Source organism: Urocampus carinirostris, chromosome 16, assembly GCF_059441175.1.
Source record: "Urocampus carinirostris isolate Australia breed hairy pipefish chromosome 16, RoL_Ucar_1.0, whole genome shotgun sequence".
NCBI classification, from domain to species: Eukaryota; Metazoa; Chordata; class Actinopteri; order Syngnathiformes; family Syngnathidae; genus Urocampus; species Urocampus carinirostris.
In genome coordinates this window covers 22,142,215-22,253,027 of record NC_142364.1, presented here as the reverse complement: position 1 = coordinate 22,253,027, position 110,813 = coordinate 22,142,215, and the positions used below count along the sequence as shown (strand labels likewise).

General features: G+C 39.3%; 2 protein-coding genes and 3 pseudogenes across 5 annotated transcripts; 1 reads left to right on the top strand and 4 right to left on the bottom strand.

Moving 5' to 3' along the window:
* Nucleotides 1-17,454: 17,454 nt before the first annotated feature.
* ak1 (adenylate kinase 1) lies at nucleotides 17,455-30,385 on the bottom strand. Of its 3 annotated transcripts, XM_088319877.1 has the most exons (7): nucleotides 30,223-30,385; nucleotides 23,360-23,397; nucleotides 21,819-21,854; nucleotides 21,591-21,754; nucleotides 19,362-19,478; nucleotides 19,108-19,299; nucleotides 17,455-17,623 (listed from the first exon to the last, which is right to left on the bottom strand). In XM_088319877.1, exons 2-7 carry the CDS (start codon nucleotides 23,364-23,366, stop codon nucleotides 17,558-17,560), a joined length of 582 nt encoding a protein of 193 aa, XP_088176003.1. In that variant the 5' UTR covers nucleotides 23,367-23,397; nucleotides 30,223-30,385; the 3' UTR covers nucleotides 17,455-17,557. The 3 variants fall into 3 exon arrangements, with proteins under 3 accessions (XP_088176003.1, XP_088176002.1, XP_088176004.1); XM_088319876.1 differs by lacking the exons at nucleotides 23,360-23,397; nucleotides 30,223-30,385 and adding an exon at nucleotides 22,954-23,246; XM_088319878.1 differs by lacking the exons at nucleotides 23,360-23,397; nucleotides 30,223-30,385 and adding an exon at nucleotides 23,028-23,245.
* Nucleotides 30,386-36,632: 6,247 nt separating this feature from the next.
* Nucleotides 36,633-78,468, bottom strand: gpsm1b (G protein signaling modulator 1b). 2 transcript variants are annotated; one of them, XM_088356028.1, is made up of 14 exons: nucleotides 78,316-78,468; nucleotides 66,614-66,835; nucleotides 60,613-60,748; nucleotides 60,394-60,536; nucleotides 57,662-57,785; nucleotides 54,911-55,026; nucleotides 53,997-54,152; nucleotides 53,800-53,908; nucleotides 53,607-53,721; nucleotides 49,060-49,130; nucleotides 48,814-48,984; nucleotides 43,697-43,838; nucleotides 39,572-39,774; nucleotides 36,633-36,956 (listed from the first exon to the last, which is right to left on the bottom strand). In XM_088356028.1, exons 1-14 carry the CDS (start codon nucleotides 78,375-78,377, stop codon nucleotides 36,750-36,752), a joined length of 1,977 nt encoding a protein of 658 aa, XP_088212154.1. In that variant the 5' UTR covers nucleotides 78,378-78,468; the 3' UTR covers nucleotides 36,633-36,749. The 2 variants fall into 2 exon arrangements, with proteins under 2 accessions (XP_088212154.1, XP_088212153.1); XM_088356027.1 differs by lacking the exon at nucleotides 78,316-78,468 and adding an exon at nucleotides 70,025-70,437.
* Nucleotides 78,469-80,565: 2,097 nt separating this feature from the next.
* Nucleotides 80,566-80,715, top strand: LOC148350729 (U2 spliceosomal RNA; annotated as a pseudogene).
* Nucleotides 80,716-96,641: 15,926 nt separating this feature from the next.
* LOC148350728 (U2 spliceosomal RNA) lies at nucleotides 96,642-96,937 on the bottom strand (annotated as a pseudogene).
* Nucleotides 96,938-96,965: 28 nt separating this feature from the next.
* Nucleotides 96,966-97,085, bottom strand: LOC148350727 (U2 spliceosomal RNA; annotated as a pseudogene).
* Between the last annotated feature and the right edge of the window lie 13,728 nt (nucleotides 97,086-110,813).

The following is a 110,813-nucleotide window of genomic DNA, read 5'->3' as shown; positions in this document are numbered from 1 at the left end:
ACAGTTCAAATCCCGGCTCCTACGTGTTACGTGTCGAAGTGTCCTCGGGTAAGACACTGAACCCCTAATGCCCCCAATAAGCAGGTTGGCACCTTGCATGGCTGCACGGCCGCTTTTGGTGTGTGTGTGTGTGTGTGTGTGTGAATGGGTAAATGTGAAGCACATTGTAAAGCGCTTTGGGAAGTCTTCATTGACTTGAAAGGCGCTACATAAATGCAGATCATTTTATTTAGAGGAAAACCGATTGCCGATGAAAACGCCCACAAGGGAACTCTATGAAGTTGAGCCGGAGGAAGCCGGGGAAGGAAAAAACCCGATCCATTGTGGGCAGGGAAGCAAGAGACTTGCCCCCGACAGGTCCTCTAGCCCACCCTCTAACCCAGAAAAGAGGGGAAGACCTGGAACCATAGACAGAGAGTCAGAGGACTCCAGAGTTTTCCCCAGTGGGTCTCCAAATGAGGTACCATTCTTATGTGGTGCTTTGTGCCCCAATCAGGAGTCCGACACAGGTAACACTCTCAATGACCACCAGAGAATGGACTCAGATCCCCCGGTTTTGCCTAAGTAATTGGTATACTTTAACAACACCTATGAACATTACCCTCTCTACTATCAATGTGAGAAGTGTGAGATCAAAGGTTAAAGCTCACAGCATTTTATCGTTTTTAAAAACCATCAGAACGGATGTGTTTTTACTACAAGAATGCTGCATCCCCTTTTTAAAAAATTATAAACAGTGGGAAGAGATTTGGCCATACCCTTCATTATGGAGTGGCTCAAATGAAAACCGTAACGATGGGGTGGCCATTTTAATAAACAACCTTCGACTCATCATAAAGGGGAGCACTGTCATGAGAGACGGACGCGCAATCTTAGCAAGACTTTCCTATATAGGGCACGATTTTAACCTCATTAACATATTCGGCTATCCTGACAAACATCTCAGGTACGAACTCTTAGAAGACATCCAGTCACATATGCTAGGCCGTCAACCACTAATCGTGGGAGGAGATTTTAATTTCATCCTAAGTCAAAAGGATAAAAAGGGGACCGATGAGGAGTTTAAAGTAGATAAAACATCAATTTTATTACAGGACATGTGCCGGGTATTTAAACTGGAAGACTGTTTCGAATCCATACATCCAGGAGAGGAGGGCTTCACCTGATTCAGTAGTGACAACACCAGAGCTTATGAATAGACTACATATTTACAAGGGGTTTGCACAATAGTACTGCCTTGTACACATTGGTTAACTGTTGTTAAAAGTGTCGATAAAAATTGTTCAAACCTCATATTGTTAGATTATGATATAATGAAATTGTGAATGTATTTAATTGCTGTTAAAAGTGTCGATAAAAATTGTTCAAACCTCATATTGTTAGAAAATGATATAATGATATTGTAAATATGTTTAATTGCTGTTAAAAGTGTCATCAAAAATTGTTCAAACCTCATATTGTTAGAAAATGATATAATGATATTGTAAGTATGTTTAATTGCTGTTAAAAGTGTCAATAAAAATTGTTCAAACTCAAAATATGATTTTGTACAATACCAACAGAACCTTAAAATCACATCTTAAGCCAACAGGGAGCCAATGCAGTTTAGCTAAAATCGGGGTAATGAGATCAAACTTTATGTCTTTGTAGAAATCGTCACAAGATGTTACTAGAAAACACTTTACCATTTTCATTCAAAAAAAAATTACAGTGTATACAGATTCTGATATGGATGAAAACCTATTTACCTATGTACGGAATTGGTCATTTGAAATCAAAATTGCATTTGCCTTCCAAACAAATTGTGAGGCTTTACACTAGCATGTTCTGACCAACGCTAGATCCATCGTCCACAAAATGAGTGAATTTGAGCCGCGGATCGCCACTAACAGCTTGGTTCGAAATTGCAATATATTTGTCATCACGAAGTCTTGGCTTCCCCGATGCCGCAGTCCAACTAGCAGGGCGGAGACTCCGGTAAAAATAGGGGTGGAGGACTATGCGCTGCAATAACAGCCGAATCATTGACACACACTGCTCACTCGATACAGAGTTTCCTGCAATATCGTGTAGACCCTTCTATCTACCGAGAGACCTAACTGTGGTTATTGTGGTTGCTGTTTACGTTCCACTGGACGCTAACGTTCCACCGAATGCTAACGCTAGCATAGCGCTAAATCTCCTGCCCGCTGCTATCAATAAACAGCAGCTTGCACACCCCAACGGAGCTTTTATCGTTGCCAGCGACTTTAATCAGGCATTCTTAAGGACTGTACTTCCCAAATTCATTCAATACGTGGACTGAAGAACCAGGGGAAAAAAAACACTGGACCGTTTGTACAGTAAGATCAAACATCTAGTTGGATCCGGCCATCTCTGTCTGTCCCTCACCTCCTCATATACCCCCCTCCGGAGGAAAACAAAGCCTGCAACAAGGACAGTACAAACATCTTTGTTTTCCTTATCCTCACTGTAAAACGTGGACCTGGAGTGCCACGTCCAATTTCATTGTCACGATATATTCAACCCATGTTGTAACAATGACAATAAAGGTATATTCTATTATATTCTAAACTCTTATGAAGTAGCCTCACTACACACATTTTAAGTAGACTACTCTTTAAAACATCAAAATCTTCCTCAGCAAAATCACTTTGTTGATGACATTGTCTTTGTCTATAAACATGAGAATTTCCTTTTCAGTGTACAAAGGCCTCCAAAGGTTCCTGAGACTGTGAGCTTCTTAGCCTAATTTTCACTTGTTATAAAGCAGAGAAGCTCCTCTCACAGGCAACCTGAGTACAAGAAAGGCTCAACAGGAACTTATATGTCAGCCCAATGGCGTGGTAGGCATTTGTGAGGAGGTTATATTGTGAGAGGACCTGCTTTTTTTTTGTCCAAGCATTTTTTTCTTTTTTCTTTTTTAGCATTTTCTTATTTTTTCCTTATTTTCTTAGTTTTTCTCATTTTCCTTGTATTCTACTGAGTCTTTCACCTTTTTACTTTCCTTATTGATTTTTTTATTTTTCTTTTCTCTTTCTTTTTGTCTCCATTTTATTTTTTTCTGCTACTGTTTTTTTTTTCATTATTGTATGTTTTAGCTTTATTTGTCCCTCAATTATGTTACAAAATAATTTTTAATATATGGATAGAAGCAACAAAAACAATCTGAGGAGGCTTTTTGGAGCTGAAAGAGTCGGCTCCTTTTAGTTAGCCCTGCCGGAAGAGACACATCGAGACGGAATACCCATCACTACAAGCTTATTTGAGTGAGAGGAGCTAGCACACAGGGCAGCACGGCAGCGCAGTGGCTAGCGCATGTGCGGCACAGTTCTTAGGTCCTGAGATCGGACCTCCCTGTGTGGAGTTTGCATGTTCTCCGCAAGTTTGCGTGGGTTTTTCTCCGGGCAGTCCGCTTTCCTCCCACATTCCAAAAACATGTATGTCAGGTTAATTGGCCGGTCCAAATTGTCCCTAGGTGTGAATGACTGAGTGAGTTGTCTGTCTCTGTGTGCCCTGCGACTGTCTGGCAACCAGTTCAGGGTGTCCCCTGCCCACTGCCCGGAGATAGGATGGGCTCCAGCACTCCAGCAACCCTACTCAGGATAACCGGTGCAGATAATGGATGGATGGAGCTAGCACACAACAGATGAGACACAGATGACAGGCAAAAAGTGCAAGATGAGTAAATTGAAATACAACAGTCCTTCTTTCAGCGTGTTATTTTTTCTTTTCCTGGCTTTTTCGTCTCCACCTAGCACCTTTCTGCCCTCCATCGTACCTGTTCTGAGTTCATTTGACAGAAGAGTGGTGGTAGACCAAACCAACTTTAAATGTGGAAGGGGAGAATTCCCCCAGATGGTAACACTCTCCTCATATGTTGTGCGGAATGTGGCCACATAGCTGATTTGAGAACCAATGCAGGGGTGGCGGATCTCATCTAATCTCATTGGCTACACCGTTTATCCTCAGTAGGGTCGCGGGGGTGCTCGAGCCCATCCCAGCAATCATCGGGCAGTGGGCAGGGGACACCCTGAACTGGTTGCCAGCCAATCGCAGGGCACACGGAGACAGACAACTCACTCGCTCATTCACACCTAGGGACAATTTGGACCGGCCAATTCACCTGAAATGCATGTTTTTGGAATGTGGGAGGAAACCGGAGTGCCCGGAGGAAACCCACGCAAGCACGGGGAGAACATACAAACTCCGCACAGGAAGTCTGGAGCTGGATTTGAACCCACACAGGAGGATCCCAAGACATGAACTGTGCCGCACATGCGCTAACCACTGCGCCGCCGTGATGGGGTGGCAGATACATGATGAAATTATTTTTCTCATCCAGCCAACCCAAATTTCACCTTGACATGAGCTGGCTTTTCATGAAATCTCACAATCCTCTCAATTAGCCACTCTGGCATTGACGACACATTTGCTAAATAGCTTTTGACTGATTGATTTATTTACTCATTTCAATTTAATATCATGAACAATGATATCATCATTGGTGTTAGGGTCTGACTTGACCCATAAATATTTACTTCAAGAAAAAAGCTAAAAAATTAAAAGTCAAAACCAGTGTTCCCTCTAAGTTGCGCGCGTGCGCAATTGCGCACCGCTCGCACATTCTCGGAAGAAAATCTAGCCAGCTCACAAAAATGAGGGCTCAAAATTACATATTAAGAAGCAACTTAAGTCAAAGTTACAGTGCATGAAGGTAAAAATACACGGGTTCCCCTGACGTTGTGTCCTAAATGCGGTACTTTGAAGTCGAACGAAGTTGAGTAAAGTTAGTAGAGTATGTCGAGAACCGGCTTCTTCGGCTCGGCTCACTAAAAGGAACCGGCTCTTTCGGGTCCTAAACGGCTCTTCAGGTTGTTTTTGCTTCTTTAATCCCAACATGAACAAATATTAAGTAAAATTATGCACAAAATGACTTAAAGGAAGAGGGGAATAGAACAAAAAAGAAAAAAATACCAAAATGAAAAAAGTAGTGAAAAGCTGAGAAAAAAAAGAAACAAAAGGAAGAGAAAAAAAGAAGGAATTTTTTTTTTAAAAAGCCAGTAAAAAAGAAAATAAATAAATGTTGGAAAAATATAAATAGAGAACAAAAAGAAAAAATTAAAGTAAAGTAAGTAAAGTAAAATAATTTCCAATTCTCATTTCAATAAATGGATATCTGGCGGAGCCGCGTAAATAAAAAGTGAATCTTGTTGCCAAAATTGTACTTCCACTAAAAATGTGATTAAGTACAGTTCTGTATCTTACAACTCACTAAATAAGACCCCAAAAATGTTAATATTATGCGACAAAATATATCAGGAAATAAAAAGAAATGGATATCTTGTGAAAGAATAGTAAGAACAAACGACGTTTTAGGGGGCATTCACGCACCCTCAAAAATTATAACATTTTTAAAACTCCTTAATAAAGGACTTGAAATTCTAGAGTGAAAAAAATTAAAAACTAAAACAAAACAATACATTTGAACAATTCAGAATCGTAAATACTCTGCTGCCTTGAAAGGGATCCGCGCCTTTGATTCCTAACACCGCGCTCGTCCACACAAATTATGCCATGCGTATTGTACGTGATACTCAAAAGTGTTTGAACAAAACATGTTTTGCCCTGTGATTTAGGATCTAGTATCAGTATTGTCACACAAACACCGCTGCCCGTCATAGCCAAGGTCCAGCTTATCTCTGCAGAGCAGGATGACGCTGTACACCAAAAAACAACGGTGCCCAGATGGTGAATGTGCTGTACATGAGTCAGTTCAGGAGGCTTCTCCTGTAACCATGGAAGACTGTATTACCTGTTTCATATGGGGTAGCAAATCCCTACCCCATAAAAACAGCCCGGAAAAGGATGAGTGCCGCCAGGCTGTACTCTCCATTTTTTTTTTACTTTAGTGGAGGATCTGCACTGAATGCACTTACATACTTTTACTCAAGTAATTATTTAAATGACTGCTTTTAACTTCTACTTTCATAATAATTTTCTGAAGTAACAGTACTTTTACTTGAGTAACACATTTTGGCCCTGCAGTTAGGCAGCGAAATGCGCATTTTGGCGCCGAAGTTATAATATCCAGATAACTCTATCACAAAGAACATGATTTCGAAACTATCCGTTTCACTCCAATTCAAACAATCCAAATACATTTTCATCCTCATTGTCAAGGTGGGAGATGTGCCGCTTCCTCTTTTCACCTCTACGTCCTGTACAGCTTACAAGCTTTAAAAAAATTCTTTCTGCTTTTCAGCCCAATATTTCACTACTATACTTGTAATCTGCAGAATATGATTTTCTTTTCACTGACATTTCATTCATTTTCATTTTGCTGACATTCGCCGAAAAGCGCACTTTGGTGCTGAACACTTCATTTCGACGCTGCATTTCGACGCTGCATTTCGACGCTGCATTTCGAAATGCAAACTTGATTTGACTCGGCCCGAAGGGAACCTGAAGTCGCGTACTTGAGCCGTTTCGGCTCAAGTACGCAACTTCGGCGACGAGGTACGCAGAAAAGCTTCAGGTTAACTTCAGCCTTGGTCCCACAAATCGGTCAGGTCTGCCTGATTTCAGGCTTATATATCTGCGGGCCGGGTTGGGTGGGCATGATTGTTTAGGTCTTACGTTATAACACAGGCCTAGAGCACCCTCTTGTGGTTTAATGTGAAATTAACATGTGAAGTGATTTACAGTACCGGTGATAAAGTATTAAAACACATATAATAATGATATAATAATGTGTTGATAATTTCACATAGAAGTCTCACCTGAGCATAAGTCACCTCTCGGCCAAACTATGGAAAAAAAACTGCGACTTATTGTCCGAAAGATGCGTTACTTGAAATCCGAACAAACTATATTTCCCTAAATGGACAGCATGTATTATTTGACCACCAAATGTCGCGTATTGTGTTGTGTAATTAAAAACAAGGAGAAAACAGATTAAAAATTATTGCACCATTTTCCTTCTAAATTTTTCTACAGAGACCTTCGTGAGGTTTTTGGCCGCCCGTAGCAGTATGAATGGCTGTCAATTTTGTGAAGACCCTCTCAGTGAGGCACATGTTACGTAAAATAATTGCAAATTTCACGGCCTACGGGTATTATTAAAAATGCACTTGTATTTAATAGTTTGTATATTTTTCCTTTAAAAAGAAAATCAATACTTTTCTATTTTCTCATCTCATCTCATTAGCTGCACCGCTTATCCTCAGTAGGGTTGCGGGGGTGCTGGAGCCCATCCCAGCAATCATCGGGCATTGAGCAGGGGACACCCTGAACTGGTTGACAGCCAATCACAGGAACTTTTCTATTTTTTTAAAGCATTTGTCACAATAAAGCGGTGCTAAATAATACACACCAACCCTTTTAATCAATAGTAATTCATGATTCCTTTGATTTCAAGTTTCTAGTTGTTAGATAGCAACTATAAGGCAGCTGATACTGGTATTAGTACCGGCTACCATCGTGATTATCTCTACCTTAAAAATAGCTGGTATCAGCATATATACTAATACGCTTAATGTGTGTAGGGTAAAAATGAATGCATAACACTCTTTAAAGCCCTAGTGAGTAATATTTGACCACGAGATGGCACTGTATTGTCTATTGCGAAGGAAAACCAGTGCCACAGAAAACAGTGTGGCTGCAAGATACCAGACAAATTTGGCAGCAACCTTTAGGTAGGGATTCTACTATGTAAAAGAAATAGAAATTTACCGATCCGCGATTTTTTAAAATTAAATTTAACCTTGTTATGATAGTTCATGTATTTTCTTCCAATATTAAAATCAATGTGTCGTGTCCAGCATGGTCGCCATGGCGACCGGCTGGCCCCGCCCCCTGGGCATCGTCTGTAGTAGATCAGCTAATTTGCGTGTGTGCTGCTTAAGGGTGGGTTGTGGGTATTGCGGGTGCTGGTTTATTTGCGTTTTCTGTTCTGCATTATTCTGTTCTGTCTGTCTTGAGGAAATCTGTGTTTGCACGTTTTGAGTTAAAACCTGTTTTGTGGGTATTCCCTGGTTTTAGTTCCTGTTTGCCTGTAAAGCCTGTTTTTGTTTGTTTTGTCTCTGAATGTTGGACGACTTTTATTTCCTTAATAAAAGTATCGGATCGTTAACGCGAATGAGTTCATCCTTCCTGCCTCCTGCCTCCGATCTGGTCCGGTCTCTTGACACAACGTTCTTTTCTACCTAATGAAAGTTGTTTGTACCACTAGAAGGCTCTAAATATTACACAATGTCCCTATAAAAAAAAAGAGGATTTCCAGTTGTAAAAATGAGAAATACAGTTTGTTAATGGAGTACTAAATCACAATTTGTTTTTAATTGTATGCCAAAATAGGGGCAAATAGGAGCGATTTTTAAACAATCGTAGTGTAAAGAGTAATGGTGTAGCCTTTTTTATTTCTTGATATTAGATTATTTAGAATTTTTCCCCAGTTTGTGTGACCCGTTTTAATTTGTCTTCATTTTATTTAATTTTTTTCATACATTTCTTTTGATACATATCATGTGGTATTTTCCTTTTGGGATATGTTTGCACTTTTGTTTAGGTTCACATTTTTGGTCTTAAGCAAGAAGAGACTACAATGTCTTATTGTTCAAAAGTATATAGCAAAACAAATGATAGTTCAAAAATGTCATATTATAATGTATCTCTGTTATTCTAACGCATATTTTTTTGCCTGGAGTAAGCTTGCAATTCACCTCATCAGGTTTAAATATTTGAAAAAAAAAATTAAAACTAATGTATTCTCTTTTCTTCTCCAACCATGCATTTGTTTGTTTTTATCAATGAATCTAGCGTGTGCAGGATGATGACTTGTCTTATTCTGTTCCGTCCAGAAAGGATGTTTAGTCTCCCTGCAGTCTATCCCCCCCCCCACCACTATTCTGTATTATGGTAAAGGCCAATTGGAAATGTACCAGAACAAGCTACCGAGTGTAATCAGATAATAACGTCTTGGTGAAACAGTATGAGGGTCATTGTTTCAAGTTATTTTCGAATGTTCTGTTCCAAGCAACCACAAACAATTGCAAGTTTGTTATAGTGACGTGGCTCCAGAGGAGTTTGTACTGAATATCGCTATAACGCAGCAGCCGCCTTAATTAAAGTGGAAATCAGTGTTTAGCATCAGCACTTGAAGATTGTTCCTCGCATGCACAAGCCGAGATTGCTCACCGCCGCTTCCATTCTGCCCCGATATTTCAATAACAGGAAACAATCGACCGACATCTTTCATCGCGACTAGACGTCGGTTCTCGCGCGGTGCCACCGGGTCTCCGCGGTGCCACCCGGCCAGTCACCATATTAGGGGGGAACTGAAGCTGAGGGGCTGACTTACAATAGTTAATACTGACGCATGCTGGACTTGCCTGCATATTCTATAGGAAATTAGATAAAATATGTCCTTGTATCACCTGTGACTAAGCGTCCAATCAGATGGTCGTGATGTCATCCACTATACTGACTCATAAATTTAGTTTGAATGAGTATGGACCAGGCGGCACGGCAGCTGAGTGGTTAGTGTTTCTGTGACATAGTTCTGGTCATGGGTTAAAATCCAGCTACCAGCCTTCCTGTGTGGAGTTTGCATGTTCTCCCCGTGCTTGCATGGGTTTCCTCCAGACACTATGGTTTCCTCCCACTCTCACAAAACGTACATATCAGGTTAATTTTCTGGTCTGAATAAGTGAATGAGCGAGTGAGTTGTCTGTCTCTGTGTGTCCTGCGACTGGCCGGCAACCAGTTTAGGGTGTCCCCTGCCCACTGCCCACTGCCCAAAGATGGGCTCCGGTACCCTCGCGACCCTACTGAGGATAAGCGGTGCAGACAATGGATGGATAATGGGGAGTTTGGGCCATTTACCAAGTTCCACAAAACAAGAACAATACACATAAGAAGAGGAGCAGGGGCTCTAGCACCACCTAGTGTCTATCGATGTTTCTTTCTTAAGTTTCTTAAGTCAAGTCATGTTTATTTGTATAGCCCTTTATCACAAAAGAAAGACTGTTATTACACCATCCCCTGATCTAAAACCTACATGAGGGCAAGGAAAAACTAAAAAACCTAAAAATGAGAAAAATGAAGAAGCCTTGAACAAAACATTATTTATTTGTTGGTTTTTTTCAACATTATTTTTTTGATTTTTTTTGTGGCTCAAGACAGACATGAGGGGATGTCCCTCTGCTTTCAAAGAAAAAGACTCTTAAATCAAACAGACTTAAATCAAAATGAAGTACGGTTTACATACCTGTCAACCTCCACGGCTCCATGCCCTTACAAACTGTCGTATTTTCCCTTACAAAATACAAAATAATCTTACACCATGTTTTTTTTCCAAACATGTTTATTTATGTAGTTTAACATGTTATATTGTACATGTGTTTCGTTAAATCATATATATTTTTAATTAACATTTTGTTGTGAGATACTGAGTTGCTCGACATGAATGAGGTTTATTATAAAAAAAAAGATAAAAAATTAAGTAGCTTGGACGTTTACTGTAGAAGGAAAAATACATGCAAATATAATTAAGTAGAATAATACATTTTCTTATTCCAATTATTAATAGATTTTCTGCATTGAATTATTGTTGGTAATATACTGATTAAAGAGATACCCACAAACCTGTCTTTTTTCATTTCCTCCTTTTATACTTCCTGTTTTTACACAACATAATAATTCGTAATATAATGCATCAAAGCAAGTGAGCCGTTTGAGAGCCTGCTCTCTTTAATGAGTTGAGCTGAAAAAGCCGGTTCTCTAAAAAGAGACGGACTTCCTTTCACTACACAACTACCACATGGATGCAATGGGAAATCCACAGGCAGCAGACGCATGCGCACAGTAGCATCAAACCGCTCGCTTCGTTTGCAACGAAAAAAAAGGACACCGAGATAGAGGCTACCATGGCGAACTCGTTTGACTTGATTGATTTGCCGTTTCGTGATAGTGGGTGTATACCGGATGGTATCCATAATTGACAAATTGGCGTTTTTCCGTACAGATTTTCTTGTACGTCGTACACGTCTTAAAATGCATAATAAACGTACAGGTTGACAGGTATGGGTTTACTGAAAGTGTATTAGTCTGTGAATTACATTTATCTCCAAATTAATACCAACACAAGAAAGTAACTTGACACTTATGGAGTACTGACACTTCTTCTGACATTTTTTTTAATATATGAAATCATTTTAATGTAAAACGTACACATTAACCATTTTTCACGAATGGCATAAAATGAATACCTCCATACCTATAATCTACCAATTTGTTGTAATGTTGTTTGCTCACTATTATTTTAAATGAAGTGCTCGAGGGAAAAAAATCACTTGAGGTATACAGACTCGATATTCTTCAAATGGAAATTTTATAATCAGGCGAAAGTCTCACACCAATTCGAATTTGTATTTAATTAGCATTAATGAGATGAATTAGTTTAACAAAGAAAAAAAAAGTGTAGTGGACCTTCGTCGAAAAAGACAGCTTGCTAATGGGCTTTTAGGATTTAAAGGATTGGATTTCATTTGAATATTCTGTTAAAATGATTCAGCTCAAGGTAACACAAGCAATTAACTTTGCTCCCACCTATGAATATTAGATTTCGTTAAAGCCCCAAAGTGTAATATTTGACCACGAGATGGCACTGTATTATCGGGTGCCACAATGCACTGCGTGACAACACCTGCCGGACAAACATGGCGGCGACCTAGGTAGAAGAAATAAGAATTTCTAAACCTATTGTTTTTTTGTTTTTTGTTTTTATAAAAATCAACATTGGTATTGAAAGTTGATGTTTTTTGTCTAGGTTTCGAATCACTGTTTTATATGAACTGAATAAAAGTGTTTTTGTACCACTAGGAGTCATTAAATATTACATACTGTCTCTTTAATTTTTTTTTGTTTATTTATTTTAATATGTATTTTATATATTAATGATTGCATTTGTATATGTCAAGGTCCAAGGTTAATATTTTTCAAAAACAAAGATATACAATAAACAACTGTCAACCTATACCAGGGGTGTCAAACTCATTTTAACTCAAGGGTCACTCAATAGGAAAAACATTCTCTCAGGGGGCAGACTAGTAGATTAGAAAGAGAGGGAGAGAAAAGTAGAGAGGGTGGGACATAAAAGGGGAGAAAGAGAGCATGAAAAACAAGAGAGATAAAAAGAGGAACAGTCAGAGAGGGGTTGGAAAGAGAGAGAAAAAGAAATCCAAAGAGAAATAGGAGATAAGGGAAGAAAGAGATAAAAGGAAAAAGGGAAGAGAGAGCAAAAGAAGATAAAAAGATAGAGAAAGAGACAAAGAGGAACAAAGAAGGTAAAAAAGAGACAGAGTGCAATAGAGAGAAAAAAAAGAGGAAGAGAGAGTGAGAAAGAGAGGGAGAGAGAAAAAATTAAGTACAGCGTTTGTGAGAGGCACCTGGCTTTGGCAATATCAAGTGGACATATTTCAACCTGCAGATTGTTTTTCTCTTGTGCTTTCCTCAGCTTTGTCTTGCGGGCTGGATTCAATCCCCTAGTGGGCCTAATTCGGCCCGCGGGCCGCCTTTTTGGTGCACCTGACCCATATGTTTCCCTGTATTTTATACTTCTTTTTATCTTTTCAAATTGTATACAACACGTAATTTTTTTTTTGGGGGGGGGTTCAATCTTGTCTTTATTCTGGATGGTCTGCGAAAACCTGCACTGCTTGGTATACATGTAATAGGGAATGCTAAGTTTACTGCAAATGGGGAAACAACAAGAAAGATGATGAAAGAAATGTTTGTTTTTATTCGGTCAACAAATTTGTTCACACATTTTTTTTGTCTACATAGTCTGTTTTGCTGTGAGTAAATAGGTGCCACATTGTGTTTGTAAGGTTTATTATCTCTTAATAAAGAGAATTGAGTTAATCGGGGAGCAATTGGCTGGGGTTAACAGGTATGCAATGAACATATTTGAGATGCACAGTATTTGCTTCATGTAAACAGAAATGTTTTAATCGCAAAGTCCTCCACAAAGAACCTTTGAGCCTTTGTTATGACAAAGAAAGCATAGAAACTGATGTATGTTTTTTTGAGAAAAATATGATAGCCACAGGTAATGCAATGTGTAATGTACAATATTCATATGAACAAAACCACCCTACTTTGAATTTTGAAGTAAAAGAGTTTTTCCCCACTGATCTAGAATACATCGCTGTCCATCTATGCAAAGATCTAATTTCTGAAGAGCAGGATGGCGCTGTACACCAAAAAATAACGGTGACCAGATGGTGAAGTTGCTGAATCAGATCAGGAGGCGTCTCCTGCTACTGGTAACCATGGAAAACAGTATTATCCCTTCCATGTGAGGGAGCAAACCCTTACCAAAAACGGTCAGGAGAGCGATGAGCATCGCCAGGCAGTACTTGCCCAAGACACACCTAGAGAAGTGGTGGCCTGACGACCCTGAAGGTGTAATTTTCTGTGGTGCCGCATGCCTAATGATGATGATTATGATGACTGAACCATTGCAACATTAATGCTGATCTTCATGTTAGTGTTGATTTTGCATGTCTGGACTGCTCTCGGTCATCCACGTGCTTCCCTTCCTTCCCCATTGTCTGTGTTTGCAGCGTACGTGATTTATTGCATGGCCTTCTTGTCTTTTGTCCCGTGCCATGATTTTTTTTAATTCGGCAGCATTCGATGAACGGCTTTGGCGGCCAGATTGCTTACAGACACCTTTTCTTGTCGGGACTTTCCGACAAGGACGCATCCTGTGCACCTCCCCACTCACATTCTTCTTCCTCGTCATCCTCCATAGAGTCTCCTTGGAGGATACTGCGGATACCTGATGGAAGTGTGCTTCCGTGTGTGTAAAATCGCAAAAACTTCAACTGTGATGTCCGACTTCCTGTTGTGTGTGTGTTTAGGTCAGGCCGATACTTGAGATTGTGGTATCAATCGATACCAATACCTTTTTTTAAACATTATTTTTTTATTTTGGTAACCTGCTGCCAGGGAAAGTCTGTGATTGAAGGAAAGGTGGAGGCGAACGATTCGGACATCAGCGATGACGAATACGTGCACCGAGATCCGATACCAGCGCAGCCTCCGATCAACACATCTACAGTAGCTGTAACCTGGGAACACTACAACCTACAATTCGGCAAGTTGTTCAATTGTTTCCATTTCATTTTATTCACTGAGATGTAGGCTAATTCCCGGGCTATGTGCTAGCTACAAACAGGAGGAAAAACGGAGACAATACTCGAGTTGAGACCAAAAGTTTTAGCGTCTATACATTCGATTAGAGTAACCCATTGATAAAGTTAGGAATGTATTGCACCGAAAAAATATTGAACTCTATAAAGTGGTTTTGTGCTACTTTCTGTATTGATTTAAATTTACGTTTTTTTGTATATCGATTAATGTTAGTCAGATAAGAAGGCTCCTGTTACTAGTAACCATTGAAACCATCCATCATTATCTGCACTGCTTATCCTCAGTAGGTTCGCAGGGGTGCTGGAGCCCATCCCAGCTATCTTGGGGCAGTGGGCAGGAGACACCATGAACCAGTTGTCAGCTAGTCGCAGAGCACACAGAGACAGACAACTCACTTAAACATTCCTAGGGACAATTTGGACCGGCCAATTAACCTGACATGCATTTTTTTGGAATGTGGGAGGAAACCGGAGTGCCCGGAGGAAACTCACGCAAGCACGCAGAGAACATGCAAACTCCGCACAGGCGTATTCAATCCCATGAGCTCAGAACTGTGCCACAGACGCGCTAACCACTCATCCGCCATGCTGCCCCCATTGAAACCAGTACTTTAATTTTTTTTCCTATTTTGGGGAGCTGTCCGTGCCCAAGTCACACCACAGGAAGTGGTACACCAACAACCTTGGTAGTAAAGAGATCCGAGAACATTAATTTAATAAAAGAAAAGGAAACATACTTTGACTATTTCACTTTATAATGCAGTGATCATTTTAATTTTTTCGTTTCTCCTGTCTAGACACATATAAAATATTATTGTTAGATGTTGTGTTAAACAACTAGCTATCTCAATTAGTAGTTGGAAACAGCAAACAATGATTTCCAATCATTCCAGGAATCTTGATTATGATCAATGCATTGTTATATTGTAAGAATGTTATACTTCATGATTGTTGTAAATAAGCATACAATACAGTCACATAAGAATAAGGACACCAGTCAATTTGAGATGAATGGACATCCTAGTAAAACTTAACATTGTTAAGAGCGTTGGCAACGACACTTCAAACAAGTAAATCTTGAACATGGACTCGAGACATCCCAGAGTTTGTTGGAAATTTAGAAAAGTGAACATTTGGTGTGTTGAAAACAGTATTGGGTTCTTAAGTTTCAGATCACTGAATGGTGTAATAGTCTGTAGTTTGCAATTGTCTGTGGTCTGTGCAGCCCTTTGGGACTCCCTCTGATTAAGGGCTATACAAATGAAATGAAAATGAAATGTAATGATCTGCATTTATATAGCGCTTTTCAAGTCAATGACTTCCCAAAGCGCTTTAGATAGATAGATAGATAGATAGATACTTTGTTCATCCCCGAAGGGATATTCACATTTCCAGCAGCATCCCTGAGCTGAGAACAATCGAGAACAATCGAAAATAACACGGGAGCTGCTGGAGTGGCTGCCATTCGTGACGGCGCCGGAAGAAAAGATTCAATTTGAATCATTTACAAACAAACAAACAAAATATTCATGTTTCAATAAGTGGAGTGTTAATAAAATATTTCTGATACTGATATAACCAGATAAAACTAATTTTAAGTTACCTGTCCAAATGAATGTTGTGCCATCTCACCTTTCCCACTCTCTCTCCTGCAGTTGACTTGCTGCTGCTCGCTCCTGAAACTAATACTTACCTCTTTGTGTATTGCCTCTTCTTGAGGATCTGTTGAATACAAAGAGTATGCTGGTTCCTTTCTTCCTGGAAAAGTAACTCTTTTTCTGTTTACAATGTGCTCCACATTTCCCAATAGCGGCCGTGCAGCCATGTAAGGCGCTAACCTGCTTATTGGGGGTATTAGGGGTTCAGTGTCTTACCCAAGGACACTTCGACATGTAACACGGACAAGCCGGGATTCAAACTGGGATCCCTTGATCCCAAGACGAGCGCTCGACCTCCTGAGCTACTGCCGCCCCCAGTATTTGAACATGACGTGACTATTCAAATGTAAAAGAAAAATGAAAATGACTCTTTTTTTTATTAAACTTTATCAATAAACACAAAAGAAAGAAATGTAAAGAAACAATATCAGCTCATTGAACATCAATACAATAACAAGACTCACTTTAGCATCAATACAACTGATAGTTTGATAGACCAGAAAGGCCCTTTGGTTGTTATGTGTGCGTTGCCTTAAAAGACCTAATGGGAGATGAATTACCAACATTTTACCATTCGATATTATTTTGAATTTTTTAGGGGGAAAACCTCCATGGCATTTTTGACTCTCCTCTGCCTCACTGGCTTATTAGCAAGAAATATTAAACAAAAGAAAAAGGCTTGAGGTTTGGCATGATCGTTAACATTGAAAAGGATTACCATAATTCAAATTTTGCAAGCAAATCCAACTAAAATTCCCTCCTACGTTTTCCCTGTACTACAGGATATTAATAATTCCTCTACCCCGCTTGAATATGAATTAAGCTGCCAAGCCATCAAAAATCTCACATCATGAAGATTTTATTACTTTGAACTTGTATGCACATGTCAGATTATTCATGATGCGAAGCTGCTCGTAAGAACGTGCTTTTGAGAAGTGAAAAAAGGTAACCCGTGAAATTTCAGAAAAGCACACTTTAAAAAGTTTCACCCATCGTGTGTTATTTACCTCTGCCTTGGAAATTGTCCTTTTTTTGTTTCGGGTTTTTCTTCTGAATGGAAAGATGATCTCATCCATCAGCTTTAATAGTTTATCACATAGCTGTGTAATGTAAACAATATTAATGCACTTAAAATATGTATTATAGCATATTCGATTATTGTTATGTAAGTCTGATAAATTTGGTGTGAATAACCTGAAAAAAAAGTTATTCATGAATATATCTGTTTTAAGCACTCACTTCTCATGTTTTGGGAATGTCATAAATAGAAATGGTTTTGGATTCTGGGAAGCACGGCGGCTGATTGGTTAGCACGTTTGCGGCACAGTTCTGAGGTCATGGGATCAAACCTTCCTGCGTGGAGTTTGCATGTTCTCCCCGTGCTTGCGTAGGCTTCCTCTGGGCACTCTGGTTTCCTCCCACATTCCAAAAACATGCATGTCAGGTGAATTTTCTGGTCCAAATCGTCCCTAAGTCTGAATGGGTGAATTAGTCGCTGTGTGCCCTGCGACTGGTTGGTAACCAGTTCAAGGTGTCCCCTGCCCCAAGATAGCTGGGATCAGCTCCAGCACCCCCGCCACCCTACTGAGGATAAGCACTGCATATAATGGATGAATGGATTACCACAGTGACAAATAAACCAGAGTGTTTTTTTTTGTTTTTTGTTTTTGTTTTTAATAATTACAGTGCATCAATAGCTTTTGTGACCTGGCTGAAGACCTCATCCACCGGAAGTTCAGAGTCCACCTAGGCAGGGCAAGAAAATAAAACTTCATCAGAAAGAGAAATTGTATATGTACCATTGCTTTGCTCATTATTCAAATCACTCCTAGTGTGCTCGTATGCAGTATGCTGTACTGCGTGCGTGTATCCCTCCTTACAGGCAAGTCAAGAGTACATATTTTTTAACAGGTTGTACATGTGTTTAAAAAAAAGAAATAAATAACTGCTGTCTAAACAAGAATTTATTCACAAGGGGGGAACTTCGTTTATTACTTACCTTTAAGTAATTGTAGAGTAAATGCTTTGTGTATATTGTTTGGTGCACTGCTTATATCCATGCAATACAGATGCGGCCCGACCTACGAACGAGTTATGTTCCAGACGATCGTTCGTAAGTTGGATTTGTTCTTAAGTTGCTTCTGTGCTATATTTGTAAGTTTAAGGTTTATATAAGTATGTTTAAGGCTTGTATATGTAACGTGTATTGTTTTGTCCCCCCCCAAAAAAATAAAAAAATACATGTTTAATATGCTCTAAAAAGATAAATAAATTTGAGTTTAACTTACTTTTGGAAGATGCGCTTCAACAGTTAGGCTACTTCTTCCTCCGTGGTAAAAAGTGTCAGAAAAAAAGCGTTCTGGCCATTTTCTCAACCGCATCAAGCTTTCTTATTCCACTTTCATTTCAAAAGAAACGACTCACCTCTTCTTTACACTTTACACCAACCACATTGAATGGATGCACGAGATATTAAACAATAAAAATGTCAAACTTTTTGGGGCGCTGGAGATAACGTATCGTATGTTTACACACGAACTAGGAAGAGGAAGCGGATTTCTTTTTCGGGTGGATGCTGAGTGACCTCTCACAGCGCCACACTCCGGTAGCGGCAAAAAGAAGCACGACAGTACTGTCCTGTACTCGGAAAAAGGTCCACACAATACAAAATCTAACATACAGTTATGTCCAAGTATTTTTCAATATCCCGAAAAAAATGTTCGTATCTACCGTTTTGCGTAACTTAAATGGTCGTAAGTAGGGGAGCGTCTGTATATTACTTGTTGGTATTATTATCACTTGTCATTATTATAGCGTAATAGGTTGAATATCTTTGAATCTTTAAATATATTGAGTTTTTTGTGCAGTTGTTTGAGAAAAATAGGACATAATTTTTGAGGGTGGTTTTAACAAAACAACCCAATTTTAGGTGGATTGTTTATACTAGTTTGTGAGGTTTGTTTTTTGTAAATGTTTTTTTTAAGTCTAGTATTTTTAACAAAATGAGCTTGTTTTTAAAACAATCATTGGGTTGACAAAATAATTTATTTTCAAGGAATGGTCAAAGCAAGTACCAGATCTTAACTAAAATTGTGTTATGCTTGTCTCTCATCTGTTTTTTTTACAGTGCACGGACAGCAAAGTAGAGAAGATTTGCATCCCAGAGAAACAAAAACTCGATTATAAAATATAAACAAATTAAAAAAAAAATTAATAATGAGGCCACTCACCTTCTTGACAATACCTCGCTTCTCATAGAAAGCGATGACGGGCTCGGTGGCCTTGTAGTAGAGATCCAGTCGTTTCTTGATGGTTTCCTCATTGTCGTCCGAGCGTCCGCTGGTCTCGCCGCGCTTCAGGAGTCTTTTGACCATTGTCTCGGGTTTGGCGTCCACGTACAGTAGTAGGCACGGTTTACCGATCTGGGGGGCGGACATAGAAGTCAGTGATGTTCGCGGTTATGAAATTTCTGGGCGTGTTTCACCTTCTTCTCAAACTCTTCGCCCTGTTTGAGCTCGCGGGGGTAGCCGTCGATGAGGAAACCCTTAGACACGTCGGCTTTGGCGATCATGGCGTCCTTGATCATGTCCAACACCGTGTCCTGAACACGCAACCAACACACTTATTCTTAGTACCCTATTTTCCACACCTTTTGTGATGATTTTTCCTTTATAGGGCGCATTCAACTATAAAGCACATGGCATTAAAACTAAAGTAAGGGCTAGAATTGCACAAAAAAATCGTAAAGTGCCATTTGCTCATTGATTGAGCAGTAAGAATATATCATAGATCACGATTACATAACATTGGATGCAACAGCAATTGAACCCAGATCAAAGCGTAGAGTGTGCTAGATCTTATCTACTAGACGACTAAAGATACTAAAGACTTGTGAAAAGGCATTTGATTTTATCTCATCAAAACAGTATTTTTCGTCACAGTACCAAACTCTTGATGTTTTTATTGAAACGGGACACGAGAATATTGTCAGAAATCAAATCGGTCCGAGATACAGAAAAGATTAGAGGTCACGGAAATACAGTAGTGTAACACCTTCTCACAAAGTCTCTACGAAACGCACCAGATTCTGAACTGGATGAAAAGGCATTGCAGGAGGTCATTTGGTCGTTCTTAACTGAATGAATTGAAAATCATTGTGGGAAGTAATTTGGTCATCCTGAAATATATAAATAAACACGCTTATTTTAAGCTGAAAAAAGGTGAGACAAAATTCTCTTTGCTCATACATTTCAGATACCGTGACTAGAATTGATGAAGCAATGAGATAAAGCCCAATGCCTTTTCATGTGTCGTCTGTATGTGTGGTGGTCCACTGGATAGGATTCAGCTCCCTGACAAATCTGGGCTTGTCTAACATTGTATTCAAGGAAATATGATTGTGTCCCGAGCAGCCTGATGTTCGATGCTCTACCCAGGGATCGTGAACCTTATTGACCCTAGAAAGTGCGGTCAAAGCAAAAATACTTTGATCTCTCAAGACATAAGCTTATTCTTGAGCACATTTTATTTCACTGTGTAACGTTTGATCAAATCTAGGAAATAATAATAGTGCCAGAGCCTGTGTCCCATATCAATATTTAATACCTAAGATTTGTCTTCCTCCCAAAGTTCCTTTAGAGTGTTGAGGCTCATTTTGACCGTCATTTTTGTCCTTAATAATGTTTTCAAAACAAGGTGCGAGCAAAGTTATTTTGTAAAAATATCACAAAATACCAACATATTTACCTTCAGTGCAGACGGCGCTGGGGGAAGGGGAGAGGAGTGCACACACATATAGCTGTGAGTGCTTTGAAGTGTTTACAGTTTGTTCTGTAGTTTTAATCATAAAGTGTCTTTACAGTAATCATCATGTTTTGCAACGTACGGGCAAAACAGGGCCTGTTTGTGGGACACCTTGACTGTAAATTCTAGTTGAAACTGTACCCTATGTATGCTGGACCAAACCATTTCCGGGGTTTCCTGGTCGCCTTCGCATGTAACAATGCAGTAAATAACTGCCAATTGTTCAATTTATCACGGAGCCAGGTATACTCATGAAAAGAGCCATATATTGCTCACAAGCCATAGATTCCCGACCCCTGCTCTAACCATTGCTATTTGGTTTGATTCCTGTTGCCACCAGGGTTGGGTAGGGTTACTTTAACTGGATTACTTTCAATTACTTTTGGATTACTCCGATACCAAATATGCTAATAAAAGACAAAAGAAACTAAATATGAATAAAATGATGACTCACAACACGTGGTAAACTTTCTCTCGTGGCTTTGATCTCCTTTATCTCCGGCAAAACTAACATAAAATGTGACAGGAACAAAATGAAAATAAATCCAAACAGCTTGCCAACATCATTTTTGCCGTTCCATGTATTCCGTTACTCCCCAAGCCTGCACAAAATGTAGTCATTTTATTCATATTTAGTTTCTTTTGTCTTTTATTAGCATATTTGGTATTGGAGTAATCCAAAAGTAATTGAAAGTAATCCAGTTAAAGTAACCCTACCCAACCCTGGTTGCCACCAGATTGCACAAAGATGGTAGTATTTTTCCAATTTTCACCAGATTAGAAGGAATTTTTCTGCATAAGGTTCAAATTTCTGGACAATGTGAGGTTTTCGGGTGCGCATTATAGTCAAGAAAATACAGTAAATCCATTCCTGCTTTCAGGACTCTATTTACTGGGATAATCCTCTCACCAGTGGCACCAGCTCGCCCCTCTTCATGATGGCGTTCAGCTGCTTGCCCCTCTCAGACCCCGAAGCCACCTCAGCGCGGAGGAGGTCTCCGGATGACAGGTGCGTGAAGCCGTACTTTTTCACCATCCTCTCGCACTGGGTGCCCTTGCCAGAGCCAGGCCCGCCTGCAAATCACAGCGTGTTCCGTTGCGCATCTGAGCCGATATTCGCACTTGTTGGAATACTCACCAACCACAAAGATGATTTTGGCGTCTTTTATTTTGTCTGGAAATAAGAGGAAAAAAATTGTCTGGTTTGATAAATGGACCCTACTAGGTTTTCCCACATTCCCCTAACAGATAAAGCATGTGTAAATGAAAAAGACTATGTACTTTTTAAATCAAAAATGGTCAACTATTTTTCTATAGTAATCATACAAATAATTATTAAGTGAAACCTAATTTTTAATGTTCATGTGGTCACTGGTCTATTTTTTATAAGTGCAAATTTAAAAAGTCAGTATTTTTATGATAAAATAGTGGGCACAAATATAATCAGTATAGAAACTATGATATGTCTTAATAAAATAAGTTTTTATTTTTCAAATCAGCTACTAATGGTACAATACTATGATAATAATAATAATAATTAAGAGGGGTTAGAGTGAGTTTAATGTTATTTTCTCTTAGTAAGTAAAAAAATAGAAATAAAATATATAAGCTACCGTTGAAAAGTCTACCCAGACAATAGTGTGTTTTCCATAAAAAGTCACTTTTTTACAAATCAAATGAGTTGCAAAATAGAAAGTATAGTCAAGACATTGATAAGGATAGAAATAATGATTTTTATCTGAAATAAAAATATTCCCTTCAAAATTTGCTTTTGTCAAAGAATGGAGTTTTTTAAGTAAACCCAAACTCAAGCAGTAGTGCGTGTAGAAAATGGTCAAGGACAATGCACCTAAACAATGAGTATTGGAATTAAAGGTTGTCTTAAGCATGATAATACATTAGAAAAAAATTGAGATTATATATATATATATATATATATATATATATATACATATATATATATATATATATATATATATATATATATATATATAGCCTTTTATGGCTGTTAATGGCTTGCTGAGTGCAATGGATATATATATATAATTTTTAAAAGGGTTGAAATCTATGGCAGCTGGTTGAAAAGAATATCAATATAACTTTTTAAATCTAAAAATTGCAATTTTGGGGAGTTCAATTTCTTCAAGCGACGATAAAAAAATTACAATTACGTATTTCAACCTGTGCAAACAATAGGTCTTTTTAACGCCAAAACAAAAACATAAGAAAAATCACTTTGTGCTCAAAAATAAGGTAAAGTGAATGTTACAGACCCTTTCGATTAGAAAAGATTTGCGAGGAGCATAAATTCCCCATGACTGCATGCAAGTGATTTAGGAACCCTTACATTTGTGTTGACTTGGTTACCATGACAACGGCAAGTCGCCATCCAGGATTTAACAGTTGTTTTTGGATATGTGAACCACCAAAATCGGGTTTATTTCTAACTCTATCTTTCGACGTGTGAAATAAAAATTCTGGCGTTAATGTAATTTTTCGAACGCATTCGCTCGAGGTATTCTGCAAAATGACCACGAGATGGCGACATTTAACAAGAAACGCGCGGCAGCTGGTGCTTTCCACCAACTCCATATAAGGACAACAACATGTCTCCGCGTCATAAACAGTGAAGACTTTAACACTTTGTTGTTATTATGTCGTGTTCAGGGCGTCATTTACCTGCCATTGTGTAGACTTCGCTGTCAGCTCCCTTTCAACTTAAAAAAAGCACAAAAACAAATTAGTAACATCAACAGTCACACGTGACTATAAGTGTTGCAGTCTATGCCGTGGGGAGTCCTGTCAAATTTCGATGCACTACTGTCAATGTCAGGGACAAAAATTAGCATTTAAAATAACAAAAACAACATTTTTGGTTTAATTAATCCTGATTGAAAAGGGTTCAGGTCCGCAAGTTCATTGTTTTTCTTGAGTTGTTTTACTAAAAGAATGAGGAAGGAGGCGGAACGTCTTCGACTGACAAGTCCCATCCTGCCCAATGGACAAGTTCCTTACATTTGCGGCATTTCATTATCTTTAAAATACAATTTCAACTATCCAATTTTGACTACCAGCAATACTAACAGACACCATTATTATTATTATATTTAAAAAGGAGTAACAATTGTTTTAAATAGTGAATTGTTTAATAGACTTGTTTTTTTTTTGTACCAACACTGTAATTTTCCTGTAAAATGCACAAATATACGATACAAGCGAAAAAATCAAGGAAGAAATGTTCCTTTTTCCTCTTAAACGTATTTGTTACATTCAATTGCCAAAGGAAAGTCATCTGTCCTGAATTTGTCCCAGGCAGTGACTCCTTTATTCCTTAAAATAACAATTAAAAACATACTAAAAATTACTGACATTAGTTGCGATGATCAGATTTTTTAAATGTAGTATAAAATTTTGGGGTGTGGGTTTGAAGATTTGTCACAGTTTGCTGCCATCTCCTGGCTTAAAGTCATGATTGCAGACTTGGGCAGCTTGTTCATGATGTGTGTGCAAGTAAATGCATTTCTCAGTTATGATCAAAATGTTTTTGTGGGGATTGGTTTGGTATTTGGAACTTACTAGAAGCAAGCCTTTTCTTACTTTCACCATTTTTATGCTCCAGTGACATACTTTTTAGACATGCTCGAAAAAACTAATGATAAATGGTCTTCGTTTATATAGCACTTTTCAAGTCAATGAAGACCTCCCAAAGCACTTTACAATGTGCTTCACACTTACCCATTCACACACACACACCAATAGCAGCCATGCAAGGCGCCGACCTGCTTATTGGGGGCATTAGGGATTCAGTAACAGGAAAATGCACAATAAATTGATTATTTAAATTGGGCCTCTTAATTGTCTGAATAAAATATTACTCAACGAAATTGTTCACATCTTATTCAAATGAGTTATAAACATACAGTCTAACACTTCTTATTTTGATTGAAAATATATTTTGCATATCATCTTTTTTATCTTTTTGGGGAGATTGAGTTGGCGTTTAGATTTTACGAGAAGCACGCCTTGTCTTACTTTCAGCATTTTTATGCTCCAATGAAAAAAAACCCAAGCATGTCACTTTCCAGCACTCCCACCAGACCACATTCCCCGAACCTAATGTGTTCCACCCTGAACAGCTTTGCTAAAGTAGGTAAAAGCAAATAGGCGCAGTGGGGAAAAAAAGATGGTTTCTTTGAATTTTCAACACATATATAATTATATCTATCTATCTACCTTGGTCATATCCCTCAAGAGAGGTCACTTGGGTCAGGGTGACACAGCACACTCTTTGTTCAACAGCAGGGCCCGACAGCTTTCACTGGTTTACCCCTGCCGCATCATACAGGTGCCCTGCCCATCTCTTAGAACGCGTCCCAACATCCCACTATCCTTTTATGACACCTCTCCACTCTTTCCTATCACCAACAAGAGCTCTAGCTTTCACTAGATTTAGACCTCTTTCCTGCAGTGCACTCATTACACCATCCATCCACGTCAATTGCGGCCTTTCTCTTGGTCTCCTTCCATTGACTTCTGCTCTGTAGATCCTCTTCAAGATTCGCTCCTCATCCATCCTCTCCATGTGTCCAAACCCACCGAGTATTCTTATCCACACGCTTGCTCAGTTCCACTACTACTCCAGTTCTGTCTCTCACAATTTCATTTCTCAATCTATCCAATCTTGTCATATAAAGAAAAACGATAACTTCCAAACAAAACACCCCACCTTTAATTATTTATTTTCATGATTTTAATTAATGTGTTAAACGTTAATAAATACATCTGTTTAAATAAAATGTTGCCACCTGTCATTACCCCTTACATTTATTGAAACTATGGTAATATTCTATCGGAGTTTTAAGTACTTAATTTTTAGGTTTTCAAAATATCCAATTTATCTCCAATACCAAAATATCATGAAATATTAAAAATACAACCTACTTCTCAGTCAGACATTTTAAGAACAATCAAACAGAACCCGGTTGAGAAATCGCAACCGTTAGCTTGTCGCTAGCTGGACTGCATCGGTCGTAAAGTGTCCATTTTTACGCCTGCGCTGGTTGACCCCGTGCCGCAGCAAAGGTCATCAGGAGGTCTGCACTTGAGTCAGCACTTTGCTCATTTAGGAATAGAACCTTCTACGGTGCGCACACACATGCTCACTTCTAATGCTAACTGCAACAAATACATGAAAAAAACATCAAATGCAATTAGCAATGTATGTCTTTGGCTAGTCCCATTTGCGTGTTTAAACAGAAGCAAGTTACTTAAAGTCACAGCATCGACTCGATCAAGTCCCAATCTTATTTTTAAACTTTCTTTTTAAAAAAAGCACGTTGCAGCTGTTTGGCGAAGGGATAATGTGTCAGGCGGCCGAGGACTTCATTGACTCCCGAGGCGCGTAGGAGGCAAGTGGCGCATTCCACCTCGGGTTTCTGTGGAGAGGCACTCTTGTGATTTAATGACAGCGTGCTGGCCCTTTAAGGCAGGCAAACGTTGAGGGCACTTTGACATCAGTGCAGTAGGCGATGCTGATCATGTCAGTAAAGGCATCCTGCCTTCCACCAAACCCACTCGCAGTAATCGATGAGCTGCTGTCAAATTGTTGTAACTCGCTTGTTTACTTGGACGGCAAATTGCTTGCAAATGGACGCTAATGGAACCCAGGATGCAACAACGCAGTCCTGAAGTCAATTGTGCCTTCAATGCAGTATTTTTGTTTTACGTCTGTAGTCAGCGGCCATTTTCACTAGTCCACTAAGCATCCTTCCTGCGTTTGTCCTTTGTAGGTTTGCTTTTGAAGGCTACATCTCCGCATATTCACTTGAATTCATTCTCAACTTGAACGCTACTAAAAACAGAAATCAACCCTGTCTTCAATGTAGTCTTTACTTTTTTGAAGATTGGGTTTGCACTAGTTTTGTCTTAAATCAACAAAGCAGTCTTCCTGCCTCTAAAATCGGCCTGCTGTCACAGAAGTTGAAGTCCTCCCCGCATCTAACAACGCAGAATGGGTCTCAACTGTGTCAAAGGTTTTGTCTTTTAAGTCAAGTCACGTTTATTTGTATAGCCCTTAATCACAAAAAGTCTCAAAGGGCTGCACAGACCACAGATTATTGCAAACCACAGACTATTATGACACCGTCCCCTGATCTAAAACCTACATGAGGGCAAGGAAAAACTCAAAAACCTCAACATGAGGAAAATGAAGAAACCTTGAGAAGGCACTGGACATGAGGTAATCTCCTTCCAGTATGACCAGGCTGCAATGGATGTTGCATTAACAAACAATAAAATAAAAAATGAAATAATTTAGCTATAATATGAAATTAAAATCAAATCAAAAGGATGACCAGGTTGCAAAGGATGTAGCATTAACAAACAATACTCCTCCCTGCTTACGACCATTTGACTTTCGTAAAACGGTAGATACGAACATTTTTTTCTGGATGTGGGAAAAATATCCGGACATTGCTGTCAGTTAGATTTTGTATTGTGTGCACCTTTTTCCAAATACAGGACATTACTGTAGTGCTTCCATCCGGCTTCTACTTCCTCGTTTGAGCAAACATGACAACGTCTAATGTATAGTTAGCGAGCTGAGAACTTTGACATTTTTATTGTTTAATATCTCCTGCATCCATTCAATATGGTTGGGGTAAAGTGTAAGGAAGAGGCGAGTCATTTCTTTTGAAATGAAAGTGGAATAAGAAAGCTTGGTGCGGTTGAGAAAATGGTCAGAACGCTTTTTTTCGGCCACTTCTTACCACGGAGGTGGACCTCTTGAAGTGCATCTTCCAAAAGTAAGTTAAACTTCACTTTATTTATCTTAAGCATATTATTTTATGAAATGTATATTTTTTTTAGTACAAGACCATATACGTTACTTATTCAAACCTTAAACATACAAAATATAGCACTGAAGCAACTTATGAACAAATTCAACTTCCGAACGATCGTCCGGAACATAACTCGTTCGTAAGTCGGGCAGCATCTGTACGTATATATCGTCAGCATACAATATAGGTCATTCACAAGTCATTCATTTCTTGGGTTCAAATTTGTAAGATAAAAGATTCTTCTCCTCAATAGCAAAAACTAACAAAGATGTCTACCATCCTTTGGTTGAAGTTTGAGGTGTTTTTTTCACTGACATTCAAAAAAAAGTCCTCCCTTCATTATAGTATTTCTCTGGACATCATTATCCAAGACAGCAATTCAGATCCCACCCAAATTTCCTCTTTGAAACCTTGTAATCAAATTAGAAGTTGCTTCTTCCTCTTCCTTTTGCATTAACTTTAAATGTATAACAACATTTTCCTCATTGAGGTCTCTCTTTAACACTTAAGTGTCAAACTCATGGCCCACGGGACACATCCGGCCTGGCATACAATTATATTTGGCCCGTGAAAAACCTTTCTAGACACCTAGCCTAGATGGTAAGGCGCCCGCTTTGAGACTGGGAGGTCGGTGGTTCGCGCCCCGGCCGAGTCATTCCTAAGACTTAAAAAGTGGTCGGCGGCGCCCTCTGTTGGCTGCGGCTGCATCGGCTCGCTACAACGGGTCAGGTGCAATCGACATTTCGTTCTGTGTACATTGTTACACAGAATGACAATACAAGGAAATTATTATTATTATTATTATTATACTATAATGGCCAGGCAGATTGCTCTCAAACTACAGGTCCCATAATGCAGTGCTTCCGCTGCCTTGCCTAACAAGTGCAGCCACTTTAAAAAATTTCTACTGACAAACAACACGTCGGCCGGTAGAAAAACAAGACCGGGAGGTGCATTACAGTGAGTCTTTAGTGTCAGAAAGTGGAGACTTGAACTACTATATATTACCGTGTAACTGAAGGCTAAATTGAAAAAAACAGGGTGATGATTCTGTTGCTGTGGATTATGTGGATGGTAAACCTTCACAATGGTCAAGAGAACAATTGATTCTGAAAACTGACCCTCTTAAAACCGATTGGAGGCCGAATATATGTTTGCCGAGATTGCCGGTAAACCTATGTGCTACTGTGGCCGCAATTAAAGAATATAATGTAAAACGGCACTACGAGACAAAACATCTGGATGAACTAAAAAACCTGAACGCAGAGCATTAGATAGAGTTAAAGAAGAATGTGAAGCTCCAGCAGGTGTTTCTCACCTAACAAAATGCCAAAGTAAAAAGGCATAATTTTGAACTATATTTCCTTTTTTTCCATATTTTGAATTTGTACAGTTTTGACAGGGAGATGTTTTTATGGAGAGCAAAGTATTTTAGCTTTTTAATGTTTATTCTGGAATAATATTCCTGGCTTTTTTAACTCATATTTATGTTAAAAAAAAGTCAAGTTTTAGTTTATTCAATAAATATATATTCTGTTCGGCTTTTTACAAGGTGTGGTTTGAGTTAATTCAGTTAAAAAAGCAAAATTCAGCTTTTCCTTTAATTGTATTCTCTCCTGGACATCCATTGCAATGACAATTCACTGCGGAAGACGTCAACCATGTTTTTTAGTTGACTTTTTCAGACATTGAAAAAAAAGTTTTTGAAAAGAATGTTCTCCCTTTACCCCCTCCATCCTCGTTTTTAAAGTAAGTTCTCCTTAACCACCTTATGCTCAAATTAAAGGTCACGTGTGTCCCTTTAATGCCTCAGACTCAAATCTAAGACAAAGATGAACTCTTCTTTTCATAAACAATTTCTCTTCCAACCAATTTTGGCGAAAAAAGTAATCGTCAACCCTGCCTTTAGTTCCATTCTTCCTGGATGCATATTTCAATGACAAAAAATACCAATTTTTTTACAGATTTTGAGAAAAGCTCAGGAAAAAATATTCAGCATTCATATTCTCCTTCCTGGACTTTGTTGAGATGCTTCTCAATCTATTGTAAGGAAATTAGGAGTGACCCCTTTCTTCCTTTTCCCTTAAATTCCAATCTATGACAAAGTCAGAGCGATTTCTTCAAGTTGTTCTTAAATATTCTTACTCTTTGGGACGAGGGCTGGATTCGAACCTGCCTTCTCATCCCACCACCATGATAAACAAATGAAGTCAACCATGCCTTCCTATTAGGACATCTTCTAATATGGCAGAATGCCAAACTTAACTATATCTCTTTCCTACCAGAAAATACTGCGGTTGAGATGTTCGTCACGCCTTCGGTTGCATTTTTCGCTGGTCTTGACAGTGGTTTATTTACTAAAATTCCAAAAGGTAATTTGAAGCCAGGCCACCAATTGGATCTTGATGTTATTTCATCAACCGCTAGAATGGTTTCTGTCAAGTGTACCTGTTCTGTGATGGAACTCAATACAACCCCTAGTTATTTTCATCCTCTTGTATTCAGTGCTGTCATTTCATATGTCTTGCCTTCACTGTCCTCACAGTCAAAGTCAGTTCTGCCTTCTCGTTTATCTTTAGTGCATCTCCTCTGAGTCACCATCCGGCTGAACCTCCTCACAGTGACCCTGACTCTCCCGTTTCTCATTGGACAAAAATGACATCACCCCTCTCTTCCTTCACTTTGTGCATCATCCGGACTAACCTGTCCCGTGTTTCAGATCTGGAGATCTCCTGGTGCGAGGGGCTGGCCGCCGATCCTGAAGATCTCCCCGGCAGCGAGCGAGTGTGTACGGTTCCTGCTGAACGGCAGCCCTCCCTCCCCCACACGGCGCCTTTTTATAGCGCGGTTGAGCCTGCGCCGTTTGCCTGCGCTGCATTCTGGGTAAAAGGGCAGCCAAGCAGATAAGGAAGGGTAGGGGGGAGTATGAGTCCATAGTAGGAAGGGAGTGATGAAATTACAGACGGGAAAGTTGAATGTGAAAGAAAGACCCTTTAGTCTGTTTGGAAAGAGCTGTTCTTTTCAAGAAGAAGGTCTCTTTTACAATGTGCTGCATGAGTATGCAAGAACAGAATTTTGGAGCTTGTGAATCCGGGTTTTACCTTTCTCCATTGTTTTATGGGACAGTATTTTAAAAATATATAATTTTCAGAAAACGTACTAATCAAAATTCAACAATGACTTTTAGTTGGAAAAAAAACAAAGGTTACAGCGGTCAGCAATTAGTAAGAATTGTAAAGGACTCTGCTGTGAATTTGGCGGCATTAGCCAGGCACACTGAATCCATAATGCCCCCCCCCCATTAACATGGCCACTATTGGTGTGTGAGTGTGTGTGTGAATGTGTAAGTGCATATTGATGCACATTGTAAAGCACTTTGGGAGTTCTTCATTGACTTGAAAAGCGCTATATAAATGCAGACCATTTACCATTCATTTACCATGTGCATGACTTCAGCACATCCGTGGCAACAGGATAGCACTCATCTCTTACACTACTCTGGTGTGATTTTGGTCCATTCTTCTTCCAGCCTCCTCCAAAGTTTGGTGAATATAACCCGTTGACATCCTATTTGGTAACCTGTCCTCTCTTGCATTTGCAGGGATCAGAATTTTCCGCGGATCCGCGGATTTCCGCTGTTTTTGAACCCCAAAGGCATTCCGACTTTTTCACTTTTTCTCTTGCGTAGCAAACAAATTCAAAATCCGACTGTCTCACTCTTTCCTTTATTGCTCTGGCGCACCCTGGCGGCCGTTAGAAAAATTGGCCGCATTGTCGCACAAGCTGCAGGGACTGAACTGCATTTGAACTTATCTTGCAGTATTTACAAAAAAATCAGTTATGTGGGCAAATTATTTTAATCTTCTAAAAATGTTACTTAAATGATAAATATAAGCATGGTTTTGGACAAGTAAATTGCCTAAAACCCAGGTTTGGGGGGGGGGTTGCGTTGGGGGGGGGGGGGGGGGGGGTTGCGTTGGGGGGGGCTCCGCCCTGGTTTATTAATGGACGCTGGCTATTTCAGCTGAAAATGAAAATCTCCATTCTGATCCCTGCATTTGTCTTCTTGACCATATTTTTGTCACAAAAGATTTTCTAGAGGCTCTTTATCGGGTTGAGATGAGGACTCTGAGCAGGCCATGCTGTTAGTTCAATGTTTTCACCTTCAAGGAAATTCTCTACCCGTTTCGCTGTGTGACATGGAGCGTTGTCCTGCATCAAAACTGAAGGCAGAATGGGCGGATAGAATAGGGAATCATGTGCTATTGTAAACGGTTCTGATTCATATTTGCATTCACTTGGCCATGTTGCTATACAAGAGACTCAACTCCTGCTGCAGAAAAATTGCCCCAAACCATGACACTCCACTGACCTTTTTACACACGGCAAACATAATGCTGGCCATCAGACCCAAATACATTACCATACATTTGCTTTAATCATTGAAGAGAACTCTGGACCAATTCTTCTATGTCCACATGTTCTTCAATAAAGTTTAGTCTAGCTTTTAGATTTTTTTTTTGCTGGTGTCCATGGGCACCAGGTAGCCCACCTAAGATCACCTGAGTAGCCTGCAGACAGGTGCTGAAATTAGCGCATCAGTGATGGGTCATTGTGATTTTTGGGGAAATTTGATTTCTAACGGGGATGTTTAAACACAGTGTTTTTTCAACCACTGTAGTCAAGTGTCGTACTGTGCGATAGTAAATTATACCATTTGTGTGCCAGAGTCTTTTACACTGAAATGTCACAATGGATTATGTTGGAGAACTGTAATATATGGCTCATCAAAGGGTACCATTCTTGAGCTACTCAGAAGTTCAGTAGCCGAAATTTGCAGATACAAACGCTTCCCTACTTATGAACATTCGTGTTACGAAAAACGGTAGCTATGAACATTTTTTTCAGGATGTTGTACAGGACACTCTTGTAGTGCTGCTTTCCGCCGCTGCTGGCGTGTGGTGCTGTGAGAGCTCACCCAGCATGCACCCCAAAAGAATCGGTTTCCTCTTCCTAGTTTGTGTGTAAACATTCTATACTGTATCTCCAGCGTGCTAAGAATGTTGACATTTTTATTGATTAATATCTTGTGCATCCATTCAACATAGTTCGTGTAAAGTGTAAATAAGAGGCGAGCCGTTTCCTTTAAAATAAAATTATAATAAGAAAGCTTGATGCGGTTGAGAAAATAGTTGGAACGCTTTTTTCAGCCACTTTTTACCACGGAGGAGGACCTCTTCGAGCGCATCTTCCAAAAGTAAGTTAGACTTAACTTTAGTAATCTTTATAGAGCATATTCTTTTCTGAAATGTTTATGTTTTAGTACAAAACAATACAGGTAACTTAAACAAGCCTTAAACATACTTATACGAGCCTTAAACAAACAAAATATAGCACTGAGGCAACTTACGAACAAATTCAACTCGTCCGGAACTCGTTCATAAGTAGGGCAGCGTCTGTACTAATTTGGCAAGCTGGTATATTAAAACGGTTTTGATGCACAGAGAAGAGGCGGAGTTACTTTTTAGCCATTTAGAACGTAGGAAACAATGCAGGAAGTAGTAAAACCGTGAAAAATAAACCGTAATAGGATTACTATATGTATTCAAAATCCTATTATTTTGTAATATCCTTAAATCCCATCATATTTTTCTTAATATTGCAATTTTGATTCAGATAATTTTACATTTGCGATTGTTAAACAAATATCCCTTTCCTCGGCCTGAGTCTTGGTAAGAAGGCAGATAAAAAAAAGTCATTCGAGGTGTTGTCATATTTAAACAAATTTGCTTACAAACAGTCACAACCGTCAATGTGATTTTTGAGGAATTTTGAATAGAAGCTAAAAATAAAATGAAATTTAATCTTTCTGCATGAACTGTTCACATTCCAATATGAGGAAACCGGATTTCTTAAACGGCCTGTTGTGCTTCCTTATAGCGATTATTGTGAATCTCGACTTTTCCAATGATGCAGTGTTCGTCGTCCAAAACAAAGAAGAAAAAAAACGGCACAGATACACAGTAAACCTCAGGAACATTTTTATTAAAAGCATGGTGGACTCACATCCCCAGAAAGGAACATAAATACAAAAAAATATTGATTATATATACACAAATTATGGCAGTGACAAATGGAAGCGTACCTGGTAGATAAAAATCATAAACTTGCAGCTCCCAATTGTTTGTTTTCTCACTTCAGTCATATTTCAAGGTACAAAAATGAGGCGTGCGCCACCTCAGTGTACATATAAAAAAGGATTCAAATGAAGAGTGGGTCATAATAAACAAATATGTACCATTAAACCGATCACATTATTTACCCATTACTTATAAAACTGATACTGCACATCTAAGAGTAGCTCCTCCAAACTTGTTGCAGCCCTCCTCCGTGTAATTTTTCAACAAAGAAGACTTCCAGAGCGGATCAAATGGAAGAAAAACAAAAACAAACAACGCAATATCACAATATCATGTTACTGTCCTGTAACTAGGAAAGGAGTCATTTAATACCCGATACATTAAATAGGAGAGGTAATACAGAGCTTTGACCACAAGGGTGCAGTGTTCCATCAGTATTACTGCAATCTGGAAAACCGTTTCTCAACCAATTTATTATAGTCATTGAATTAGTAAGCGCAAAATGATTATTTTATTGATTTTAGTCATCTGAGGAAGAGGTAGTGCCAGTCAATTATTTTGGTAACTCGTTTCACATTAATGACGTTGCAAAAATACGCACCCCAGAAAAAAATCTTGTTTTTATGTATTCAACTCTTATGTGTTTGGGTCTCCAGTTATAAATTGTAATAACTGATGTGTCTCAGGGGCCATGAAATCTAATAACAATGGGAATAGATGGGTGTGGATGCATATAATGCATATTAGTATTTTATTCTTGGCCCTTTTATTGGGCAACACATTTCTGAGGGTTTAACTATTTACTATCATTATTGTAATAGAAAAACAAAAGTAATGTAATTTTTCTTAAATGTTCAACCCCCAGATGAAATTCTTTACGATATATTTTTATTTATTGAATTTCAATTGAACAGATTTTACCAGAAACAAAGATTAAAGATAGAGTAAATAAGAGTTAATAGGATGAAACACTCAATGAAATTATAAAATGAAATCAAAAACTGTTACCAAAATGATGTACTTGTACTTCCTCCCGAGTCAAGGCTGCAACCTTGGATTGAACAACTCATTCATATTGTCGACCTAGGCTATGTTCTAGGGCTGCACGATTTGGGGAAAAAAAACATAATTGCGATTTTTCACACCTAAATTGCAATTTCCATTTTAAAATAAAAGTGGATTTTCTGTGCTAGTTTTTTTTTTCCGGGGAGAACATAAACGTAGCGACACGCAAACAACTTGAGATGACGTACTTCGAGACTGAGAGTAGACGACTGGAACAAAATATCAACTATAAATGTATGAATAACAGAATGGCAGTTGAATAAATGGTCTTTATTTTCATTATACAAAAGTAGAATGAAATTGGAGGGCTATTCCTTTTAGTCTGAGAAAACGATTTTGAGAAAGGCTGGCTAGCTAGCTACACGCTAGCCTCGGATAACCGTGACTTCTGCAAGGTTTTTGGGATGATTAAAACACAAGAGTCACATATGTAGCGGAGCAGTAGCTCCATGTTGTCCATTTCATGGGTAATGGATCTGGCGTTGGTGACTAGCCATGCTCGGCAAGGGTGGCTCAAGAGTTGTTAGCCTAGCTGTTAGCTTTCCCTTCCGACGCCGCCTCAACCAATTCCCGGACGTGATAAAAATCCAGACAGCACCTGCTGGTGATCGGCTTTTCCTTGCGCTTTTCTGACTTTCCTCGGAGTCCGATATCATTAATGAAATTATTTTTAATGTAACGAGCCACAAAAACTACGAGCTGTGTCGTTTGTTTTGGTGGCCATTTGTGTATGCTGTGTTTAGTCGACTGGCAGCTTAAACCAAGTCATGTTTATTTCTGATGCCCTTAATCCCAAGGAGTCTCAAAGAGCTGCACAGATCACAGTCTATTACAGACTATTATGACACCATCCCCTGATCTAAAAGCTACACGAGGGCAAGGAAAAACTCAAACATCTCAAAATGAGATAAATTAAGGAACCTTGAGAAGGGACCACACATGAGGTCAACCCACTTCTAGGATGACCAGGCTGCAGCCTACCAAAGTCGTGCGCACACCTCTTTATTGGTCGTGCCCTTAAAAAACAGATTCTGATTGGCCGGTGCTGTAAAACCACGAAAAGTGACAATTCTTGTTGGCCAAACACTCCGTCAATCAAAAAACAAAGTGGAACTATGAATCCCTGAAAACAACGCAGTGGTTTGCGGTTACACCATTGCACTACGTCACATCGTGATATCGATTCGATTTCGGTTAATCGTGCAGCCCTACTATATTCTATTCGGTCTCCATTCAAAAATCATTTATTTTTTCATTTTCCTCGAATGACGTACCTTAAGATTTTTCTTAAAGTAAACGTCTCACAATTGTTGTGAAACACTGGTCTGGATATTTTTTCAATACTGTACTTTTTGCTCGATTCAGAATATTAAGCATGATTGGCTCTCAAATAACACAACTGCATAGTATTAACTAGAGTAATACCAACACTGAACATAGGTGGCACCAGCAGTCTTAAAGCAGCGATAATTTAAGCTTTTTTTCTTTTTTTGCCTAAAAATCATCAACGAGATTTGGCGTAAATCTTAGCACATGAACTTGTTTTTCACAAAATAAAATGCAACTCACGGGGCTCATAGACAATCTTGCCGTAAGTCTTCACTTTTTGGGAACGCGTGTAAAACACGCAAATCCGCACAGGAATTATGAGCGCAGTTTCCAATCTCAAACTACAAAAACGTCATACGTGCTATGCACTCACCCAACATGTCGCCTATAAAATAGAATCAAAATGTACATAAATGATCAAATGTGTTACTAATGTCCACAAATCTGCTTTTTAAGATTTCAGTGCAAAAATCATTAAGCCCATTAACGGTTGCTGTGCTTCTACAAATACAATCTTGAGTCCAGAAAAAGCAAAATGCTGATTAAGGCATCAGATCCGAGTTCACATGTTATGAAGGTCATATTGTGCAAAAAAACGCAAATATTTCCCCTTTGCATGAACACGTACGAAAGAAATGGCACGCCGTGGGTTTTGACGTACTGGTCTCGGAGGGGTGAGGGTGCGGGGTTTGGAGCCTAGCCGGGAAACCCGCCGGGCGCTTCCGGGTCGGGCGAGTCTTCCCCCGGGCTGTCCTGTTCGTCGTTGGACAGCAGGACGCGCTGTTCGTCCATGCGCTTGGCTTGCACTCGCTGGATCAAGCTGAAGAAGTCTTCGTCTGGCACGGTTGGGGCGTGGGGGCCCGCTTCGGGGGGGGAGCAGCGCTGGTCGTCGATCCGTGAAGACTGCGGTTATGAGAAAATCATCAGAGATAATGACTGGATTTTCCCCGCTATAAGGCGTACTGGACTATAAGCCTTTTCTGTTGCCGACCTGGGCTTCTTTAAATCCAGGCTATAAACACCCTTCCTTGGGATGGCTTTTAATATTCAGTAGTTTAAAGAAACGTATTTTATTTTATCTTATTTGATACTGTTGTATTTATTGTGGGTTTTTTTATTGTTATTTATTTATTTATTTATTTTTAGTTTTTACTTATTGTTTTTCCGTTATTATACTAAAGCACTTTGGCAAATGGTCTGCAATTATAAAGCACTTTTCAACCAACCGAAGACCTCCCAAAGCGCTTCACAATGTGCTTCACACTTACCCATTCACACACACACTCTCACACACCGATAGCAGCATCAGCCATGCCAGGCAACTACATGCTTATCGAGGACATTAGGGATTCAGTGTCCTGTCCAAAAACACTTCCACATTTAACACGGAGACTAGGAATCTAACCTGTGACCTCTGAATCCCAAGACGAGTGCTTTACCTCCTATATAAACTGGACTTCCACAGAGCCTTGAAATGTCTTAAAAGGCATTGAATTCATTACTCTTAAACTAAGGCCTTGATTGGCATTCAAATGTCTTCAGTCGAATTTTTGAAAGTCTTACAACTAAAATTTCACTGATTTAATATTTACGAGGCACTATACATTGTGTGCTAGAAATGTGTTTTATTGTTGACTTGGTATTCAAATTGATTTCAAAAGGCATTGAAAAGTCTTAAAAAGTCTTGAACCATGAAATAAAGTTAAATTTACATGGAACTAAAACTGTTGCACTGATAATAAACGATTGCCGTATTTACACATTGCACGATCAGTTGGAATATGGCAATGAAATTGGGTGCAGTGGGAATCGAACCCTGATTGCGACGTGGAGTGCACCTATCCACTGGGGCAGGGGGAGCAGTTATGGGTCTTTTCATGAATACAAATGGCTCGGAGATAAAATGCTACTTGTGCAACTTTCCTCAGTACCGTTTCACATGACAATGCCATACAAACTAATGCCAACTGCCGTTAATCACGAGGGAAGAAGAAATGCAATGGTAGAGCGAAGCTACCGGAGCAGGCCTCCTGTCAGTAATTTTTAAGCAAACTTAATGTATTCTTCTTCATTTAGTGCGTGGTTTATTGGGTTAGACTGCCAGAACACATGGCAGCAATTAAAAGGACTTCACCCAAAGTCCAAGCACTTTTAAAGGATTTCAAGCTCCCATATGAACCCTGATGAATAAACACAAAACATATTTACAGCAGTTTTTGTGTTTCTACACCTTCATTGCCAAATTTAAGCACTTTCAGGGCCAATTTTCCCAGTACATTCAAAAGAAAGAAATCCAGTGCCAATCAAAAGAATTTCTTTTTTTGGCTTTGATGACTAAAAGTCGCCATCTTGCTACGAGCACATACTACGGTGTATCGACATTTCGTTCTGTGTACATTGTTACAAAGAATGACAATACAAAGGAAATTATTATTATTATTATTATTTTGTGTCAATGGGCTGTTATAAACTAACATGAATTCTGCCATTCTGCCTCAACAATGGCTATATCACACTTGTTTACCAACACAAAAAGGGCTCTAAGGGTAATAATGGAGTTTAATACGTAAAACAAAAATAAACTAGCGTCATGTATAAAAAGCACAAAAAATGAGCCAAATTTTGACTCATTTTAATTATAATGATTGTTTTGAAGCAGAATGCATTCGATCCTTAAATCTTAGAAACAGTTTATCTTTTGCTTTCTGTTTGACTTATTTTTATTTGTATTTTTTGCGTATTTTCCAGAGGATCGGTGTCTAAATATGTCAAAATAGAATTGTAAATGGTAAATTTATTTTCATTTAATCATTTATTTATAGAACTGAAGAGTTAATATTTGTAATTTAATTTTTTGTTTGTTTGCATTTTCAGGGAGTTTGTGTTGTTCGACTTAAAGTAAAATTTAAAATAGTTTTGTATTTTTTTTGTGTAGATCTGTGAATATTGTAATTGATATTTCAGGTGTTTTTCAGTGATCCTCTGCAAAACATATGAAATTACTAACTATTAGATAATATTTTACTATTATTGATAACAGCAAAAATTCCCAAAGTTGCCGTTTGGGCGCCAAAAGATCCAGCTCTTCTTAATAGCCGAGCCAGGAGAGCTGCTTCTTGAAAAAGAGCCAGAATTCCCATGACTTATCTGATAAACCTGTCCTCTTGGATGCAACAGTAGGGGGGGAAAACGTTTCACATGAAGACTCGATAATAAGGACAAGAGCCACCTTCAGCATCATTTTTACGCCTTAAAAAAAAAAAAATCAGCATTTTAAAAGCGTCGTCTTACGCGTCAGACTGCGAGGAAACACGGCTATGGAAATAATATCAAGCATTTTCAAGCACTTCGCCACCGAAAATCTTGAGAGGTGCTCGTTATATATATATATATATATATATATATATATATATATTACCATTAAATAATGAATGCAGCATTTTCAGGAAAAAAAAGTTATTATAGAAGGAATAGCGAATAAGTGGATAACTAGCCTCTACGCGTCTCTCCATTTTTACCTGGCACTTGACGAGCATATTGAAAAAATCGTCTCCTGGCTCCTGCTCGCCTTCCCCCACCAAATGCCCCAAGTTGTTGTGCGTGATCCTGAGACCCGGGAGGTTGCCCACATTGACGCGCTGGTCGTCCAGGCGCCGGCTCTGAGAACTGGCGATCAAATCGAATAGCTCCTCCGTCTGGGGGGAGGTGGTCATTGCGGGATCTGTGAGGAACAGGGCAGCGTCAATTTCAAGTCGGGCTGCGACTAATGTTAGTAAGTTACGGAATATTGAAGAGATTAGTTGAATAATTTGATCATTCTTTTTTTTCTTAAATTTAGCATGATCTTGATTTCATTATAAAGCAAATGATGGTAAACACAAGAAAAGAGTGTATAATGAAACAAAAATCTTTTATTGAACATATTGCGGATTCACAGAGAAAAAAAAAAGAAAATAGGCGCAGTGCTCTGTCAATAGGGACATAAATCCGCAAAAAAATGTCTGTCATTCTTAGGGAATGGCAAATAAATAATATATTTAAATCAAGTAAACCAGGGGTCAGGAACCTTTTCGACCCAAAAAGCCATAAAAGCAAAGCATTTTGATTTAGTTTGAAAGAGAGCCACACCATATATTTTAAGACAAAAATCCACGAAACCACCAAACTCTCTGCAGACAAAGGGTAATTCTTCAGCACATATTATTGCAGATTTGATGAATTGAAAAAGGTATAAAATCTTAACGACAATTTCCAGAATCAATACAAATATACCACGTAAAATGTGTCTCCCTCCCACAGTTGAGAGTGTAGAGGCTCATTCCGACTCATTTCTGTCCTAAATAATGGTTTCAAAACGGAGTTATTTTGTAAAAATACTGCAAAGAATTGAGTGCTTGTGTGTGTAGCTCCGCTGATCGCTACCTTTCACAATCAAATTGCTCTGGGAGCTTTAGAATAAAATAGAATAAAATATACCTTTATTGTCATTGTTTATGGGTAGGGGTGTTTACAGTTTGTTCTGTGAGCATACCTGTCAACCTCCACGGCTCCATGCCCGTACAAACTGTCGTATTTTCCTGTTCAAAATGCAAAATAATCGTACACCATATATATTTTTTTTTTTTCGGAATGATGCATGATGGGAAATCCCCAGGCAGCAGACGCATGAGCACAGTAGCATCAAACCGCTCGCTTCGTTTGCAACGAAAAAAACGATAGAGATAGAGGCCTCCGCGGCGAACTCCTATGACTTGATTGATTTGCCGTTTCGTGATAGTCGGTGTATACCGGATGGCACCCTCATCTCATCTTATCTCATTAGCCATAAGGCTTATCCTCATTAGGGTCACGGGGGGGCTGGAGCCCATCCGAGCCATCTCCGGGCAGTGGGCAGGGGACACCCTGAACTGGTTGCCAGCCAATCGCAGCGGATGGCACCCATCGACAAATTTGCGTTTTTCCGTACAGATTTCCTTGTACGTCGCACTCTACTAAAAAACGTACTTTGTGAGGCAAAACCATACAGGTTGACAGGTATGTGTGAGTTTTCATCATAAAGTGCCTCAACGGTGAACATACTGGACTGTCTCAGAAAATTAGAATATTGTGATAAAGTTCTTTATTTTCTGTAATGCAATTAAAAAAACAAAAATGTCATACATTCTGGATTCATTACACATCAACTGAACTATTTCAAGCCTTTTATTATTTTAATATTGCTGAATTTGGCTTACAGCTTAAGAAAACTCAAAAATCCTATCTCAAAATATTAGAATATCATGAAAAAGTATACAAGTAGGCTATTCAACTAATCACCTGAATCATCTAATTGACTCGAAACACCTTGCGAGGGTTTTCTGAGCCTTAAAAACACTCAGCTTGGTTCAGTAAACTAAATCACAAGTATGGGGAAGACTGCTGTCCATAGGACCATCATTGATACCCTCCATCAGGAGGGTAAGACACAAGAGGAAAATTCTCAAAGAGCAGGCTGTTCACAGAGTGCAGTTTCAAAGCATATCCACAAAAAGTCTGTTGGAAGGGAAAAATGTGGCCGGAAACGCTGCACAACCAAGAGAGATGACCGCAGCCTTAACAAAATTGTGACGAAGAGCTGCTTCCAGAATTTGGGGGAGCTTCAAAGACAGTGGGCTGAAGCTGGAGTCCAGGTATCAAAAGCCACAGTTCACAGACGTGTCCGGGAAATGGGCTACAATAGCCGTATTCCCATGGTCAAGCCACTTCTGAACTCAAGACAACGGAAGAAGCGTCTGACTTGGGCTATGGAGAAGAAGCACTGGACAGTTGCAGAGTGGTCCAAAGTCCTCTTTTCAGACGAAAGCAAGTTTTGCATTTCATTTGGAAGTCAAGGCGCCAGAGTCTGGAGAAAGGCTGGAGAGGAGCAAAATCCAAGTTGCTTGAAATCCAGTGTGAAGTTCCCACAGTCAGCAATGGTTTGGGGAGCCATGTCAGCTGCTGGTGTTGGTCCACTGTGTTTCATCAAGTCCAGAGTAAATGCAACTGTGTACCAAGAGATTTTAGAGCACTACATGCTTCCATCTGCTGAAAAGCTCTATGGAGATGAGGATTTCATTTTCCAGCATGATCTGGCACCTGCCCACAGTGCCAAAACCACCAGTAACTGGTGCACTGACCATGGCATCACTGTCCTTGATTGGCCTGCTAATTCCCCTGACCTGAACCCCATTGAGAATTTGTGGGGTATAGTTAAGAAGAAGATGAAAGACACCAGACCTACAAATGCAAATGAGCTGAAGGCCGCTATCGAAGCATCCTGGGCATCAATAACACCTCAGCAATGCCACAGGCTGATTGCCTCCATGCCACGCCGGATTGATGCAGTAATCCGTGCAAAAGGATTCCCAACCAAGTACTGAGTGCATCAATGGACATTTTCAAATGTTTGATTTAGTTTTGCTGTTATAAAATTATTTTTTTACTTGGTCTGAGGAAGTATTCTAATATTTTGAGATAGGATTTTTGAGTTTTTTTCAGCTGTAAGCCAAAATCAGCAATATTCAAATAATAAAAGGCTTGAAATAGTTCAGTTGATGTGTAATGAATCCAGAATGTATGACATTTTTGTTTTTTTAATTGCATTACAGAAAATAAAGAACTTTATCACAATATTCTAATTTTCTGAGACAGTCCAGTATATGTTTAATGAGCTTCCATATAAAGGATTTCTTAGCGATGTACAGCCAAAACGGGGTATGTCGGTGTGACACCGTGATTGTAGACTGTAGTTGAGACTGTGCCCTATATATACTTGACTGAACCCTATCAGTGTTACTTTTGCTTTGCACAGCATTATTGCTCAGTTCACGTTTGGAACAATTCAGGAAAACAACCAAGGTCTCAATTTATCTCCAAGCCAGGTGTACTCAGGCCATACCTGACTCGCGGGCCATAGGTTCCCGACCCCTGCTGTAAACGAAGATCAAGCTCATTTGCAGCAGTAGAACAGTCAATAAAACAAATATTTGCATTTTGTGACGCACATTTAGTGGTCAACTGCAAAGTCTGTAACTAAAACACTTAATGTTTCTCAACTGTTTTAACAACTGACATTAAATTCTTAAAACGCTCTTAAGACTGCATGCATTTAATTCCAATGGGGTTTGTCATGCACAGTCTGACACAACGCTCGAGCTCTCTTTTATGGCAAAATATACGCGTATAAAATGTGCAATGCATGTGGTGAAAACCTTATTGGCTTAAATAATACTTGAAGGCGAGTCAGACTCCGTTTCATTCAACTGACCAACGAGGTCTTTAAATGTTGTGCATCACTGTAATACAGCAATGATACGCAAGGTCTGTTTTGCAGACATTGCAAGTAGTCTTTTTAGTCGTCATATCCCGACTAAGATGCTCCCAATCTTTAGAAGCGTTGATATGCGGACTAGATGTTGATACCGCCATTTCAGACGTTATTGCGCATGAGCGACTCTCAGCAGTGATTATATCTATGTAAAGACGCCTTATTCTGTTGAACGTGTCAGACAACAATAGTCAACAATTAATTCCATTGTTGGCTACTAATTTTGTTGACTATATCGACTGATTGTTGCAGCCCTAATTTCGAGTGTTCAAAAAAAGGAAATTATAAAGCAACCGACCGATCACTTCAGTCAGGGCGGCGTCTTCTTGGCCGTTTTGCTGCTCGTCCAGGCGGCAGCGCTGATCGTCCATGCGGCTGCTTTGGAACTTGCTGAGCAGGTCGAAAAAGCAGTCCTCATCGGAAGGGTCACGGCCGAGTTTCTGGCACAGATGCAAAAGCAAGGTCAACCATTTCAGGAAGCACCTAAGCCGCAGCCTCTAACACAACCCAACGGGAAGTCCATTATAATCACGGGTAATGAGGATTTTCCCATTGAGTAATACAAGGAAGTAATTTGATGGAATCACAAGGGACTTCCATTAGTGCAATAGGTCCTTTAATAAGTCCAGAGCGGCTGCATAGATGAGACACTTTCCAAACACTTTGTTTTGTACTAAAATATGCATTAGCTATGCGGTCTTCTTTTGGGCATTGACAATTTACCCTGGGATGAGTTTTTGGTTCCTCCTAACATTCCTAGCTCCAGGATGAAGTCCCGGTTGGGTAAACAGCTAGGACAAAAGTTTTGATCCAATTACAACAGTTTCACTTATACAAAAATATTAAATATACACACAAGACTTTGAAAACCCTCAGAATGGAATATTGTGCCACGGGTTGAAGGCAGACTCAGAGATCAGCATGACCTGTCTTTCACAGTACATTAAAGGACACTTGCCCTGCTATTTTATATTAAACAGTAGGCATTAAATGTTTATATAGTCACTATCAGGTGAAAAAAAATAACTTTCCCTTCAAAATGTATTTTTGTTTATTATCTAAACCACCCCCTTAATGGTTTATTAAAGGTACAGACGCTCCCCTACTTATGACCATTCGACTTACGTAAAACGGTAGACACAAACATTTTTTCCGGGATGTCGAAAAATATCCAGACATTGCTGTAAGTTAGATTTTGTATTGTGTGCACCTTTTTCCGGGTACAGGACATTACTGTAGTGCTTCTTTCCGCCGCTACCGGCAGAGTTCACCCAGCATCCACCCTGAAGAAGAAATCCGGCTTCTACTTCCTGGTTCTTGAGTAAACATAACAATGTACTGTGTCGCTAGCGCACCAGGAACTTTGACGTTTTTATTGTTTAATAGCTCATGCATCCATTCAATATGGTTGGTGTAAAGTGTAAAGAAGAGGTGAGTCGTTTCTTTTGAAACGAAAGTGGAATAAGAAAGCTCGATGCGGTTGAGAAAATGGTTGGATCGCTTATTTTTCGTCCCCTTTTTACCAAGGAGGAGGACCTCTTGAAGTGCATCTTCCAAAAGTAAGTTATATATCTTTATAAAGCATATTATTTTATGAAATGTTTTATTTTTTAGTACAAAACAATATGGGTTACTTATATAAACCTTAAACATACAAAATATAGCGCTGAAGCAACTTACGAACAAATTCAACTTATGAACGATCGTCCAGAACCTCGTTCGTAAGTGGGCCAGCGTCTGTATTTAAAGGTTAAGGAATCTGTCAATATTTAATACATGATTGCTTTTTTGTGAAAACATTTTGTTTCCCTAAATTCATTTTGTGTGTAATCCCCTGCAAGAAAAAAAATGTTTTAGATCCATTTTATAAAACTGAAGTGTTATTAGGTGGAGATGGTTCTCACCAAGGAGTCGACCACTGCAAAAAAAAAAACTCTCTCGAGCAAAACAACCAACAGCGTTCAGTGCTAATTATATACAGTAGTCAAATAAAAATCTAACAAAATTGGCTGCAAAAAACAACCTTAGCCAAACAGGTTGTGTGTATTTAATGAAGAATTGTTTTTTTATAAAAATAGTTGAATTAGCTCAATATGTGTCCAGGGTCAGCTAATATCCAATCACAGTTCCCCTTCTTTCAGAAGCATAACGACAATTGGTCATTACCATAGGCCAGAACAGTTGCTTCCTAACCAATGACGGGGTTCGAACACCTTTTTCATGGCCAAAATCAAGCACTTTTCAAAGACTTGCAAAGCCAATTCCTCCAGCAATATTAAAAGACAGAATACAGTGTGAATCATGTATTTTGCAGAGCCACAACTATATCTGTGATTATAAATAGGCAACTTTTAATTTTATATCTCGAGTACATCAAAAAATACTGTATATTTGCGGATCCAAACAATACGTGTGTATATTTTTGAGAGAAATGTCTCCCTAGATATGTGTTGGGTAGAAATGACCTTGCATTAATACACATTTCATTGTGCCCTTTTTAGATGTGGCATGTACCTGTCCTCTTGGACGTGACCTGTAGGAGGCGTAGACAACTGCGTAGGACAACGGCATACGAACTAATGCCAGCTGCCGTTAATCACATAGGAAGAAGAAATGCAATGGCAAAGCGAAGCGACCAGAGAGCAGTGTTTGTGGCATTTTTAAGCAGACTTGTTGAGCAACATGGGGGCAATTTCAAACATTTACAAGTACCACACCCAAAATCCAAACTCTCTTTTAAGGACTTTCAAAGCCAATTTCCTCCAGCACTATTAAAAGATGGAATACAGTGTGAATCATGTATTTTGCAGAGCTACAAATATACCTGTGATTAACATATGAATTTTATATCTTGAGTTCATCACAAATATATTTGTGTGTCTTATAAATACGTGTGTATATTTTTGAGAAAAATCTCTCCCAAAATAAAGTTGAACTTGTACTAATACACATGTCATCGAGCCCTGTTTTTAGGTGTAGCATGTGCCTGTACACTTGGGCGCGACCTGTAGGAGGCGATGAGCCTTCGTAGTACAACGCCATACAAAGTAATCTCAGCTGCTGTCAATCAGAAAGAAGAAATGCAATGGCAAAGCGAAGCCACCAGAGAGCAGTGTCAGCATCATTTTTAAGCAGACTTTTTGAGCAACATGGCAACAATTCCAAGCAATTTACAAGCACCTCACCCAAAATTCAAGTATTTTTCATGGCCGCTATTGGTGTGTGAATGGGTAAGTGTGAAGCGCATTGTAAAGCGCTTTGGGAGGTCTTCATTGACTTGAAAAGCGCTATATAAATGCAGACCATTTACCATTTTTCAATCCTTGCAAACAGAACATTATAATACAAGCATTTTCAAGGAATTCAAGCACCCGTAGCTCTTCTCGGGTGTCCTGGATTCAAAGGGTGTACATATTTGATTAAAAATAATTGTTTTAATGTTTATGCATAATCACTTTCGCTACTGAACTTTGGCGTGAGTAAAAAACTCAATTTAGACTTTTAGGGTAACCAGTTAAGCACAAACTCAATCACTGAAACTTTTACTGAAGAAACTCGATGAGAAACAACAACGTGAAGGCTAACTTTGTCAAATATAGCACGAATGAAAAAACTCACCGGCTGATCTGCTTCCCCGTCTCAAGCCTCGCCCTCTGTCATTCCTCTCCCCTTACGTCCCCCCCAACCACCTTACATCCCTCGGAGCCCCTCTCCTCGCCAATTGTGCCCTTCTATTGCAGCCGACACAGCTTTCATACACACACTCCCTCTTTCTCTCTCTCTCTTTGCGCTCTCTCACTCCCTTTACCCGAACATTTTTTTGGTGCCATTCAGCCACTGTGGGAAAACAAGTCATTATGGGAAGGGTTGGCGGCGGGGAGGGGAGTGTGGAAATGCTTTTGCGATCAAGGTCACATTATTAGAGTGCTGTATGGGGGGAGGTTACGAGGGGGCAGTGATGAGTAGATTGCACGCCAACGTCGGCATCGCTCAGCCGAATCGAGACGACAGTGCCAAGCGAGCATTCGTTTCTATGCCAACCTCAACGTAATGAATTACGTACAATCAATATTGACAGACTATTTTAGAACGTAATTGCAATTAATTCAAACTCGGCTCATTTGACACCTTAATGCTGGGGTGTCAACTCATTTTCACAGACGGCCACATTAGCGTAATGGCCGCCCTCAAAGGTCCTGATGGCACTTATAATTGGACAGTATTTTCCGGACTGTAAGTTAGTTTTTTTCCATAGTTTGGCAGGGATTGCGACTTATACCCCGGTGACACTTATATGTGAAATTATGAACACATTATTATCTCATTGGATATCATTACACATGTTAATTTCACACTAAACCGCAAGTGGACGCTCTAGGAGTGTGTTTGATAATTTTAACCTTATTTTTCTCTATTTTATTTTCATTTGAAATTGCCTTTCAAGATGACAGGTATGCTTTTTAGTGTTTAATTTTATTAAATAAATTAACCTCCCCCAAATGCGACTTATACTCCAGGTGTGACTTATATAGGTTGTTCCCTTCTTAATTATGCATTTTTTTCTGGTCCCCTACTTACGACCATTCGACTTACGTAAAACAGTAGATATGAACATTTTTTTCGGGATGTCGAAAAAATATCCAGACATAGCTGTTGGTTAGATTTTGTATTGTGTGCACCTTTCTCCGTGTACAGTACATTACTGCAGTGCTTCTTTCTGCCACTACCGGCGGGTGGCGCTGTGAAAGGTCACACAGCATCCACCCGGAAGTAAAAAAATCTGCTTCCTCTTCCTACTTCGTATGTAAACATATCTCCTTCGCCTGCTTGTAATCCCACCGCTGCCACCAATGTCGCGTGTCGTTTTGTGTGGGTAATGGTTTGCTTCTCGTTCATGAAAAAATACTTAAAAACACTTACGGTCTCAATGGAGAGTGACAACCGTCAGCACCAGTTTATTGTAAACACATCGAGCTCTTTCCAAAACTAAACTCTCGCAACATTCGTTGCCCTACTGACATAATTCATGCGCACCTCGAATTCTACGCCTACTCTATCTCCAGCGTGCTAAGAACTTTAATATCTCGTGCATCCATTCAATATGGTTGGTGTAAAGTGTAAAGAAGAGGCAAGTCGTTTCCTTTCTGTCACGGAAGAAGTCGCCTAACTCTTGAAGCTCATCTTCCAAAAGTAAGTTAAACTCAACTTGATTTATCTTTATAGAGTATATTATTTCATGAAATGTTTATTGTTTTTAGTACAAAACAGGTTACTTATACAAACCTTAAACATACAAAATATAGCACTTAAGCAACTTACGAACAAATTCAACTCATGAACGATCGTCCGGAACCTAACTCATAAGTGGGGCAGCGTCTGTACTCCGGAGAGACTAAGTCCAAATGCAGTACTTACTGGCACTGGCGGCAAGACTTGCAGGTTAATGTCATCAGCATCTACGGGGGAGTCCAACCAGGGTCTTTCGTCCGATGAGCGGCTGTCAGGATAGCCTTTCCTTTTCTCTGACTGAGGCGCCTGACTCATGAAACTTCTAGGTATGCTCTCGGTTTCATGACCCTCTCCATCCTACGACAATAGAGTCATTAAGCGACCGCCCAACGCTAAGAGACGATTTCTGAAATTGTGCACAAGAGGTTTTACCTTATACGAACACAACTTCCACAGCTCCACGCTGTCCATGCTGTCCCTCTTACTGAATTTGGGCCTCGCTCCTTGAGAAAAGACTCGAAATCATGAGGCAGAACTGGGGTGTCATAACTTTCTTTTAAAAAAGTTTACAAGTGCCGCTTGAGTTTTTTGAGTTTTGGTTTGGATTAGAACAGAAACCAGAGTAGCTAGATGTCTATAATATTATGTTGCGTGTTTTATTAGGAACATGGAAAAATGTAAAGTCAGTGGGTAGCCAAATGTTAAATGATAAAACTCAATGGAAAATCAGTATCCAAAAGCCGATAACCGTCATTTGTGGTTTGTTTGACGGTAGATAAATTCAAACACACACTTTTGCAAGATGGCGGCTGCGCATGGATACATGCTTGCGGCTAGCTCTCCAGCTAATCTTCTATTTATTGCCGTTCTCTTGTTTTTTTTGCTTTCACTTTTGGACACATGTGTGGCCAAAAACACTTACAGTAGGGACGAACTTATTCGGCTGGGTGGGCGTCTAAATTTCGATTTTTCGGGCACTTTTTATACCGCCCATGATATACCGAGCGAACTTCAAAGAGACCCGGCATCCTTGTGGACAGCTATTCCTCTTAATAAACGATGCCGACGGCCCCGTAAAGAAAGGAAACAGAAGCGTGGTTGCCGTGCAGGTAGATGTGTGAAGCGTGTGAAGTCCAAGCAGCAAGATGGACGCGAGGATGGACGCGAGGATGTAACTAATTCCACCATTCATTCCTCGCCGGACAACCGACGCTTTAAACTCAACGCTCACGAGCGGCCACAACGCCGGGAGCTTTTGAAGATCTCGACAAAGACTACAAAGAGTTCAGCTAAGTCAAATGATTCAGCAAAGCTGAAATTTGGTCTGTTAAATATTAGATCGCTTGCTCCAAAAGCTTTACTTGTTGATAACATTATTCGTGATTATAAACTTAACTGTATGGGTCTTTGTGAAACGTGGTTACGCCCGGATGAGCACTTAGCGCTAAATTATGCCTCTCCCCCAGACTACGAGAGTAGTCATATAGCACGCACGCTGAAAAGAGGTGGTGGTGTTGCGCTAATCTCTGAAAAATTTAATACACGTACCTCTAATAATTACAAAACGTTTGAGGCTCTTGTGATGCGGTCCCCTCAATTGTCAATTGATGTAATAACTATCTATCGTGCACCTGGGCCATACACAACTTTCTTAGACGAATTTGCTGAACTTTTGTCTGAACTAGTAACCTATGCAGACAAAATTATAATTATGGGAGACTTTAACATTCATATGAACTCCCCACACAGTTCACTTACTATTGCGTTTAGTTCTCTAATTGATGCATTTGGTTTTACTCAACTGGTTGACTTGCCAACCCATAAAAATGGGAACACGCTAGACTTGATTCTGACTCGAGGAGTTTTAACCTCAAACATTATGGTGCTACCGTGTACTACTGTTATCTCTGATCATTATTTAGTGACATTTGAGGTGCTAACTAAATGTAGAGTTAATAAAGCTGAGGGATTTAGCGGACGCAATATAAGCACTGGCACAGTTTCTGAGCTCTTTGAACTCCTTCCTGGAGCAGTTGCGTCCTTTCCTAAATACAATGGCTCGATTGACTCACTCATGAATGAGTTCAATACCACCCTGACTAGTGTGCTGGATTCAATAGCGCCCATAAAACTAAAATCACGTCCTAAAAGACGCACACCTTGGTTTACTGATGGAACTAGAACCCTTAAAAAAGAATGCAGGAAATGGGAGAGAAAATGGCGCGCTACCAAGCTTGAGGTTTTCCATCAAACCTGGTGTGACAGCTTGTTAAAGTATAAAGCGGCCCTTGCCTCTGCAAAATCGGCCTACCTTTCGAAGGTGATTGCGTCTCAAAAGAACAACCCCAAAGCCCTTTTTGACACTGTAGCATCGCTTACAAGGCAACAGGCTACCGCAGACAGTTCGACACACTCTGCTCAGGACTTAATGGTCTTCTTCACTAAGAAGATTCAATGCATACAGGAAGAAATTGCAAAAGATATTGTTAGTACCACACATATTAAAGGACTGAAATTTACAGATGCACGACAGGGTGGCTGCCCTGGGAAAATGGCCGGTTTTAGTGAACTGTCACTTGATGATCTCAAACAAGTGGTGAATGCGGCCAAACCGACAACTTGCCAGTTCGACCCTCTCCCAGGTTCACTTATTAAAAGTCTTTTTAGCGTCCTTGGGCCTTCAGTTCTAAATATTATAAATACATCACTCTCCTCAGGTGTAGTTCCAGCAGCTTTTAAGTCCGCCGTTATTAAACCCACACTGAAACGACCCAACCTTGATCCAGAAATATTAAGTAATTACAGACCTGTGTCAAACCTACCTTTCCTCTCTAAAGTACTCGAAAGAGTAGTGGCACAGCAGCTGAATGCTTTCATATCGGAGAATAACCTTTTTGAATCCATGCAATCAGGATTCAGGGCTAACCACTCTACTGAGACAGCTCTGATCAAGGTAACAAATGATCTCCTAATGTCAATGGATTCTGGCGCTTCATCACTTTTGCTGCTGCTGGATCTTAGTGCTGCTTTTGACACAGTGCGCCACAATATCCTACTAGAACGGTTGGAAAAATGGATTGGTCTCTCAGGAGCCGTCCTCTCGTGGTTCAAATCTTACCTCTCAGATAGGACGCACTGTGTTAAATATGGTGAAACGACATCTGAGCCCTTTAATGTTACCTGCGGTGTTCCGCAGGGTTCAGTGCTCGGCCCCCTACTTTTCAACATTTACATGCTTCCATTAGGTGATATTATTCGCAAGTACAATATCAGCTTCCACTGCTACGCAGACGACACTCAACTATATCTTCCGTTGGAGGAATCTTCCACACTAAACTGTGGAAATTTGGAGGCCTGTCTCACTGAGATAAAAGAGTGGATGTCACTCAATTTCTTGCGTCTTAACTCTGAAAAGACCGAAATGTTAGTCATTGGTCCTTCTAAATGCCGGGACTTATTCGCAAAAACTGCTGTGAACATTGACAAATGTCACATCACAGAGTGACTCAGTTAAAAATTTAGGTGTCATATTTGACCCTGATCTATCCTTTGAGATGCATGTAAAGCAAATTACTAGAACTGCCTTCTTCCATCTTCGCAACATTGCTAAAATCCGTTCAATACTGTCTCAGTCTGATGCGGAAACAATAATTCATGCATTTGTTACCTCCCGTCTCGATTACTGCAATGCACTACTCTCCGGTCTCCCGAAGTCCAGAATCAAGTCTCTTCAGCTAGTACAAAATGCCGCAGCGAGGCTTTTAACTAGGACAAAAAAGTACGATCACATAACACCGATTATGGCTAACCTGCATTGGCTCCCAGTTAGCCAAAGATGTGACTTCAAAGTTCTCTTAGTATTGTACAAAATCATACATGGACTTGCTCCCTCTTATCTTTCAGATCTGATCTGCCACTATGTCCCGGTCCGAAGCCTACGATCTGAGAGTGCTGGTCTTCTGATGATCCCGAGAGCAAAGAAGTCTTCTGCTGGTTCGAGAGCGTTCTCCATCCGGGCACCGGTGCTGTGGAATGCTCTTCCCCCTGAGATTCGATCTGCAACCTCAGTGGAAATGTTTAAATCTAAACTTAAAACTCACTTCTACTCCATTGCATACGAATAACCTACTCCTCTTGTCGGTTGAAAATAGTTTGTGTAATATAGTGTAACAATCTGTGAAGCCCTTTGAGACTCTTCGTGATTTAGGGCTATACAAATAAAAATGACTTGACTTGACTTGACTTTGGATATTAGGGTATATTTTTGTGAAGTGTACAGATTTTCCATTCAGTTTTATCATCTGCTTAACTCATAAAATATGACTAAAGAGCCCCATTTTGTTCACCGGAATAATTATATGTGGCTAGGTAGTTACTGCATTTATTAGCACGTATAAAGATCTGGTGCACCTTATACACAAAAATTCATGGGGGGTTGTTACCATATCTGTGCAATGTATCGCTGACCTCAATCGCAAAAAAAGATGCAACGGGATTCAAACTCGGATACCGGTGGTGAGAGTGCCGAATCTTAATCTGATGTTGAATCTGACTTAAAAGGACAATTAAATAGATATATTCTACATTTAATGTTTCTTCAAAAATGTATCAATATAATAATAATAATAATAATTTCCTTGTATTGTCATTCTGTGTAACAATGTACACAGAACAAAATGTCGATTGCACCTGACCCGTTGTAGCGAGCCGATGCAGCCGCAGCCAACAGAGGGCGCCGCCGACCACTTTTTTAGTCTTAGGAATGACTCGGCCGGGGCGCGAACCACCGACCTCCCAGTCTCAAAGCGGGCGCCTTAATATATATGTATTTATATAATATATATAAAGAATGTTTTTTTAATTGTATATACAGTGGATAAAATTGTACGGGTAAATTTTCTCAGCATCACAAATGTACGTGTCCGCTTAATATCTTAACTCCCATAGGCAATAGAGGAAATGCATCTTTTTTGTGTCACCTTGCATCTCAAATTCTGAACTAGAAGGTGAAAGGTCCGCGTCACTGACACCCAACGACTCCATCAGTTGCTCCACATTCATGCTTGCTGTCAGTTCGCCATTTCTGTCCCCAATCTATCATAAAGAAAACAGGTTCAAATTTGTGTCAGGCTTAAATGTTTTTGTTTTCATGAACAGAGAAAAAAAACATACTTCTTTGGAGATCTCCAGATGCTTGCGAGCGTAGTGAAGCGCTTGTTTGTGATTGGCTAAAGACACATAGGCGTTTCCCAGACTCCAGCACGCTCGGCCTTCCCCGACCCTAGTGGAGCAGTGAATTTTTTACATTTTTGTGGGAACTTCAGCGCTGGTCTTTGCAGTCAAAGTGATCTCGATGACCCTTACTGTACCTGTCTGTGAGATCCTGAGCAATATACAGGTGCTTAAGGTGATACTCAATGGCTCTGTCATATTGCTGCAAAAGCGTGTAGGTGTTTCCAAGGCTGTAACAAGCCTGAGCCTCCATCACCTGATCCCTCATCTGCCTTGACAGTTGCAGAGTTTTCCTACAACACCAAAAAAATGTTTGTTTTTTTGTATAGTTGTTGTTTTTTGATATAGTAAAGCCAGTGCCTTAATATGGTAAGTGAATGAGAAGAAATCACATCTTCTCTTTGGAGACTGACCGAGAGGATGTAATGGTTTTGTCAGTCACGGTTTCTTGGTAAAGAGAAAATTTTGGCTTTAAAACTGAAAAATGTTTCGCATTCTTTTTAAGCTAAAAGAGCTTTGCTAAGCGAACATTCCGTGGTTCATTACATAGTGGTGTGATTATATATTAATTGCGCGTCAGCATCTGAAACAATTAAGACGATCGCAGGACCACAATTAACAACAAGAATGTCTTTGATTGCAATTGGGAGCTGTAGGTTTTCAATAGATAGATAGATAGATAGATAGATAGATACTTTATTCATCCTCGAAGGGAAATTCACATTTCCAGCAGCATCCCTGAGCTGAAAACAATCGAAAACAATCGAAAATAACACGGGAGCTGCTGGAGTGGCTGCCATTCGTGACGGCGCCGGAAGAAACGATTCAATTTGAATCATGTACAAACAAACAAACCGGCCGAATATGAACACAAAACTTTCCTGGTTCTCACCTGTAAGGCCTTTATTGTTGACATATTCCTTAATATCACCAGTTCATCACGACAGTTGCTCTACAACACGTGTCAAACTCATGGCCCACAGGCCCAAATGTAGCCCACCACATCATTTTGTGGCCCAGGAGGGCTTAAAATGTCTGAGAATAACCTCACCTGTAATAGTCTGTAGCTGTATTGAACTGGCCTAGGAAAATGAGAGCGTTGCCCAAGTTGCTGTAGGCTCGTCGCTCCGCTGCTTTGTCGCCAAACTCCTTTGCAATTGATAATCTCTGAAAAAATATCGATATCAATGTATTTTTGTTACCGAGTTTCCACAAAATTTAACATGCTTTTCTTCACTTTTCCACTTAAGACTCCTCACAACTCGCTATAAATCAAAGAGATTGGATGATCAGCAAGGTGACTGACGTATCGATCCTGAGAAAGGATCCTCTCAGAGATTAGTGTAGTAAACAATTCGGCTGCACTATTAACTGAAATCTACCGTATTTTCCGCACTATAAGGCGCACCTAAAAGTCTAATTTTTTTCAAAAGCTGACCATGCGCCTTATAACACAGTGCGCCTTATATATGGCTCAATATTAAATTCGCAAGGTCTCGCAACTACGAGAAACAGCCGCCGACTCCATTTTTCGCGCTGTGCATACTGGGAAATATTAAACGATTGGTAGTTGCCGGGGCTCGTGTTGTATTTGTTTACTAAGTGGCAAAATGGCTACCCCATTAAACTGCTTAATTCATATTCAACAAATACAGTATTTGTCTTAATCCAGGGTTATGACTGGTGAAGATGTAAAGCACAATTTACCTTAAACAAACGCAGAATTATTCAGAATGTCACGTTTGAGAGAAAGAGAGAGCGAGAGAGAGAGAGAGAGAGAGATTCTCTTTCATACGTGCATTTGTATAAGAAAATGGCTCCTGTTAAGAGACACGCGTACAACGCCGAGTTTAAACTCAAAGCGATCAGTCACGCAGCACAACACGGCAATAGAGCGGCAGCGAGAGAGTTAAACTTAAATGAATCGATGGTACGGAAGTGGAGAAAGGATGAAGATAAGCTCCGCCAAGTAAGGAAAACTCAACAAAGTTTCCGTGGCAATAAAGCAAGATGGCCAGAGTTAGAGGAGACACTTGAACAGTGGGTTGTTCAACAAAGAGCGGCAAGCAGAAGTGTCAGTACGATAACTATACGTATGAAGGCAACAGCGCTGGCACAAAAACACCGGACGTGTTGGATGGCCCATTCACTGAGATATGGTCAATTCGAACACAGCAGAAGAAGAATTCGAGGGATTCGTCGATGAGGAGCTTATAGAGTGATCTTTGTTTTTCTTTTGTGTGTTTACGTTTTACATTTTACAGTTATTATGTTATTGCTTTATTGTTATCGTTTTGCACTCGTTGTTTTTGCACATTACGAGTGTCACTTTATTGCGATTGCACTAACGTTTCATTTAAAATAACAGTATCAGACGTTTTTTTCTTTGCGTGTTGACTAAATGGACAAAAAATAAAATGATATGTCAATGTTGTTCAAAGATGTTAAAGATGTGTCACGAAAATGCTTTACCTCAGAGAAAATAATAAAACGGCTGTTTATTTATTTTGGGAGTGAATGGAGTTGTGGAAAGCTTGTTTGTTAATAAAGTTTGACCTTTTTGAATGTTTTGTTGACATTCCCTTGAGCGTGGCAACATCTAGAGGTTGCATAAAGTAACTACATTCTCTACTGTAGTCAAGTCGTCACATTTATTTACCGTAAATAGCCCTTAATCCCAAAAATGTCTCGAAGGACTGCACAGGATTACAATTACAAAATTGCACAATTACCTGATCTTAAACCAGCAAGCACTTATAGCGCCTTATAATGGGGTGCGTCTTATGTATGGCATAAGTTTTAAAATATATCATTCATTGAAGGTGCGCCTTATAACATGGTGCGCCATATAGTGCGGAAAATACGGTAATTGATATTGCGTTTTTTGGGGGGGATTTATAATTCTAGTTTGTTATTCGAGAGATGGAGGCTTTGGTCGACAACAATATTTATAGTTTGGGTTTCAAACTGGATAATCAGAGGCAAGTTTTAATAGCACTAGCCAATACAGGCGAGGCAAAGTTTGCAAGCAGTGTGTACAAAACTGTGATAGGCTGGTGTAAACTGTCCCTCAAGCAGCCATGCACAACTGGCCCCCAAAACAAACGCGACAGCTTGTAGCTTTAGCGGCTCTGTACATTAAAAATACATTAGTCAATTAAATGACACTCTGAGGAAAGTCAGAAGAGCTCAATTGTAAAGAAATGATGATCACAAGCAGGTTTTCTGAGGATTGTTATCGCATCTGGGAACTAACTGAGGTGACGTTAGAAGGGAAAGCTAACAACTACGCTTACAACGCTCTTAAACTACCACTGCTGAACGTGACTACTCACAACCGCCAGATCCATTACCCTTGAAACAGATGACCCGGAGCTACAACTCGTAAGACCCGGATACATTTGTGACTATTGTATTTTAATCATCGCAAAAACGATTCTGAAGTTGCGGTTACCTGATGCTAGCATGCCACTAGGCAGCCGCTCTCCAAATCGCTTTCTTGCACTGAAAGGAGAATTCCGCTATTAATTCGACTGTAATACCATTTTAATTTGTAGATCTACAATTGGTATTTTGTTACAGTCGTATACTCTCAGCCGGTAATGACATCATCTCAAGGTAAGTTTGCATGTCACTATCATTAAGTACTCCCATAAAACAAAACTAGCACAGATAACGCACGTTTCTTTGAAAAATCGCATAGAAATTTTAATACAGGTGTGAAAAGTCACAATTATCGTAGTTTTTTTTTCCAATATCGTGCAGCCCTAGTGAACAAGGAAAAACGCCCGGGATGTCTTACCTGCCTGTGGAACTTGATGGCTTCCACAAAGTTTCCCAAAAGGTAGTGCGTGTTACCAAGGTTCCCGTATGCTCGCCCTTGAGCAGCGCGGTCGCCCAATTCCTTCACTAAACTCAAGTTCATCCTGGAAAGAAGGAAAAACTTTTTATGATGCAGAAATGCTAACACACAATATAACATTGAAACCATTCGTTCTATTCTCAAATATGTCTGACATTGCCACCATGTATTTGACAGATATTCCAGGTACAATTAGTTTTCTAAATAGAACTGTTACGTTTTAGAAATTTATCAAATTTGGGTTGAAAACTATCTACCAACCATAACTACTAAAGTTACGTATTTATTAAGAGTATGTCATCTATAACTCTCGCGGTGTAGTGTTTAGGATTCGGCACTCGAGACCCCGGTTCGATTCGCGTATCATCCGATGTTTTGTGATCGTGGTCAGCGATATTTTCGACTGATCAATCATTGCACAAATACAGAAATATACTCCTGGAAACCCATGTGTATGAGGCACACCCAAACTTAGTTATTGTTTAGGTAAAAAAAAAAAAAAACATTGAATTATACACTAAGAAATACGGTAAATACCAAATTGTTGTTAGACCCAATATATAGAACTGAACTGCACTCCATCAAGATTTTGTTTTCATTTTTTTCTTATCTTTGTTGTAGGGATGGGCGAGTAAAAATACAAGCGATGGGTGAAATACCAATATCTTATTTTAAGGTAACTATACTCACGACAGTGGCAGATATTAAACTACCTGGTCTTTAGAAGGTGCTTCTTTAATCAGTAATTACAAAATTACATTAAAATTAGGTCAGTCACTACATGCAATTTCAAGCAAATAATTAGGTTGGCATTTTTAGATATCTCTACAGAATTATGTCATTATTGGGGGAGCCACTGAGGTCTTATATTCACCGTTTCAAAATAAATTTCAACTCAAGATCAAAATATTAATATTAGACAGAAAAAAATTGGGATCGTGCATAAATCTCTAATGTGCTCAATAATATGAACTGTACCGTTTTTATTTGTGTCATGAGTGCACTCTCATATAACGAGAACGCTTATTTTTTAGTAAAAATCTGAATAAAGGTTTGTTTCACTCAGCTTAAACTAGGCATTGTAAGTGAAAAACGTTATATATATATATATATATATGTGCCCATGTTTAAAATCATTTTTTGAAAACGGAAACTATGAACACAACGCCAACATAACATTTGCAATTCATGTATTTAATGTCCTTCAAAGTCCGATTTATCATCAGATACACATAGGACTTGTTTCGGCATCATGCTTTTTTGCATTCATATCCTTCCAGACGACTTTTTTGTCTCTGGTACTATGATTAAAAATAGTATGATAATGAAGTACATCGATCAATACATCAACGGTGGTCTAATGGTTAGGATTTGGCGCTCTCTACCACAACCAGGGTTTGATATTAGTTGCAACAATGTCTTGCGATTGCGGTCAGCAATATTTTGGACTGATCAATCATTGCACAAATATGGTAGACTGGGTGGAAACATTTTTTGGCCACGAGAGGGATGGGCGCCACCAGGCTGTACTTGCCAAAGACACAACAAAGGAAATGGTAACCCTAACCAAGTGGTTAAGGTAAACCATGAAACCCCGTGTATCATGCACACCAAAACTTAAGGTGATTTTGTGTGTTATACATCAATAAATATGGTAATTAGAAAATGTATTATTCTGATAGGTAGTCTTTATTTTTTTTAACTTTTTAGGTATTAAAAACTGTTAATGGTATCGGTACAGGGCACATGTTGGTTTAAGATCAGAGGGTGGTGTCGTTGTGGCCTGTGTAGTCCTTTGAGACATTTTGTGATTAAAGGCTATACAAATAAATGTGACTTGACTTAACAGGGGGTCAGTTAATACTGAAGAGTTTGAGTACTGTTGGTATTGGTCTTAGAAAAGCATCAACAAAGCCAAAATATTATTATAACTACAAATTATTTAGATAAAAGTTGTTATCGCCTCACATTAAGTAAGAGCCTGGTTGCCTTGAGCAAGGTTCATATACCTTTTTCAAAGCCAAATTCAAGCACATTCAAAGCCAATTTTCCATTTCAAGACCATAAAAAAAAAAATCTGGTGTGAATCAAATATTTAGCAGAGCAACAAAATGCTGCGATTTTCTAATCTTGCGTGTGCATTTATCAAGACAAATTATTTCTAGATCTAGAGTAAAGATATTTCATTCAGGAAATCTCTCCCCATACAGGTGCAAAAGTAAAAATGACAGTAATATGTAGCTTGAATTTTAAGTTACAATTTACCACTGGGAAACGCTACCTTTATTTTTTGCGTGGCTCATAATAAATGTGCATAATTGACACGTAATCCTTGCACCAATTCACATTTCATAGTGCCCTTTTTAGGTGTAGCATGCACTGGTCTTCTTGAGCGCTGACGCTTCATAGGACAATGTCATACAAACGAATAACATCTGCATATAATCAAGAGGGAAGAAGAAATTCAACTACAAAGCCAAGCTACAAGAGAGCAGTGTCTGCCTCATTTTTAAGCAGACTTAAGTAACATGGCACACTTTCAAGCATTTGCAAGCACTTCACCTAAAATTCAAGCACTTTTAAATCCTTGAAAACACAACATTTAAAGATCAAGCATTTTCAAGGAATTCAAGCACCTATCCGAACCCTTCTCGGGGGTCTTCATTACTCACTCGTAAAAGCTGGTGGCCTGTTGGAGCGTGTCTCTGACATCCGGGGGGAGGTCACCAGGCTCCTGGGTGCATCCCCACATCTGCTGCTTGCCTTTGGCATGGAACACATTTCCAATGTTGTAAAGTGCCCGGGCCTCACCCACCTAATGCACAAGAAATTCCAAATTTAAAACCAACCACACAGTTTGAGTTAGCACACCAAGAGAAGCATTTTGAAACCTTGTCGCCTTGCTCTTGAGAAATATCCAAATGTCTCTGGCAGCAGACGGCCGCTTCGTCAAAGCGACACAGCACTTTCAGCGTGTTGCCAAGGTTACCACTGGCTTTTCCTTCTCCAATTCGATCTCCGATTGTCCTGGGTGGGGAAAAAAATCTGTGTTCATACAGTGATTCTCTCAAGTGAAACATGCTTGGTTTAAACAGCGGAGTGCAGCGCTTAGATTTGATTTAGATAGAAGAAGCAGTAAAGTGCCTTTTAATGAGCAGCTTCACAGGGACTAGCTCCCTGCGGCCCTTCCAGGTCTATAATGTAATGAGGTAAATCCTACCCACTGGGGGGCATTTAATCACGTCCCTGTCACCAAAATACCACCTGCAGTGACAATGGGGCCCAGATTTCACATAGTGTTCCTCAATCATAGCTTGTGCTAAACTGAAAGTCCAATCACTTGTTTGCAACACATTGTGTAAGTAGTCACTGACTCATTATCCCGTTTTAGTGATTGTTTTCTTTTTCCAAGAAGCACAAAAAATGTTCGATCTGGACTAAGGCTGCAACCAAGAATCGAAAAAATGGACTATTAAAAGCGCTGGCGACAAATTTAATCATCAATTCGTTGTGTCGCAATATTTAATTCTATGCAAATAAGAGTGTTTTTATTTTCATCTTGATCAGCAATGAAGTAGTAAGTACTTTGGTCCAAAGGAGGGCGTTCAGAGACCTTATTTTGATGTACCATGTCGTCTTGAACAAAATCCAAATTTATCTATGAAGCACTATTCAGACACTGAAATGCAACTCAAAGGGCCGTATAAAAATATTCAACTAACAATAAGAGAGGACATTTTGGAATACGCACAAGCAAAGCATCGTTTAAAGGTTGGCTTGTTTGTGGGCTTGTTATTCAGGCACAGCACAGAAAAATACAGCATTAATGATTAACAATGGTGGAGACATTACTCACTACTTCTTTCAAAAACTAACTAAGTAACTGAATTACTCTATAGTAAAAGTAACGAATTACCAGGGAATGTAACCATTTCTGTTTCTTTTAAAAGAAGTTGTCGTATGTTAAAATATTTGAAATTTTCTGAGCAAATACGAAACACTGCATTTGCTTGTAGAGGTGGGAATTCTGACATTTTTTTACACCAATATGTCCTACCAAACACACGTTAAGAATATTACAAGAACAGATTTTTTTCCATCTTTCGTAACATTGCTAAAATTCGCCCAAGCTGTCTCAGTCGGATGCAAAGATTATAATTCATGCGTTTGTTACCTCCCGTCTCGATTACTGTAATGCACTACTCTCAGGTCTCGCAAAGTCCAAAATCAATAGCCTGCAACTGGTACAAAATGCTGCAGTGAGGCTTTTGACTAAGACAAGAAAGTTTGATCACATTACCCCGATTTTGCTCACAGATCTCTTAACCACTAGGGTTATAGGGGCATGTCTCGTCCTGTCCGGTATCTTACTCCAGTCTCCAGTATCTGATATTAAGGTTCTGTTGGTAGTATACAAAATCATGCATGGACTTGCTCCCTCACATCTTTTAAATTTAATTTCCCCCTATGTTCTGGTCTGCAGTCTTCTCTCTGAAAATGCTGATCTACTAGTGATCCAAGATCCAGCAAGAGAACCGCAGGTTCGAGAGCGTTCTCCATTCGGGCCCCGATGTTGTGGATGGTTCTCCCCCCTGAGATTCAATCTGCAACCTCAGTGGAAATTTTTAAATTTAGGGTTAAAACACACTTCTATTCTATAGCACAGGGGTCGGGAACCTATGGCTCGCGAGCCAGATATGGCTCTTTTGATGATAACATATGGCTCGCAAATCTGGCTCGCAGATTTGGGTTTAAAAAATTATCGTTTGCTTAAATGCATCCATCGATTTTCTATTGATCATGTCTTGTGCAGAGTTGCAGTTGCACGAGCGATTGTCTATTTTAATTGGATGATAATACCCGATGTTGGCCGTTACTGGGGGGCACAGGTACACGCCCCCTTTTGCGTCCATTGGCACTTGGCCGTTGGTCATTAGCTCAAAGCTAACTCTTCGACGGAGAAGATGGCGAAACGAAAAAAAGATGATGAATATCGTACATTTCAGGACGAACAGCCCGAAGAATTTGCCTTTGTGAAGAGGTATGCCTAATTTGCTATGACAAAATTGCATCGATGAAACAGTCGAATGTTAAGCGGCACTTCGACACACGCCATGCCCCCTTTGCACGGTCTGCTTTTGCAGAGCAATGTGCGCTGGTTGTCAAGAGGAAAGGTGCTCAGCCGTTTTACGGCTTGCCTCAACGAAATACGGATTTTTCTTGAAACGAAAGGCAACGAGCATCCTGAGGTAGCGAAAACTGAGTGGCTCCTCAAGTTTTATTATCTCGTCGATATTACCGAACATCTAAACCAGCTCAACGTTAAAGTGCTTGGCGTTGGAAATACAGTGTTATTCCTTCAACACGTTGTGTTTGCTTTTGAAAACAAGCTGGAGCTCTTGATCAAGGATTTTGAAACAGGTCGCTTACTACATTTCGAAAAACAGAGTTTACAGAGGCATACACAACAAGTGAGCCCACTCAAAACATCTCCACCAGCTAGCTGGCTTCACATCCGGTGTCCCCCAGTCGTTCAAAGCGCACTTTGGATAATTTCGTGAGCACTGTGGTCTTATTAAGTTCACCACCCATCCAAACGAGTGTTCACTGAACACAGCCGACCTGAGTTGCATTCCTGATGTCTCCCTGGTAGATTTTGAAGCAGAAGTGGCTGACCTGAAGGCCTCAGAGATGAGGATGAGCAAGTTCAAATCACTGAATGAAGAATTGGAAAGAATTGCACGACAGAAAGCGGAGTTGGCGAGCAAGCACATGAGGACAGAACTGGACAAACTTCAATCCAAAGACGAGCTGATTCTCAAAGCTTGGAACGCGCTTCCAGTCACATACCACACACTGAGGCGTGTGAGTATTGGTGTATTGACAATGTTTGGATCGACGTATTCATGTGAGCAGTCATTTTCACATCTCAAAAATATCAAGTCCAACCTACGATCACATTTAACGGATGAAGGAGTCAATGCCTGCATGAAGCTTTAACTCACCAAGTACCAACCAGACTACAAAAACATCAGCAAATCCATGCAGCACCAGAAGACGCATTAATGGTGGGTATTATAACATCATTATTTAAAATAATAAATTAAGACGCTTGTTATGCTTAATTGAATTCAGTCTTAAAATATATTATATGGCTCTCACTGAAACACATTTCCAAAAATTGTGCTTTTATGGCTCTCTGAGTCAAAAAGGTTCCCGACCCCTGCTATAGCATATGAATGACCTATATTTCCTGTTGACGATATCTGTGTATCAATTATTATTACAACATCCATTGCAGCCAGGTCATCCTGGAAGAGGGATTACCTTATGTGCGGTCCCTTCTAAAGGTTTCTTTATTTTCCCTTGTCCTCATGTGGGTTTTAGATGATGGGATGGTGTAATAATAGTCTGTGGTTTGCAATTATCTGTGGTCTGTACAACCCTTTGAGACTCCTTGTGATTAAGGTCCATACCAATAAACATGACTTGACTTTAGAGTACCTGCTTTTTTTTGGCTAGGCTCACTAAACAGAGCCAGCTCTTTCAGGTCCATAATGCCATTCAGGTTGTTTTTGTTTCTTAATCCCCACATTAACATATATTATGTTACATTAAGCACGGAATGATTTAAAAAGGGGGGGGGGGATAAAGGAAAAATGACAAAATGGGGGGGAGAAGGGGGTAAAAAAAAGGAAAAATACAATAACAAAAGAGAAAAGAGGATAAAATAAGAACAAATAATCAACATTGCATTTTGTATTAACACTGAAAATCACAGGAAATTAGATAAAAGTATGTTTCTAAAATACCAAAATAGACAAAGTCAACAAAGCAGAATCTTCCCAAAATGCAAATCGACTAATCATAAGACAACAAAGGTGTCTTGGAGGGAACCAGCTGTTGATTGTTGAAAGGCCAGCTCCTTTTGTTCACTTTCAAGAGCCCGCTAATAGAGACGTTTCGTTCACGAACGACACGAGTTGGGTGTTGTCAAAAACTCAGCTCTCGTTCTCCTGTTCTTTCGGCGCATTAGTAAAGACTACAGGTATATTTGCAAGAGTTATCTAACTATATGGTAGTAGCCATTTTGAATGGTGACATAATCCAAAAAGACGTGACGTAAAAACAACTCGGAAGAGGGCTGAAAACCGTTCCGCTAAACACGGCATCAGGCTGGCGAGGCCACACCCCCGGTGGCGTTCTGCAGCCAAAGTAGCACATCGCTTTTGACTGTTAGTAACGGTAACGATGAGAAAAATAATTAATTTACCTCATTATTTATTTATTTATTGTAGTATTTACAACGTTGTTATTCAGAACAATGATCGTTAACAAAAAAAAAAAACAATTTGCACACATCCAAAAAGAACTAGCATTCTCCTCAGATGCTTCCTTTACATATTTGCAGGTGTATGGCTTACATTTTTATGTATTTTGTTTATTTTTAGGATATTTGACAAATACTTTAAATTAATTTAAATAGAGGAGAAAATTAAAAAAATCAGATTAATGAATTAAAATAAATAATGATCGACCGGATCATTGATTATTAAAATAATCGTTAGTTGCAGACCAAAATCTAAAGGTAAAATCTTAAACCGATCCCCAGGTCGTAGTCCGGACTTAAAATATCAATCATTATGTCGGTGTCGGGCAGAGCTTCTCTCTCGCTGACTTTTAAAAAATGTTTGAATCCCCAAAATTTTTTTTTTTAAAAGTGCTTAATGCTCTGTCAGTGTCTGAGCTAGAAACATGGGCAATGATGTGCAAAAAAACACGTAGATTATATCAGTATTTGGTCACAACTCACTGTGATGTTACTAACATCACAGTGCACTGAGGTATTTCGAGGTCATAAGGCGTTTGGGGCCACGAGAAAATAGTCCAGACTGTACTAACCTCTTGCAATCTCACTACAAAGTGATCCTTCTTGTCTCTGTCTATTATCCACTGTTCTTTTTTGTCTCCCTGCTTCTCTATCTTTCATGTGTTGCGCTAGATTCTCAAGGATGTACTGTCGCTGTGGTTTGTGGCCCAATTTTCAACCACTCAAAATGACAGACAGACTTTAAATGTTTCCGTTAACTCTTAAAAAAAACACCAATGATAAAAAAATTGGCAATTAATGTAACAGGAACATAAAAGATGTCAAATCAAGTCATGTTTATTTGTATAGCCCTTAATCACAAGGAGTCTCAAAGGGCTGCACAGACCACAGGTTATTGCAAACTGCAGACTATTGTTACACCATCCCCTAGTATAAAACCTAGATGAGGGAAAGAAAAACCTCAAAAACCTCAATATGAAGAAAATAATGAAACCTCGAGTAGCGACCACAAATGAGGTAATCCCCCTTCCAGGATTACCAGGCTGCAACGGATGTTGCAATAACACATAATAATAATAATAATAATTAAATATAGGTCATATATATATATATATATATATATATATATACAAATATATATATATATAGGAAATATAGCTATAGAATTAGACGGGTGTTTTAAGCCTAGATTTAAACAGTTCCACTAAGGTTGCAGATAGAACCTAGATGTAAATGTTACTTAATTATGTTCAACTTATATTTTGTCAAAAAAACACAGGTTTTACTTTGTAAGCAGAAATTACCTCTCCTCCAGAATACTCACGAATAAAATATGAAATTTTGGGTTTACTTAGGCCTTGGTCCTGCAAAAAAGTTAATAGGTCAGGCTTTTATACCCACCGGCCTGGGTCCAGTGGATTTTCTAGGGGCCAAATCTTACCTCTAGTTTGACCATTAAATTTACAATTTCCTTCCGATAACAACAATTTCTATGAATGACATAAAAATAGGACTTTGGCATAAATAAGGATCCGGCATTTACAGAAAGCAAATAATCTCACCTGGCCAGCGTAAGGTCATGCTTGTGGTACTCTAGGGCTTTCCCATACTCCTTCAGGTAGAAGTAGGCATTGCCAAGCTGGCTGTAGATGGCACTGAGCGTCTTCAGGTCCTCAGTGCCAACCCGTACCGCCGCCTCAAAAAACGCAGTCCCGGCTTTAAAGTCGCCTGCTTTGCACAGCCGTTCACCTTCCAAGGCCAACTCCAAGCAGGACGCTTCCATCCTAGACGACAGCAAATTGGATATTGGTTTCAAGCTTTAGGACTTTATACTTGCCATTGACGACAAGAGCTGCCTTATTTGTACTTTATCGCTGGCATATTTTCACTACATTATTTTCAACAGAAGACTTCGAGAACTCGACACACTGGTTACCGTGACAGCCACTGCATCACGTGCACTGTTTGAGGCAACATACAATGAATCTTTGTCTACATTGACAAGTGCTTTATTGTAAGCAATGTGCTTGAAACGGAGCACCTTACTTACGTACTATAGTATTAACAGCAAAAGACATATGTACTATATGATACATTTCAGGATGAAGTGAAGCCATGTTTCTTAACATTTTCATGTCTGTACACCCAGCTAAGAAATTTTAAAAAAGATCAGTGGTCAGCAACCACCAGGCCAGGGAATGGTACCGGGCCGTACAGAAAGAAGAATAAGCTGCCTCATTTTATTTTTAATATAATTTATTCGTCTATAAACAGGTTGCTGTTATTACAACTGTGGGGCGGCATCGCAGCTGAGTGGTTAGCGCATCTGCAGCAGTTCTAAGGTCATTGGTTTAAATCAGGCCAGAGTTTGCATGTTCTCCATGTCCCTGTGTGGGTTTCTTCTGGGCACTACGGTTTCCTCCAACATTCCAAAAACATGCATAGCAGGTTTATTGGCTGGTCTAAGTTGTCACTAGGTGGAGATGAGCAAGTGAATTGTATGTCTCAGCGACTGTCCGGCAACCAGTTCAGGGTGTCCCCTGCCAGCTACCCGAAGATGGCTGCGATGGGCTCCAGCTCCAGCGACCTTAGTTAGGATAGGTGGTGCAGCTAATGGATGGATGTATATTGCAACTGTCATTGTTGGGCCAGAGTATTATCAGAGCTCAAACCGGTCTCTGACATAGACAAGGTGCGAACCACTGCTTAAGGAATAAATAAGGAAAATTATCTATTTCATATTTTCACGACCATAGGGCACACATAAAAGTGCGCCCTGTGTGTGTTTATGGCAGACGTAATAGACAACACCATGAGAACGCTAAAAGATGAAATGTAAAACTTCAACAGTTGGACATCAATGTGAACAGGCTGTTCAAAGTGAGGCTGCGGGCGACATGGACGTGATGGATGAGCAATGGAGACCACAGTTTAATTAAGAGTAGAGTGCAGCGCAGGGCGGATTATGCCACAATTTTCAAATTGATTGAGGGGTTAACGTGTCTGCTGGAACTGTTGTTCAAGCTTTTGTGTTATTTGTCATCATTTCAGAGTAACTGCACGGCACGGAAAGTGACTCTGACAGTGAAAAAAGTGAACTTGGCATGTGATGGAGTTTCAGCGTGGAAACCGGGAATAAGGGCTTTGAATGATAATGATTACCAGTAAAACATGTCAGTACCAAACTAGACTCTGGCCCAAAAATGTTTTGTCTGTGTGTGTTTTACCATGCCTGCGCCTATTGATGACTAAAAAAAAAAATCGTACTACTTTGTAATCAATACTTAAATAAACTTCAACCAACCTTAGTTTGGCTCCCGCTGTATTTTTGAATAGGCACACTTGTTTGTGTTGTAAGGGGAACATAGTGTAGGCGCCGGAAGTGAGGCATGGTTAGATGACGTGAGCTGGGCGACGAGTGTCGCGGGAAAGAGAAACCGAACGTTGTCATGTATAATGTTTCTTTCGCGAGAAGTGATCCAAAACCTCTCCAAAATGACACACTACAGTAGTAGAGGACACCCGTGTCCAATTATCAGGTGCGCCGTAAGTATGTGTAAATACAGAAATAGAACCAGCAACCAAGACTGTGCCTTTTAACACGGCACGCAATGTTGTCGTGAAAATACAGTGAGTATTTTTTCCTAGTTTGAAGGGAAATCATTTTAAAATTCATTCCCAAAAAATATCATCTATTTCTGCCAAGGGATTTTTTTTTTCATTCGTGTGGTGCTGCAACTTTCATTCATGCAAATTATTAATTATTAAGGGTCCCTAAGTACCTCCAGAGGTACTGGTACCAGATTTGATAAAAACAGACTTAAAGAGCAACATATTTAATGGAAATGACAGTCTCCTGATCAAATGAGAGTTAATCAAGGATTACCCCTAAATCTAATCTCATGTAATCTGCATATGGTGCCTTAATAACAGAGATAAGATGAATGTGCCATATGTTTAAATTCAGAAGGGGAAAACCAGAGTAGTGTTTCAATGTATTCCTAAAAACTTCCTAGTGTACTTCCGATTTTCTTGCAGCCGCGACTATTTTTTTTAATCCTTCGAAACAATATATTTTAAGAAAATCACACTGAATTTTAATCTCGTGGATTATGGGTAAAGCAGGACTGGTGATTATTATTGACACTAAGGCAGTGGTTCTCAATTTTATTTTTGTCATGCCAACTAGGTAGAAAACCAATACACACCATAGGATTTGCAATCATTTATATAATGAGGGGTCTAAATCTTATTTTGATTCACTTTTGCATACATCCAAAAATATGATGATACTTTAAAAAACACTAGTTAATGAGACTCGAGTAGGACTAAGTAAACCCTGATGGCCCACCAGTCTTCCTATGCTATGGGAAACACTGAATCCATCTATAACGATGGTGACACCTCACCTCGGTTCACGCTAATTCTTCGCCCTTTTCGACATTTTCGCTGGAAAAATCTCGAACCGCTTATCAGCATTATATGGTGTAATGTCTTTAGGCGATTTTTGTTTTGTCTGCATGCTGTCCACTGCAAGCATTTTTAGACACAGTTAGCACACTAGTCTTTCAACGTCTCAAGTGCTATAAACGATTCATTAGATTTCTTAGTTTTTACTTTTGGAAGGAGACTTGTTTGACTCTTTATCTACATCTCTCTCCACCTGTCTTCACATCCCTGTTAAATAATCCTCATGGTACAACTTGAGGGTCAGCTATACATACTGTTTACACATCCTACTATGTGCAAAGCGCAAATGCTTCTTCACCACTGAACGCACACGATACCAACAAGTGTGCCACTGCCCCCTAAAGTAGTGGAGGTGCAATTGCATATTATTCTCAAACATTTTTCCAAAAAAATTTTCCCGAGGTCGAACGCGCCCATCTATCGGAGGCTCTTGCTCCCAACTATTTGAAAAACACTGCACAAAGAAAAGTAAAGGCACAGTACTGCATGTCTTATTTAGATACCTGTGCTTTCGCTTGCCAAGCGTCTTGTCCACAAATCCCTGCAACTCCAAAGGCAAAGGTTTGAGTGTGGCCTGAGGACGAGGGCCACGGTGCACCAGCCTGCACATCGCCTGCTCTGCCCCAGTCAGAGGGCAAGACTCCGACGCCATCAGGATGAGGCGCAGAATAATTTAGACAAGTTACAAGACAGTCCAACCATGTGACCGACAAATCTCCAAAAGAAAACAGGAACACAATTCCAAAAAGCGTGGGCTCACATGCTCTCATGTTTGAAAAATATCATTTCTAGATGAATTCATGGCGGAGTAAAATACACACACAAAAAAACGTGTTGAATCCAAAGAATGATGTGTTGAAGTAATCAAGGCTAGCAACTGTCTTGCTGTTTATTATTCGATTCATCATCCCCTGGCCTGCACAACGAGTCACAATTGTTCAACAAACAGAAAAGAAAAAATAAACAATTAGGCACAAAGCAAGACTACTTTTCACTGCGACCATTTGCCTGTGTAAAAAAGTCTGCGTGCATGGACAGTTAATACACCTTCTTAAGCGTGTCCTAGCAGCACAGTAAGAGGCCCAGACTAATCCAACTATTTGCTTACCCCAGCACAAGCCAAAGACAGAGCAGAAGTTTTGTTATACTCTCTAAAAACAAGCATACCTGCAACAATTGTTATAATATTGACAAAGAAAGAAGATGCAAAGATATGAACTTTGATTTCCCAGGATAGCATTTCTGGCTGAATAAAATGTTGAATTCAAATGTCACTTTACCCCAGTAACTTACATTTAGCAGATAAAGGATCACAAAAAAGGGAACTGAAAGGGAAATGTTTTTTTGTCTTGAGCCGAAATAATACTTGAGCCTGTATAACGGTTTTTAAATGAGCTCACAAGTGATTTATGGGTCCTTACGATTTTCTGGACAATTTTATGACGTAAACCTTTGAAATATTGGTAGATTTGGGTTGGCATTAGTCATCTTTAACACATTTAGTGTCTTTACATACCTGATCAGTTCCTAATGACAACTCTGAATACACGACCTCTGGTTATTTTACTTGTTTTCAGAAATACAGAAGTAGCTCGTAGCTTCATTAAAGTTTGTGACCCCTGGTCAAGTAAACAAATCCTAAGGTTGGACCAATGTAATTTTACAGAATGTTCGTGTCAAATCAAAATTTAAATTGGTCACCTTGCAATTTGGGTCTTGGTGCCCCTACGACCCTAGTTGTTAAGGGATCCAACCAACCAACCACATAAAGTATAATAGTTAATCCAAATCACACAGTAGCTCAAAACATTTGATTCGGAGCAAAATCAAACAGAAAGTAGGGCATGATATTCGGCTTCAAAAGATGATTTTGCTTAGAATAGTCGTGGTTTGCAAAAAAAAAAATGAGTTTAGCGAGAACCTATATTTAGACGTGGGTCTTATCACGGGGAAAAAAATTGGAAAAAAATAAAATAGAAATGAGAATCATCATCATCACCGGGATCATGTACCATAAGGTTTTCACTGCTCTGTAGAACTTAAGTCAATGTTGAGTCAAAACAGTTTTACTTTCCTGGGAACTCTGTGAGACATAAAATCCATCGATCCTGCTGATAAGAAGTAGAAAATTGATTATAGAAATTAATTTCACAAGAAAGACTGTTAAAACTATCTAAATAAGCATCCAAGTGGTTTTCTAAATGCAGATGAGTTGGGGAAAAAAAATCAAAATGAAAGCCATAGTCGAATGACAAAAAATTCCATAAATCAATGACATATTTCGTTCTGTAACTCAAACCTGTGGAAAGAATTCTAAGAAAACAAAAGACATAGAACAAAAAACAAAGTCAACTGAACAAGAAAAACAATCATTTCCTTTTTACACCGTGACTTTCATTCTTGACATCTTTGTGGTTAACTGAAGAATGGTGCAGTTAGAAATGTTTTATTGTCATTCAAATTGGTCAGCTTGACTCAACACTTATTTCAGTTAACTTTGCTAGCCCAAAGGCACAAAACAATTAACAACGACAATATTTTGCAGATGGGGGAAGGTGTTGTTTGAAAGAAAGAGCAACAGCTCTGTTAATTATCAGTCCTTCTCAATTATGTGACTTGATCTTAAAATGTACGTGTTATATTTGACCCTAATCTGTCCTTTCAGTTGCATGTTAAGAATATCACTAAAACAGCTTTTCTCCACCTTTGCAACATTTCAAAAATTTGCCAGTCTAATGCTGAGATGATAATGTATGCGTTTGTTACTAACCGGCCTAACTGGACTAAACCAAACGTAAATTCTGATCATACTATCTAGACCTGCCCTTAAGATGCACACATACAACGACACCAACGAGAAATAACTTCAGGGGACACATTTTTCTTTAAATATATTAAAACAAAATCACTCATGAAATAATCCAACTGTAATTTTTAAATGATGTGATTATTTTATTTATAAAACATATATTCACAATGGTCCCTACACTTCCCTGATTGGAAAGTATTCTTTGCTCATGGCAAGTATTGTTTTTCCCTTTTTGGTTTAAAAAAGGATAAATAATTCTTAAAGTAAACACAACTATCTGATATGTGAAGGATTTTATAACATATAGTTTGCTCATTATTGGAAAGTTTTTTTTTTTTACAAATACTTCTTATTTTAATGTTTTTACATTTCTAATTGTTAATTAAATATAATTTGTCATTAAAACATGTCAAATGCGCAATATAAGATAATACTAAAGTTGTTCACCATTTAAGACAGTTTTTCTTTCACGTTGAGTAATATTTTTTAAATATATTTTTTAAAATGAAAAAATATTTTAGATAAGAAAAATAAGACTAGGAATGAGCAAATTTACCTTCCAGCGGCACAAGATTTTTTTGGCACTATAAAAGACGTGTAATGGTCATATCAATTGTACATGTGTAACCTGTAGTTTTGTAATCAGTCGTCCATCCACCCATTATCTACACCGCTTATCCTCAGTAGGGTCTCAGGGGTACTGGAGCCCATGCCAGCCATCTTCGGGCAGTGGGCAGGGGACACCCTGAGCTGGTTGCCAGCCAGTCGCAGGGCACACAGGAACAGACAATTCGCTCGCTCAGTCACACCTAGGGACCGGACAATTAACCTGACATGTATGTTTTTGGAATGTGGGAGGAAACCGGAGTGCCCGGAAGGAACCCACGCAAGCACGTGGAGAACATGCAAACTCCACACAGGACTGTGCCGCACACGCGCTAACCACTGCGCCGTCGTGCTGCTTGTAATCATCCATTTTTTTGTTATATGTTGTTAATCTTTCGAAATAGAAATAGAATATCACGATACAAAGCACCTATGGTTTAAAAAAAAGACAATGAAATTTACATCACAGTTCAGATTCCTTAACCGCCTGGTTTGTCTGAACGCCCCTTCCTGATGTGTGTCTTGTGTAGGTACAACCTGGCTGTGCCCACCCCTCTCTAGGCCAGATTTTTTGAGGGTAGGGATTTGCCCCCTTACATGAAGCAGATAGTACTGGGGGTTAACAGTAGCAGGAGAAGCCTCCTGATCTGGCTCAGATACAGACACTCATCATCTGGTCAGTGTAAAGCAGGGGTGTCAAACTCATTTTAACTCGGGGGCCACATGAGATAACAAATATTCTCTCAGGGGCCGGACTAGTAGATTAGAGAAAGAAAAGGAGGGAGAAATAGAGGGTGGGACAAAGAAATGGAAAAGGAGAAAGAGAGAGGGGGTAAAGAGATAGAGAGAGAAAGAGAGAGAATGTGCGAAACAAAAGAGATAAAATTAGAAATAGTGAGAGATGGGGAAAGAAAGAAAGAGAATGGAAAAACATCCAAAGAGAAATAGAAAATGAGACAGAGAGAAGGAGAGAAGGGGAGAGAAACAGAAGGGGAAAGCAAGAGAGAGGAGAGCAAAAGAAGGTAAGCGGGGGGGACACAAAAGAACAAGAGGGGAAAAAGATAGACAGAGAGAGTGAAAGAGAGAGAGAGAGTGAGAGAATGAGGGAGTGAGAGAGAGAGAGAAAGAAAGAAAGATATAAAAGCACAGCGTTTGTGAGATCACCTGGCTTTGGCAACATCAAGTGGACCGATTTCAAGCTGCAGCTTTTTTTCTCTTGCGCTTCCCTCAGCGTTGTCTCGTGTTTGACACCCCTGGAGTAAAGCATCGTCCCACTCTTCAGGGACTGGCCGTGGCATGTGACAATCCTGACACTCGATCCAAAATCATTGGACGCATATCATATTTTTCAAAAATGTTGAGTATCACATCGAACAACACGTATTTGCATCACAAGTTGCTTTCATATTTTTGTTGAAAACCAAACTTTGTGGCAATGACGTTACATCTTGTGCTTTTGTGATAAACACTACCTTCGTCTGTGCCGATGTTGACGTCCGTCTAAGACACTCAGGTCTACATGAATTATTTGTTTTTCCCTTTGATGATAATCAAATATTTTGGTCATTTGTTAGTCACCACAGGAGAGCATGTTTATACAAAAGTTCAAAGGTTGTGCCCATGTACAGCAGGGGTGTGCTCACACTTTTTCAAGCATGCAAGTCAAAATAATCCACCCAACTTAAAATAAAGAAAACTATTATTTTTGAATGTATTGAGGATTGTTTGTACTTTCTTTAACCACATCAAAAACTAAAACAAGTGAAGATACAAGGGGAGTCTAACATGAAACTTACTAATCCATGACAATATTTATCAATGTCTTCTTTAAGGGTGGGAACAAAAAAAAAAACTGATTCATGTTTATATCCTAATTTTATTTTGGGTCATTTTTAAAATCAACGCCTTTTCTTTTGAGACTACAAATCCAGTACGTAAAATGTGGGAAAGCAATAGGGACTATATGACATTCGTCTAATTGCGAATATTTTTCGCATTCGTGATTACCGTCATTTATTCATTCCATCAACCCCCTTTGAGACGAACACGCAGAAGCAAACAACATCAGTCGGAACTTATAGATTCAGTATTTTGGACATATTGTGCGACAGCGGTGAGCCCCAAAATACCGAAGAAAGGTCTGCGAACTCTGTTTTAAGATGATGCCAGTGAAAGGAGCTATCAGACGCTAACGGATTGTATCACACGGTACATCACTACTGTACATAACTGTACTTAATAATTTGTGCGACCCCCGAGGTAAAACAAGTTTATGTTTAAAATCTCAATTTTCAAGTTGATGTTGTTATAATATTGAAAATAGGTCACTGAGAGTGTTATCACTATCACATGACTTTCCTATATGAAGCTTTTATTTAATCTTCACATCATTACTTTGATACAATCACATTATTCATTTTAGTTGTTGCAAATGCACATCCTATTTATCCACATATTTTAGTGAAGTATTGATTTGCTGATCAGTGTACTCTCAAGCAATGGCCTTATCGCATAACCTTGAAGACTCAGCAATGTTCAGTACTAATCTTGTACAGGGAGTTCCTGTTTTTTTTTGCTTTGTAATAGGAGGTCTGAATTCTAAGTGTCTGTAATGCTGCATGTACTACTTTTTCACTATAAGAGATGGGCCGAAATATTCTTGCACGCCTTTTGGTGGGAGAACACTTCTCGCATCATTCGGTCCGGAGTGCACTCCAATTTGACCTTTGTTTTGTAACTTTGAATCAATGTCCTCAACTGCATTGCTTCTCTCCAGCTCTACTTTTTTTTCAAAGTCCGAATACTCAATCTGGTCCCGAAGAAGAACACGCAGCGAGACATCGGAATGTCCATCGCCTTCATTGTAAACTGAACAGATCTGCTTTTTTTCAGTTTCTAGGAGAAACTATGTTTTCTTAGTTGCATACCTCCTTTTATTGTTTCCCAGTTTTTGTTTTCAAAGCCTAAGAACTTCAAGAAAACAGACATTTGTCTGCTGCTGTTAGTGTTGAAACCTTAAAACTTGAAGAGACATGTATCTGTTCTGTTGCTGTATTCACTTTAAGTGTAAGTGTGTTGAAATTAGAAGAATTATTTTCTTATCTGTACTCTTTCTTGCACCTAATCACTTAAAAGTTGACTCAAAGCCCTTTCGAACTGTAACCTCACCTGTGCATTGTTCTTCAAAATGTTTTAACCTCATTATTTCATCTCATTAGCTGCACCGCTTATCCTCAGTAGGGTCGCGGGGGTGCTGGAGCCCATCCACAGACAACCCGCTCGCTCATTCACACCTAGGGACAATTTGGACCGGCCAATCCACCTGAAATGCATGTCTTTGGAATGTGGGAGGAAACCTGAGTGCCCAGAGGAAACCCAAGCAAGCATGGGGAGAACATACAAACTCTGCACAGGAAGTCCGGTAGCTGGATTTGAACCCACACAGAAGGTTCCCAAGACCTTAGAACTGTGCCGCACACGCGCTAACCACTGCGCCGCCGTTTAACCTAACAGGCTGAAATCTTGCACAGTGGCATTTGTTTTAATACAAGGAACTACATGTTAAGTTAATAACTTCTTGATTAATTCTTGACCATTACATTGTTCTTTTTTATTTAGGTGTTCAGTATTAATATTAAGCTGATATTATAATAGCATACATGCAGAGAGGATTTCTTTTGACTGACTGACAGAATGAACATCATTAGTTATTGTCCCAGAAGTGTACTATTTAATCGCAATCATCAATTATATCGAATTGCAATACTTGAAGAATTGCAATTCTCAAGAATCACCTTACTGTCATGATACAATCGAATCGTGACGAAAGCATATTGTCCCACCCCTAATAAGTATATAACCTTAATAGGGGTAAAATAAGATACTGCATCTTCCGCACTTTAAGACGCCAGATTATTAGGCGCAACCCCCAAAAATAGTCTTGTAAGTTCTTTTTTTCATATACGAAGCGCACCAGTTTATTAGGGAAATGGAATTGGAATAACAGAAAAGCCTATGGTTACACAATAAATTTAAAAAGTATTGTTTGATCAGTCCAAATATATCAATGATCACAATTGCATGACACTGGATGCAACAAGGATTAAACCCTGATCACGAAGCGGGTTGCGCCGGATCTCATCCACTAGACTAGACCCAAACAACACAGGAAAAGGTCTTAAACGGTTTATGTTAATCCAACTTTCAAAGTCATTATGAGGCGAGCGAGATTCTGAACTGAATGACGATAAGGGCATTATGGGAAGTAATTTGATCATCCAGGAATGTATAAAAGTACGCATAACCACATGTATTAAAAACGTTTGTCATTTACAATACTTAGTTCGAGCTGGAAATAAGTGAAAACTTCTACCTTCTCTAACATATCCAGTACCACTAGACCACTAGATATATCGTCTGTATCAATTGTGGTCTATTGGAGAAGATCTGGCGCCCTCCCAATGTGATCTTGGTTCAATTCCTATTGCATCTAATGTCATGCAATTGTGAACCATCATCCACGTCCCCAGCAGCCCGATGGTTAAAGATCCGTCGCTCTTACTGTTGCTATTCGGTTCGATTCCCCGTTGCCACCATTGTTAGGCAAATGTGGTCAATGTTAAGATTAATCCACTGATCAATAATTGCACGAATATAGTAATGTATTTGAGGGGCAGCACGGCGGCACAGTGGTTAGCGCGTGTGCGGCACAGTTCTGAGGTCATGAAATCGAACCTCCTGTGTGGAGTTTGCATGTTCTCCCTGTGCTCGCGTGGGTTTCCTCAGGGCACTCCGGTTTCCTCCCACATTCCAAAAACATGCAAGTTAGGTTAATTGGCCGGTCCAGATTGTCCTTAGGTGTGACTGAGCGAGCAAATTGTCTGTCCCTGTGTGCCCTGCGACTGGCTGGCAACCAGTTCAGGGTGTCCTCTGCCGACTGCCCGATAATAGCTGGGATGGGCTCCAGTACCCCTGCGACCTTACTGAGGATAAGCAGTGCAGATAATGGATGGATGATGGATTTCAATTTGATCCGTATACAAGTCACACTGAATTATAAGGCGCAGGTTCAAAAACAGACCGAAAAAAATCGGTACTTTAATATATGTCATTAAAAAAAGGTTGTCATGAAATGTGTTAAATATTAAGGGACTTTATTGCAGTGGGAAAAATGTTAATGCAAAATTATGTAAATAAAACAAAAACCTCCACGTCTCCAAGTGCACGTCGGTCTGCACGCAATAAGAGTTGTCGCTTGTTAACAGACTCTGACTGACACACCTCAGAATTCGTAATGTATCTCAGTTTACTCGGTTTTTACTCCCAAAAAATTCCAAGCTGTCTTTTAAATTCATTTCGGAATAAATGTAAACATCTTACCTGGAAAGAAGGCGCTTGCTAGCAAGTTCCTGTCCTACACCGTTAGCTAGCGACTGGTCCATCTCGCCGCCTCGTACCTGCCCCGCCAGCCCCCCCTAAAAAGAAGCCCTTTCGCGTGCGAATGGACTCTTTCGTAGACCCCTCCTCGACCCCTCGAACCACTCGCTTATTCTCCCCTTTTTTCGCCCCCTTTCACCCCCGACTCCTTGACCGCAGCGCTGGCAGCTGCTATGGAAGAGCTACAGCCTCGCGTAATCTCCACCCATTGTGTGACGTCACGTACCCGGAAGTCAACTGCGAGGAGAAGTGACACTGCCCAACGTTTAGTCATACTGTAACATATTATCAAACAGCCATGCGTTTTCCGACTGCATATACATTTATATAAATACAGTAAAGCATGGCTTGAATAAAGAGACACAAAAGCAAGTGAAAACAAAAAAAGCGAGTCAATCGTGAGAAATCCAACAGCAATGAAACGCATCTCTGCTGAATCGTTACCGCCACGCGTGAGTTTCACGTATCCCTGGCTTAATCTGCTGGGCCAGGAAAGTCAAAATGTTAAAAGAGCCATATTCGACCAAAATAAATAAAAAACATGTTTGGAGCTGCAAAAAAAAAAAAACAATAGCTTTATATAAGCCTTATAAGGAAACCAACACAAATACTGTAGTATATGTATAATGTATATATCATCAGTCATTGGTAAACGTTAATAATGGTTGTGTCATGTTTGTCCTCTTACAGAAACCATATCATTTTTCATTATCAAACATTTTTGAAAAAGCCCCAGGGAGGAACTAGGGAGCACTAAAGGGCCGCATGCAGCCCTAGAGCCGCCTGTTGCAGACCCACCAAAATGTTATTATCAGTTCCTACTATACGCATTGCATCACGTGTGGTCTTCATATTTTTGGTGAAAAACAAACTTTTTGGCCATGACACTACGTACTCGCTTTTGTGAAATATTAAAGGATTTTTGTCTGGTGAAGGCCGGTGCGTTCCATTCGTACATGTCATTCCTGCACAAATTTGAAGTACTTGTATCCAATCTTTTAAGTAGCAGCAAAGGAAAATACATAAATAAAGACCGCAAAATTAAAACTGGCAAACTTAAAATTTAAATCCTAAACACAACATTTATACACACTGTCCCTTTAAAGCACTGGAACGGATATTTTGGTTTCATTTTATTAGAATTCAAAAAAGGAAACAGTTATGATAAGGACTATAAACATGTCAGTTAGCATGTTGCAAAATTAAAACTGACAAACTTAAAATTTAAATCCTAAACACAACATTTATACACACTGTCCCTTTAAAGCCCTTGAATGGCTTTTTTAGAATTAAAAAAAGAAATAGTTATGATGAGCATTATTAATATGCCAGTTAGTTTGTATGTTTTTTCATTACTTTGTTATATCATATAATAAAGTAATGAAAAAATTATATAATTATATGCATTCAATTATTTTGTTATGACGCAGTAAAAATATTCAATTTCATTTCATAACGTTGTGCCACACAATTTAATCAAAATAGATATTTTTGGGTAGTTGAAAACATTAAAGTATAAAATATATATTCAGATCTTGGTAATTGTATCCGTGCAGTCAGTCAAAAAAAGTGAATTCAATATACTCGGCATATATTTTTTTTCTCAAACTTGGACAATGTTGTGACAGTCGTAAGATTTTTGTAACATAACTTTGAAGTATTTGATTTTTTGCGGCACAAATATGCCATAAATACCGTAACTATTTATACAGGGTTGGGTAGGGTTACTTTAACTGATTACTTTCAATTACTTTTGGATTACTCCAACACCAAATATGCTAATAAAAGATAAAAGAAACTAAATATGAATAAAATTACTAAATTTTGTTCAGGCTTCGGGAGTAACAAAATACATGAAACGGCAAAAATGATGTTGGCAAGCCGTTTGGATTTATTTTCATTTTGTTTTTGTCGCATTTTATGTTAGTTTTGCCGGAGATCAAAGCCAGGAGAGAAAGCTTACCACGTGTTGAAAAATGTCCTTTCTGAAGCGTTAAGGATATTTGTGCACAGGTGTGTGATCACACCTGTGCCCAGTTCAAACGCCAGTTGGGGCTCTCTGGTAGTGGGAGGTATGCCAGACCCTCACATAACCTCCCGCTCATGAACCAGATAACAGACGCCCGCCCCGTTTTTTTACAGAGGCTGCAGTGATGGGAATGGGATGGCATGCACATTTGCAATGATCGCAGCAAGGCTTTACGGTGCATTCGCTGTGGTATGTGCAACGGAATGGCTTTTTGACGATTGATTTTTGCTATCCGGAGATGGAATAAGAGCTTGCTCTGTCCACTCCACGCATCGGCCTGGTATTGCAGTACCTCCGGGAACGGTGCATTCGCAATGATCGCAGCAAGGCTTTGAGGCTAGGACCTTAGCTTGGCCTTTTGACTGAGAGTAAGAGTCCCGGCTCCTAGGCTTTATAGCGTATTATAAACTGACCGATAACGGATAATGAATAAAGAAGATAGATCAATAACCCTTAAAAAATCCCCCCCGTTTCTCACTTCTGATACAGGTAAGCCCATACCTGTCAACCTCCACAGCTCCATGCCCTTACAAAATGTTGTATTTTCCCTTACTAAATAATCTTACACCATATTTTTTTTCTCAAACGTGTTTATTTATGTAGTTTAACATGTTATATTGTACATGTGTTTTGTTATGTCATATATATTGTTATTTAACATTTTGTTGTGAGATACTGAGTCGCTCGACATGAATGAGGTTTATTATAAAAAAAGTTCAAAATTTAAGTAGCTTGGACATTCACTGTAGAAGGAAAAATACATGCAAATATAATTAAGAGGAATAATACATTTTCTTATTCAAATTATTGTTTCATTTTCTGCATTAAATTATTGTTGGTAATATACTGATTAAAGGGATAACCACAAACCTGTCTTTTTTCATTTTCTCCTTTTATACTGACTTCTTTATACAAAAATAATGATTCGTAATATAATGCTGTCATGATAGCCGATTCAAGGCACCTGTGACTACCCAATTGACGCCAACAGCCCTGAGAGCTGATTGGCTAAGAGACTCTTTTTAAACCACAGGCTTTCAAGAGGATGCTGTCAGATCTTAGCGACCCTATGCTCCCAGCTAGGCAAGCTCATTCCGTCCGACATTTTTCCTGCCCTGTTTTCTTCTGCCTGATACCCGTTGCCAACCTGTTTCCGGACCTGGTTCTGCCCTGTTCAGCCATCCCGACGTCCGACCTGTTTTGCCCCGCTACCTGCCTGACACCTGTTGCAGACCTCGTTTCCGAACTCGATACCACCCTTGCTCTCCCATCCCGGCAAACGACTAGTATTCCTGCAAATCTACAACCATCCTCGCTCGACACGGAAGTGCCACTTCCGCGTTCCAGCCACCTGCTACCCGTGTCCGTCGATCATCGGATCGTGGACGCAAGCACTCCTCTCTCTTTATTAATAAAACTGAGTAAACGAACACTACTGGGTCCTGTCTCCGTTTCTGGTTCGTGACAAATACATCAAAGCAATTGAGCCGTTTGAGAGCCGGCTCTCTTTAATGAGTTGATCCGAAAAAGCAGGTTCTCTAAAAGGAGATGGACTTCCTTTCACTACGAAATTACCACATGAAATCTGAGGCAGCAGATGCATGCGCACGGTAGCATCAAACCGCTCGCTTCGTTTGCAACGGAAAAAAACGATACCAGGATAGAGGCCACCGCAGCGAACTCGTTTGACTTGCTTGATTTGCCGTTTCCCCCTTGGTCTTTTGATGGTTAGGTCATTTGGTTAAGTTTTGGTTGTGGATGATGGACCCTTGTGGAAGAAGCAGGAACCGCAAGCAGACATGCTCAGTGCAAGAACGGTATTTATTTACAAATTCAGGATCAAAGAAACAATCAAGTCGGCACTAAACAATTAAAATAGTGCCTTGACAAAAAAAAAGAAACTCGAAGACCAAAATGGAAAATATTAAGAGTTGTGATGTGCTCCTCGGCTCGAATCCCTGAAGCATGTGCGGAGTATGTTAAATGCAGGTTTGGGTAGGGTTACTTTAACTGGATTACTTTCAATTACTTTTGGATTACTCCAATACCAAATATGCTAATATATGCTAATAAAAGACAAAAGAAACTAAATATGAATAAAATTACTAAATTTTGTGCAGGCTTGGGAAGTAACAGAATACATGGAACGGCAAAAATGATGTTGGCAAGCTGTTTGGATTTATTTTCATTTTGTTTCTGTCGCATTTTATATTAGTTTTGCCGGAGATCAAAGCCAGGAGAGAAAGCTTACCACGTGTTGTGAGTCATAATTTTATTCATATTTAGTTTCTTTTTTCTTCTATTAGCTTATTTGGTATTGGAGTAATCCAAAAGTAATTGAAAGTAATCCAGTTAAAGTAACCCTACCCAACCCTGGTCAAATGAGTGGTTCATGAACCGCAAGTTGAGGCGTGTTGATGACATAGGCAGTGTCGTTTGAAGGCCTGCAAAGTGGGTGTACCACGTGACCGATTCAGGAAACGATTCGCTAGCTTTGAGTGTGGTTCAAAACAAGAGTGCCAAAGAAACATGTCCAGAGTTGAAAGAAATATGCACTTCCAATTATTTACAAACTTCCATCACACATTTTTGGTCCCCGATTTATCCGTACCTTTTTTTTTTTTTTTTTCAAAAGCTGTTGAAATTTTCTGCAACAGAATAAACTGCCCGGGTCCAAAACATTTGCAAAATATATTGTTTTTAAATAAAATAGAATAAGCACTTTTTTGACCTCATTTTTTTCACCTGTTCCGTATGCACACAAAGTCACACACAATTTATGATACACTCTTAAGACCCTTCAAAAGAAAATTCTGAGCGTCTTTACAGAAGTATGTTATTCATTTTCTTGCCCACACGATGACACAGTTGAGATAATGAATCATCTTAAAGCCTCGACGTGTGTGTGGAGCATTTCCCTTAAGGGCTTCACTGATTTAAGGGACTTTATTTCCCCATCTCGAGCAAAGAATAAGAGTGACAAAGTAACAAAATGCCAAAACAACAACCCAGAAACAGAAGAAATCAGACCTGGCATGGTGGTGAAAGTAAAAATGACACATGAGGATGGCTGAAGAACTCAAAATGACCCAGCAAAATTTACTGAACAAAATTGTCCTTTGAAAGGGTTCAGGATAATGTGTGATAATTGAACACAAATGTGCCCAGTTCAAACCCCAGTTGGGGCCCTCTGGTGGTGGGAGGTATGCCAGACCCTAACACAAAGTACTACTGTACTCATAAAAACTTCTTTTTTTTGGTTCCAGCTTTGTCCCGGTTGTCCCTTTGTGTGTCTCCAAAAGTACTATTACAGAAGTAATACAGTAATACACATTAATTAATATTAATTAATTTTCTTTATTTTGAAAAGAAAAAAGAAATGTTACAGAAATACTAAAAAATACTACAGAAATGAAATTAAAGTAAAACTACGAAAATACTACAGAAATGCTACAAATATACCACTATGGAAAGTGCAAAATACTTCAACAGAATTACTAAAATAAGACTACAGAAGTACTACAAAAATAATACAGAAATAGCCCAAATATATTGCAAAATTAGATTTAGTGCTTAAAAAGAAGGGCCTAATATATTATTTTCCTTATTTCTTGGGGTGCCAGATTTTCCCCCGTTGTTTTGTGTCTACAAAAATTCTACTCCGGAAATGGTACATAATATTACAAAGTTCTTACAAATATCAAGTTTAGTGGTTAAAATGGATCCAATACAGTGGTTGGCTTTAATTAAAAAAGCAACAGAAATACTACAAAATACTACTAAATGAAATTAAAGTAAAACTACGAAAATATTACAGAAATGCTACAAATATACCACTATGGAAAGTGCAAAATACTTCAACAGAATTACTATGAGAGTAGTAGTACAGAAATACGACAAATATTTTAAAAAATTACTACAAAATTGAATTTAGTGTTTAAAAGGGGCCTAATATATTATTTTGCTTTAATTTTGAAAAGGAAAACAATTCTACAGAAATACTACAATCTTACCACAGTAATACTATGATATAAAAATTCTACAACTGCAATTCTACAAAAATAATTCTACACAAATAGTACAAAAACTACGTAAATACTACAAAATTAACCTATAATAATACTACAAAAATATCACTGAATTGCTACAGATATACCACTATAGAAATACTACCAAAATACTGTGAGATTATTACTACATAAATACTAGGAATATTCTCAAAAGATACTACAAAATACATTTAATGCTAAAAACAGAAGCCTAACAAAAAATTTTGGTTTAATTTTAAAAATAGATACAACAGAAATATTACAAAATACTTCAGCAACATCACAAAAATACGACAGAAATGCATTTTTTTCTCTCAATTTTCCCGTCAACCTAATAAAATCAGCCTGGTAAGAGAGCGGTTTTATTTTTTTCTCAAAAAACGCAATACTCCAATTACACCGCTAGAGGTCAGCGGTGTATTGGTGAAAGCTCGTAACCAATGTTTAGAACCAAGTGCGTTACTAATATTTTAACCATGATTAAGTCAAATATGCAGTTTTGCTAAATACTCTATAATTGCATATAATAAATAAATCTTACATTTAAAATAATACTATTGATAGTGTGAATTGGTTGGATCTATTTATCGAACTGTAGGAGAAAGCCGTTTTTTTATTTGGTAGAATTTGAATTGTCTCCGTTGACATTAATAACAACGAAGTGACATTATTTACAACAATATTAGACGCGGCACTCCAAGGAAAACATTTAAATAAGAATTAAAACTATTTACAAGGCAATCCTTGGAGCCTTGCCTATGTTATAAGTCAGGGGCCTTTAGACTTGGGGGCCGCCTTTGTTAGGGTCTGGGTGAGGTTGGGCTGAATCAAATTTCCCACAAGAAATCCTATGATAAATACATCCCACCTTTCTCAAATATAGATTATAAAATGTTCTGCACCAAATTAGTTCCAAAATGAAAATATAAGAATTCCTATGAAACCAAACTAATCAAAAAATATTGAATGAATTCGAATTGTGCGTGGGCTGTATTTACATTGAAAGGACAGTGTGCATTATCCCGAGTAAACAAAAGTTTTACTCAAGTAAAAGTACCGTTACGTCAGAATAATATTACTCAAGTAGAAGTAGTCTTCCAAATACTTACTTTTGTCATGATTACTGATTAGTATCACCTGTGCCCGCTCATTTGGCGCCAGCCGCTGCAGGCTACCTGATTGGTTCCCTGTCTCTTTTTAAGCGTAGTCCTTTCACTCTCCGGTTGTCAGTCCGTCAGCGAACGTCTGTTGTTACAAGGCAAGCATTTGGAGCCTGACTCCCACCTGTCCCGTTTTTGCACCTGTTTTTCCAACTGTCCGTTCCTGTTTTCCCAGTTTGTCTCCGGCTAAGGACTGTTTCTTGACCGCAACCACGTTTTGCTTTTCCGTCCGGACTTAATGACCTGTTTTTTGCCCCGACCACGTTTTGCTCTTCCGTCCTGGCTTACGACCCGTTATTGATCCCGACCACGTTTTTGCTCTCCTGTCCCGGCTATCGACCTGTTTTTCCGTCCTTGACACCGCTATCTCCAGGTATGGAAGATCCACTTCCGTATTCAGATCACGATTCAATTGCATGAGTGAGCACCGGATCGCGGGCGCTGCCCTTCCTCTTTCTATCTATAAACTTGTGGTTAACGCTACGCATTTGGGTCCTGATTCCGTTCTGGTCGTGACAATTGAGTAAAAGTAAAAACTTACTTGGTGTAAAAAAAATGATCAAAGTCAACAAAAAATAATTTAAATTTAAAAGTACATTAAAATAATGTAAATTCAAGTGATTTCATAAACAATTAAAAATAAATAGTAGAAATCAAATAAATACATTAAGCACATGTAGCACCAAGTACCATATTTATAGCCCCAATACTTAACAGGTTCTGCAAGCAGAACAACAAGCTAGCCCTTGAACTTGAACAAAGAAGACATTGCATATTGTAGCTGGTGTTTGGCACCCTTTTTAAGGAGAACATACTTTTTATGTGAGGGCAGGGGTCCTCCTCCTATTCTGTGTTTTCATAGTCGCTATTGCTAGGCGACATTTCCCATCTGTTTCATCTGTAAACAAAATTTCCCCCTGCTGAAGTTGAATATGGTCACGCGCAGGGTTGGGTAGGGTTACTTTAACTGGATTACTTTCAATCACTTTTGGATTACTCCAATACCAAATATGCTAATAAAAGACAAAATAAACTAGATACGAATACAATTATGACTCACAACACGTGGTAAGTTTTCTCTCTTGGCTTTGATCTCTTTGATCTCCGGCAAAACTAACATAAAATGCGACAGAAACAAGATGAAAATAAATCGAAACAGCTTGCCAACATCATTTTTGCCGTTCCATGTATTCCGTTACTCCCCAAGCCTGCACCAAATTTAGTAATTTTATTCATATTTAGTTTATTTTGTCTTTTTTTAGCATATTTGGTATTGGAGTAATCCAAAAGTAATTGAAAGTAATCCAGTTAAAGTAACCCTACCCAACCCTGGTCACGTGACGGGCTGCTACGTTTGATTGGTTAAACATGGTAGAGCCTGCCGAAGTTTTGCGCCAAAAATAATGCGCATAAGTGGAGACCGACAGATACTCCTTCCATTTCAATAATATTGTTTGCACAGTTCTCCTTGGGATATTTAAAGGTTGGGAAATCTTTTTGTATCCAAATCCAGCTTTAAACTTCTCCACAACAGTATCTCGGACCTGCCTGGTGTGTTCCTCGTTTTTCATGATGCTCCCTGCGCTTCAAACAGACCTCTGAGACTATCACAGTCCAGGTGCATTTATACAGAGACTTGATTACAGACAGGTGGATTCCATTTATCATCGTAAGTCATTTAGATAAACATTTAATCATTCAGAAATTCTCACTGAACTTCTGGACAGAGTTTGCTACACTGAAAGTAAAAGGGCTGAACTATTTTTCACACCCACATTTTTGTTTTTTATTTGTTAAAAAAGTTAACTTATTGTTGATGATTCACAATAAATTACAGTTTTATTTCTTGATGTTTGAAGTCTGAAACGTGTCAAAAGGTCACAAAGTTCAAGGGGGCCAAATAGTTTCGCAAGTCACTGTATAGAGCACATGGAGAAACCGACTACTTGCAGGCCACACTCCAAGCCTACTTTCCACAAACACCTCACATATTCAGACAATCACCAGCAGACATTTTCCACCACCTCACACACATGGGCAAGGTTTTAACACACACAATCTTATACACAGCCTTCATGGGGCCCTAAGCAAAATTAGATTTGGGGCTCCTATTACTTGTTAATTTGTATACCTACTTAAACTCATTGCATGTTCTACTCCCGGGTGGGCAAATATTTTGAGTCAGGGGCCGCATGTGACATGTTATACTACTTTTAAATAGATTTGTTTCTTCAAAATGGTTTGGAAACGACCACAATCAGAGCAAAATAGTATATATTAGGTAAATGGAAGATTTTAAATCAAGGCTTAAGACACACTTCTATTCCAAAGCTTATGATTGATGCCCACCTCATATTCTGTATTGTCCTGTCACCTGCCTGGTGGTGATACAAAAGGAGAAGGACGATTTGAGATGAGTCAGCGGACCAGCGTTTGACCTGAAGTATGTGAACGCCTGCATGGACCAGCTGGCAGAGATGGGAAGCTGCGTCGTGGCCGTCATAGACTTTCAGGACTAGTTTACAGGCTGGGGGCGTCCCTGCTGTCATGCACTTTCCAGACAAATTTTCAACATGTTACCTAGTCTTTACTATGTTTGTGTTCTGTAATGCTAAATGTAATTCACGCTGGTCATCCTGAAAGGGGGATTACCACTTGTGAGGTCCCTTCTCAAGGTTTCTCTTTTTCCTCACGCTGAGGTCTTGAGTTTTTCCTTGCCCGCATGTTGGTTTAAGATCAGGTAATTGTGTCATTGTAATCCTGTACAGTCCTTTGAGACATTTTTGTGATTAAGGGCTACATAAATAAATTTGACTTGACTTGACTTGACTATTAGGTCCCTGATTTAAGCACTTCATTTGTTATTTAGTTTTGAAGTATTACTGTAGTTTTTTATTTATTTATTTTTTAGTTTTTTTAAAGTATTTTTGAAGCCAGATTTTTGATGAAGTTCTGTAGTTTTTTTGATTGTTACTGTTGTTTTATTTTTGTTCTATTTTTGTCGTATTTTTGTCCTTTTTTTTTTTTTACTATTTTTGAACTATTTCTGAAGTAATTTTTATGCAGTATTTCCAGAGTATTTTTTTTTATATTTCTGTGGTACTTTTGTTGTTTTTCGAAATTAGACATATTTGTTGTATATCTGTAGTATTTTCGTAGTATTTTTGTATTATAACAGTAGTTTTATGATTATAGTATTTTTGTAGTATATGTGTATGTCAGGACCAGAATGGAAACAGGACCCACTTGCGTAACATTTACCACAAGTTTTATTGAAGAAACGAGGATGGGCTGCACCCACGATCCGATGTTCGCTGGACGCGGGAAGTGGGTTGCTCTTGTACTCAGCTGGTGATCCAAACACAGAAGCTGATCTTCCGTAGCGAGCGATGGCGGTGTCAGGGCTGGAAATACTGGTCGGTAGCCGGGACAGGAGAGCAAAAATGTGGTCGGGGTCGGAAACGAGTCGTAATCCAGAACGGGAGAGTAGACGTGGTCGGGATAAAAAACAGGTCGTAAGTCGGGACGGGAGAGCAGACGTGGTTGAGATCAAAACGGGTTAAGCCGGAGACAAACGGGAGCAAAAACGGGACAGGCGGGAGTCAGGGGTCGAAAAAAAAAAAAAGGCTTGCCTTGAAAAACAGAGGTTCGCAGACGGACTGACAAAGGGGATCGACAGGACTGGGTTCAAATAGTGACAGGGAGCCAATCAGAACCCGCGCGTTTGGCGCCAAATGAGCGGGCACAGGTGATTCCAATCGGTAATCATGACATTGTAGTATTATCATTTTAAGCATTTTTGTACTATCTCTGTTGTATTTTGTATTATTTCCATATACGAATATTGTAGTAGTAGTATTTTTGCAGTGCCTACATACTTTTAATCACCGGACGGTCTCGGTGAGAACAGTAAGGAAACAATACCTTCACTATCAAACCGCGAGATGACGAACTGCTGCGCTAAAATTCTGACGAAGACATGGTTAATCTTATCTATCCCGGCTGATGTTCAAAGAAACTGTGCGGGTCAGATGTATCGACATTTCGTTCTGTATACACGTGTACACGAATGACAATAAAGTTAATCTGAATCTGAATCTGAATCTGAGTAACTCCTGGCTGCAAATTCTATAAAGTCTTTAAAGGTCACCCTTGCAAAGATTTTCCCTGCATCCTGTGATTTTATTGTTCATCGTTTTAACAGAAATTTGAAATCAGCACCATGTAGCTCCACTGGTAAAGAAAACCTAAAAAGAAAGTCTGCACGATAGGGTCAAAAATCTTAAAAGACAATGCAGGATTGCTGAGAGAAGGTGGAGAAAGAACGACAATCCAGTATACTAAAACCTCTTATGTCTTTTTTTCTGTCTTATTGCTGACTCTTAAAAAACCCAAAGTATTTTTCTCCACCTTGAACCTTTTAATTAAAATGTATTCTAAAGTCCACACTGGAGGACTTTGCAGACCACTTCCCAAGTAGGATTACACAAATTAAGTCCAGCCTTTTAGCCTGTCAAAATGTAAGGTCTATAATAGCTGGACAATCAATTTTACCTATAGAACTTCTCCTAAACAAAACTAAAATTAGGTTTATCATGTCAAGAGTATAAGCAGCGTTCACCCATTTCTCTCTGTGAGTCCAACAGGGAAAGCATTTTATATATTTTTGTCTAGATTGTAATGCCCTGCTCTTCGGTCTTCCCAAAAATAACATTGCTCGCTTGCAGCTACTACAAAACTCAGGAGCTCGTGTGTTCATGGGGGCCGGAAGAAACCATCACATTACACCAGTTTTAAAATTGCTATATTGGCTCTCTGTGAAGTTCAGGGTCAATTATAAGTTGCTTTTACTAGTTTATAAATGTCTTAATTGGGCGGGGCCATCCTATCGGTCTGATTTGCCCCCATGCTCCCTGAAGACCTTTGGCAGTGGTTTATTGTATGTTCCTAAGGTGAAGACCAAAACATATGGTAAAGGAGCATTCAGCCATTTGGGTCCTAACTTATGAGAACGTAACTTTTTATTATACATTTCTATGTTTTATTCTGCAGTTGTTTTATTTCTATTTTTACATTTCAGTGTTTCCTTATTTTGGGGTCAACATTGGTAGGGTGTAGTTAAATTGCTAAATATCCTAAGGCCAACTGACACCATCACTACCAGTGTGGATAAGCACCCCTCAGGTATCTTTCCTCTCATGATGAGTCTATGCCTTGCCATAATCCTGTTTTTTTTTCTATTACTATTTATTTTGTTTCTATTGTTCTTTTAACCATTGTGTGTGTCTATGTATAAGGTGTTTCAGGTGGTTGGGCGGGGATAAAGGGGAATTTACTGTTTTATTGTATGCTGTATGTTCTTATACAGCACTTTGAATGGCTTTTAATTGCCAGAAAAGTGCTTTACAAATGCATTTGATTTCATGTGAAGATAAAAAGAAAAAAAAATGGAAAATTAAAGAAGAGAAAAGGAAAAGGGCAAGGGGAAAGGGAGATAATAGATAAAAAAGAGAAGCAAAGAAGAAAGAAAAAAGGAAAAAACTGAAAAAGAAATAGAAGAGGAATAGAAACAAGAGCTGAAAGGAGCAGCTGCTAGGAGGTGGAGTCCATTTGGTTGATGGTTTGTGTAAATTCAAGCTACAGCCCTCTACTACTAGCTACTACCTCGCAGAATTTAGTTGTATAGCTTTATAAAGTAAACTAGCTAAACACTAGTGATCCCAAGAGCCAAGATGGGATCCGCAGGTTCGAGAGCGTTCTCCATTCAGGCCCCGGTGCTGTGGAATGCTCTGGCCACTCAGATTCCATCTGCAACCTCAGTGGAACTGTTTAAATTTTGGCTTAAAACACACTTCTATTCTATATCTTATGAAAGACTTATATTTCATGTTGACAATAGCTGTGTATTGTTTGTTATTGCAACATCCATTGCAGCCTGGTCATCCTGGAGGGGGGATAACCTCATGTGCGGTCTCTTTTCAAGGTTTCTTCATTTACCTCATGTTGAGGTTTCGTGTTTTTCCTTGCCCTCATGTAGGTTTTAGATCAGGGGATGGTGTAATAATCTGTTGTTTGCAATAGTCTGTGCAGCCCTTTGAGACTCCTTGTGATTAAGGGCTATAAAAATAAACATTACTTGACAAGAAAAATAAATAAACTAAGTGATTTAGAATATGATATCAGCCTCTAAAAAATAACACACTCTATGTAGGTCTGTGGTAGCTACAAGTTGGAGTTATGACAACTGTTAGCCTACAATAAAACACAATTGTTTTGTTGCCTGGTAAAGCAGATAATAAACAGGCTACAGTCCACAAATGTGAAGGCGAAAGTGCCACAAATTACAAATAAAACAAAATATAAACAACAATTATCTAATTTCGCTCTGCGATTGGCTGGCAACCAATTCAGGGTGTCCCCTGCCCACTGCCTGGAGATGGCTGGGATGGGCTCCAGCCCCCCGCGACCCTAATGAGGATAAGCGGTACGGCTAATGAGATGAGATGAGATAAATTATCTAATTTCAACATTCGAACATTTGAATTATGCTGTCTTATTGTGAAACTCTGTGTGTTCCTACTATACATTTTTAAACTAGGCATGAAAACATGTCCCAAATTGAATATGTATGTATATTTTATGTCTCATTTCTGAGATGAAAAGAGAAATAAGTAAAAAGTCGAGAGAACAAAAAGAAGGATATACTGTACTCTAGGAAGAAGTTGTTAAGTCAGTTGAGGGCGCAGGACCAATTTAATCTTTGGCTATTCCAGTCAGCCCTTTTTTGTTTTTATAATTTGAGATAAAAAGATAGATAATAAATATTTATTTCAAAAAGATACTTCATATTTTTGTAATTAAGAACACCATGTTTTTCACAATTGATACGTTTAAACTTTAGTTGTCTCTCAAAACAAGGAGAGAAAAAAAGGGATTTTGAACTTGAAAGGAGGTCAGGGAATGAAGCCCTCAGATAAGAAATTCCTATCATGAGCCCTATCTTTTTATTAAATCTCCTTGGTTACAAAAGCAAATCTGCCATAAAAGGTGTGAAATCAAAGATCAAAGATCAAGACACATGATTGGCCGATAGTGACAAGGATGTAATAGTCAACGAACTACATTGCCAATGATAGTCAAAATAACAAAGTGGCATACTATGAAATCTCCTTTGCTTGTGTAACATATTAAAAACAGAATAAATGTATCAATAATAAAATACATTTTGATAAAAATTGAATAGCCTGCTAACATAATTGCCTGTAATGAACCAAACTACTTATATTTTCAGAAACTTGTTTTTATTCCTTTAATTTTGGCACTCCTGGCCTTCCATTCAAACTCCACCCCTATTTTGAAATAACAATAGATAGGCAAAAGTACCCTGGTAAAGATACAGCACCAAAATAATCCAGCCTCACAAACATCCCTCTTCAAGGTTATCTTGTATTATTTCCAGAGAAGCCTCTTAATTTGATGAAATTCTCCACCCAGAGTAATACACTTCTTTAAGTCTCCTGCTTTACATTTTCACAGATTTGTCATGAATATGATAATGGTCCTTTTTCATGGGAGGGGTCACATATCAGCACAGCAGCTCATTACCGAGTGTAGCGAGGAGCAGCAAAAGCAAAATGAGATTGGAGGTATAAGCTGATTTCAGATTTAAACTGAGCAACTTAAATTTGCCTCTCGCTGTTTGACAAAAACAAAACCATCTGCCTCCTTGAGTGTGGGCGTGGCCTGTGAAAAATTACTTTTCACCATTAACAAATCCTTAAGGCCACCATGTGATTTGCAACTCTAATATTTAGATATACAGTGAAAGACAGCAGTTCGATGGAAAATATAAGCATGTTAACCCGATTAATGCCTGCCGGTGCCAGCTAATACAGACGCTCTCCTACTTACAAACATTTGGGTTATGCAAAACTTAAAAAAAAAAAATCAGGATGTCGAAAAATACGTTTGATTTTGAATTGTGTGCACCTTTTCTCAGAGTACAGGACATTACTGTAGTGTTTCTTCCCGCCGCTACCGGCGTGTGGCGCTGTGAGAGGTCACCCAGCATCCACTCCGAAGAAAAAAATCCAGCTTCCTCTTACTAGTTTGTGTGTAAACATTCTATACTGTATCTCCAGTGCGCTAAGAACTTTGACCTTTTTATGGTTTAATATCTCGTGCATGGATTCAATATTCTTGGTGTAAAATGTAAGGAAGAGGTGAGCCGTTTCTCATCTCATCTCATCTCATTAGCCACACCGCTTATCCTTAGTAGGGTCGCGGGGGTGCTGGAGCCCATCCCAGCAATCATCGGGCAGTGGGCAGGGGACACCCTGAACTGGTTGCCAGCCAATCGCAGGGCACACGGGGACAGACAACTCACTCGCTCATTCACACCTGGGGACAATTTGGACCGGCCAATTCACCTGAAATGCATGTCTTTGGAATGTGGGAGGAAACCGGAGTGCCCGGAGGAAACCCACGCAAGCACGGGGAGAACATACAAACTCCGCACAGGAAGTCTGGAGCTGGATTTGAACCCACGTAGGAGGTTCCCATGACATGAACTGTGCCGCACAAGCGCTAACCACTGCGCCGCCGTGCTGCCCGTGAGCCGTTTCTTTTGAAACAAAAATGGAATAAGAGAGATCGATGTGGTTGAGAAAATGTTTGAATTGCTTTTTTTTTTTTGCCCACTTTCCACCACGGAGGAGGAAGTAGCCTTACTCTTGAAGCCCATCTTCCACAAGTAATGTAAACTTCACTTTATTTTTCCCTGTAGAGCATGTTATTTTATTAAATGTTTATATTTTAGTACAAAACAATACAGGTTACTTATACAAGCCTTAAACCTGCTTATATAAACCTTAAACATACAAAATATTAATTTAATTAATTTAATTTCCTTTGTATTGTCATTCTTTGTAAGAACGAAATGTCGATACACCTGACCCGTTGTAGCGAGCCGATGCAGCTGCAGCCAACAGAGGGCGCCGCCATTTTACCAATATTATAAGTCTTAGGTATGACTCGGCCGAGGCGTGAACCAGCGACTTCCCAGTCTCAAAGCGGGCGCCCTACCATCTAGGCTACTGAGCTAGTATAGCACTGAAGCAACTTACGAACAAATTCAACTTACGAACTAGTTCGTAGGTCGGGTAGCGTCTGTATGTGATACCTCCACTATCTAACCAACGGTTTCCATAAACACAAGGACACTTTGCTCGCAAAATAATATTGTAAGAACCCTGAACCTAACCATGAATGATGCATGAACTTACCAAGAGTTTTTTCGACACCCGATGTTTCCGGTGACATGATAACACAATTTCAGTCACTCTGGGGACCGCCCACACACTCTCATTTGCTGGGTAGAGGAAGCAAAATGAAGAAGTGGGAGCTTCTCGATGTGTGGACAAACAGCTGATCAAAGCCATTCCTGTCATCTAGCGGGGATTTATTTTCCTGAAACCATTCCCAAAGGCTTCATACTGAAACCTTGAGAATATTTTTTATTAAATTAAAAAAAGGAAGCATTCATCCAATTTGACACCTCGGGACAATGTTTCTGAAATTATATAAAAATGTAATGGCACTGAATGAGTTAATAATACAATAAAACAGCATTTTGTTCAAACTTTGGAAGAAAAAAAATGGAATTTCCCCTTGTAATTTACGTAACTTCAATTTTCACTGTGTTGTCATCAAAACAAAGCCAGAGACCCAATTGAGAGCAGTCACACAACAAAGGTTTATTAGTGTGAAGTGCACGATCAAAAGCAGACGGTTTAGCTTTTGCTCTTGTGTTCTTTTAGGGCCAAAGTTAATACGCAATAAAACTAATTGACCACATGGGAGATTGGGGGTTTGACAAAATAATTTGCATAATGCCAAACGCGCTTGTAATCTTTCTAGCACAAGTCTCAAGCTTCCTTGTTGCGATAGAAGTGAGGGCATTTTGTTTTTGTTTTTGTTTTCTTGTGTTTTGTATTGTTTCTTTCTGTTTTATTTTGTTTCACCCACCAGGTTGCTAAGAGTACCGGTCTTCTGTAGAAATGTCCTACACTGTCGGGACGTCCTACTGTGGGCTGATCTGACAGCCATTTGATTTTCTTTGTAATCAAGTAAACCCAACAACACAAACCTTTGACTAATGATATAAAACGAGGGTTGGCATGCATACATATACTGCGTGATTTCCGTGAAACAAACACCATGCTTAAAAGCTACCGCAAGAAAACACGCAAGGCTTGAAAGCTACGGCAGATAAGTCAAGTCATGTTTTTTTATAGCCTTTAATCTTAAGGAGTCTCAAAGGGCTGCACAGATCAAAGACTATAGCAAACAACAAACTATTATTACAACATCTGATCAAAAACCTACATGACGGGAAGGAAAAACTCAAAAACTGTCTGATTTAAAGTCAAGTCATGTTTATTTGAATAGCCCTTAATCACAAGGAGTCTCTAAGGGCTGCACAGACCACAGACTATTACCTTAAATTCCAGACTATAAGCAGCTACTTTTTTCCCAAATTATTAACCCTGCGCCTTATTCAGAGTTGCGGCCAATTTATGTATTTTTTTTAACGGTCGCCAGCGGCGCTCAAGTATGTAAGGTAAGATTTAGACCGGTGAAATATGTGCGCCGAGGAAGATCACATCTTCTGAACTTACCCTCATCGTGCACATTACACAAAATAAGGCTCATGACGCAGTTTCCAGGTCAATCGCCAACGGGCATTTTGCTGGGGTGTTTTGAAGTAAGGAACGTGGGACGAAGTCAACATAATAAGGATTCTCTCCGACTTGAGAAACACAACTTAGGTGTCATCATCAAGGAGGAAGAAGCGGATGGTCTGCCGTGGGGTTGGGGTTTTTAAGGGTTATTGTTCTATCTTCGTTATTCATTTTCCATTATCCGTTATCGGTCAGTTCATAATACGCTACAAAGCCTAGGAGCCGGGACACTTACTCTCAGCCAAAAGGCCAAGCTAAGGTCCTAGCCCTAAAACCTTGCTGCGATCATTGCAAATGCTCCGTTCCCGGAGGTACTGCAATACCGGGCCGATGCGTGGAGTGGACAGAGTAAGCTCTTATTCCATCTCCTGATTGCAAAAATCAAAGCTAGCATAACCATGGCCAGAACTATTTCATAGTTAGTATACAAATTCAGAACCACGGTGGGGGGTTTTTGGGGTTTTTAAGGGTTATTGATCTATCTTCGTTATTCATTATCCATTATCCGTTATCGGTCAGTTCATAATACGCTACAAAGCCTAGGAACCGGGACACTTACTCTCAGCCAAAAGGCCAAGCTAAGGTCCTAGCCCTAAAGCCTTGCTGCGATCATTGCGAATACACCGTTCCCGGAGGTACTGCAATACCGGGCCGATACGTGGAGTGGACAGAGCAAGCTCTTATTCCATCTCCGGATAGCAAAAATCAAAGATCATGGCAAAGGCCAAGCTAAGGGCTGTCATAGCATCAAAGAGGCCACAGCGCTGAATCCTAACCAACAATGCAATCACCGCAGTTGGCGAGACCACCAAATTCTAACCACTGGACTTGACAACCAATTATGGCATTTATTTCCTTAATAGAATAACATGCAGGTATGTGAGCGTGTTCTTAGTAGCGTGAGGCTACCTCCCAAAGGGACGGTTTAGGATGAAAGTTACATTATTGTTATTAAAGCATTGAAAACTCTCTCGATGTACCGTCTTTCTTTGTAAATATGTGTAATATGTATTTGTAACTGTATGTTTTTGTAATGTATTTATTTGTATTTATATGAGACACTTTTTCTGCACGAGCAAATTGAAAAAGAGGGGCGGAGCAGACGCGGGCTGATGGGAAAGTGGGGACCGGTAAAGGTGAGTTTTTGTGGACACGGCGGACAATAATGGATATACATTTTCCCCACCCTTACCTTTGGAAATATACACTTTTTTTCCTTGGATTACTATCAACGGGCACCTAGAATCTGCAGGTCTGCAACAAATTTTAAGTACCTATACCATTTTACGTTCATTTTGATGGCTGTGATTTTTAGACTGTGTGCTTCAATGAAGGACATTTAGTTTCAATCACGGGACTTGAAGTTTGGCTTGGATTAATTTAGTGTTTTTTTTTATGTGGGTGCATGCGGCTTATGTACAGGAATTTAAGGTACATACTACAGACTGTTATTACACCATCCCTTGATCTAAAACCTACATGGGGGCAAGGGAAAACTCAAAAACCTTAGCATGAAGAAAATGAAGAATCCTTGAAAAGGGAATGCACATGAGGCAATTCCCCTTCCAAGATGAACAGGCTGCAATGGATGATGCATTAACAAACAACAGTTCCACTGAGGTTGCAGATCGAATCTTAGAGGGCAGAGCATTCCACCGCCCCGGGGGCCAAATGGAGGATGCTCTCTAACCTGCAGATTTCTTCTTGGCTCTTGGGATCGCAAGTAGAGCAGCATTTTTAGACACGAACATAAAGGGAAATTAAATCTTTGAGCATAATAAACTGCAGTCCAGTATTTTGAAGCGGTGAAAGAGTCAAATAAGACTAAATAAAAACGAAAATCTTAAGTACTCGACACTTTTAACTGGATGTATCATTGCATTCAATGTGCTGTTACAAAATTGACTGGCTAGTTAACAGATTTAGATTGAAACAACTCATGTTAAGGCGTCGAGTTTGAAGCTGCTTTAACTCTTCAACAACAAGTGGACACGGATTAGACGAAGCAGCTTTGAAGCATCAACAAGAGTTAACTCATCTGGCACAGAACTAACTAGCTTAGGTCGCGTTGACACACAATTTACTGTCTAAGGTTGACTGTTTAAAGGTTTAATTTGAATTGAGACATGTTAAGGCATCATGTTTGAAGTTGCTTGATTTTCAATCATCAAGAGAGGGGCCACAGTCAAGATGAAGCAGCTTTGAATCTTCAACTCGTGTCAACTCATTGGGCACAGATTTAGCTCTCTTTGTTGCAAGATTTAGATTAAAACAACTCATGTTACACTGTTTGAGGCTGCTTCGACTCACTAATGGAAACTTAGTGGCTGCAGTCAATCTGAAACGGCTTTGAAGCTTCAACTTGAGTCAACACAATGAGCACACAATTAGCTCCCTTGTGTTGTGAGCTTTAACTGAGCATTAACTCAAGTTAACGCATGCTAAGGCTTCGAGTTAGAAGCTGCCTACCCTCACCAACAGCAAGTCAGTGCCCAAAGTCAGGCCGAACAGCTTTGAAGCTTCAACTCGAGTCAACACAATGAGCACACAATTAGCTACCTTGTGTTGCGTTAACACACAATTTACTGTCTGAGTTAGAGCTTTAACTAAATTAACTCATGCTAAGGCATCGAGTTAGTAGCTGAATAGCCTTGCTAACAGCAAGTCAGTTGACACAGTGAAGCCTAAGCACCTTTGAAGCTTTAACTCGAGTCTAATCAATGACGACACAAGTATCTCCTTTCGTTTGCTTTGACACAAAATGTATGTTCCGAGTTAGAGCGTTAATTTAAGTTTACGCATGCTAAGGCTTCGAGTTAGATGCTGTTCACCCTCACCAACAGCAAGTCAGTGCCCAAAGTCAGGCCAAACACCTTTGAAGCATTAACTCAAGATAAATCATCATGCACAGGGTTATATTTAATTTGTCAAGTCAAGTCACATTTATTTGTATAGCCCTTAATCACAAAAGGACTGCCCAAGCCAATATTTTGATGATACGAAAAATATTATCTTACTTAGACGTTTAACTTGGTTGAACTCATGTTAAGGCTTTGTGTATAAGAGTATCAAGGTTAAAACATGAGACTGTACTAGGATGAAGAAAAGAACACACTCTGAGTTGGAGATTTAGGATTTTGATAGCCCTTCCATCGGAGGTGCGTGCTTCCAAGATCGAATTGAATCACGCTCCCTCTATGGCCAGAGACTCATTTATTGAAAAACTCAGGCATGGAGCAACACATCTGATTGGCTTAAGTGAGGTCACATGAATACAGGAAAGCAATCTGATTGGCTTAGACAGTAACACATGTTTAAATGAAGTGAATAATGCTGGTAGCTAGATGGCGTGTGAGCATAATAAATGAGCAGTAAAGAAAGGGAAACGTTGTAACGCAAAAGGTACAATGTGTTTCTGTAAATAGAAGGGTAGGTAGGGTGGAAAGCTCTTCCCGACACTTCCCAGCACCAAAGCAAAGGCCATCTTGATTAATAATTAGCAGGCCCCAAGAGGATACATTTGTTTCAAGAATAGAAACAGCACCTGGATATAATCTTTGGCTTCGTTAAGGCACTTTTGAGGATAAAAGCATACAAAGGCACATTCAAACCATTATCAAACTACAATTTCCCTTGCAGAAGCTGCTTCAAAGCGCTAGCGGCAACTCAGTGGCCACCGTAAAGCCGATGCAGCTTTAAAGTTTTGTTTTTAACTCAAAAACACAGAATTAGCGCTCTTGTGTCATGTTGACATACAATGTCTGATTTAAAGCTTTAACTCAAATTAACTCAAGATAAGGCTTGAAGTTTTTTTGAACGAGATTTTAAGGCAGCTTTTTCCATCTTCCTTAGCGGTAGTCCATTGCAACTGGACCCCTCATAATGCAACAAACTCAAATCATTTGCATATGGATGCAACTTATTGAAACCCTTGATTTGTACAGTAAAAGAGCATGTTGGTCAGCATCTGGCCATGCCTATAGTTGACTGTATATCAGCTTATACATCATCTGTTCTCGCGCGTCTGCGTGTGTGTTGTGGCTCCTTGTTCTTGGCCTACTTTGGCAGAGGTGAATTGGGGGCAAGTGGAGTCTATGAGTAAGGGGATTAGGACTCCAAACATGCTCCTCTCCAGTTTGGGATTTTGCCCCGATGCCAGACACTTAAAGTCTGCCAGGGATTAAGACACGCAGAGAAGTAAGAGCGGCGTGTATTGTGGCTCGTGTGTGTGTGTCATATTCGTCAACAAGGAGGAGGGGGGTCCTGGGTTAGTAATAAGAATAATAAAATAGTCATAAGATGATGATATGACCTATTTGGAGGCGGCTCGTGCCACGAAGTCGGTCAGTATGTTTTCAAGGGATAAGATAATAATAATAATAATGGGGAAGCTGTTCTTTTGATTTTGTTTGTATTAGTGGCTCATCTCTGCTTAATTCGTTGCTTTAATTAGGAAATGGCTCGCATCATTACTGTCCTCGCAGCTTTCTTATTTAGCAAACAAAGGTGGCCTCGTTCTGTGAATAACACCGGCGCGTGCATGGATTCAATGGGATCAGAGCTGAGCGATTGGACTTTGGCTGCTTATCATAAAAAAACACTGATATCAACAATGAACTGAGAAATATTTCAGGAAATCAATCAGTCAAACAATTAATCAAAAGGTAGCATTATATAGTATCTTGATATCTTGATTATGAAGGGATCATTGTATCAGTCAATACATTTGTCATTAAATGGGTGAAAAAATGAAACCGCAATAACTCAGTTCAAGCTTAAAAACTTTACCTCAGAGTTATAGGATTAAACAATAAACATTAAAATCTTATTCAAAGAATTGATATTGTGTCAGGGGGAAATGATTCCAGTTGCTATCGTTATTTAAATAATAAAATTCTACAAGAAAAAAGGTAAACTACAGACATACACTACTGTTCAAACGTTTGGGGTCAAATAGAAATTCCCATTCTTTGACAAAAGCAAATTTTGAAGGATAAAAATCTATCCGCCTCAATGTTTCGACGAGACGCTCCCCTACTTAAAACCATTCGACCTACGTAAAACGGTGGATACAAGCATTTTTTTCGGGATGTCGAAAAATATCCAGACATTGCTTTAAAGTTAGATTTTGTATTGTGTCCACCTTTTTCCGAGTACAGGACAGTACCGTAGTGCTTCTTTTCGCTGCTATTGGCGTGTGGCGCTGTGTAAGGTCACCCAGCATCAACCCTGAAGAGGGATTTCGGGTTCCTTTTCCTAGTTCGTGTGTAAAAATACTGTACTGCATCCCCAGCGCGCTAAGAACTTTGACATTTTTATTGTTTAATGCGTTCAGTATGGTTGGTGTAAAGTGTAAAGAAGAGGCGAGCTGTTCATTTGAAACGAAAGTGGAATAAGAAAGCTTGATGCGGTTGACAAAATGCTATTTTTTCAGGCCACTTTCTACCACGAAGAAAGAAGTCGCCTAACTCTTGAAGGTCATCTTCCAAAAGTAAGTGAAACTTAAATTTATCTTTTTAGAGCACATTATTTTATGAAATGTTTAGTTTTTAGTACAAAACAATACAGGTGTCATGATTGCTGATACGGGGCACCTGCGAATGCCCCGTTGGCGCCAACAGCCCTGAGCGCTAATTGGCTCATTGACTCTTTAAACACCCGGCTTCCAAGAGGAAGCTGTCAGACCATCCTGCGAACCTACGCTTTTGCTAGGCAAGCACAGTACCCTCCGACAATCTCCTGCTCTATTTTCTCCTGCCCGTTACCTGTTGCCGATCTGTTTCTGCCCGGCCATCGACCTGTTTTGCTCCGTTTCCTGCCTGACACTTGTTGCCGACCTTTTTTATGGACTCGATTACCTCCCTTGCACTCCTGTCCCGGCTACCGACCAACTTTCCTGCCACCCACGACTATACCCGCCACTTCCACGTTACTGCCATCAGCTACCCGTGTCCGACGATCAGCAGGTAGTGGAAGAAAGCACTGCTCTCTATTTCAATAAAACTGAGTTTAACAAACGCTAGTGGGTCCTGTCTCCGTTTCTGTCTTGTGACAACAGGTTCCTTTTACAGGCCTTAAACATACTTATGCAAACCTTAAACATACAAAAGATAGCAGTGAAGCAACTTACGAACAAATTCAACTTACGAACCATCGTCTGTATCTCGTTCTTAATTCGGGCAGCGTGTGTATACTTTCCATTTATTTTTAGACTTGTTTAAATAAACAAAAAAGTATAACTTTTTATAGAAAACACATTATTGTCTGGGTGACCCCAAACTTTTGAAATATAGTGTAAATTTAAAAAAAAAACACATCGACACCACTTTTAAATTTGTCCTTTTGCTAGCTAACACTGTACTTAGAACATCAATTGAAATGATTTCCAATAAGAGGATCACAATATGCAGCAAGTGTAAGACATTACACATTGTATTTGTGATTGTTGTGAATATTATCATATTAGCTAAACTGTTATTATGATAAAACAGTTCCCCGGCAACAAAATGATCATTTGGAATTTATTATAAAAATGTCTGTATTATTTCTTCCAATAATATCCCTATTTGACAATAGGATACCAATAATAATGTGATGAAAAAAGTTTTAAAAATGTTAAAGTATAATAATGCTAAAGGTTGGTTGCATCGTTTGAGATGTCCTAAAAAAAGTTACAGTAGAATATTTTCTACTTCACAATGTCCAACTGAGTTCAAAGAGCCTGTATATAATTTGTTTTCCGATGCCCTATCTACTTTGATGTTACCTTTATCAGAGCTGTTTAAGACTCAACACACATTAAGAAGCGGGAAAGGAGTAGGATGGGGACAGGGGGATGGAGAGTGATTTTATGCTCATGCTCGCGGTTTTCTGTTAGTGTAGCATGAAAATGGTGAAAGTAAGAAAATGGCTTTTTCAAATACAGACCAAATGCCAACTCAAACCCCAAAGAAGATGAAAAAAGAATGGTTTATTCGACTGCGTCTAAGAAATGTACGTACTTGCGTGATCCACATAAGCAGTTTGACGGAGGCTGCAATGATGATTTAAGCCAGAAGATGGCGTCAAGTAAAGCATTTTCAAATTCCGGACAGCATCATTATGGAAAACAACAATGCTGTATTAGTAGACAGGAGTTTCATAGATTTACCAATAGCTGTTAGAGGCCCCACCGCTCTCCCCTCTCTTAAAATAATTCCCCTTTGGATATTTTTTAACAGTCTACTCTGGTCAATAATAACTTAGAGCAGGGGTGTCAAACTTATTTTAATTTGGGGGCCACACGAATAAACATTCTCTCGGGGGCCGGACCAGTAGATTGAGAAGAAAGAAAAAAGAGGAAGAAATAAGAGAAAGAGAGGGAGAGAAAAAGAGAGAGTGTGGGACAAGGAAAGAGAGAGAGGGAAAACAAGGGAGAGAGAGAGAGAGAGAGATTGATAGAGAGAAAGTAAGAAACAAAAGAGATAAAAAAGAGAAATAGGAGTGTCTGAAACTCATGACAAAAAGTTACCGGACACAAGGGCAGACAACAAGTTGCCTGCCCAGCCATAAAGTTGCCTGCCCCATTTTTCACAACTTGAAACGACTAAACGCAAAAAAACCAAAAAAAAACAATTGTTTCAAATTATTAAGGATTGATAATCAGAATATATAACAGAACAACACTTTGAAATTAAGTTTATTATAAATCTACCATCAGTATGTACCAGTATTAACTCATCTAAATTCATGCAATGTTTGCGTTGCGTCGTCTGCTTCAAGCCGCGTGAACTCCTCTTTCCACGATGCTTTTAATGTACGTTTACGTTTTGAAGCGTCATAAATTCTGTTAGCTTCTTTCAAATCTTTCTTCTAGGGCTGAGGTTTTGGCTTGATTCCTAACCACTTATCCATTTTTCTTGTGTTCTCTGTGCGTCTACTTTGGAAAATGATATGCAAATGCATGACCTTATAACGCTCTGGAAGTCCGGAAACACAAAGTTATTCAATGCAAATTGCCAAACACACCGAAATTCCAAAATTTCCAAACTGAACGAACATTTCTAAATCGTAATAAAGCAAACGTTTGATTTGAAAAAAAAAATATTTCCGTTTGTTTTTTTTTTCTTTGAGAAAGTTGTCAGCCACCCGGACGGAGACGTCTTGTAAGTTCAACGCTCGACGTAGAAGATGCATGCCCCGGGCATCCGGGCAGAAGTTAGTTCAAACACTGGAAATAGTGAGAGAGGGGGAAAGAAATAAAGGGAAAGAAAGAAATCTAAAGAGAAATTCAAGCGGGAAACGGAGGAGAGAAAAGAGGAGAAAAAGAGAGAAGGGGAAAGCAAGAGAGAGAGAGAGAAGGAGCGAAAAGAGAGAGCAAAATAAGGTAAAAAGACACAGAGAATGAGACAAAGAAGAACAAAGAAGAGAAAAAGAGAGCTAGGGAGAGAGAAAGAGAGAGAGATATAGTGTAAGAGAAAAGGGGAGGAAGGGAGAGAGAGAGTGAGAGAGAGAGAGAGAGAAAGAGAGATAGAGAAAGAAATACAACTACATCATCTTTGTGAGAGGCACCTGGCTTTAGCAACACCAAGCGGACATATTTCAACCTTCACGTGCGCTTCCCTCAGCGTTGTCTCGCAGGCCGTATTCAATCCCTTAGCGGGCCCTATCCGGCCCACAGGCTACCTGTTTGACACTCCTGACTTAGAGGCTTTTTTTAGAGAAATGGCCCCTTAAGCCCTTGAGAAGGATCTCGTTTAAAAAAAAAAAAAGCCAATTTCTAAGTTTTTTAAAAATCTACTTGTTCAAAAAAACTCTTTTGTAAAGCAAATATTCGCTAATTGATACGTTTTTTTTCTGGTTTTAATATTGGACACCTGCTATGGATAGTTCATAGGATTCCATTTTGTTATTTCGACTATTATTGCGCATTGTTTTGACTGTCACTACCAATCAATAATGTTGCAATCTTCACCTTTTAGGGTAGATCTCCTTTTGTAACCTAGGAGATGTTATAAAAAGAAAGGGCTCACGACCGGGCCTGTTAAACAGGTTAGACTTTCTTATCTGAAGGCTTCTCTCTCTGTCCTCCTTGCAAGTTTAAAATCCATTGATGTCTCTTCTCCTTATTGTGAATGTCTACTATCCTTTAAACATATCATTAATCAATTCATTAAAGCCGAGTTTATCAGCGATAGCTGCTGTTAAAGTCAGGACTCCCCTGACGCCATTGTTCATTCGACGAGATGGGCAACAGAGGCATTAAGTGCCACCTGACCTCTTATTTGCCTTCGAGTCTTCGTCCCTTTTGTCTTGCATGAGTCAGCGGGTGGGGGGGGGGACTCGCTGCACCCCGACACCGTTCGTCTGGAGGCTCCTCTTGAGTTAGGGGCCACGGCTCCTCCGTGTGGCTCCTCCAAGAAAAGTGGGTCATGAGTCTGAGACCCGAGGATTAGGAGGGCAGGCGTGTGCCAGCCCACCTCTGACTTAGCCATACTGTTCCGATGCGTCCTTCCCTACATGCTCAAGAAAAATAGGGGGAAGGGTACATTAAGACTCCCTTTAAAGTGTTTCCAAAAGCCTAAAAGTACTGATATACTCAAATGTATAACCCAAGAATCAGCAATGCAGTTGGTTTTAAAAAAATGTACATAGTCTTGAGATGTTCTCAATTTCTTTATGATTTTTTACATAATATCTAAACTGTAGTTTTTTATGAAGACATCCTGATTTTTTTATCATCTTAATCAATCGACCTGAATATTGTTTTTGGAATTATTAAAATGATCATTACTACATTACTACTATATTATAATCATCAACATTATTACGTTGATAATTAAAACTATTCTATTTATCATACCTAAATCTTTTTTATGTTTCATCTAATATTTAATATATATAATATAATATTTAATATCTAATAAAACTTTTAATTTTATTATTAAGATTTACTATTTTTTCATCATCTTTATCAATCGACCTGAATATAGTTTTTGTAATTACAATGATGATCATTACTACTTTACTACTATATTATAATCATCATCATTATTACAATGATAATCAAAACTATTCTATTTATCATACCTAAATCCTTGTATTTTTCATCTAATATTTAAATCTTTAATATTACTATTTTTTCATCATCTTTATCGATCTGCCTAAATTATTTTTGCTAATTACTCTAAATAGTGTAAAATGAGAATTTGTATTATAACTATAATTATTATTTTAATTATAATATCTTAAATATTTTTACTAAGTATTTTAACTGTTAATGCTACTATTAAGATATACTATTTCTTTATCATCTTCATCAATCTGACTCAACAATTATTGTAATTACTATGAATAGTGTAATATGATAATGTGTATTATTACTCTTGTTACTATTTTATTTATCACTTTTTTTTCAGTTAATATTTCAACTGTTGAAATTACTGTTAAGATATACTATGTTTTTTTATCTTCATCAATCTGCCTGAATGTTATTTGTATAAGTAGTATTATCATCATTATAAAGATTATTATTACTATTATCATCATCATCATGATTACATAAATAATTAAAACTCATATAGTTTTTATACTTACATCTTGGTATTTTTCATTTAAATTTAAACTGTTAATATTCCTATCAAGATTTTTTCATTGTCTTCATCCATCTGCCTAAAAGGTATTTCTACTATTGAAGGTGGGGTGCGTCATTGAAGGTGTCCCTAAAGAGTAAAAGTAAAATTTTTTGTTTTTATAGTTGATATTTTAAGAATGTGCAATTAAGAGCCCTTGTCATTTTTTCCGCTGCGCCTATCTGCATTTGTTATACGTTTAAGCAGAGCTGTTTGGGTCAGAAGATATTGGGTTTGAGGAATAGGGACTTTAGGGGGTGTAGGAGAGTGACGTTATGCTTGTACCCACATCTTTTTAAAAAAAAATGTATTTCTCATTCTAGCTTGAAAATGGTGAAACTAAGAAAAGGCCTACTTCATGTAGAGTTCAAGCACCAACCCACACCCCAAGTAGGATGAAAAAAGAAGAGTTTGCTTGATCACATCTGAAAAATGCACGTACTTGCAGGTGCCGCACAAGCAGCTTGACAGAGGCTGCAATGATGATTTGAGCCATGAGATGGCAGCAGAGGGTACCACAGTTCCAAATTCTGTACAGCTCCTTTACTAATCGTGTTCAGCATTATTATTATTATTATTTTTGCATGCAATAACAATAAATGTCTGGTGTTTCAAAATAATAATACAGTTTTGTGGAGAAAAATATGGTGCACCAACAGCAATGGTTGAATTTGAGCATTTTTCTGGTCTATTTTCTGTACTTACTTACTCAATGCACCTACAAATGACCTTCAGTTGACACAAAGGTCATTTGGGACCACCACTAAGGTGTCCCTGATGCGCACACGGGCGGACCTCACAGCAGGCTTGCAACATCTGTAATGACAAGCGAGGTCAAGCTTCAGCGCCGCCTGAAAGCTTTGAACTCTGACCTCGCGGGCTTTATGCCGAGCCTCCGGGGGGCGTCCCGGCATCACCGTCTGAAGCTGATATTTCCCACCGCCCACAAAGACAACACGAGCAGCCGGGGTCCCCAGACGGGAGCTCCGGCTCACTAAATAGGCCCGGCGCAGTTGTCGGGCCTTTCATTGTTCAAAGCGTGAAAGCGGGGACACATGTTGCCTAGTAAAAGTGTCAGAGCTTGGCTTTAGGAGCCTTTGTGTCGCTTTCCAGTAGTGGCCGCGCGTCTTTTGTTTCCCGTGATGTTCGCTATTTGCATCTCAATATTCAAAGGGGGAGTAGAGGTGGCTCTCTTTTTAGCTTCGAGTGCACCGTCGTCCTATGACTCTCTGAGGACCAGCTGGTGACTCGTGACTTGACTTTACTTACCGTCAATTCTGGACGACAAGCCGCTACTTTTCTGCTATATTTTGAACCAGAGGTAAGATCGGGCTTAAAATAATCCAGCTCGACTTGAACCAGATCCGGGTATTAAAGCCCGACCCATCCTGACCAATTCACCGATTTGTAGGACCGAGCCCTAAGCAAACCTGACATTTCACATTTTATTTGTGAGGACTTGGGAGGAGGAGAGGGGATTTATATTAACAAATTGAAGCCTGCCTTTTGTAACCGAATGCTGAGGGGCAGTCTGACAAGAGTTTATACTGACGCATGCTGGACTTGCCTGTGTATTCAATAGGAAATTAGATAAAATGTGTCCTTGTATCACCGGTGACTAAGCGACCAATCGCATCGCAGTGATGTCATCCACTGTACTGAGTCATACATCTAGTTTCAAGGAGTTTGGGCCGGGCAGCTGAGTTGTTAGCGTGTCGCGCCACTGTTCTGAGGTCATGGGTTCAAATCCAGCTACAAGCCTTCCTGTGTGGCGTTTGCATGTTCTCATTTTGCATGCAGTTTCCTCCCACATTCCAAAAACATGCTCATCAGGTTAATTGGCCAGTCCAAATTATCCCTATGTGTGAATGAGTGGGTGCCCTGCAACCAGCTGGCAACCAGTTCAGGGTGTCCCCTGCCCACTGCCCAAAGATAGCTGGGATTGGCTCCTGCACCCTCTCGACCTTACTGAGGATAAGCCGTGCAGATAATGGTTGGATGGATTGTGTTTGGGTCATTTAACAAATTCCACAAAACAAGAACAAGTCAAGGTCAAGTCACATTTATTTGTATAGCTCATAATATCGTTGTCACAATATGTTAACCCATTTCGGAACAATGACAATAAAGGTATATTCTATTCTATATTCTATTCTAATAACAATGGCATTGTTTAACAGATGCTTGATAGAAAAAAATATTCAACTTTCTTGAGTACGCTTCATACGACGCACAGCACATTTAAATCCTGAATTGCATGATTACCCTGGAGTGCAATGTCTAATCTTTTTGTCACTTCATGCCTTGTCACATTTATTTGAATCGCCCTTAATCACAAGATGTCTCAAAGGACTGCACAGGTTACAATTACACCAACCCTGTCGTGATTAATCATTACACTCACCATTGCCCGCTCGTTTGGCGCCAACTCCTGCGGGTTACCTGATTGGTTTCCCCTGCTATCTAAGCTCAGTGCTCTCACTCGCCCCTTGTCAGTCCGTCAGCATTTTGACTCTGACTCCTGTCAGTCCCATTTTGTGACCCGTATCTCAATATTCAACTCGTCTGTTCCTGATTTCCCCGTTTGTCTCCAGCTACGACCCGTTTTTTGACCCCGACCACGTTCTGATCTCCCGTCCCAGCTAACGACCCATTTCTGACTACCGACCACGCTCTGATCCCCCGCTCCGGCTATTGACACGTTTTTTTCCTGTTTTACCACAGTACGATCTCCCGCTCTGGAGGATCCGATTCCGCATTCCGAACACGCTCCGATCCCGTGAGTGGCTTGCTTCCCTCGACCAGCAAACACCGGATCGCTGGCGCTAGTTTGTCCTCTATATCTCAATAAACTTGTGAGTAAACGTTAGGCATCTGGGTCCTCCTCCTGTTCTAAACTTGACAATCCCCTTATCTTAAACCAACATGCGGGAAAGGAAAAACTCAAAACTTCAACATGAGGAAAATAAGAAACCTTGACAAGGATTCAACCTTAAGATGGGGCAAAAACAAAAAACAAAACTGCAAAAACATTTACCGTATTTTTCAGAGTATAAGTAGACGTTTTTTGCGACCTATACTCTGGTGCAACTTGTATGTGAAATTATTTAACCATTATTATATCATTGAGTTTTTTTATGACCAGTATATCATTTTACATGTTATTTTTACACTATACCCCAAGAGGGCACTCTTGGCCTCTGTTGATAATTTCAATCTTGACATGTTGTGCCAAAAAAATATCCGCCCGCATACGTCACTCGCGCAAACGTCACTAATAATGAATTTTTATCTCATTTTAGGGGAAATGTAATAGAACAGTAAAGTAAAGAGCATTTGCACCACCTTTTCTTACCAATCGGGACGCGAATGTTCAGAAGACAAGGCGTCATTTCCCCAAAGGAAATGTTTTCAACTTACTTAAAAGAGAGTTTTAAGGTACAAATGCCTTGTGTTTTACTGTTTTAATCCATTCCACAAAAATAAGATATCATGTAGTTTTACATTTGCTTGAGTAACTTGGGCTAAGGGGGATATTGTTTTAAAATCCTATTCTAAATCACCTTTAAAGATTATTAAATGTTTTGGGTGTTGGATTTTTTGGATATTGAATACATTTCCCCCCAAAATGCGAATTAAACTCCCGGTGGGACTTTCATATGTTTTTTCCTTCTCGATTATGCAATTTAATGCTGGTGTGACTTATACTCCGGAATGATTTATAGCCGGGAAAATACACTACATCTTTTGTGTTACTGTGTCTGCAGCGGTTACATTACCAAACAATTTTCCATCATTGATAGATTTTTATAAGACTTGACGGGAAAGTTTTAAGTTAAAAATTTGGCCTT

Excerpts from the sequence above, each read along its gene's own strand:
- ak1 (XM_088319876.1), bottom strand. The coding sequence starts at position 22,996 with ATGGGGAATTTATGCTCCTCGCAAATCTTTTCTAATCGAAAGG. Across the intron at positions 21,755-21,818 it reads CAAAATCATCTTTGTGGTTG|GCGGGCCTGGCTCTGGCAAG; the intron begins GTGAGTATTCCA and ends TGTGATTTGCAG. Across the intron at positions 19,479-21,590 it reads GGGGCGAGCTGGTGCCACTG|GACACGGTGTTGGACATGAT; the intron begins GTGAGAGGATTA and ends TTGCGTGTTCAG.
- gpsm1b (XM_088356027.1), bottom strand. The coding sequence starts at position 70,173 with ATGGCGTCGGAGTCTTGCCCTCTGACTGGGGCAGAGCAGGCGATGTGC. Across the intron at positions 60,749-66,613 it reads CATGACCTTACGCTGGCCAG|GACAATCGGAGATCGAATTG; the intron begins GTGAGATTATTT and ends TTCCCCACCCAG. Across the intron at positions 39,775-43,696 it reads CGCCCTGACTGAAGTGATCG|ATCCCGCAATGACCACCTCC; the intron begins GTCGGTTGCTTT and ends TGTTCCTCACAG.